We start from the raw sequence: 144,179 nt of genomic DNA, 5'->3' as shown, positions 1-144,179 counted from the left end.
CATATACTGCTTACCTGAATAAGACTGTTGTTATTTTTCTCACCACCTTTTTTTTTTTTTTTACCCCTCCCTTCTTGGTGTGGGGAGGATGGTGGTATCTAAATAATCTCGGGTCTCTGAGTTCTCTCTGTTAGCCGTTTTCTGTGATTTTGTTAAGCTCTGCTGCCCCTCTCTGAACTCTTAATTAGTCCACACCCATCTTCATTGACAGTATCTACAGCTGGATAGCCTGTATCAGGTGAGACCTTGTACAACAGAATTACTGCTTGTTTTCCTGCATGCTCTGTACTTTTTTTCTTCTGAACTAGTGATGGAAAAACAATCACCTCAGCATGTTATTGTTCTTGGATTTGTTTTCTGCCTATTTAGCAAGCTGAACTGTTTCAGCAAAGGGTCAGACAAATGCCAGGGCTAACATAAAATAATGAGAGGGTGTGGCTAACTGCTACTTTATGGGTGTTTGGGATCCCACAGAGCAAAGTGTGTTGGATCTCCCCTTTCAACAACACCAAGTCATTAAATCAGGTCAGCTACCTTGTGAAACTTTATCCTTAGACACCATGCAGTAGCCTGATATGTTACAGGCATTAGTTGTGCCAGGAGCCTAATCATCATTACCCTTTTTCTAGTAAAGACCTAAAAATGAATGAGTAATAAAGGGAAGGGGAGGAGGGAGGGAGAGAGACATTAAACATATTTGGTCTTCTGCTTCATTTGTTCACACTGTTTTGTAGAACACCAAGTCTTTTTCTTTAATCTTTACCACCAAATAATGCTTTTTTTTTTTTTTTTTTTTAATTGCAATTTCATAAACTTGCCTGGTTGTACTTCAAACTCATGTGTTTGCCAGCCTAATACTCTTCTGCATTTTTGGCTAATCCTCCAATTCTTCCTTAGTTATTAGCCTAGCTCATTGAAGAGCTTAAGTAAACTAGAATTCTTCCTAATCTTTTTGCTTGAATACCTTGCATATACATTTTTACAGACTTTCTTCAGGGACTACAATCTCTCCTAAACTACTTTTCTAATAAACATATTCCCCCTTCCCCTTTCCCCCCCAAAAAAAAATAAAATACTTATTTATCCTTTGAGTTCACTAAAACCTGCTTTCTTTAAATTTGTTATGCCTTTTTGAAAGGAATGTTTTGACACGCACGTAGGACAATCTGATAACTGTCAGATCTCCATTAATATATTGGAGTTGGAAAGGTATCTAAGCAGAACAATATAGAGACAACTATTGTATTAATAAGATGTTAAATGTTACCATGCAGCACATTCATTTTTAATTACTTGTGACTTTGTATTTAATCTGTCCAAAAAAGATGCTTAAAATATATATATATATTTCAAAGAGTCAAAAAATCCTCACTAAGAACAACGAAACTGTTTTCTTCATAAAATACCCTTTTTCAAATGCAGTCAATTTCTATCAGATTATATGAAACGTTATGTGGAAGGCAACATGTTTTTCCATTTTCTAAATTTAATTGTTTAATGCACATGAGGCAAATTAATGTCATTATGCTTCTCCTTGAGCAATAGAATTAGAACTATAACATTTTCAAGATCCATTTGCCAATTTATAATCCAATTTTCATGAAGAAGATAGAGTCTGTCCAGTATCTTGTGCTTCATTACTATCTTCATTTATCCCACATCACTATGGAAACAGTATAATTAAAATTAGGTAAATACAAATGATTAGATAGCTCAGGAAAGCAAATGAAGTAGTGAATATTTGACACAATATTTCAGTTAGTATTGGTTACTGAATTTTCTTCATACAGTAAATGGTTGAATTATTGTATCAATATATTATGACTATCATTATTAAATGCTTTAGTCAAAATTCATTGCTTTCATCTTCTTGTTCCAGAGGTTATTTAGCTGTAATAGTTCTTCATAGTTATTAACAAATTTTCCTTGGCATGGTTGCTTTTTCAATTACAGCCTTAGTTCCCATCGATATCATAATTTTACTTCCATATATTAAAGTTTACCTCATTTTGCAAGGTTACTTAGGTTACCTTTTTCATTCTCTCAAACATTTTAATATTTCTTTCTGTTAACATCAGAAGATTTGTACTTGTTGCCCTTCTATCTATATTCACAGCTACGGGAATTTGGTGTTCCCTACTAAAATTACATCTTTGACCATTCTGTCTATCTGTGCGTTAAGTCTCTGTTCTACATTGCTTCCAACATTCTAGTAAGCCAAGGATTTGAACACTACAATACGCATGTCTTAGAAGTTTGACTCTCCCATTAAGAAGAATGTATACAGAAAATGTTTGCTTTGGCATTATTGTTAGTATATATTTATATTAAAAATGTGAGATGAGCTTTCACCTAAGGTTAGAAGGTGATGAGACTGTTAAGTGTTCTGTATCATCCCCAGGTTCGCCATGCTATAGGCAACCAGTCCTTTCTCATTGTGCCTGCCTTCTGTTAGCTTGCTCAAATTAAGAAGATTGTATTTCCCATTACAGATCATTTGTGCAGCCAGTCACCACTGAGGCATGTTGTAATAGCTTCAAAGATTCCCTCTGGATCCTGCAAACAGGCTAGAATACCATTATCATGTGGTTAGTTGAGAACAGACTGTACATATACAATTCAAAAAAGAGTGAATTATCCTTCCCACTCAGGCATCTTGTTTCACGGTAGCTGAGTCCTGAAGATCCTTCTGCTTGGAAGTTTGTATTGTTTTATTCACTATTTATGTTGGAGGGTGGAGGGGGTTCTACAAATAACATTTCTCTGTCCAAAAAAAATAATAATAAATAAATGTACTTTTAAATTGATATTGTTTTCAGCTTAAAAATGCATCATATTTGTTTCTGAATAAATAACTGAATGAATAACCTCAGGGTAGTTAGTAACTGACTCAAAAACTTTAATTTAGTTCCTATTTGACCTATTTTGCGTTTCTTTCAATGTTTGCATATCATTTCACCAAAATAATTCATGTGTTCATGCACAGAGTGTAGTACATGCTCTTATCCATTCATAGTAGGAATAGAAAAATTGTAAGAGTAATGTGTGTTTTAAAAGGGTGACTTGAATTACTCTTCTTGTGGTTGATTGTGTATGCATGTGGGAAGTATACCTGATTGTCTTGTCACTTGATCTCCTGTTTTTTGGCTACTCACTGCTTTCCTGGTAATAAGTAAGCCTAATCACTTAGAAGGAGGAAAACTTCCACAAAATATTTTTTGGGAAAAAAATATCTAGTGACTTAGTTATAGTGAGCACACTGTACAGGCTCTATTTTCCCATGCTCTGATGTTCTTAGACATCCACATTTTTCAGAGTTTTAACATACTTGTCTTGAGGTGAGACATCTTAAAGGTTACACTGTGATTGAAATTTAAACTGAAATAATTTCACAGAATGACATTTCATCGTGATTAATGATGAAGGGAATCTCTTATATCACCATTTTCTCCTCATCACTCATTTATTCCTAGGAAACCCCTTGAATTCTGAGAGCACTAATAAATCTAAGTAAAACTAAGGGCCTAATTTAGAATCCATGGGAGTCAGTGAGAAGGTTTCTTTGAAAAGTGGGGCCTCACAAGGAGAGGGAGACAATCCCCACCATTGTCCTGCCGCCCACTCCTCTTTTGATGCAGCCCAGGATGCACTTGTTCTTTTTGGCTGCAGGTGCTCACTGCTGGCTCGTGTTGAGCTTTTTGTCCACCAGAACCCCCAAGAGATTCTCTGCAGAGCTGCTCTCAATGAGTTCTTCTCCCATTCTGTGCTTATGTCTGGGAATGCCTCGACCCAGGTGCAGCACCTTGCACATGGCCTTGTTGAACTACATTAGGCTCAACATGGGCCCACAGTTCTAGCTTGTCCAAGTCCTTTGAATGGCATCCCTTCCTTCTGTTGTATCAACTGCACAACTCAGCTTGGTGTCTTCTGCAAACTTGCTGAGGGTGCATTTGATCCTGCTGTTTATGTCACTGATAAAGATGTTGACCAGCACTGACCCCAGGACAGATCCCTGAGGGACATCACTTGTCACCAGCCTCCACCTGGACACGGAGCCACTGACCACCAAAGTGGTGCAGACAATTCCTTATCTACTGAATGGTACACCCTTCAAATTCACATCTCTCTAATTTGGAGATCAAGACGTCATGTTAGGCCAATGAATAAATGAGAACTTTTATCCCCCTCATCCTTGCTGGTCATAATATAAATTGAGACATCACCTTTGTCACCTTTGTTTTTCAAAGAGATCATTTTGGAAGCTGAACGTGCTTAGGTTAAGAAGGAGGCAGAAGAACATCCAAAAAAAAAAAAAAAAGAGGAAGGTCATGGACTCACAGATGATTTGGATGCTGCAAGGACCAGCCTGTGTGTGCTAAGGTTACACAATAAGTATTCTTAATTAGTGACATTAGTGTAATGAAGAAAAGGAAAAGAATTTTTATTTTATTTTATTTTTGTGTACAGGTAGCAAGGTAGATTTAATTATAAGGATGCAAGAGAAAGATTCAGAGTAGGTATAATAGTTACCAAATCAGTGACAAAACTTATTTATGCAGTCTAATAAGCTACATATATCAAGAAGCATTAGTGCTGTTCTGCCCTAAGGGAACAATATTAACTAAAGACTGCTGGCACTTAGTCACCTTTCCAATTTGAGGATTATATTTCTTCCCTTAAACGGGTGATTTCTAAGATTTTATCTGTGCAGATGCACAACGTGTTTATTCTCTATAATTCTCTAGGGCAGTTGGGCACAAAGAAAAGTTTGAAATGAATGTCAAATACATGTTGGTTACCGTTAAAATCAAGTGATACATGTTGTGTTCCATTATCTGCTTTTGAATATATTTGCACACATATAAAGAATCCTCATGGAAGATGAATTTAGAAACTACCCTTTGCTATATAGTATGAAGAGGATAGTATGGAGATAATGTATCTAACTGTATATTTAAGAAATAGAGGTCAGATATCAATGCTGTAGCTCCAAAGACCAGAATACTGGAATTGTGCTAAAGATGATAGCACATCACATCACCTAAGGCAGTGATGACTTCATTGTGGTGACTATATCATATCTGTACATATCTCAGAGGCAGTGAGTGATACTCAGATAGAGACAGTCTAAGTCCTGAGAAAAACTACCAGTAATCCATACTTGCGTTTGAAGGTGTTTGCACATGCAAACTATCCACTTACATCAGTAACTGTGTGCCAGTCTGAGTTAGTGTCTGGGTTTAGATGGACCAGATAAATAAAGAGTTAGAGACAGGATTATTAATCCCATAAAGGGGATGGATGACTGTGTAATAAAAATATTGAATGACTTGCCCAGGGATGCATAAGAATGATAAAGCCATGAAATTAAGCCATGAATTTAAACATCTTTTCCACATTCCAGTAAGGTGTCCTATCTGGGGGATGGCATTTTCTCTGAAAATTTGCTTTTTGAGCTAATTATATTGCACTGTGAAGTTCCTTAGATACTACATGTCATGTTCTCTGCCATATATATTGTTTGTTCTTTTTCTAATTCTTGTGCAGGTTACAAAGTAACTGCTTTTTAAATGTCTCAATCACCAAAATGACATAAATTTGTAGCAATCTGATAAGTGAAATTGACTCTTTGCTCCTCTCTCACAAAGTTTAGGTAAGATACTCTTTGAGTGAAAACTACTTACAAGATAGTTGGATATACGCTATTAGAGGTCTATTCCCATTATGCTTTTTATTGTATGATCTATAGAGTTAGTAGTCAGGTTAGCATTCCCTTATTTATTTATTTATTTATTTATTTATTTATTTATTTATTTATTTATTTATTTTAACTGTGTTGAATGATCTCCAAATTAGACCTGTAAAGCAGTCTTCTACTACATGTACATTTTCTAACAAGAAAGAAAAAATTGTAGTTTGTATCACGTTTATGGTATACAGCCTCTGAATCACTCAAGAATGGATATACCTTTTTTTTTTTTTTTTTTTTTTTTTTTTTTTTTTTTAGAAAAAGTGGACAGCTATCAAGACATTGTCAATATAGATATTTTTAATACCACTTTTAATACGACTTTAGGTATTAAAGAAATCTATTGGACTCTGAAAGTTGAATGTGAAATTTCTGTGTGGAAATGTGGAAATGTGGATTTAACATTCTGTGCCAAAAGCTGAATTGTTAAAATAATTGAGATTATTAATTATTACTACCTTTAACAGTATATAACAATAATCTCTCAGTCTTTGATGAGCAGGATGAAGTTAATTAATGTATAGGCTACTAATGACTGAGCAAACTACAAATCATTGCTGCAGTCGCATTGATTCTGACAAGGTTGAGGTGAATTTGGGGTCAGAAGTTTAAGATGATTTTACAATAAATGTTAAAGCAATAACAGGTATTAAAGCTGGATTATTTTAAAGAGGATTTTAAAACAATGAAGTTATCATTTAAATGTTCTCTTTGCCTTAACACAAGCATATGTCTGAGTTCCTAGATTTCTCTGTATGAAATTCTAAAAGGCATATTTGGCACTACAGTGACCCAACCAGCTTAATTGTACTATTTTTTATATTGAACACATTTTATTTTATTTTATTTATTTATTTTCTGTCAGAAACTTACACATTTTGTTATTAAAATCCCCAAAGCTCACTGGTATCATGTTGACAAATATATTTCCCTTTTTCTATTTCCTAATGTATATATATTTTTCATTTCCTTGGTAAATAGTATCAAATTTCTGCAGTTACTTGCATTGTAGGTGTTATTTGGGAAGACTAAATATTGAAAATGTACATGAGAAACCAAACCGTCAAGTTTGAGGGAATCAAACTTGATTTGAGCCGTCAAGAAAAGAGGGAATGGCTTCAAGTTGCACCAGGGAAGATTCAGGCTAGAAATGAGGAGACATTTCTTCTCAGAAGGAGCAGTCAGGCATTAGAACAGGTTGCCCAGGGAGGTGGTGGAATCACCATCCCTGGGGGTGTTCAAGGAAAGGTTGGACGTGGTGCTTAGGGATATGGTTTAGTGGGCGAAATTGGTAGTAGGGGCATGGTTGGACCGGTTGATCTTGGAGGGCTTTTCCAACCTTAATGTTTCTGTGATTCTATTTATATTTAAGAGATTGATAATTGACATTCATGCAAAATAGGGTATGTACAGTTCATATATATTTATTTTATAAAAGCAGGATATTTAGAGATGATTTAGTAATATCTAATATCCATATGAACACTCTGCTCAGAAACAATCATTGCCCAAAGTTTAGTTAGCTCTCATTTTGAATTAGACACATAACCACTTGAGCCATGAAGTTCTTTTTAGCAACAGTTTCCTGTGAAGAGGGTAAACTGGTTACCCTCAGTTAAAAAACAGTTAGTAAACTGGTCCTTTACAGCAGCGTGCTATCTGAAGTACAGTGCCCATCTGGTCTAAATGATTTATCAGAAAATACATTAGAAATTATGGACATGTACTGCATATACTTTTAAATTCAACATTAAACATTTTTTTCTTGGACAACATTGATCTGCTAGAGAATTAAATGCATAATGTGTGAGGCAATGGAATAAGATTTAGTGATGGGAATCATTTACAGCATATATATGCTTTATTGCTTTCAGAGAGAGACTAAAAGTGTAGTAAAAACAAACAAACAAGCAAAAAACACATAATTAGTCAGACAGTTGGATGATTCCAGTGGCTTCTTTCAGTCACCTCTCCTTTTCTAAGGATACCTTACTTGTCCTTTTCTTTATGTATAGTTCCCATATTTGCTATGTAAATACAAGAGTTTGCAGTTGGGTTGATCGCATGGTGATACTTCACCATGTGGGCAACTGTGGGTGTTCCCTGGAACATGATTTATTACATGATATATGATATGGCAATACCATATCATGTATTGTAACATGTTATTATCCAAGCACAAATACAGGCTGGGCAGAGAATGGATTGAGAGAAGCCCTGAGGAGAAGGACCTGGGGGTGTTTTATGAGAAGCTTGACATGAGCTGGAAATGTGCGCTCACAGCCCAGAAAGCCAGCTCTGTCATGGGCTGCACCAAAAAGAGCATGACCAGCAGGGCTGGGGAGGTGATTCTCCCCCTCTGCTCTGCTCTCATGAGAACTCAGCTGGAGTCCTGTGCTCAGCTCTGGGGCCCCCAGCACAAGAAAGATGTGGGTCTGTTAGACCGGGTCCAGAGGAGGGCCATGGAGATGATCAGAGGGCTGGAACACCTCTCCTCTGAAGAAAGGCTGAGGGATTTGGGGTTGCTCAGCCCAGAGAAGCTCTGGGGATGCCTTATAGCAGCCTTCCAGTAACTAAAGGGGGCCTACAGGAAAGCTGGGGTGTGTAGCGATAGGACATGGGGTAATGGCTTTATACTAAAAGAGGGGAGATTTAGATTAGATGCAAGGAAGAAATTCTTTTTTATGTGAGTGGTGAGGCACTGGAGCAGGTTGCCTAGAGAAGCTGTGGATGCCCCATCCCTGGAGGTGTTCAAGGCTAGGCCGGATGGGGCTTTGAGCTTTGGATTGTCCTTTGGCCTGGTGGGAGGTGTCTCTGCCCATGACAGGAGGTTTGGAACTTGATGATCTTTAAGAAACCTTCCAAGCCAAACCATTCTGTGATTATGTGATTCTGTAATCCTTAGCCAAGCACATAATAGACTACATAGCCTCCTCTGGCAGAAAGCTGAGATATTTTTGTTTAGTTGCATTCTATCCCATTTAAGAACAAACAAACAAACAAAAAACTCTGATGGTGTTAAAAGACAGAGAACTTTTAAACTATTTTTCAGTACCTTTTCTCTCTCCTCAGTACTGTTGTTCAGGGCACTTCCACTAGTGTGCCACTGTGGATGGGTGAAGAGCAGACAACTCTTCAAGCTAGAAAAGTTAATGCACCACAGCACCATGTTCCTGAATAATATGGATTTATTTATTTATTTTTTTAAATCACTTTTCATCACAGGTAATCAATAAATAGTTTTTTGTTTGTTTGTTTGTTTTTTAACATAATGAAAGCACAGAAAATCACTGCACAAGAAATGTGAATTGTGCCATAGTTACACTTTGGTAATTCAGTGTTGGTAGGATGACACCACAGGAACCCAGTTCTTATTTCTGTGAACGGAACCAGGTTCTTGTAGTTTCAGCTGGAACTTCCATTTTTTTTAGCTCCAGCTTTAAGGATGAACCTCTTGGAGCATGGCTTACATCAAATATAGACACATTGTTTTCAGAACAGGCATAGTTGGTGCATCTTGCTTTCTGGATATCCAATTTAAAATACATTGCTCATGTTTTTTTAGTAGTTTTGAAAACTCAGAACTATCAGTGATTTCAGTTGGAGTTACTCAACTATCCACAATAAAAACTCCGAAACATGTGCCTGAATCACCTCACCTTTAAGAAGGAAACAAAAATTAAGTAATTAGCCACATTGTATAGGTTACTGTACATAAATTGGCTAAAAGACTCTACAAATAATATCTTTTGCTGATTTGATATTGTGTTCCTTCCTAATGCCCTCCTGGATTTCTCATTTTAACATTCTATATCAAGCTTTCTTACATGACATCTGTTATGTTACTGGAAGGATCTCTTCATAGTAATTTTAAAAGATTTCTAAAATCCTGGTCCAACTTCAGATAAATTTGTAGGAATAGTTCCAGGTGAACTGCACACTCCCTGAAACTAGACCACCCATTCTACACATATTTAACAGGCATTCTGCATTTTTAAAAGAGTTCAGATTAAACAAAATCAAACATTTTTGAAAAACATTTCAGATCTCAAGGAAATAAAAACAGTTAAAACACTGTCAGACAGTTCTCAAGAAATATATTTTCTAAATCAATGGAAATGTGACTTCTGTTTTTATTCTTTTGTTGCAGATGCCACAATACATGAAAGCATAAACTGTCTTCAGATCTGTTTAAGAATGGAAATGAAAGCAGACCTATGCTTAAAGGTGTACATGTGTGTATGATAGGCTTTTTCAACAGACCTGCATATATTATCACCTCCAGACATGCATTACAATGTAAAACACAATTTGTATTCAGGATCCTTCACAAAGAGCTGTCAGACTACTAAATATATTATGAAATTGAGAAGCAATACAGCAACATACATAAACATTACACAGTAATTTGAGCAATGAAATGAGTACCTTCCTGGTTAACACTGCAGAGAGAACTTCAGTTAGCCACAAGAATTATATGTAAATGATATAATTACTACAACTATAATTTTTAGATATTTATTTAAAAATAAAATATTTTCATAGATATTTGCAAAACTAATTTGGATTCCTAGCAAACTAGTATTTTGCTAGACATTCTCTATTAGCTTTGCTGATTTTATGAAAAGTCTCCAGATACTTTTAGTGACAATTAATAGGCTAAATTTGATATTATGTTATCCATATGACATAACAACATATTACCAAAAACTATTGTATTGCTTACCCACATTAGGAGTTGCATTACAGCGCAACTTAGAACAGATTCAGTGGAAATAGCATACTAAATAAGCATTAATATATCACCTCGTATTTGCATGTCTTTGACATGTTCTAAAAGATGTGAAGAGTTCTCTGTGGACCAACAGCTGCATGCTACCTTGGTTCTCTGTATTACAACTCAAATCTGGAGGAGAAAAAAGGTATAAAGGTTTTTTACCTGGTTTACCTTGTCCATGGAGCTTCTTGTTATTTCTACATGGAGTGCTCCAGAGATAACATCCTCATGTGCTTATTAATTATACCACCAACCCTTGAAGGTTTGGACACCCTTACTCACCAGTCAGAAAGAATCAAAGGTGTTTACTCCATTAAGGGACATGGACTGAATTCCCGTGAGATATGCACAGAAGAAAAACTGATTTTGTTCCTGACCGTGTCTTCAGAGCTCAATGCATTTGTGTTCAATGAAGTCAGTCCATAAGGACACAGAAACGAGAAGCCTGACTCAATTGCCCACATATATGTGCCTAGGATCTAGTTTGCCTTAGCTATCCGTGTAGTAGAGGCACTTAAGCTCACAGGGCCTGTGGTGGACTTGCATCCTCCTGGAATGGTGGCTGGTTATTTTAACACTAGTTAGGTTATTTTACAGCATTTCAAATGATATTTGGCATCTTTGGGTGGCCAATTGTATCAGATACAATATGTCAGTAGATGGATCTCACACTTAGGATTTCTGTATGAAATTGTTCCTGTGTTTCTGGTGGACTCATCCACAAGTGTTATTGTAGAGGTTAACATTTCCAATGTAGAGAAAACAAACAAACAAACAAACAAACAAACAAACAAAAAACGGATCAGTTATTAACCATCGAAAGTTGGCTTTCATCTTAGTCATCAGTTATGCTCTTTGATGATACATTTTCATTCTCTGCCTGAGTGCATGGAGGATACACTGAGGAGTGCTGAGGCTCAACTTTCTTTGACTTCTCTATGACTTCTTCCTATATTTGGGCATCTTAAGAGGAGAGTGGAAATGCCACAAAATATACAATAATGAAAGGACTGTCTTCTCATTAACAAGATAGATCACATCTCAAATTTTGTGCATAAAAATGCAGAAAAGGACAAACTATTTGCTGCATAGCACTATCAGCTCTTTATCAAATACTAGTACAGTGTTCTAGATCTGGGTGCAAATTAGCTTGCACACTGGATGCTGGCCTATGTTCCTGTTATGTCACTGGAAAGTTCACCAGCCTGATAGTGCCTGAGGTGCTAACCAAAGCTGAAATGGTTATCAAAAAGAACTACAGACAAGGCATAATGTGGACCTATATATATATATATATATATATATATATATATATATATATATATATATATGTATGTATGTATGTATATTTCCTAGACTTGTTAAAGAAAGGTCCCTTTTGATTTTTCAGGAGGGCAAATATTTTGTCTCCCATGAGCTAGCAGTGATAATTTTGCCTAGGGAAGGAAATGTGCCATGTATAGCCTTTTGCTTTGATTTTTCCTGGAGTTATGCTCAGTAGATTTCTTCGTGAAAAGCTCTTTATCTGTCCTTGGATTTCAGCAATGAACTACAATACACCTCAGAAGGAAAAAAGAAAGAACTTATCTTTATTTTTCTTAAACTCTTTTTAATATTATTTCTGGTACTAGTTATTAATATGTAATCGTTCAGTCAGTGTTTGAAACAGGAAACTTAAATGAAATAATATGTTCTTTATAGCTCTTTATTTTCAGTCATCTTCAAGCAATTAAAAACTAACAGCATCACATCTCTTATTGCCAGAAATGTTATTTCCCATATAATTAGTGTAAAACACTATCAGATTTTTAGTAAAAGATTTTTACACAAATGATATTATCAACTTCTAGACTTGGCAATTACATCTGCTGACAGTTGTGTACACACAGGAGATGGAATATGTGGATGTTCAGATGATTTAGTCCCACTAAGTCTTCATGGATCTTTATATACTGATTTTACATTCTAGGATGATGGTGAGAGGGGGAATGGAAACATATTTCAGAATAGTTTTTTAAGCAAACAGTATGAGTTACAACTCTGAAGTAGCAGAAAAGAAACACAAGTGACCGTCATAATATACATTATGTCTTGCATTTAGTTTCAACAGAATTTTAAAAAGTATTATGGAGATGAGTGCTTTCCTCTACTCAGCAGAATGCTACTTTTCTTCTCTGAAGACATATTTACTGGAATTGCAATAGCATCAACATCAGTTGCTGAGTTCACTGGCTACTCTTCAGGTGCTCTATCATTTCAGTAAACTAGAATTATTGTTCTCTAGGCTACTAGTAGCACTCAATGGTATAAAAAAATAGATGTATTTTAGTGAAAATAAAGTTTAAATGAATTAGTTTAATTTTACTTCATTATGTCCTTCCCATCTATGGAAATACTATTAATTCAAAATCCTGATAAATAAAGTCATACTACATGTAAGGCACTTGGAGACTTTTTTGAAACATATCCTCTAATGCATAAAATAGTGCTGTTCTGTACTGCAGATAGCTCCTGCTAAATAGATTTTTTAATGAGAAAAATCAAATCTGGGTAAACTGGTGAGATGAAATGCCTAGTCTAAAGACATATAATATTTTTGCAGGCATAATAAAATTTGTCCAAAATTTGTATTCTCCACCTGTGTTCTACAAATAGAGACATTGGTTCAATGATTTTTTGTCCCACAAAAGGAAAAAAAAAACCTTGCTCTCTTCTTCACTACTAAGGTAGATCAAATATCAGCTGTCTGTCAGGCATAGCACTCTTCAGAAAGAATCCTCACTTGATTGTAAGCATGCTATTAAGTGCTGGAGAATACTTAATGCAAATAACAGCGTTTAATTTTATGTTATTATATTACTGAATATTCTGCACATTGCGTATTTTCCCCACTAAAATAATTTACACTTGAAAACCTAAGACCTTTGTCTTGTTAGTGCCTTCATATTTTTCTAAAGGAATCTAGTCTGGATATTTGCTTTTGCTCTTGACCAGTATCACAGAAACATTTTTAAGTCTTATATTCACTAAAATTGGGCAGTGTCCAAAGAGTAAACAGGATCTAATGTGCTTTGGATTACTTTTTTTTTTTTTTTTTCTTTTTAACTTACCTTTTCAGTACATTACTGACAAAGGAGATTTCAGTTTTGCTACTGCCTATTACGTTTTAAAAGTGGTGTATAAAACTCAATATGTTCACTTACAGTTCCAGACAAATAAAATTTAGCAATGCCTATATTTTGTATTTTGCATCCTATAAATAACCATGAAGAAATTAAATTGAATCAACTGGAATTACCCTGGCGTGCAAGCAGAATGACTAGATTGCAAAGGACACTGCTCCCAATTTTTAATATGCAAAGTTTTAAGAAATCACTCTTCCAATGGGAAGAATAAATGTAGTGTCTGAATTTGCAAGTTAATACTTTTTGCTGTATGCTAGGATTTCCAAGCCCCCCAAAAAGTCTCAGTAGAAAATTAATAAGGCCTCAGTGTCTGAAAAGTATTTATCTAAGAATTATTTGAATATATTTATTTCAAATTCTAGAAGCTTCTATGAATTGCAAATTCAGACAATATTTCTCAGATATTCTAGTGATCATTCTTTTCTTGAATATAATTTTACCTGTAAAATGTTAACAATTGAACTACCAGTTAAAATAACGTCTAAAGCCCTATTTGTAGTGATTGAAAGTCTTACTTGTATTGCTGAAATCATAGTGCTAAATCATAGAAATATTTTTTCCTCTTGAATCTGCAATCTTAGATTTACAGCAATCCATTGCCAATACTGAACTGTTACTAGAATATGTATTTTTCTAAAGTCAGGAATTTTGCACGATTGGTTGTTTCTCCATTGTTTATCCATACAAAGAATGGGATGACAGCTGTCTCACTGGCATTATCTATTATCAGGAAAAGCAGAGAGCATAATTTATTATCACCACCATGCACTTTGGCTTGATCTGCTTTAAAATATTAATATCCTCTCATTATGATTGAATGGAATAATTTGCCTTTAACTTGCATGTAACCAGGACTCCAAGCAGGAATTTCTGGGACTGAAGTCAGGGGAACAATTCCCACTGGCACTGATGGGTGGTGGATTCCATGCAGGGCATTACACAAGATCGTATGAATACCTTAGAATAAAAATCTCATGTGTATGTTGGTGAGAACCATACTTTGACAACAAAAGATATACTGGATAATGTTGACTTACAAGATGATACAAAACCTGAAAAATACTTCACACTTTAATGGATACCTTTAGATCTGGTTCATTTGATGTGTTCTTTCACAATTTGATGTGGTTTCCTAGTCTTAACAAGCTTCTGCTGTCCTATGAAATGATTTTTTAATATGAAAAAAATTATAGTCTTCATCTTGAAAAGACTAAAAAAATACGAACAGACCTACTGAAGTCAACAGGCTAATTCATATGGAACAATAGCTATTCATATACTTGTGAGTTTTCAGGTTCAGGTCTTAAATTTGTTTTGTGACTTCTCAATAGCTAGAATGCACACAATTTTAAAATTGGCTTGCAGTCATTCTACATGGTAGAAAAACATATGTCCTTCAGGTCTCAAAAACTGATATATTGAGGGAGGATACCTGAAGACAATCTCTCTCTCTTTTTTTTTTCTTTTTTTTTTTTTTTCTACGACAAAATAATAATATATATTCCTAGAGAAAATTCAATTTTATATAAATTAAAAATAGTTAATATTCAAGCAAAAGGTGGATATAGTTATTAGAGAGGTATATATTTATTATATATATATATATATATATATATATATATATATATATATATATATGTAATTTCCCTGAAAGTTAACCCTACAAACACCATTTATTTATTTAATGTAATACTTTGCAAAGGTCAAAAGAAGTTGCTTGTGCAGCTCTGTGTCTTGTTTTTTCCTTTTGCTCCTGGACTGGAGTTTGTACCTACCTGTGTGCTTCTGCTTCCAACTGTTCTTGATCATTTTTGATTTCGTGCGTATTCATAATTAGGCCTCTACAATGATATCTTGCATATGCTTATATCTAAACATAAAACTACTTTAATAAATTCACTGTTTCTATAGGCTCCAATGCTTGATAGGACTGGATTTTCAATAGTTTCTACAGTGACCTCATATAATCATATTAGGCCATTAATCCATTTCTTCCAGATCAAGCTACTTCATTGTTAACTTCTTTGGTTCTACCTTCTTTTTGTATGAAAGTTCAGTGCAACTACTGCTTTTTCTAAACTCGGTTTGGGTCTATCCTTATCCCACAGAGCTGGGAAGCATTGTAACAATATAAAATGAAGCTTATTCTTTATGCTCCCTAATTTTACAGAAGCAGAGAATTTATAGATTGACATAGAATCAAGTTACTTTTGGCATATTTTCTTCCAGTTACATGGCCATTGGAAATCTCTTTGGAACAGATTAAACAAGCATCTGGTTAAATTAATGTAGGTATGTATGGTCTTGAGACAGGGAGTTGGAGATAAGGATCTCTGAGGGCATTATTTTTTAATTTAACTAATGTCAGATGCCTACAATATAAGTACTGACAACTTCAAATTGATGATTTTAATTAATACTTTCAAGAAATTAGGACTGTGGATCACAAATATAAAGATCAAATTTATCAGAAGTCAGAAAACACTGTTAGACAAAGTTGCATAAAATGCTGGTATTTTTGAAAAGCCTACAAAACTGGGAGAGAAAATGATTCCTTTGAATAGTAATACTGTTCAGACTGAAAATAAAAGAATGTTCAGTTCTTTTTTCTTTTGTCTGGATGTTGAAAATATATTGGGTAAACAGCACCATTAAATTTTGAGAATACTGTGTGTGCATACAAAAAAATATCTCCTCCTGCTGGAATTTCTTATCTTAGCTGATTTTTTTTTTTTTTTTTTTTTTCCTTCACAATGATCTAAAAGACTGAGAAAGTAACCTATTAGAAGTTACTATGTGTGTATATATATATATATATATACACGTATATATATATATGTATATATATACACGTATATATATACATATATATACGTATATATATATACATATATATATATATATATAAAACATATATATATATAACATATATATATATTTACAATGGGCTCTCTGAGAATGGATAGCATATTAACCAAATGAGAGGAATAAGGGAAGACTTAATTCATAATTTCTAAAAATCCTTATGCTTCCATTTAGCTTTGGCAGAGGAAAAAATAAGAGGCACATAACCAGTTAAAAACTTGAGAATTCATTCTATGAAAATAGATTTTTTTTTTGTAGAATATATGGTAATTTATATAATTTGAATATCAGAAATAAAGCTACCAGAAAAAGTAAAAAGAGGAAGAGGGAAGGAGTACAGGAGGGAGGGAGTATGCACCTTTCACATTTCAAGCAGAAAAGAAAACATAATGAAGTAAGAGCATAGACCACAAGCAATGCTACAGCCTATGTTGATAGAAACTTGAACCAAATTTTATATAGATTCCAAGTTATATCTCTACAAGGCTCTAGTCCATGAAATTACTAGAAATAACAGTAGAGAAATTGCAGTAGAAATATAAATATTTAAATTGATAATGCTGAAAGATGTAGCATAATTGACAGATAATTGCAAATGTTATTAAATGTACAACTGGAAGGCAAATTGTGGAATTATTTCAGCAGAATTTATGTTAAGAATAAACAGCCATAAAGTGGATCAGATCATAAAACCTGGAATATGTTACATCCTAAGAAAGAACTGCATAGCCATTTACTGGAAGGATTAGAAAATATTAAATCAGAGGCATACTATCTCAGATACCTTTTCAAGGCTTGGTCCTTTAAAGTCTTTCCACTCCTTTTACTTTGACATCTTGTTTCAGCTACTTCCTAGTGTATGTGCTTATTCATGCACTTCCATGTTCAGACTTTGTGAGTTTCAGTCTGGCAATTCACGTACTTTTTGTTTTTCTTCTGGTGCTTCTGATCCCCAGAGAAAGAAGTAGAATGCATTCATTTCATACTCCCAGAGCTTTCATACTCCCAGAGCATACTTCCAGAACTACACTAGGAGCAGAAGAGCTACGCTCTTCTCACGATGGAAGTATATTTGTCCAGACACTTCAAAGAATTTCCTTTCACCTCCCAGCTGAAATATTTCCTAGCATGATTTTCTTTAAGGTTGGCTTTCATTATTGCTCAAGTTCAACAGCTTCAAAACCTTAGAGAGAAACATCATGATGGACAGCTTCTATGGCCTATTATCCATGAAGTCAATGTTCATTCCCTTGTTTGCAGCTTATGGTTCGTAGTGGATCTGGTATTAAATGCCTTTATGTACTGTGGTTTCTACCTAAAGCTACACTGCAAGGTGTTCTTCTGCATGAAGAAGACCTTGGGAGACCACATAGGAAAACAAAAATATGGTGAATTTGAATGGAAAAAAAAAAAAAAAATTCAATGCAATGTTTTGAAAAGAGAAAAATGCTTGTATTTTTCAGAGTCAGATGCACAGAGATCCTTCTTCACTGGTATTTTGGCTTCCTAAAGTACTGTACCAACATTAAGATATGGGAATTTCCATATTTCAATGTCTTGTGATTCACTTGTTTTGTCTGAAACTGCCACTTCACTTTATGAAGACAAAGGACTACTACAAATCCAAGACTGATGTATGTTTTAAATGCATCTTAATTTTTAGATAATATAATAATAAAATTTCCTGGAATACATGTTATGATCTCATGTCATGAGATCAAATGACATAGCAGTTGAAATGCTGGAAGAACTTCAAAATATACAAAGATCACATGATGGACATAGGGAAGAACGGTCCTAGCATCATATAGAAAATGACAGACTGATCATAACTACACAGACCCTAGTTTATGACATGTCTGTGCAAAACTTCAGCTTAATGCTTCATAGGGGCCAAAAAATAACATCAGATATTAGAAATCATTTGAAAAGCACTATGAAATAAAACAACAAGACATATATTGTTCTGATCCTCTTATCTCAGAAAAGCAATACCGGAACTGGTGGAAAAATCACAGATGCGTGACAAGGATGACAAAAATGTGGAACACTTTCTTTACATGGAATGACTAAATAAAACAGGAATTTTCAGACTGTGAAAAAAAAAAAAAACATTATAGCAGAAGTCTGCAAAATCATTTTCATCATCATTAGAAGCATATAAGGATCAATAAATTCAGTAGGTCTTCTAAGAAAAAAGCCAAGGCTAGGAGGAACCAAATTTAAACCAAATAAAATTATTCAGACAACAGCTAAGTTTTCTGTGAATATTCTTACTACAGGATGTTGTTGATGCAAAAATTTGACATTAGTTCAAGTGGAGCCTTGGACTAGGATTGTGAAAGAAATCTTCTGGGGGTTATTAAACAGAAAAAAGTAACGGGATTTCCTGACATGAGTAGTCAGAGACTAAGTACTTGGGGGCAGTGTCACATACGGTTGCTGTATTCCCTTAATATTCCCTGGGCCTAAGTTCCTTTGAACAAGTCAGAAGGCAGCTGAGGAATGCTGGCTGTGTTTGTTCTCATGTTAAGGCCAAGGGCCTGTTTCCAAAGACACTAGGCTTCCAGCTTCACTGGTTCCAGTGGAAATTGGTATCCCTCAATGAAGTTTTTGTGTCAGTTTGATGTTACCATTCTGCTAGTGTTTCTTCAGATAGGATTGCTATGAAGACAAAGCAGTTAAAACAGATCTTACCAAAGTAATTCTCCTAGTAGGGGGGGATTCATCCATGGAAGTTCTGTAAAGAACATGGAATCTCTGCAATGATGCAGTGATATATCTTTTTCTTCAGAAAGCCATAGAGGGAAAATTAAGTATAAATAAATTAAATATATGAGCTAGCCAGTTCACAGATACATTAGCTGCTTTAAGCCAGTAATGTTTCAATTCCTCACTTGCTCATACAGAAACAAAAATCAGGGCATATTTCAGCTTTCCAGCCTTTACAGACAAAATACAACTGAGCACACAATACGATCCACAGAACTAGAAATTTTTCTTATGCAATTTTGGATTGACAGAAAATTCTGTCCTCATTTTTGTTGATTAAAACAACACCTAAATTCCTGCAAAACCTCTTCCCACCCCTCCCCCAGGTTTCTTTACAGAATGTCTAATAATTTAGATATAGCAACTTATTTGTAAAAAATATTAATAATAATAAAATAACCCCCCCCAAATATATAAAAACAACTCACTTTGTATCTATTTATCTACTCCTTCCACATAATCCAATATTTTATAAAGCAGTTGCTAGTATTTGTAGACTCAAGGATTTTCATGGAAAAGTAGTTCATAGAAATGTCCTTGCTTTTTTCATAGTAATCATCATCCCCTGTGCTTAGCAACTAACTATGCCACTAATTTTTGTGAATAAAAAAGACAAATTATGTGGAAATAGCCTTGTTCTCTGTACATTATTAGTGAATTTCTGGAAAAATGTATATAATAATGTCAACAGGGAGCACGCAAAGAGCTCTCAAAAAAAGACTTGTATTGAATTAATGAAAAGGTAATGATGTTAAGGAAGCCAAGCAATTAATATCTCATCCCTCATGCTCTACCCGACAGAATAAGTGATTTCTATTTCTGGATGGAGCTTTTTTTTTTTTTTTCTTCTAAATCCATATGAATTCAATTTCCAGAAATTTAACATTATATCTCAAAAAATAATATTATTATTTATAATAATATATAATATTAATTAATATTACATCGAAAAAAAATATGTTGAGGTTGTTTAGGCTCAAGTAAAATAAAATTACAAGCTTTCTAATTCAGAGCTGGTGGAAGAAGCTCTACAAAACCCACAGCATAAACACAGATATAAATAAAAGCAATGGGATCTCATTTGACATGTGAGTTAGCAGCAAAGTTACTTTTTAGGGTGATGTTCTGCCTTTATTTCATGTCTGTTCACTAATCTCAGCTTTCAGAGAAAACATAAATAGAGCAATCAATAAACTGCAATATTTGGATCTAGAAAACCAAACAAACCAACCCAAATCTGAATACGAACTGTAATACAGTAAAACCAGTTAATGCTAACATGAGGCTAAGACTTATGTCATGATGGATATGTTTCACTTCTCTTTAACAACCTAACGAAAACTATACAGTCCCATCCATTTCTGTCAGTGCCATATATGGGCAAACAAATCTTAAGTGAATTCTCTATTTTATCTTATACAAAAACAAAACAAAACAAACAAACAAACAACACAAATAATGACAACAAAACCCCACACCTTGGTCTAGGTAGCAGAGTCATAAATCTGCCTGTTGGCTTTGTATATGATCAGTTCCCCAATTTCAGGAAACATTTTAAATGTCAGTGGGCAGAATGCTATTGATTAGGTGGAAAACTAGAAAGCCAAGGAGTTCCAATTAAAATGGAAATCCTGTAGAATCTGTTTAGCTTGTTGAGCAGAGTGGCACAACTCAAGTGCCTTCATTCTTTTTCAATAATCAAACAGCTGGTTTGACAGAAATGGCAAAATGGAAGTGTACTCACACTCTGTAGATAGAACAATGCTGGAAAATGTCTTCTAGAAGGTAAACAAGGTGCACAAATGACATAGATTTTGGTATGTAAGGGTAAAGGAGGAAAAGAAACTCATCATATTGGACAGTTGAAATTAGGGTGTATTAGGGTATATAGCGGTAGATACAGAGTCCAAGAGCTTCCCACAGAAAGGTGGCACACAGGAGGCTGCTGTGTTGAAATAGAGGGAGTTCTTGATGTGTGAAAGAAAGCTGGTTTACAGAGACTACAGAATACATTCTCAGAACCAGCTGAATATTCTTGACAATTGTACAAAATATCGAAAGAAAAGTAATTGGCTTTGGGAAAGAGTGGCAATCATTCAGCAAGCTAATTAATGTTTCCCCTGTCCTGAGTACAGTTCTGCTTCTCCACATACTCTGCATTTAAATTACCTCCCACTATATTTGGTGACCTTGGACCATATTCAGTATAATAGCATGCAAAGTAACGTGGTGCTGCTGTGAAATAAATTGTCACATATTTCAGACAAAGAAAGTTTCATGAGAAGCAGACAAAATACAGACAGTGGTAGAATTTCCTTTGGAAAACATTAAAGGCCATTAAATGACATATAGGAAATAGTAAAAGATCTAGTAGATGATGAGAGGGATGCAGAAGTGTCTACCAACAATTATTATTTTTTTTTAAAGTTTATTTTGCACTTTTGCCAGCTGCTTCTAATAAACTTTTCTTGTCTGCTTTGTTGTTCATGTAACCTATTCTGGAAATGATTAGCGGGCTGAGTGGGTGAGTCAGTTATTGAGGAGCAGCAGTTAAAACAATGGCTGGAAAATTTACATTTTGCATGACAGAAGAGTTGCTTCATTAGTGCAGAATGTGTGCTAAGAATTAGTGCTTTGTGACTAATTTACTATTGATTTTCTAAGGTAGAATTCAAACAACTCATAAATTAGAGAACAGGATTTGAGGACAGTGTATTGGAGATAAAGCCTAAAATGCTAGATTCAAGCAATGGACTATTCACTGTTTTTCTTCCAGAGAAAGGATTAGGAATTACTATAAATACCGGTGATGCCAATTCATTAATCATTCAGCAGCTGGTATATGAAAGAAGTACAATTTATAACACAGTTTGGGATATATTAGCAAATCCAGCATTTTAAAAATCCTAGAACTTGAGTAATTGCTTTTATGAAAAGAAGTTGAAATATTGCAGAATAGCTTGAAACACATTTATTTGTACTCACAGACTATTACTTTACATGACAGAAAAATAAACACAAAGAGGCAGTACCTCAAATACTCAAACAATTTGAGTATGTTTATATAATAGAAAATTAAGTAGTTTTTTTTTTTTTTTTTTTAATTCAACTTGCAGCCAGAGTTGAGACATTTATGAAACATACTGAAAACAGTAAATGAGGTAAAGAAAATATGCAAAAGTATCCATTATTGAATATATATATATATATATAAACTCTTTAAAATACATTAATAATTAAATTAATTTTGCAGTTGTGCTGAAATGTCACCAGTGAAGATTGACATGCCCTCTTTCTGAACTTTCTGCAACTATGATTTCCACAAGCTTTCAAAAGCTCATTGTGGTCCATTAGTTTGGAAGGACTCAGCCAGAACACGCCACTTTTCTGTATCTCTTCCTCATCTGCAGTTCTTCTAAAGGAAAATTGAAAACAGCAAACTGCCAAGAAATCTGTTCAACCAAGAACTTCAGGATTGTGGAGAAAAAGTAGAACAATGTATGTAGCTCAGATGAAGCAGCCAAAGTCTGCTTTTGCTTTTTTACTTAAAGTACAGACATCCTGTCAGCTGCTTAACGTTGTATGATGAACAAGGATGATGTATTACAGAGATTCTCAAACTGGGCATGCTGTTTGCCACCATCACCAGCAATGACATTACTATGCCAACAAGAGCATGAACTCCTATGTTTTTGTTGAGCTCCAGTCATGCAGTGCAGAAAGAAAGCCCCACCTGTCTCTCACGTGGTGCTATGTCTAGGTGCCTTGGTAAATTCTCTGCACTGAGGACTATGCACTGCTCCTAATGGTCTTAAAATTTTGGAACCTACACGTGTACCTCAACCCCAATCTGCAAAGTCCAGCCAGGTAAGGCTTTCTGCTTCACAAACACCAAGTGCTGCCAAACGGAATGAACTTTAGAACAAATGAAAAATACCCAGTTTTGTTTGTTTTCCCTGTTTGTACAGAGAAAACACATTTACATCAGCCAGAAACGGATTTCCTTCACTGCCTCTCCACAAAGAGCTAAGAGCTGGCTCATGACTCTAGCTTACTTACATTACAGGGATTTTCATTTTGCACAGTTGGAACTAGAAGAAAAAAAAAAAAACAACAACTTAAGCTAAAAGTTAGAGCCAAAAAGAATTTAGAAGATCCATAAGAAAGAATTAATTTACTGCAGCAATTTGTATTACTGCCTGTTGAACTCTATTTTTAGGTGGTGAGATCTTCTTAGGTGCCTGGATTAAGTTACAGGATTCTGAATGGCAGAAAGGACTGTGATCAAGATACCACAGTGAGAGCAATCATTCTAAATGAGCTTGGCTGGTTCAAGTCATAAGAGAGTGGGAAAAACAAAACAAAACAAAACAAAAAAACAACAACAATAAAACCCAACAATATTTAGAATTCAATATGCACTTAAAATACTGGATGGAAGGAGGAGTATTATGATTATCCATTCCATGTGTGTGAAAAGAAGTAAGTTCTTAAAGATCTGGAGAAGCTGTTGTTAAGGGAAATCTGAACTGTGACAATGACAAACCAGAAGTTATGTCTGGGGGCTCTTTTAGTGCAAGTTCTAAATTTAACAGTATCTGATAATTAAGTGTTCCTCTACGCCATGTTGAAATTAAGTTCATCAGAAAACATTGCATAAATTAAATTGTGTAGGCTACTAGAAATAGACTTCGAATTTTCAGTGCAAAACTATAGGTAGATATTAAAATGAAAGTTGAAAATTCACAGGAAATTAAATATCTCAACAAATTTGTCATAAAGTGCTTAAAAAAAAAAGGTTTTGGAAAGTTAAGGGGCATGGTATTAGACAAGCTCTGTTATTCTGCTGTGTACACAGGAATGTTTGAAAGATTCCCTGACAATGATAACGTTCAGCCTGGTATTAACACTTGAGCTAATTTTTTGTTCACTTGGAACAACATTTGTTCGTGTGTACCTCACATCATAAAGCTGAAGCCACAGCATTCCTGTCTGATTTTGTGTACTTGCTGGTGTGCAATGCCTGCATTTTCTTACTAAGTGTGCAAACACATTTTATACATAGCAATTATCTGCTTTGTTCAGCACTGACCGTAATCCCAACCACCCCAACAGATGCATTCTTTCTTCAAATTTCTAATATATGGAAAACATCTTTCCCTTTTGCCTTTGTTCTTCTGCTAAATGGTAGTAATGAAGGTTACTAAATTATATGTTGAGTTAAATGAAAGGAAAATGAATTTAATTTTTGAAGTCAGAGATAATAACTTTACTGCAAAAAGCCCCTACAGCTTTTACACACAAAATTCATTACATTGATAAGTCTGTATACATCAGTAGGTTGCAACAGCCTCTTTAGTAAAGGCCAGGGAATGCAATATTAGGATTTGTGAGAATATGTCATTTTCTGATTAAGGCTGATGTCAAATTTGAGGATAGATTATGCAAAACAGATCTGGAGTCACAGTAATACCACGCTTATTTTTGTCTCTGGTTAGTCAGTTACAGGAGTGGAAAGTTTAAGTGTCTGACGGGATCCTGCAATAGTAATGTTAGTGAGTATATGCCCATTCCTCTTTAACGAAACCAACTTTTATGGATGGAAAGCTTGTTATACAGCAAAGTACAGATCTGTCTGTGGGCACTGCACCCAGACACATGGTGATGAAGAAAACCAGGTGGATTGCTGTGAGGAGGTCAGGCGTCCTGAAGGAGAATCGGCACCGTGCGTGGGACGGGAGGAGATGCTCACAGGACTTGCACTTCTGCAAATGAATGATGATGCTACCAAGGTCCACCTTGTACACCGGCACACAACAAAAAGGTTAATATAAATACAATTTAATTTGTTTAATTTGCAAGATCACAGCAAAATGCTTGTTAGTGGGGGTAACCGTGGTTCCCTAGAGAGGTTTTTCGGCGATGGGAGTTAAGACGTCCATTGAGGCCAGGTTATGACAGCTGGGGAGAAGAGGACTGAACGCTCTTGAGGCCTCTCCCAGCTGTTTCGTCTTCACCTCTTTGCTCCGCAGGGCCTTCCAGAAGGATCTGGAAGGGCGCAGCGTGCTCCAAGCAGACCCTGCCAGGCGGTCTGGGCAAGCCATGCCCGGCTCTGGCGGCGGGGCTGCAGCCCGCCTCCCTCCTGCCGGCACACGGGCTTTCAACCAACTTTCACACACGCGTCTCAGTCTCACAGTGGAAACGCAGAAACCGTTTTTTTTATTGGAAATTTTACACTTGGCGGAGCCTCGGCGCAACTTGTGGCTGCGCCGCGATGGGGACGGGGACGGGGATGGGGACGGGGATGGGGACGGGGATGAGGACGCGCCGCGGGCCGCCCCTCACGGCCCGGCGCTGCCCAGGCAGCGGCAGAGCGGCGCCGCCCACGCCCTCTCTCATTGGCTAGTTCCCCCGCCCTTCAGCGGGCCCCGGCTCTCTTTTCCTTTCGATTGGTCGGGAGGGCTGCCAATCTCCCTCCACACAGGCGGGAGGTGCCACAACGAGCCCCGCCCTCCATCCCGCCCGCCCGGTGCCGGGGCCGCGGCGGGGCCGGGGCCGGGGGCCATTTTCTGCCGCCGCCTACCCCGGGGGGGGGGAGAGTGTGTGTCTCCGCCTCGCCGGTGAGTCTCCCGCCGCGAGCTGCCTGCTTTATTTTTAACAGTAATAATAATAATTATTATTTTTTTTCCTCGTTTTCCTCTGAAACGTTCCCTGCGAGCGCTGCTCGGCGTGCGGCGGAGGCTGCCCGTGGGCGCAGCCGAGGGGCTGAAGGACGGAGCGGGGGTCCCGGGCAGGGCTGCGGGGGGGGAGCCCCCACAGCTGGGGCTTGCTGCTTTGCAAGAGAAAGCAGGAGCCTTTTTTTTTTTTTTTTTTTTTTTTTTCTTCATTATTATTATTAAGCGAATTTTAAGAGGCGTCCTGCTGCCCGCAGCATCCTCCTCCTCCTCCTCCTCTCGGTTTCTTCTCCACGCAGGAGTTTCAACAAGTGAAACAGCAGCCGCAGAGGGAATAAGCGGTATCGGATGTTGCGGCTCTGAAATAAGAGAAATAAGCTGGTGAACGGCGGAGGGGTCATTAGCAGGAGCTGGCTTTCAGCTAAAGAAGCGAGCCTCTTGTCTTGCTACTCGTGCTTCCGAAACAGGCTGGTTTGCTAATAAAATGTAAGTGAATTTCTGCGTCTAGAGTGCCAGTTCTGATACAGCGACGCGCGTGCAGCTCCGATGCAGTCACCCCCTCTCTATCCTGCGTGGCCAGGATGAAGGTTTTAGAGATTAGTTAGGAGATGCAACCTGTGTGTGCCGAAGACTTGCAGGCAAGGTCCTAATAAACCTTTCTGAAGTTGCTCTTCCCCGCAAGAAAAACTACTGAACCTGCAAAAGAGCTCTTTCCCGTCCAGTTAACAGGGCTGAGCTTACTGACAGTGCTAACTTCTTCACTTTTCAGCAGTCATGAGGCTTCTGTAAATAAACAGGTTCAACAGAGTTGATAGAGTGTATCAAAACTACCGTGTACCTGCGAAGTTATGTCCTACGCAAATAATGCTGTTTATGCTTCTAAAATGACTACTCTGGGTGGTTTAAAGGTTCGAAGTGTGAAAGTGCTACGAGTGTTTGTAGCATCCTTACTTTTGTCTTAAAGATGAGCTTTAACAAAGAAAATGTTATAAAGGCCCCCAGTGTTTAGGATAAATTTCATTTTGTTCGGGCTTTGAGATAACAATAGATCAAATGTGAGGAATAGGGAAGTGGTAGTTGTTACTTTTCTCAAGTATCGTGCAATGACACAAAACGTCTCTACGAAGAATGAGGTATTGATTAGCTGTATTAACTGTCTGATTTATATTAATAAATCAAGCTGGCTAATGCAACCTTTTCAATCTGTTTAAACAAGAAATACCTATATGCTTTATTTATTTATTTATTTTTCTTTGGTCTTTATTTTTAACTGGTTGTTTTGAAGTGGCTGTGGGTAGTAAATCAGTTGAGGACACAGACAAACCGCAGGAGGAAGGAGTTTTAAGGGGTGTCGTTAACCAGTTGAAGCTCACTGGCTCAACCAGAACCTAACTGCAGGAGTTTTTGCTCAGTCCTACCCAACCCGTAGTTGCCAGGAGCTGATGCAGAGCTTAGAGGGGGAGTGGCTCAGTGGTTTTCCGTGGCTGACTCGTTAGATTAGCTTAAATGGATCATGATACGTGAGAGTTATTTAGCAGTGAAACGGGGTGGGATATTCTCAAGGAGAATCCAGCCTGGAAGGATAGGCAGAAGCATTAAGAACTGCAACGTGCTGTTTGCTTTGTCTCTGGGCCTTTAACATTCTTCTGAAATGTTTTGAGACTTCGATGGGATCGGTCTTTACCTTTCAGTAAATTGTGGAAAAGTAAGTTTTATCCGATTGTCTTGCTTTCTTGCAAACCTTAATTTGAAGACTGTTGGCAGTGCAGATGCTTTGACTCTCTCAATGCTGCTGCAGAACCAGTGCAGTGAAATCAATCTGCTGTTTGTGAGTGTGTTTTTCTATGCTTAGTTCTGAGTAGCATCCTAGATAATATCACTGGGATTCTGGGAACTTGTGTGCTGCAATTGAAATAAGTCAGTGAAGAAAAAAAAAAGTGTGTTTATTTAAGCTAAGTATTAGCATAAATAAAAGCACGATAGTTTGTTTGTTTTGTTATTTTAAATAAGTGAAAAGTTAGGAGAATAGGTAGAATACCAGTCTGTACTGTACGAGTGGTTATGATTTTGATTACTTACCTTTCTGAAAGCACTAGTTTTAAATGGATTTCTGAAACTTCTACTAAGTAGCAGAGTGCTCATCTGTATTCAGAAAACACAGAGGAATGCTTTATGATCTTCCCTTTAACCTCACTACCCTCTTCAGCTTCTAACATACCAAGGCTTTTTAAGTAAAAAGTTATTTTAAAATCTGTTGATAATGTAATGTAATTTTCCAGGCGTGGATTTTTATTTTTTTTTTCAGATTACAGGGGTGTAATTTCTGGGGTGGCAGTTCATGCCCTTTGTCAATGTTACCTTCAAGTATTAAGCCAGTGCGAATGTGGAATATAAGAATGGAAGGTAGTGTCCTTTCCAGTGGTACAAAAATCCAGCAGTGTCCTCTGACAAGCTGGGCCTGGATTTCATGGTGAAGCATGTGGTTTGTCACACTGTAATTTCTATGTGTATTTATTGAGTGTTTCTGGGAAGCCAGTAAACTATGTACAGCAACAGTAAGTAGGTGAACCGGTCACAGGTAACAGTACGGTCTGGGTGGCAATTAGCCTATGGAGGTCTATGAACATTTTCTCTTTGAAAGATGCCTTAAGTTGATTGTGAAATGTTGAAATTATGTGGAGTGCTTGGTCTGATTTGATGTCTGGCTGCTGGGAGAGTCCTCCTCTTTGCTGCCAGGTGTTTCTTCTCCTTGCTCATTCCTGCCTGCTCTGTTTTGTACCTCTTCCCTTGCTCTGCCTCTTTCTCTTGTATCCTGAGTTAATTCAGCTGCCGTTCGATAGTGAGTTTGTGTACTTTCTGCTTGGCTAGTGAACTTAATGGCTTTACAGCAGGCTTTAAGTTCAGAGTCTGTTGTGAATTAAGCAGTTAAAGCAGCAGGTACCTGTGGCCAGATGCAGCAGGAGAGGAGAGCCTTCATGCTTAGCCATTGTACTGCCTATCTGTATTTTCCAAAACAGTTTCAGACCTGGATTATCTGTACTGTGAAAGACTGTCCGTACTTAAAACTGACCTGTTTTTGGTTTGGTTCTTTGAGCTTGAGGTGTTAATTAGCCAGTAAGTGTTCATCTGCTGTGTTTGGAAGGCTGTGTAGAGTATATTTTTGTAGAAAACTGCTGTAGTTCTTTGGAGGTAGGGGCTTCTTGGCAGATTATCTTTGTGATGCTAGAACTTGTGATTTAGTCCAGGGTATGACCCACCTCTGCGGCCTAGAAGACAGTACTGTTGAAAACATGTGTTGTTTTGCACAGAAAATCTCTGAAGTACTATTTTGACTTCAGACACTAAACAATTTCCATTTTAGGTCTTTATATTTGGACTTACATGGAGCAGCTAGCGTTTCTATATGGAAAAATACGGAAGGCTTTTATGTTCAACAGCTTTTTAATGTAATGATACAAAGTAGTTTTATAAAGGTTTGCTTTAGAGGAGTTCCAATATCTTAAAATGGAGTTGGTAATTATTTTCAAATGATGATGAAACTGTTGACATCAGTTTCCATGTAGATGATATCCATGTAAATGGAGATATCTTAGAATAATAACTGCGCAGTATTGACAGGAAGATGCAGTAATGTTGTAGAGATTGCAGTCCAGGGGCCTGATAAGGATCATTGGAGGTGTGACACTCCAGCCTGAATCTGTATTTTCTTACTTGTGTTACACTGACTGGGAAAAATAGCGTGTTACACTGGTGGGACGTTTAAAAAAAAAAAAAAAGGAAGTCCAGTAAAAAAATATTGGGCCATTTTTTCTCTTCAAGGTTGCCTCGAACTAATGATACTGATTGTAGTATTCTAGGAGCAGGTTCTCAGGAGCAGGTTATGAGGAGCAGGTAACTGTTGGAGAGTGTCCAGAGGAGGGCTACGAAGATGGTGAAAGGCCTTGAGGGGAAGACGTACGAGGAACGGCTGAGGTCACTGGGCCTGTTCAGCCTGGAGAAGAGGAGGCTGAGGGGAGACCTCATCACAGTCTACAACTTCCTCGTAAGGGGTTGTCAAGAGGCAGGAGACCTTTTCTCCATTAACACCAGTGACAGGACCCGCGGGAACGGGGTTAAGCTGAGGCAGGGGAAATTTAGGCTGGACGTCAGGAGGGGGTTCTTCACAGAGAGGGTGGTTGCACACTGGAACAGGCTCCCCAGGGAAGTGGTCACTGCACCGAGCCTGTCTGAATTTAAGAAGAGATTGGACTGTGAACTTAGGCACATGGTCTGAACTTTTGGGTAGACCTGTGCGGTGTCAAGAGTTGGACTTGATGATCCTTAAGGGTCCCTTCCAACTCAGGATATTCTATGATTCTATGATTCTATGAAACTTGCACTTTTTACTTCTGTTCAAAATTTTCTTTAAAGCGGTTGAGCATTTCTAAATCCGGAGAGATAACAAGTGGTGCAACTTGAGTTTACAGGTAACAGTAACTGGGTTGAGGTGAATAGTATCTACAGTCGACTGGAAGACCAAATGATTAAATTTATTTTCAGCTTTTACCAAACAGAGGTAAGTATCTCTGACTTCCAGAACTACCCCTTTGATGTTTGTTTTAAATTTTCTGACTTTCAGCTCTAAGAATGGTCTATTGATAGTACTTGAAATGTTCTTCCAAAAACCTTTAGTCTGCTTTCTAAAGAGATAAGACGTCTTAAGGTTAAAAAAAAAAAAAAAAAAAAGTTTTTTAATTAAAAAAAAAAAGCAAACTTTATTTTTAAAAAGTTTTAAGAAATGACGCACATTGCTGCCTTAGATTTGCAAGAGTTAGTCTGTTGTTCCCCTTGTAAAGTAGATGACATTGTTATGAATGAATTAAGTTACTGATGAGTAAGTTTCCATTATGTTGAGGTTGCTTTTAGACAGTGCTATCCAAGAAATGTGTAATGATACAGTAATTAGCAATTTTGATGCAGTTTATTGTTAGCTGGAGAAAAATTGCCAGGAGAAATTGTTTGGAAATGGGTTTTTGTTTTTTCAAAACTCATCTCCAAGTAAGTAGTATATATGGAAATTACATACTGAATGTTTCAGTACTTTATCTTTGAGTTGTCTAGGGATTTCGTCTTCTGTGATTTGGAAAATTAAGAAATAATATTCTTAAGTCAAAATCAGATTGGATACGTTCATGTGAGTTATGCAATGAACTTTTTAACATTTATTTTTAGGGTCTGAATGTGGCAGTTTGGGATTTGGGGGCCTTGATAAACAACTGTCAAAGTGGTGTAATACCAATATTATGAGTGTGTGTTTGAATGAAAACTACAGTTATAACTGAATTTATTTGTAATAAAAGCTGTAGGAATATCAACTCTAGTTTTATGGGTCACATGAAGATCATGTGAAGATATGAATTTCTCTCAAGGGAATAAAATAAAAATACCACTGTTCAATAACTAGATTATTTTCAGTTTAAATAAACAATGAATCCTAGCAAATTGTGTATCAATTTAGAGCTATTCTTCCTTTTAGATACCATCACAAGAATTTTTGGAGCTTAGAAGCTCTTAGAAAAGTTTCTAAGATAGAAGAAGATTAAGTTTCAAGGGCTCTTCAGCTGTGAATCTTTCGGCTGTAAATTTGAAATTTCACAGATGTCCTCTATTGTATGGAGACATGTTTATAAAAATGAAGGAAAATGATGCGGTCATCCCTGGTCTAGGCTAGAAAGAAGAGTTTAATCTTTTCATAATGTGTAAAAACAATACCGTGAATAGTTTACTAGATATTTGAATGGTGTTTTGATTGCCTTACAAGGGAGCTCTCAGTATGATCTAGATTTCTGACATGTAGTATGTAGTAATGTAAAAAATTACTTTTTTTTTTTTTTTTTTGTACTGTTAAGTACTTATGAAGGAGTTTTGTTGAGTAAAATTCTGCTATTCTGTCTGTCCATGTGTACTTGTAACATTTAGGTGAAGACTGAAAATTGAACAGGACTGTTCTTTGTTTGAAATAAGGGCTACTGAGTGGGTGGATTATTTCATAAAAGCTGTATGTAATGTTAGAGAAACACTGCGGGAAATCAGAGGCGTTAGAAACTTTCTCTGTGCATTTCTGGAAGGTGTGCGGAGAAGCTTTGCTGCTGGACTAATGCAAATGCCAAAAAAAAAACATAACAACCATGAGACTATAGTGGAAGTACTGTGAACCAAGAAGTCTGAGGGACTAGCAAAACTGAAGACATGAAAATGGTAGCGGCTTGGGTGATTTGTGTAAATGCTTTGCACTTAAACATGAAGTGCTTTTTAAAGTCTTTTTGTTTCATGGAGTCTTTTCTTTTTTCTCCCTAGCTCTTCTGCTACTGTATGCTTTTTCTAAAACTGGAGGAAAATGTTAGTGTACCAGCACAGATACAGGATCTTGCAATTATGCATTATTTTATGTAGTTTAATTTAATCTGATGATACTTAAAGGAAGAGTGACAGTTGTATGCTTCATTTAACTTTGTTATTTCCTGACTGGGAAATATTTTTAGCAGCTTTGGTGTTCACTTAATATTTTTCTGAAAGAGTAGATCTGGAGCATAGAAACTTTCTGGATGCTTTTTTCCTTTTAAAGGTGATCTGTGTATCTGAGAAAGAATGTTCTGGCATACACCTCAGATAAGCTTGCATGTGATTAGAGTGGTGCTGCTGCAGCACCTGTAATCTAGGGATGTCTGACTCTTTTCTGGGTGTAGGCTCTTCCTGTGTGTCAATCCCCATATTAGAATTTTAATTTTAGCAACGTGACACGGTTGTGATTAGACTTTGACCCTAGAAATGACTTGGAACAGTGTTTTCTTATGTCATGTTCTGTTGAGTGTGGCTGTGCAAGATAATAGAAACACCCCTGTGGTGATAAAATTTAATGGCACCTTCAAGTTGTTAGGCCAGCTGGCTCCCTTGAGTGAATCTGAGATTTTTCTTTTTGACCTGTAAATATGAAAGAAATTGTTTGAGTGTTAGTGTGATATCTTTGGTAGCGGTGCAACCTGAAGGGCTTATGGTCGTTTCCAGTGAACTTGAAAAACGTGAACTTCTAATACAAGTGATAAGGAAATTTGATTTTTTTTTTTTTTTTTTTGTAGCCTTATTTATTATGTAGCCTTATTTCCCTTTTTCTCATAAATGTTGTTGAAATGCTTTGAGGTTATGAATACTGATTCAAGGATAAAAAGATTAGGAGGACTTAAAATTTCTCCAGTGTAGGTTCAGGGAAAGATCGTTTTGCTTCACAGACTTTCTGTACCAGCATGTGTTTGCTTAATATATGATGTGTTCCTTTTGGGTGGTGTGTGAACTTGGAACAACAGCAGCAAAGCTGCTGACTATACTGAGTGTATAATGCAACAAAAGACAGACCTTTTTTTTTTTTTTTTTAACTCATCCATTTATTCACCATGTGTATAGTATTACAGTGTTTTGTTTCAGTACCCTTTCTTCGAACTGTTTTCTTTTGATGTTTAAGTGCATACTTGTAAGTAGTTCAAAGGTCGCGATCTGCCAGAAGAAAAAAATACAGAACTTTCCCACAGTGAATTCATGTGGAAGTGAGATATTTGCTCGTTTCCAGTTTTTCTGCGCCTAATTCTTAGGGAATTTTCAGTATTCTGGGTTCTTCTGATTACCCTACTGCAAAACAAGAATTTTTAAAAAAACAAACGAAGATAGTGATGAGTTGAGGCTCATTTTAATGCACACGTCCATGTAGTTCGATTAAATCATTCAGCTTTTTGTGTATGTAGAATTCAGTTTGGTAGAATGTGTGCAAAACAAGCGTTTAAACAAGCTGCGTTTTCTGAGTTGGAAACGCTGTGTTGATTTTGTAAGCAAGCAAATCAGAAATGCACAAAACAATTCTGTAGAGTAAAAATGTTCTCTCAAGGAAATATTTGACGAGAAGGCTGAGAACTATCACAAAATGATCATCTAACTTTAGACAGTAGAGTCTTTAGGGAATGGTCTTTGTAATCCTTGCCTTGACTTTGGTGAACAAGAATTTAATCACCTATTGTATTTAGAAATAACATTATTGAAGTTGTAACATCAAGAGCAAAAAGTTTGAAAGAAGTAACATGTAGATAAACCATAACAACAGGTTCCAATCATGGTGCAGGCACCCTCTTTTAGTGGGAATAACTATTGGAGTCTCAGAGTTGGTATGGCCATACCAGCATGGTGGCTAATCTAGTTTTGCTATTAAGTTTTGCGTTTGACCTCATACTTCAGCTGATGTAAAGCAGTATGGCATAAGCTTGTAATTCTCTGTGTACCCAGAAAATACAGTTGCTCTTATATGCTTCTCCCTTAAAATGGGGATTTTGTTTCAGGATGACTTTACTCTAGTATTACAGCTAATATTATATTTTTTGGGTTGATTTGACCATGTGTTCTCAATCTAAGCAGTATATTGACAGTATATATTGACCAGAAGCCTGCCTGTCTTTTACTGTCAATTTTAATTTCTGTCTCTAAAACTGAATCCTAGATTCCTTTTATACTTCAGCAGGTATAAGGTGTTTTCTGTCAGCTGAAACGTATCTAGCTATTGTTTTCACTGCTCTTGCTTGTCTTTACCACTCCTTTCTTTGCTTTTTAGGTGATCTCTTTACAATGCTTGGGAATATCTGTTAAATTCCATAAAATGATGAGCTAATAGAGGGTTTATTTATTTAACTTCACATTTCTATGACTGTTAATTGCTTCCTTACAGTCACATTTCACCTTCTATCTTCCATCTATAGGAATTGAAGACTTAATTTGTAACTAATAGCTATTTTTTCTTGCTGTGTAATACAGTTGTGATTTTTTTGTTGTTGTTAATGGCATACAAGCCTCATATATTACGTAGAGTCTTTGAAAAAGTCTTCTGGGTTTTCTCTAACAGTTTGCTAAGACTGATGTGATTAACCCCATAACGTGCTTTATATGCATTCTACATCAGGACTATTTGAATGCCAAAGTAATTGCAAATGCTGCATATATTTCCTTTTAGTGCTTTTCCTCTAAAAGGAGCATTATGATGAAGAAGAGAGATTAGCATGAGCAGCATTATTCTTTCATAGGTAAGTACAATATAAATAAATACAAACAAACCCATTAATGTCTTTTGTATTTGTAGATATTTCATAAAATGTTAGATAAAGGTAGATATTTCATAGGTATAAAGGTAGATATTTCATAAAATGTTGTACAGGAACTTATGTGATGAAAGTTGAGGTGATCTCCTTATGTCAAATTAACTGCAGATTATTTTATTAGCAAGTATTGTATCCTGAAGAAACTGATAGGAATGCCTAAGTGTCTTCCTTCTGACATAGTGTGCTAAAAATGTAATGAGCTTATTATGTTAATTTAGCAGAAATCTGATAAAAGGTGGTAATTTCAGTTTATATAAAGAAGCATACCCATAGTGTAACTGGAATATCTGTTGGTTCAGTAGCAGAAGATGGAATTATATAAATTACCATATAATAGATTCATTTTTGGAAGCTGAAATATGTGTTAGTGTGGTTTAGTTTAGTAGTTAGTTAGTGTGGTTTCATGCATTGTTTCCTTAAATTTCAGTGAAGTTCTCAATAAAGCATTACTTAAACACGGTGAGAATTTTTTAATTTTTTTAGGAAATAATTCAGCAAGCAGCTTATTTAGTATATACTCTATTATATGGAATTTTATTAGTTTTATTCTTGCTTTATGGTTTGCTCACAAAATGCTAGTACAATTTATGAAATAAATTATTTTGATAATCTTGAATATAAGCACAAGTATTTATCCCATGAAACCATTGTAACTTACCTTTTTGATTTTTGATTCCTTGTTTTTTAAAATGATGTCTGGCAAAATCTGTGTGTGGATACAAAAAAAATTTAGAAGTAGATGTTCTTAAAATTGAAAACTCTGTGGTAGACTATTTCTACTGAAAGCTCTTGCTGCTTTAGAAAAGCAGTTACTCACCTTCATTTTTTTGGAATGTCACATATCTGAAAGACATGAACATTGTTTTTGTAAGTGTATTTGTTATCTGTGACAAGGTGTCGACAGTGGATAGCTGCAGGGTAGCTTCCATGAGAAGAGGCCTGGGGCTGCCCTGTATGTACTGGACACAGCTGCTCCATCCAGTGCCAGTGACCCTACCAGAGGACACAGCTGAGCCCAGCAGCCACGTGTGTGTGCCCCTATGGGAAATCATGTTTTAAAACGTGCAAAAACTGCTATGCAGCAGCTGAGGAAGATTGGAGTGGGAGAAATGTGAGAGAAACCGCCCAGCAGTCACTGAGAGGGTGGACAGCAAGTGCAGAAGGAGGGCAGGAGGCACTCCAGGCACAGAGCAGTTCTGCGTGGGCTCCTCTCCACGGGCTGCAGCTCCGGCCCGGGGCCTGCTCCTGCGGGGGCTCTCCATGGGCCACAGCCTCCTCCAGGCCACATCCACCTGCTCCACCGGGGGCTCCTCCACCCATGGGGGGGCTGCAGCGTGGAGATCTGCTCCATGTGGGACCCATGGGCTGCAGGGGGACAGCCTGCTCCACCAGGGGCCTCTCCCTGCACAGCCCGCAGGGGAACTGCTGGTCGGTGCTCTGGGGGGAGCAGCCATCCACCCATGGGGGACCCGTGCTGGAGCAATTTGCTCCAGGGTAATGGATCCCATAGTATGGAGCCATGTGGGAGCAGAAGAGCTGCTGCCTGTGGGTGAGGCCCATAGTGGAGCAGAGGAAAAATGTGAGGAGGAGAGTAGCAGAGAGGAGCTGCTATGCACTGACCACAGCACCCTTTCCCCAGCCCCTTGCACTGCTCAGGGTGTGGGGTGAGGTGTTAGAGGAGTTGAGAACAAATGTGTGAAATTGGGCCTGGGAAGAGTAGGGGCAGGAGGTAGTTATTTTTATTTCTCACCATCTTAGTTCACTTTTAGTTGTCTATAAATTAATTTTGCGCAAGTCGTATCTTTTGTCTGTGATGGTAATTGGTAAGCGGTTAGAGAATCACAGAATAGCTTGGGCAGGGATGGAGTCAGCTTTCCCTGCAGTGGCCCATGCCATGCTGTGCTCTGCACGTGTAGCTCAGACAGCCCAGGTATCACAGCAGTGTTTGGTCTGTTGCTGAGCAGTGCTGGCACAGCATCAGGACTCTGTCCAACCCCCACCAAGGCTATAGGGCAGGAGGCTGGGAGGGGACGTGGCCATGGCAGCTTGCCTAAACTGACCAAAGGGACGTTCCATGCCGTAATAGTGTCACACTCTGCAATAAGTTGTGGGAAAGGCAAAAGAGAGGAGGCTCTCATTATGAAGATGTCTGTCCCCTCAAACAACCGCTATGCATATCAAGGCCCTGCTTTCCAGGACGTGGCTGAACCCTGCTTGTTGATGGGAAGTAGAGAGTAACTTATTTTCTCTCAGTGCTTCCGTGTGGCCTTTGCTTATTTTTTCCCACTTCCTTTCCCATCTCAACCTGTGAGCTTTTTTAAATTTATTTTCCAGCATACTTTCTTCTCCCCTCTTCTGAGGAGGGGGAGTGAGGCAGTGGTTGTGGTGGAGTTCAGCTGCCCAGCTGGGTGCAACCACCACAACTGGAAGAGATCTTTAAAGACCATATATCCCAACCCCTCCTCTGAGTGATGGGGATGGTGGGGAGGAGGGGCAAACACTAGTTTGATGTCCACAGCTAAGGTATTGGCATTTCGATGACTAGATGCATAGCAGAAGTGTGTTATTTTACTGGGGAAAAAGAATCCTAAGAATCCTGTTAACTCAGAAATCAGACTTAGATCTTTTCAGGTTTACCTGCATGACCAGTCTCTGTTGTGAAACCTGTTGGTATCACTGATGTGAACGATTACTGACTGTCTAGCTTTTCACTGTTCTGAGATGATTCTTTCAAGCACTTGGTAGGGTGAAGATTTTGGTATGTGAAAAATAATGCCAGGAAATTTGGCCTTCCCCTACTATTTAGATTACCAAAGCACTATGTTAGTACTGTGCAATTTTTATTTACTTATTTTATTTTACTATTTTGAGTTGGCAATTGTATGCTGAGCTTAAGGGCGTTGCTTCTACTTGCCATGAAGGCTGTATGTATTTACTCAAAAATTCTAGGTTTGCCATGGTAGTTCTCAGTGGAGAACCAGTAAAATATGGAACACAAGTCTTTTTTTTTTTTTTTTTTTTTTTTTTCTTTTCATTTGCTGATTAAAAGATCTATATATTCTGCTGTGTCAAACGTACTGACCTTCTTTCCAAGTAATAAATAGTTCACTTAAAGTCCTACCTTAACATACTCCATTTCTGGTTTCCTTATTTCTTAACTAGCTTTGTAGCACAGTGGGTGAGGAAACAATGGGTAATGTTTCCTCTTTAGTTCTTCAAGGTCACTGGCTTGGAACGTTGCTTTAGGATATCTAACAATACTCGAGCCTGCAAGAGTACATTGCAGCCAAATGTGCCTGTATTATTATTTCTCTTAAATGCATCTACTTGTATTATACCTCTACATTTATTACTTACTATCATACTTTTCCATTGCATTACGCTTTTCTAATTGGATTGGAACCCCTATTTGTGTTTCTGGGAACAAGTCTTTCATTGCCCTTTTATAGTAATCATGTTTTTTCACCAAATAAATTTGCTTGCGCTTCGTTGTTCAGCAGATTGTTTAGTCAGCTCTTGATTAGTGCTTTTTTTAAACATCATCTACTAAAAACTATTATGTGAATATCCCTGATACAGCAGATGCAGTTATTCAGTATTCATATTCTTTTTATGACTTTTTCTCTGCTGGCTCTTTGATTTTTATGACACAGTAATAAGCTGAAATGTGTGTAATAATAATTCTATTTCATGATAGTTGAGTTTAAGAAATTACAGCATCTTCCCTTCAAACCAGTGAAAATAAGCTCCTGGTGACCATCTTTAACAAAGGCTGTATAAATAGCACTAGGTACATTATTTTTTTCAGAGGATGTTTTGTTCTGCCATGTATTCTTAATATTGAGGAAACTGTAGCAAAATAATTCTGAACAGGTATTTAAATCTCCCAGAAGTTTTGGCTCTGTAGTAGCTAATCTTCTCAATTTTGTTTTTTTAAACCACTGTTGTCAAATAGAAAAAAACAGTCACTATTCTTACGGGCTAGATAAAGCTGAAAGCTTTCTTTAATTCTTTATTGCAGTAGTAAGCTAGCATGCATTTTCTGAAAAAAAAAAAAAATGTTGGAATTGGTGTCTGGGAAATGATGCTAAATGGTGGATGGGGGGAGTATGAAAGCAAATGTATTTGCTTAAATTTATTAAAAAATGTATTGAAAACAATACAAAATTTTTTTCAATACAAAAAATGTATTGAAAAATGTATTTGCTTTCATACATATGAAAGCAAATGTATTTGCTTAAATTAATTAAATGGGGCAGGAGAGAATAAATATTTTGAGTAAATACATTTTCAGGTTCCACAAGTTACTGAATGAATTGTAGTGTCCTTGTCGTAAGTGTATAAATCATGAATCTCAAACTAATTCAGAAAAGGTAAAGGAATCATTTTCACTTTGAGTGTCTTTCAGTAACTTCAGTAACTATGTAGCTTGAGCATTTCCTTTGGTAAATAGATACTACTTGGGGAAAAAATCAGAACTGAACTGTTGTCTCTTGCAGAGCTGGCATGAGATGCAACGAATGTTTAAATAGCAATTTTAGGTCTGTTCACAGAGTCAGGAAGTAGTTTTATAGGGTATTTCTTTAGGGAAAAAATCTGTTGTATAGAGCCTTGAGATTTTTTTAGCTCATCTCAGTTGCACCAATATCTGTAGCAGTTGTGTGCTGGAAACAGACTTTTAACTATGCAGGGGTACTTCACAGAAGATCTGTGAAGCAAATGTTGTTGCATTTTAAGTGTATGGCAGATTAAAGGAAGATGTAACTTTGTACAAGGATTTTACTGTTTTGAATAACTTTGTTTTTCTTTAACAGAGTTCTTGTAAATGCTAGTAAGTATTGCTGGTTGCGTACATTTTGGAGATACGTTTTGCTGCAGATACTATCAAGGGGAAAAGAAACAAGAACAACTTTGCAAATGGGATGAATGTGCTGTTGTTGACTGCTTCCTGACAGTAACCAGCTGGGCACTCTGCTAGTGATGTTCGCATTCTCACACCATCTAACTGGAGTTTGCTTATACTGATTTTGAAAAGAGGAAGAAATCAAAGTGGAGTACCGTAAACTTGACATGGATAATAAAAAAAAAGACAAGGACAAGCCAGATGAAAGAATCCCACGGACTTCTGGGAGGTCTGGCCATATTCCACGTGGAACTGGTTCAAGTTCAGGAGTGTTAATGGTTGGACCTAACTTCAGAGTTGGCAAGAAAATTGGAGGCGGTAACTTTGGAGAATTACGATTAGGTAAGATGACTGTTCTGTATTTCAACTTTCATTATTCAAAGCCATGTGTGTAGGCTAGGCATGAAGATACCTTCATGATATCCACACCATATAGCTCTTCAAACTACTTGCACGCTTCAGATATGTTCATTTTGCCTTGTAGCTCTCTTCTGGGTTGAACCCTAGTCCATATAAGCTCTATTACATATTAAGACTCAATGCAGCGGGAGACTTTCCAGGGCTAATAACATTTCATAACTGTGTGCAATGCTGTCCCATGTTCAGTCAGTTGTCTCTTCTAAGATGGTGGTAATGCTTTCATAGTTAGCATATTTTGCTCTCTATCCTGACTTCCAGAAGCAGCTTATTCAGATGTATTTGAAGCTAAATGTATATGAGTCTTAATAATGTGTTAAGAATGTCTCTTGGAAGACAGCGTAGCAGGCACTCCAGAAGGTTTAACAACAGCAAGCTGTTGGATCCCTTGGTTTCCTTTTCACCAGTAACAGTGTAGTGAGGCTAAACAGTAAGCTGCTGTTAATTAGGGTCAGTCAGACTGGGTCTGGAGTTTTGGAGAAGGAAGCGGGGGGAGGTGGTGCTGGATATCTTACCATTAATAAAAAAGTACACAATGGACACGATGGGTGGTTTTGAAAGAGAAGATACCAATTTATTTTTGGGCACTTACATTTCCATGATGACAGCATGGCTGTCCAGGGTTTTTAAGATATGGAAATTTTGTATGTATTAACTAACGTAACTGAACAGTTAATGGCAATAATTTGCTCCAATATTTATGGAAGACTTGACTTAATGCTGTTTTTGAAGGTTAAAAGGGACTTGTTCAGGTGTGGGGCATATGAGAGTAGGGTGGGCTATGTTGTTGTTGCGTTTCTGTTGGTATTCTGTTTTTGGTAGAACTACTTATTGTGCTGCAGAAAGATAATAGAAACTGGTTTTTGTATAGTGCTGTCGGGGGCACTATACTCTGTGTCAGAATGCAAATAAGATGAGCACAGTAATGCTGTAGAGGAATGAAAGACTATTACTGTACCTCTTAATGAGGATACTGAATTTAAAACAGTCTCAGTAAGAGGCACTGTAGTTATTCCAGCAGCAATTACATGAAATTGCTATGTATGTGCCTCTGAAAATCAGAAGTCAGGCAGGAGCTCTGTTTTGAATTTGTTTTAAACTTTTCTAAACTCTCTTTGAATGATTACTTTTAACTTAAACCTCTCAATGAAATAAAAGAAACCAATACAATTAATATGTCACATTTACTGCTGAAGGTAACTATAAAAGAATCAAATTGAATATTTTCTTGTCCATTATCTTGGTGTGGTCGCAGCATGCAAAATTGGTTATCTATTTCAGATTATTATCATATTATCTATTTTGGTTACAGCAGATACAGAGTGAAATCATCCATTTCTTTTTAAAAGAAGTAATATTGAAGTGGCTAAAAATTAGTGTGATAGTGAAATAAATTGTGCATACTGGTAAAAGAAATAGGGGGAAGAGTATTCTGTCCTTCCATCTGCAAAGTGCGCCAGGCTTTTTTTTTAAACATCTTATTTGTTCCATACATTGATTCTTCAAGCCCTAATTTATTAGGGGTAAAGCCGTAATTTATTAGGGGTAAGATGTTTTAATTAATAATTAACTGCTTAAAGCGACAGCTAAGATTGGTATTACAGATAGATTTTTAACTTCTTACTTTCTACTGTAGTAATGCATACGGAAAAATAACTTAAAGCAGGCATCCCTCCGTTGTTGTGTACAAAGATGTACGCAAGCAGTTAATTTGCTTTGTGGACTTCATCAAACTTGAATATGTTTGGCATGTGGCTTAAGGTCCAGTCTTCAGCCATACAGGAGGAATAAAGTTGTTAGAGTGATGAAGATGTGCTTCAGAAAGTAAGAAATTCAGTTGCAGCTTAGTAGCCATTGCGGTACTACTTCTTCCTGAGAAGAAAGGAATTGCCACTGTTCTGTGGTTTGTTGTGGTTAACGTGGTAAATTGGCTGCATGTCAAATCAGTAATGTTACTGTAAGAATGTTGCAAACTTGGTGAAATAGCTGAAATTTTGTCTCAATGAAAGTGCCACTTAAAACACTATGTGCAACCATTGAGTTGCAAAGGACTAAATTGTTTTGAATATTGAGCTGTTAATCTTAAAACTTTCCTTAGCTGTAGTTAAGATAAGTTTTCTTTTATTGTCCCACCAGTCTTATGTTCCTGCTGGTTGTGATGTATTACATGTTACCTTCTTCTGTGCTTTCAGAGATATCAGAAGTGTCAAATGTGATGTCCTACATTTTTTGAGATGATTGCACTGATTCGCTGTATTCAAAGTTACAATATCCCTTCTAATGTTTCTTCAGAATGATAAACCTGTCTGCACTCACTCCCCTGGGGTACTGGATTTGTTAACTAATCTAGTAGATGACAGGAATATCTAGTTAGACTGAATGAGCATGTTCCCTGCAAGGCTTTTTTAAGCTGTCTTCAATATGGTAATACAATGCAAAAACACAGAGACAGCTTCAAAGTATTCTTTTAAAACAAACAAGCACAATCATAAAATACGTATTTTAGGTACCTGGGATGTCTGCTGTAGTCCCTGGACAGATCATTGAATCATGATAGATCATTTGCTTGGTAATCAGGTTAGGGTACATCCTTCAGGTAGCTTGCTTTTTGTAAATTTGATCCTATAACAGACACACGATTTTATAGTTATTCTTTTTTTTTTTTTTTTTTTTTTACTGCTTTGCAAGAGTAGTCTATTTTTAAAAATAAGGACTAGAGCTGAGATCAATCTCTTATTATAAACGTAATTATCTTTACCTTTTTGGTTTGGTCCATTTCTTTCTTTTCCTGTTCATTTTTTTTTTTTTTTTTTTTTTTTTTTTTTTTTAACAAAACCAAGCTAAATACGTCAAATTTGGACACTAGTAATGTTACAGAGAAAAACATAGAAACATAGAAAAACAAAACATTTATTGTCTTTAAAATAGTACACACTGGAATCATTTGGATCCTGTAGGGAAATTAGAAGTGTCAGAAGTGATTACTTTTTTTTTCTCCCTTGAGAAAAAAAATAACCTGATACTTTTCAGTTTTACACCTTTTGTAGCTTTAGTGTTACAGTCATTGCATAAAATTTTGAAGTAATGGTGATTAGAAATCCAGTTGCAGAATTGCTTTTAAAACAGCAGATGCATTTTCCAAATGCATTTCCAAGTATTTAACTTGGCAATAATGTTCTTGCCATCTTCGTCTTAAGTCTGAGTTTAGTAATATGCAGAAGTGGGGTGCTGGAGGGGAGAAGGGAAGGGGGATGGAAGCCCTTATCAATTCTATGTTGTTAGAATGTAATGTTGCAAAACTATATAACAATTTTAGAAAAAAAATAGTTTTCAGCAATGAATCTGAAAACATAAAATATCAAATTTGATTTAGATACTAGAAAAGGTTGAAAATTGGTACATTACTGTAAGAATGTTGCAAATGTGGTGAAATAGCTGAAATTTTGTCTCAATGACTTCTGACACTATTCAAAAACCAAGTTCTCCTTGAAGTATGGCATAACAGTAAAAAAAACCTGCATTTTTAAAATGATTACCAGAATATTTATTCTCTTTGACGAGCAGTTCCAAAGAATCTTAAGCGAGGTTTAAATGTGATTTTCCTTGATTAAGGAAACAGTACCAGATTCTGTTAATTTTTTTTTTTTTTGTAACTGAAGATTGTTTAATTTGCCTTTCCTTTTTTTAGCCTGTGCTTTTAGTTACAATTCTTGAAGTGTATATAATTTATCTTTAATTGGTAGGCTTAAATCTTGAAATCAGATGATTTATTTTACTCAGATGTGTATAGTAATGATATGTTCATCATGTAGACTTGTTCCATTTATCTTCTCTGTTCTCGGGATACCTAAAGCATTTGTAAGACATGTTGAAAATGTTTAAGTGTTTATGCTCTTTTATTTATTTATTTTTTTTGTTTCTTATAGTCCTCCTATTGTAATTTTAAAAACAATAATAAAAAACCTCTGAAACCTTACTAAATTATTATTTCTTTTTTTTTTTTTTTTTTTTACTTTTGAGTAAGACATTTATGGCAGAGTAACCCTGTGTTTTTTACTGTGAACTATAGTGAAAATTATCACAGAAATTGTGTGTTTCTGTAATTCAGACCAAAAATCTTATACTTTCTAAACTATAAACAAGTTCCTAAGACTTGTTGTGAGTTTAAATTGCTATTCATACTTTGCTTGTAAAGGTCCTCTGTTATTTTAACGCTGTTAAAGCCCAAGTTGTTTGTTTGCTGAGCGTGTCATCTGTGATTTTCTGATGAGTTCTTGACAAGTAATTTACTTTAATTGCTAAGGAAAGTAGTCATAAGTTTGCTGTGTTTTATGAGGATAGTTTTTGGCAGAATAGATCTCCCACAGCTCTGTGTTTTTATGAACTGTCACTGCTGAAGTCTCACATTCTTGTTTTTGTTGTTTTTTGTTTTGTTTTGTTTTCAAGGAAACAATTTATACACAAATGAACATGTGGCAATTAAGTTGGTAAGTTAATACTTTTTTGTTAAGATTTGGGATGAAAAACTAATCAGGATTTTCCTTACAATATACAATGACTTTTTTCCTTAATTGAAATCATTAATACTTTTGTATGTTTTCATAGTAGTTAGATGAAAGTAGTTAGTCGTAGTTGTAATTATATGCTTTGGCCATATTGAATAAAGCCAGTGTTAATTGTCACTATTCTGAGAGCTAAATCAACGTCTTTGAAGTCAGTGATTGACTCCTGCTTCAGCAGTCTGCTCAGTGGTTATCCTAATAGAGTATTTTCTCTTGCCACAAGTAGGTAAAAGCCAAATTTACTGCAAATCTGGTATCAGATGACTACAAAAAGCTCCAGAAATTCTACAGAATGTCCTTAGTTTAACACTCTTATTCTAGCAACAAACTGTTTTTCATCTGTTGTCATTGATACTTGCACTTCTGATTTGGTAGGCTTTTTATTTGTAACGGTGTGTCAAAAGTTCCCTTTCACTTACAAATATGTAAAACTTACGTATTTGTTAACATGATATTGTTCTGTTTTTTTCTGCATCTTTCATTAGAACTATTCAACTTACTTCATGTTTTGCTTCTGAACTCATTTTAACTTTTAGGTAAATGTCTGTTTTCATAACCAATGTATTTCAAGACAGAATTAATTTGTTTACTTTTTGTCCTTTAATTATTTTGGGGACTGCTGTATATTTCTTGTTGCTACAGTAGAACAGAATGCTTTTCACAGCGTAGAGTGGTGAAATTTGGGTTCTGTAAAGAGGAAGACAAGCTATGGAAACAGAGAAATAGATGGCTTAAAACTGGAAGCCTAAAAAGTACTACATGTTTATATAATCCATGAAAAATGTGTGTACAACTATCCACTGTTTAGAAAAATATGATTAGAATAATAATTATTAGAAAATAATTCTTTCAGGAGTAGTTACAGATTTAAAAACAGCCAGGTTATACTTCAGAAGAGTAATGCTGGATGCAATTCAAAGGGTGTTCATCGTGTTTGCATTATATCTGATCTAAATTCACTTTGTTTTAAAACAATCTTGAAGTGATTTTTTAATGTCTGGTGAAACTTGGAAGGTGTTCTGAGAACTCCTCTAGTTAAAAACTACTTACTGTAGAGCACATTCAGAAACAGTTTGCAAGAGAGTGATATTTTGAAGCATTAATTGCATGATATTGAGTGAGAAAACTTTTTAATCTGCTCAGTGATAAAACCGTTTTTATTACTTACGTCGGTTTTTTTTTGCTGAATTTTTGCTTTTCTGCTGTTTTGCTTCTCCTGCTGGAGAGCGTGCCAGGACTCTGTAACGGTTAGGGAGGTTGTACACCTGCTTGTGGTATACGTTCCTTTCCCTTTATAAACATTAGTCTAACAGCTTAGCATTTATTCACTTTTTGTGTTTTGCGAGCAGTCATCAGGTCTGTGCTCTTTGTTTTGTTAGCTTAATTAAGGTGCTCATAACTTCCTCTTCCTTTTAGTAATTATCTGTACCCGTTGTAGTTTACTGAATGAGGTAATTTGAATAATGCATGTATTCTAGTTTGAACAGCAGCTGGTGGAAGATATGGTTGTAATACTTCCTACGCTATACCAAAATTGTATTTTAATTCCTTATGGTAGCATCACACTATTTACTTACTGGTTTATTGTGAGCAGCTGGTAGGAGAATCTGTCTTCTCCTATGCCAGATGTTTTGTATGTAAATGTAACCATATACCTTGTTCAAAAATGATAGTGTGAGTTACTCCTGAAGGCTTGCTGGGTATCTGTTACTGATGTTTAAACCAAGTGGATTTTATGACTATTGTTTTGACTTCAAATTTTTCAGTGTGTTTAATATTTTCCCTCCTGTGCAGTGTACAAATATGTTCTTGTTCATGATACTTCTGGTAGTTTAGGGAATACTTGTGAAAGAAAGAAGTTTAAACTATGTAAATTTCTTCTTATGACCCGTAGGCCTCACACAGATACTCATTTTAATTTATGAAGTTTATATAAAGTGGGTATTTATTGTCCTAAGACAGCTACTTTCAGGATCTTAATGCTTATAATCCATTTTCTTTCATTTGGCCTTTATTTTGTTGGACAGGTACTCAAGATTGAAAGGCCAGAACTGCCCCCCTTTTTTTTTTTGATTGGAACAAGAATGTTAAGAATGGGTTTTGTGCTGGCTAACTGCATGTTTCTGCTGTTTGAGTAGTATGCAGACTAATACCTTTTGATGAGGTAGTTCTGCAATTACATTGCTATTTGGTGTACTGTAAATGGTAGCAATTCCTAGCATTTATGGCTAGATTTCCTTCTCTTAATACATGACCCTCTACTGCATTTGCATCTCCTACTTGTTACTCAGCTCTGTCTTCTCTTTTGATTAACTTCTCCATTGCCCAAATGTACCTCCATGGGAGGTTGCTGAAGCACTAACCAAATATCAACTGAAGGAATTTCTGCTCGAGCAAATAGCTTGATTTTCCTTTGTCTTTGTGAAAGGCAACAAATTACAAGGTAGTCACCGGTGTTTTTCATCTGTAATGCTTAATTCATCGACTCATTAATCATCTAACTTACTAGATTTTAGGATTTTAGTCCATAAAAATTGTAAGAGGTTTGTAGGAAGGAACATACCAGTTCCAAGGCTAGAATTTTTCCTTTTTTTTTTTTTTTTTAAATTACTGCAGTCTAGAATGCTACCATTTCAAAACCTCTCTACTTGAAATGTGTAGACTAGTAAATCCAAATCACATGCAACTCTATTTAATAGACTGATCTTTTCCTTTAACAAGAACCCTACCTCTTAAAGAAAAATTTCCTGGAAATAGCTTTTGTTTGCTTCTTAAGGAAATACGAAGTAGAGACGGAATGCACACTGAGTTCTCAATGGATTATTAAAAATATGAAAACTAGGTAGTAGGTGAATATTGTGCTTTAGGCTAACTTGTAACGCTATGGATAAAGTGTTTTGTCATGGACCTTTAGATGGAAAGGGTGCATCTTGAAAACTATAGTAGTTTATTCCTTGTCTTTAGAGCAAAAATAATTGCAATAAAAATGCATTATGAACTTGAAATGGATTTTTCATTTCAAATGTCTTTATCCTTTTGTCTGAATGTACAAGCATCCCACAAAAGAAAATAAGAAATAAGGAAGAAAAGATTATGAATTAAGGAGCTATTTTTTCTGCTTCTTTGGTAACTGGTACTATGTCAACTGCATGCTAATGCTTTGATGGCAGGAAAATCTCAAGAACTCAGGTTGAACCCCAAGCTCCTCATTAAGAGGGAATGCTCTTCTGTGGCGAAAAGAAGCTATCTATGTTAATGAAACAGCTTTGAAATAATAATGGCTTAGGTATTTGCCAAAGGATTCATAAGGAACTGTGCCAGTTCTGCATTGTTCTGTAAATCACATTCACAAGGCTGCTTTTACATTCAAGATTAATTATGTAAACCAAAAACATACAATTTCTTTGGTAAGAGGAAGAGCTGGCTTCAGAGTCTTCTGGGATTAATGTGACATTTGAACAGTGCTTCAGTTTTGGGTTCCCAAGCTTATTTTTAGTTCCTGAAATCTACCGTAACACTAATGAAAACAGAACCACGATGTGTTATTTCTTTTTTATTCTTAAATATAGTTCTCTTTTTAACAGTCACGAATTAAAAAGTTGTTTGCAGTGTGTCCTTCACTTTCATCTTACAGTGAAAGTTTACATGTAACATATATTTTTTTCTGGATTTCTGTTTATGTATCCTATTCTTCTCATATTTCAGTAGTTCTCTCCATACTTCAAAGTATGATGTGTAGGAACAAAACTAATTGTGTATGAATACGTTATTGTTCTTGCCCTCTCACTAGTTTTGTTAAATGAAAAAAATTATTTCTTCTGTATGTTTGGAGCTAGTGAATAGTTAATAAATCATCTAAGCCTACTTACACATGCATGCAGTTGCAGAAAACCCTCAATCAGTAAATAGATTGCAACTACATATTGTCACATTTTTCTGCATTACCGGAAGCAGTAAAAGTATTAACACTGTCTATCTCCTAGACAGGATTTTGACTTAGTCTTTATCTGGTGGCCAGTTGGCAAGTAGACTTGTTAGACTGTTTGCGAACCTGTACCTCCTGGAGACTTATAAGAACTTTTCTGCTGATGACCTGAACAAGTGCCATTTATTTGAAGACCTGTCAACGTAGAGTTTTATGTCAAAAATAGGAAATCTTTTTCCTAGGAAAGTCCTCTCTCTTTTTTTTTTTCTTTATGTGAATAGCAAATTTAATATATGCAAGCTATTTTTCTTCCTCGTTATGAGAGTTGTGGGAGTGTCCTACAGTATTGAATAGTAAGAAATTGACAGTGCCTTTTCTTGTTGTATTAAACTGATGCAGAGTTTTGTGGACTAAAATGTTTTACACTTAGCAGTCAGAGTTGCAAGCTTTAATTAATGTGTGTATACAGTTGTACATTGTGTAACTGTTAGATTTGTATAATAACACTGCAGGCAAACCAGTAGCAAGTTTTTTGTATAGTTTTGTAAAAAGTTAAAATGTTTTATGCTTTAGAGTGGATTAATTTAAATATCTGGAAGCTGTATACTAAGGTTAATAATTGCACTTATTTGCTGAGACCCATATTTACAATAATATGCTTTAAGTGAAATCTGTCTTTAATATATGGCAATAAATTTCAAGTATTCTCAAACTGGAAGTGAGAGCTTTTGGTGGCCCAGCTAGTGTAGCTTAACAGCTGTGTGTAAAAGATTAACACCTTTTTGTTTTTAGAAAGTTCTTGCTCAGTTCTTTGTAAAAATTTCCAGTAAGCAACTGGAATGAATGCTATGGAGGATAAAAAACATATATTAAATTGTGCTTAGTTTATGTATAAGCTGCTGTGTTGGCCTCTTTTTACTTGTGGTCCTCAACAGTTGGTGTCCTGCCAGAATCAAATAACAAATGGATTCTGACAGGGATTTTGGCTGTAGCACAAGCAGCAATATGAAACATCTGAGTGTTGGAGGGAGATGGGTTGAGGAAGGGAACTCGGCTTCTTACAATTGCAGATTGGCTTGTGGCTTCTATAGCCTGGATGCACGACTTGGAAAGAACATAGGTTAATGAGCTGTTAGCTTCTGGAGAAGATGATGTGAGGAAAGAGATGAGTACCTTGCCTAAGCTTTTCCTGAAAATTGTCATTCAGCACTATCTGTTGTTGTTGGTAAGTGTTTGTATTAACAATCTTCCAAGTACATGCAGCAGTTGGTGCAGGAATAATTAGCAGTTAATGTCCAAATTGTCACTGACTCACTAGAAGTTTTCACGTATCACAAGAAACCAGGCATATCTTCTAGAAGGTGCTCTAGGAAATTACTTCAACAATCTTATAATAAAGTAGTATTTACTTTGGAAAGGGAAATACTCAAGAACTTAGGGCTTACATTGAGACTGCTTGTGTGTTCCTGTGTTTGATATCATGTCACTTTATTCTCTGAGATTTTGCAACATTAACACGTATGACAGAACTAAGATTTCATTAACTTATGTAAGATATGCTAGAGGAAAAAAGGTTTAAAAAGCAGTTATTTTGGTGCTTTTTTTTTTGTACTTAAAGTTTTAGAATGATGTAACTTAATCTATGTTAGGATGTGGCTATTTGGTGAATGGATTTTTTTTTTCCTGATCCTAGCATAAAACTATTTTTGTTGATAAAAATGCATCTATAGCAGGAGTGTGGACTGTCTAATTTGTGAAGCTCCATGCCAATGCCACCTTTTGTCTGAGGACTTTGACACATACTCTGGGGAGACAAACTCTTTTTTTTTTTTTTTTTTTTTTTTTAACTCCATGAAGGGTCTGGGAATCAGTTCACAAGTTGGACCACGGGATAATGGAGCAATACAAGATGTAAAAGCCCTCTACACTCTGGTGTCACCTGTCTGGGCTTTGTTTCCTAGCTTTCTGATTACCTGTTGGTTTGGAGGGAATGTTCAAACTTTTCATTTATCTTGGGAGCAACAGGGTTAATTTGGCAGGTAATAGGTTAGTGTATTAGTTTTTTAGGGTTCAGTAGGAGGCTCAAAGGCTTTTAAATGTTGTTTTTGTTTTTAAATCAGGAGCCAATGAAGTCGAGAGCACCACAGCTACATTTGGAATACAGATTCTACAAGCAGCTAGGAGCTGGAGGTAAAAAGCAGTGTCATATGTTTTACTGTAATGTAATACAGTATGCAATTTTTGCAGCAATTTTCTCATTTAGGGGTGTGAATCTTATTTAGTGAAGTGTCCCGAGGTACTCAAAACAGGAAAAAGACCCATAATCAGTGGATTAATATATGTTTTGTCCTGGTATTTTAAAATTTCTGTTCTTCATTAAAGTGTCTGAAATCCTCAGACTACTTAATAAACATTAAATATCACACAAATCATACCAAATCATTCAATTAAGCGGTCTTTATAAATTTTGTGTTTTCTCTTTGAATAAACACTATAAATAAACAAATTGCTGATCTAATAATATTTTTATTTAAAGTTGATAAGGTGCCTAGATAGCTTTAGTCTTAGTTTTACTTCAATTCCATTGATACTATCTGTGTGCTGCTTCTTATTTTAAGACTCTAAAACATGTTTAAAAAATAAAAGTTTAAATACAGAGAAGACTTGCTCATTTCATTCGTCTTGGTGCTTTTATGCCCAGAAATACCCTTATGATTGTTCCCTCAATTGTCCAGTTTTCAACTTTTCCTGCGATAGGTCAGCTATCCTTGGTATTTTTCATGCAATTTTGCACCTTTCACAAAACTATAAGCACTTAGCAAGAAATAAAGCTTCTTGTACTCAGAATACAAATCTTCCCTAAATTAGTTATATAGCTAGGAAGAATATATGTTGCTTGAAAATGTTCTTGAATTCAAAGAATAGTTTTTCATAGGTCATGTAGTTACTTTTTTTCCTCCATTTTTAATGTTTCTTTTGCAAAATGGATTATTTTGCTTATACTTTACATACTTTATTTTTACATGCAAACTATTTTTTTTCCTGTCAAAGGCTGTTTTTAATAGTGATCTTAAAGGTCTGTTCAGTCTGCAATAACGTTCTGTTCAAGCTGAAAAGTGCTGTCCAAAAGTCAGGGAATACAAAATAGACATGCTACTTGTATATTATTGCCTTGGGTGTATGTGTTATGATGAATTCTAATTAAATAACTTTTCTTTTTTAAAATTCAGCATCTCATATTTATTGATACACAGATTGGATAATATTTCTCTGGTTAAGTAGCTTTCAAAATTTTGTACTCTGTGTTTCCCAGCAGAGGATCTTTAAACAACTTTCTGAACCTTTTTCTTCATGTAGAACTTGTTTGATGCCGTGGCACCAGCAACATTTCTTCAGAAAGAACTCCTCATAAGATATGATATCGTCTATTCCTACTAATAGATGGAAAATTAAGTTGCAGACTGTCTCATCAAAATCTTGAGTCTTACATGCTTGTTGATTTGAGAAAACTGTCAGGGTACAATGTCTTTTTTTTTTAAAGTAGTTGTAAATTGTTAACATACGCTAGGCTAGCATTCTGAAAGAGAGAAATTAAAAGCAGATATCTTAATCCCTTAGCTAATGAGACAGTCACAGTTACAGTCTGTTTTACTTCTGATACTATTCAGTCTTCAAAACTCTGTGGGTAGCAACAATTAGATCACCTTTTCAGTTGCCTCATTACAGTGCTATAAAGGAAAACAAACTCTCTGATTCTTTGTATATTGACTGAAGATGAGGAGGTCTTTGGTGTGGACTTCTCTATTTTTCCAAGTGTTTTTATTACAAAGTGAAAGCTTCCCACATCAAGCCTAGAACCCTTTTAAGCTTCTTTTGAGACCTTTCTGACTTTCTCAGGCATCCCACTCGAGATTCATTTTAGTGGGCTGTGTGGGATTCACCATGAAGAAAGTAATATTCATGCTCCCATATTCCTAGAGACAAGTTCAAAAACTTGTAGTTTCCTTTTCTTTCTGTAACACTTCTCCTATCTTTGCCAGAATTGGCTAGTCATGTGTAGGAAGCCATTCTACCTAAGACACTTCTAGAAGAAAAACTGCAGAATTATTTATTTTCTATCCTCATGTAATCTGAGGCAATCAGTTGTAGTTCATTTTTTTTTTTGAATGCATGTTTCAGTCAGGTGTGGGTGTAAGAAATTTTCACACATGAACAGCTGAAAAACATGACGGCAGATATTTGATGGACCAAGTAATAAATCTTATATTAGTTCTGACTATATAGGCAGTGTTGCTTTCTAAGCAGTGGCTGTGTTTTTGTCACAGAGTAAATTGAAGAAAATGTATCTTCATTGTACAACTGGCATTAGGAGGTATAAAAATAGCTGTCATTGCTAGAAGTCCTAACTGTAGTAATTATGAGCAAATTGGTTTCTCTGCTGAGACATTACTCACTGGAGTTGTTCCAGTTGTCTGGAGCCTTCTGGCTTCTAAAAGTCCATATTTGCAGGCTTTCATCATGAAGTTGTTTTTTCCTCATTTTTTTTAATGCAAAAATTTACATAATTTAGGTGGTAGTTTATACTTGAGAGTAGACTGATTTTTGTATTTAATTGTAGTAAGTATCCTCCACTTGTTCTCCACATGTGCACGTGCATTCATGTAAATTAATAGAAAGTGACTACAAAAAATCAGTATAGTGAGCGTGAACTCATTTTTCAGAGGTAACCGTGGAAGAGGGTATAACACTTTCCTTTCTTTCCCAATTCTGAGAAATGGCAGAGCCATTGCTTTCTGAAGACAGATAACTTAATTTTTCAGCAATAAGAACTATGAATTCCACAGGTGATGCTACAAACAGTCATGGTGACCGTGAAATAACGTGAGGCTGAAGAGGTACTTGTAGCTCCTGTGAAATCACAGTTTATTTGGGGTGATGGCATGGGAAGAAGGCACTGATGTGAATTAACAGTTCCGGAAGTAAATAAGGTTATTTTCCTGAAATACCTTCTTGAAGTCAAATAGTGTTACTGGGCAGCCTATTTTTTAACAGAGTAGCTAGGTGTTTCCTCTGATCTTACGAATTCCGTTGGTGGAAAGATTAACATTTTGAAATTCCATATTTTCTTGGTATTCCTTTATCTCTGGCCAGTATTTGCCTGCTGCAGGTCTACTTATTCTTATAATGTGGATTTGTGACTTAAAGATTTAAAAAAAATAAAAAATAATAATCCTGTGATAAGACTTACTCTTTTGCTTTCTTCTGTTTCTTGAGTGCCATGAATGGGTGGAAGATGTGCTTGGGTGCAACAAGCATTTTGGGAGGGATATCTCTTGTAATTCCCAACCCTGACAGAACAAAAGAGTCATGGAAAACATAGGCAAGAAATATGCATGTAAAACCAGAAACATTTCAAAACTGTTTCTCTTTGGAAAGAATCTGCTTATCAAGGAGGCTAAATCAGCCTCAAATGGGCTTCTTACTGACCATATCTGTGAACGTTCAGTAGAATGTAGGAGTTTGTCAGGAAAACAAAATTCTGAGGTCTCTTTCTTAAACAGGAAACATTTTATCTACTTTGAGGCTACTCTTGAAATATTTTGGATTATTCAGAGGAATGGATCTAAACTTCCTAAAATAGTTCTTAAATAATTTTAAAGATGTAACTAATTTTGGTCACGTCATTATTTACTTTTCATTTTAGGTATTCTGTAGACCGGTAGAGATTTTTCTGAATATTACTTTGCTTTTTTTCTACCATAACTTTGTTGTTTAGTAGTTGTGGGCAGGAGAATCTTGCTTAAAGTACATACTGTACTCATAAAGTTCGAGATCATTTAGCTGTTGGTATGCGGAAGTTTCTAGTTAAGTGAATAAGCACCAACAGATGAAATTTGAGATACCTTGAATTCTACTATAATTTTAGTTAAAATTATTTTTCTTAAAACCCAGTAAGAAAAGATAAGAAAAACAGATACATCAGTGATAGCACAGCACTACAAATAAAACTACAGCTGAGTTCTTATCTGAAGTTATATGTGTATTAGGACTTTTAGCATGAATAAAAAGCAGTTTTGTATGCTTTCATTTATTTATTTTGTGGTAGTTATCTTTCACGCTAAATCTTTCCCTTCATGATAAGAAGGTGAACTTCAGAAGTCAGCTCTTTCTCATGTTTTATGTCTGTAAATAACCCTTACAGACATAGGGTCTGTAATTTAACCACACCCAAACTCAGTGTTTTCTTTTCTATTTGGAAAGACTGAGTCAGAGAAATCAGTAGCTACTGGCTCAGTTCAACTTTTGAGGAGCAAAACTGAGATTTTTTTTTTTTTTTTTAATGTGGGACTTAATGGTCCTGCATGAGTGAAAACTTCCAAGAAAGGAAGTTTTCCAGGGAAGACAGGTAGGAATTTACAGCATGGTTCAGTTTCGTCTTAAAATAAAGAGTCTGCGTACATGTTAAAAAAGAAGTTGTTCTCTGTGTGTTTAAGAGTATAAAAACTATTCCAATTAATTTTTTTTCTTACTTCTCTTAACAAATCCGTTGGCCATTAATTGTAGTGGCTGGAAGCCTCTACAGGAGATGGAGATCTCATAGCCATCTGATAAGTGGAACAGAAAGGCAGACAGCTGCTGCTGCCATAGCAAACTTCTGTCTGCAGTGCTGCTGACGTACTGAGAACAGCGTTACTATAATACCTGTCTAGAGCAACAAGGAGGATCCATTGTTATATTTTATTTTTTTCGTTTGAGATAATTTGTGAAAGAGACAAAGATCTGCTTAGCTCTGGATTATTCTACTTCTGAAATTGCTGTGTTACCATTTCGTGCTGAGTTCAATATTGGTAATAATATTTTATTTTTCTTAACTTCTGTACATCTGTTCTTTCAGATGAAGTTTAGCTGACTCTTCAGATTGGCAGTCAAATAGCGTTTCTTACAGTGCAACCAAAATATGACACTTGACTAATGAAGGTATAAGAGATGCATTTGTTCTATGAAAAACAGTATAGCATATTAAGTGGTTTTGGCCATTGTGAAAAGAATGCTAAGTAGTGCATTCTGTACGTGACAATCTTTTCTACAGATGGTTACTAGTAGTCATGTGGTAATATGCTCAGCATTAGTATCTAAAAATACATATAGTTTTCTGTTCTGAGGTAATGAGAGCATACCTTAAACATTAAAAACAAAACAAAACAAAAAAAAAAACATACTATTTGAATGGTTATAATAAAAAAAAAAGTTACTCTTGGTTGGAGGACAAGTGTGGGTGTAATGTAACTTTCAACAATACAGAAGCCAATAGATCATGTGTGTATGTATTGGCGGGTAAAACAATGTTAGTTTAAGAACAGGACTACGTAAGAAAAGCTACAGCCAGGGAAGTAGGAAGCATTTTTGCAAGCTTGTCAACTGAGGGGTAGAATTTACTCACTATTCAGGCAATTGGGCTCAACTGAATTTTTATTTTAGTGTTTGGAGCATGGCAGGATTCTCTGTGTTGATAACTGGGTTTTGATTTGGGAAAGTAGCAAAGGTGTTCTGAAATCTTTTTTTTTGCATTTTTTGGTGCAGAATACGTTAAACTAAACATTTATTACAAGGTACTTTCTACACCATTTAATGTTGCTTTGGTAGAGTAGACATTGCTGGTCATAGTTTTTTTCTTCCTTGTTGAAAAGCTGTTTGTCAAGCTGAAGACAAGAGTAAAGTTGGTGTTCAGTACTCTTTCCTGTAGGTAAAGACCAAAATATTTATGGTAACAAAAATAAAATTGTTCCTATAATTTCAGTTCAGACCAACTTCATCATATGGGACAAAACGAAAGGTTTGAGTGTTCAATGCCAACTTTTCATTTTTTTTGTACAACCCATTCTATACCTTTCAGGGTATAGAATGCATGATAAAGCATCCTTTTAATTTCCAGTATCTGCCAATCTTAAGTGATAGGTGTTTTTTTTTTTTTTTCTACTCTTTCATAGTACACTACTAAAAAATACCAATTCAGTATGGGAGAGAGTTTTGTATTGCTACAGAGGTCAATCCATTGATTGGTTCTGCCTTATTGCCAGGGCCAGCCTACCTTCATAAGTAAAGGAGGTAGTTTGTTTCTTCCACAGCGTGACACTTACTACAGAAAAAAAGGTCATCACAGCATAGTTTCAGGTGCTGACGCCATACCTGGATGGTATCAGCATTTCTGATCTGCTCTGACTCTTCCCAACACCATGATGACTCCTAATTCTCAGGGCACTGGGCCTCATGTCCTACTTCCCTCTCCTTTGCAACACATCGATCCATGTGTTGCAAACACATTGATCGAACACATGACAGCTACCAATATTGTAGTACACAGCATAGTACCAAATGTGATAAGAAAAGTGTTATCTATATGAAGCCCTCCTCCTGCTTTGGAACAGAGTCCAGGCAGACAGTGCTGTTTAAGTTCCCTATGCAAAATTGTCATCACTTTATTACGATTGATGTTCTACTATATAATGAGGAGTTACCTTAGTAATAGTTCTGTTGGATTTCAGTGCTAGAAGTGAATTGTAGCTAGATTAATATGATGATTTCATATGATTTTTGTTCAGGTATCACCTAAAATATCCTATTCTGTATTTTTTAAAAATAGTACTTCTGTTGGAGATTGGTACTTGCCATTATTGTAATATAATGATAATGGAAGTTAACATGGTTTAAAGCAAATTTGAAAAGAGACTAGTACAAGACTACTCCAATACTGTAGATGTCCAAATATATTAATGAAGTGAATGTTTCCAATACCTTATTAAAAGAATAATAATTTACTGGAGCTTCAGATTTTAGGAGATAAATTAATTTCTGAAACAAGCACACTGCTGTTACTGATCGTTCGAAACAAAAGTTAAAGACAAAATGTCTAGCTGTTAACTGCAGAGTTGGCAATTAACTCAGTTCAGGGTAGTCTTAATTATACACGTATACCTATTTATGACTTCTTGTGTATGTTTCTTTGAGTTATCGCAGTTCATAATCTGCCTATGTATCTTGCTAGCAGACATTCTATATACACTCAGTGATTTTTTTGTAACGTTACATGAACGTTGCTTAGAGCTATATTCTTAGATAAGTAGTGGGAATTTGCTCCTAAACTGAGCAATGATTTTTTTTTTTTAATTCTTTTAGTACTGCTGTCCTACACTCACTTGTTCTATTTTCACCAGGGATGTTATGCAGAAGAATAAACAGTAAGCAATTGTACATATTTCTTTTGCATATATATATTTATATATATATATATATTTGATATCTGTATCAATTTAAAAAAAATACAGATCAGGTGAATTTAGCACAAACCATGATTTTCTTAATTAAAAAAAAAAAAGCACTTAGAATTAATCAAATAATGAACCTCTTGAATGAAGAGGTATCTATCTGCTTTTGAGCACTGTTATCTGTGTGCTGATGACTATTATGGTTCTGTCAGGAAGTGTTTGGGAAATAACCGACTTAATTCTGAGTTCCATTGTAGCCAGTATACTTGAATAGGAAGGTTGAGCTGCTCAGTTGTTAATGTGAATACATGAATAATGTGATATTTTTATTTGAATGAATGAGACATTGAGAATTACAAATTTAGATCAGCTGTCTTAAGAACAATTCCAGCAAAACTTATAGGGGAATTTTGCTGGCAATTTTTGTGTTTTAGGCAAGTCCTTTCTAACATTTAATTTAAGGAAATGTACAGAATTTTTGCAATTTATATTTGAAGTATTTTCCCTAGAATTAGTTCAGGAGATCTGTTAAGAAAGGCAGTTGTACAGATTTAAATTTAATTTAAAAGTGCATGTGTTAATGATTTTGAGAAATGGTAATTACTGACTGTTAGAAGCCTGGCTTCTTACATTACTTCAAAAGTACTGAACTAATGGTGCTTATATATTACGTCCTCATTTAGTTTGGTGTTTTGCAATCATGTGCAGGGATGATTGTGGTTTCCATAGCTGTAATGTGCTGAGTTACCTGAGTTTGTATGGCCTTCTGTGTATGCTGCTTTGGTTTTCTGTATGCATGCTTTTTTGTATGCTGCTTTGGTTCAACTTGAAAAACACGTGGCACTATCCTGCAATTTTGTCATTGCTTCTTTTCTGGAAGATTCAGGTCAGATGCTGCAAAGTGAAGTGAAGAATCCTTCTGTTGGTGGCAGGTTGTTGAACTGAGTTGAATCGTTGACACTATCAATACGAATGTGCCATGGAAGACAGCTCTTAATGCATTTCTTCAATATCTTCAGTTTGGATTATTTCAGTGTCTCTTGAGTTGCTATATATGAAAAATAAAACTACAAATAAAAGACAGTGAAATGTAGGAAACTGAATACAGAATAGTGTGTTCTGTAATTGCAATTTTGTGTATTTTACTGTCATTTAGGACTCTGGTTTAACTGACAATCTAAGTAATAAGATATAACAGGTCACTTCAGTAAGTGTGTTTCTCAACTGAATTTGGAAGAAACTGTAAAATTATATTAATATTAAAATAAAACACTGAAAAGTCACCTGCCCAATAGCTTTACAAATTACAGATTGTATTTTGTGGTGATACTGAGTTACTGGTCATACATCCCATCAGTAAAAATTTTTGAATCCCCACTTTATAAATGTGTATTTATAAAATAAGTGTACCACTGTATTAATGTTATGTACATTAAAACATGTACGAAATGCGAAATTAAAGGGATGAGATACAGCTTAAATAGTATTTAATATATATATATTGTACCTGATTTTGCTCTTTTAAAAAAATTATGGCTTTGTAGTGAGAGTTATGTGCTTGAATGAACTTCATTTTTTTTAAAAAAAAAAAAAAAAAAAAAGCTCTTATTTTTGTACTTTGTGATAGAGTGATTTGAATGTCTGGCTCAAAGTTTGGTTTGAGTTTGTTTTAATTACTGTCATAGGTGGAAAATGTTCCTCACAAAGATATGTACTTCCAAATGGAAGAAGTGCATCTCTCTGGCTGTGCTTACTAAATCGTGGTGTTTGTTTTTAATCCTATTCACTACTTATTCTGCTTTTTATATTTAATTCCACTATTTTCCATCTTTCCAGATGTTAATCTCTTGTTCTTGAAAACTAATCAGAAGACATTAAATTTCCATATTTTTAGGAAATATGTTCAAAATGCACTGAATCTCCTTGGGGGATATTTGAACTGGTTAGAAATTCCTGTTTCCAGGTGTAAGTGTAAAATAGTTTGCAAGAGATTTTTTTCTAGGTCAGATTGCATTGTTTTGCTCAATGAAATCACTTAACAATGAAAACATTTCCAAACATCAGTTTCTAAAATGCTATCTCCATAGCACAAGTTTCTTTTGAAAATCAGCTACATTCTCACTCCTTGTTTAAATTTGTCACTTTCACCCTTATGACGTATCCTGTTTTTTGAACAGTCTGTGAAGTAGCCTACTACTGGCAGCCACTTTTCTTCACAGAGGTGGGTCAACATATTTGGAAGTCTCGTCTTTTTGTAAAAGAAAAATCTGCAACTCCTCTTTAAGTTCAGCTTCTTGAAGACCTTTGTCACAAGATAATCACTAAGCAGCAGATTTTTCATGGTCAAGCACCTGTTTGAGCAACAGTTACACTGACATTTTTTCCATAAAACATGTTCTTTATTGTTGAGAGTATATCAACTCCAGTACGTCTTTCTGGTAGTGATTCAGAAAAAGTTCTGTGTATGCTATTATCAAAGTATAACCTAACATACACCATAGGCTGAGATGTATTTGAAATGTGTGGTCTCATCCACCTGTATGCCAAACCTACCACACTGACTAATTTGTCCTAACAGTTATTTACTCAAATCTCCAGCAGTATGTGCTTGTCTTCTGATGGTACTTGCTGACAAAGGAGTGCACTTCAGTTTGACACCATCTTTTTCTTCATGCATTATTTTCAACCATTTTTACCACTGCAGGAAGATCGAGTGTTTCCTCAATGGTTTGTGGCTTTTTGTGTCTTGCTACTAAGTAAGATATTTCAAAAGATACTGCCAAAGATTTGTCATAGGATTTAGTGAAATGACGTAAAGGTTGTGGATTCAATAACACGTGACTTGAAATGCTACTGAAAATAATTGTAGAGGCTTGTTTTCATGTTCTGGATGCTTAGTTTCTAATTTTAAAAAAATGTTTTGCTAACTGCAATTCCTTCATACTATCGCTAGATAATATATCAAAGCATAATAAACACTCAGGGTGAGGTTCTTTGGTAATAAGAGTGGATGTAAATCCATATTTCAAATAGTTTTCTTGATATTTTCAATTTTCTGGCCTATTTTTCTTTGAAAAGATTATCTCTGTTTACTTTATAATGCAGCAGATGAAGAGCTTATACCACAGTAGAAGTGCCTGCTCTGCCTTGTTCTTGTTTGCTCATGTTAGCATTATAAGCCATATTTTCAGTCTGTGGTTTCTTTGGCGGAGTCTTTTTATACTGCTCCTCCGTTTTGTGAGCGGTAGCCCAGTTAAAGCTAGACAATATGGTCTATAAATCCACTTAACAGGGCATACGTAAACTGCAATATGCTGTAAATGGGTGAAGGAACAAGGATGATAGGTTTGTCATCTCCATGTCTCCGTGTTTCTTTGATCATCCATGTGACCCTCCTCTGGACTCACTCTAATGGGACAATGTCCTTCTTGTGTTGGGGGCCCCAGAGCTGAACACAGTGCTCCAGGTGGGGTCTCACGAGAGCAGAGTAGAGATGGAGGATTGCCTCCCTTGCCTTGCTGGCCATGCTGCTTTTGATGCAGGTCAGGATACGGTTGGTTTCTGGGCTGCAAGTGCACATTGACAGGTCACATTGAGCTTCTCATCAACCACCATCCCCCAGTCCTTCTCAGAGCTGGTCTCAATCTCCACCCAGAATGTATTTGTGCTTTGGATTGCCCTGACTCAGATGCAGGACACTGCCCTTTGCCTTTGAGTCTCATGAGGTTTTCACAGGCCCACCTCTCAAGCCTGTCAAGGTCCCTCCTGATGGAGGGTCCCTTCCCTCCAACGTGTTGACACCAAGCTGTGTGGTGTGGCCATCAGCAAACTTGCTGAGGGTGCACTGAATCCTACTGTCCACATTGCTGACAAAGATGTTAAACACCACCAATCCCAGTGCTGACTCCTAAGGACCACCACTTGTCCATGATCTCCACCTGGACATTGAGCTGTTGACTGCAGCTACTTAGTGTGGCTATCTAGCCAATTCCTTACCCATCAAGCTGTTCATCTCTCACATCCACATCTCCAGTTTAGAGACAAGGATATAATGGAGGACAGTGTTAAATGCTTCTCACGATGTCAGTTACTCTTCCCCATCCACCAATTCTGTAACTACATCATAAATGGCCGCCAGGTTTGTCCAGCATGATCTGCCCTTAGTGTATCCATGTTGGCTGTCACCAGTCACCTCTTTATTTTCCATGTGACTTAGCACAGTTTCCATGAGGATCTGCTCCGTGATCTTGCCAGGCACAGAGGTGAGACTGATGACCCTGTACATCCCCAGGTCTTCCTTTTTTCCCTTTTTAAAAATGGAGTTATGTTTCTCCTCTTCTAGTCCATGTAAACTTCACCAGACTGCCATGACTTCTCAAATGTGATGGAAGGTAGCTTAGCACCTTCACTGGCCAGTTCCTTCAGGACCTGTAGCTATATCTCATCAAACACCATAGACTTGTGGTCCTTTAGGTTCCTTAGCTGGTCTCGAACCTGATCATCTCCTAGAGCACGCAATTCTTTTTTTCTGCCAGTACCTGCCTTTGCCTTTTGGGACCTGGGCTATGTGACTATAGCACTTGCCAATGAAGACTGATGCAAAAATGTCACTGAGTATCTCAGCCTTCTCCATATTCCAAGTAAACCGGTTTCCTTCTAGATAGGCTTCACAACTTCCCTACTTTTCCTTTTATCACTGATGTACCTTCCTTTTAGCACTGATGTACCTTGTTGCCCGTGATGTCCATAGCCAAATTTAATTCTAATAGGGCTTTAGCTTTCATAATCTACCCCTAGCTTCTCAGATGATTTGTTCTGTATACCTCTTAGGCTACCTGTCCTTGCTTCAACCCTCTGTAGGCCTTCTTCTGTTTGAGTTTGGCCAGGAGCAGCTTGTTCCTCGATGCAGGCCTCCTGATGTTTTTGCCTGACTTCCTCTTTGCTGGGATATATTGCTCCTGAGCTTGGGGAGGTGATCCTTGAATATTAACTTCTCTTGGGACCCTCATCCATCCAAGGCTTTGTCCAATGGTATTCTACCAAGGAGATCCCTGAAGAGGCCGAAGTCTGCTCTCTCGAAATCCAGGACAGCAAGGTTTTATAAAATATGAATTATGTTGGAAATACGGCATACTCCATAACTTACATGGTGCTGTATAGCATATAATACATTAAGTATAGCATGTTCTATAACTTATTTATTTACGTAGAAATTTCTGAATAGCTGTTGTATTAAAAAGATACAAAATACTTTGTGTGGCAAAATTGCTTGGAAAATCATAGTACTTTAAATCATATGATAATACAGAGTAAGTGAGGTTTTATGGTATTGCAGCTAACAGTTAAAGCTTATTAATGAAAACAGCAATGCAGTAAGCAGAAATATTTTTGTAAACAAAGTAAACAAAAAAAGTAAACAGTAAACAAAATATTTAAGTTCTTTTAGTGTTTTAAAATGCTATAAACAGACAAAGAGAAAATGCAGTGCTAATAGAGGAGAGTTTTGTAGTTCAAATCTTTAGACATGAGCAGAGATTCTTGGAATGTGTCTCAGACCATCACAAATATTCTCTTTTCGTCTTCATTACTGTTCTTTTTCTTCCTGTCTGTGCTCAGTTGTTTGTTCTTTGGGCTTACTTCTGTACATCTATTGGATAACATAATTCACTACTGCATACTCATCCACATCTCCATGTACAATTCCACAGTACCACAAAGTGGAGGCAGAAAACTTGAAACTAGGAATATCTAGAATTATGATATCCTTTTCTGTACAGACAGCTTTTTTGAGCCATTATTTTATGATTAGGGATGATCTTTTAAAAATCAAGCTTTGTTGTACCATGTACACACATAGTGTGTAATGTGGTTTATGTTACTTCCTTAGTAGGAATGAGCTGCTATTGCAAACTCTTTCTGGAATAGGTATGATAATGCTTGTTATAGGGTATAGTTATGGCTAAAAAAATAATAAATGGAAGGTTAGTTGTTAGGGGTTATATTTTCATTGTTATCAAATGTAGGAAAAGATATCAAGGAAAATGCTCTTAGAAAATACTTATTTTGTTTGCTTTTAGTTTTGCTTAAATATAAGTGTGTTGGTTTTGGACACAGTTACACAGCTGTAGCTTGTGTGTAAATTAGCGCTGTACTAAGGTATGGAAAATGTGAGATCACAGAATCATTTAGTTGGAAGAGACCTCCAAGATCACCTAGTCCAACCTCTGACCTAACACTAACAAGTCTTCCACTAAACCATATCCTTAAGCTCTACATCTAAACGTCTTTTAAAGACTTCCAGGGATGGTGACTCCACCACTTCCCTGGGCAGCCTGTTCCAATGTCTAACAACCCCTTCAGTAAAGAAGTTCTTCCTAACATCGAACCTAAAACTCCCCTGGTGCAACTTTAGCCCATTCCCCCTCGTCCTGTCACCAGGCACGTGGGAGAATAGACCAACCCCCACCTCACTACAGCCTCCCTTGAGGTACCTATAGAGAGCGATAAGGTCGCCCCTGAGCCTCCTTTTCTCCAGGCTGAACAATTCCAGCTCCCTCAGCCGCTCCTCGTAGGACTTGTTCTCCAGGCCCCTCACCAGCTTCGTCACCCTTCTCTGCTCAAGCACCTCGATGTCCTTCTTGTAGCGAGGGGCCCAAAACTGAACACAGTACTCGAGGTGCGGCCTCACCAGAGCCGAGTACAGGGGGATGATCACCTCCCTAGCCCTGCTGGTCACACTGTTCCTGATACAAGCCAGGATGCTGTTGGCCTTCTTGGCCACCTGAGCACACTGCTGGCTCATATTCAGCCGACTATCCACCATCACTCCCAGGTCCTTCTCTGCCTGGCAGCTCTCCAACCACTCATCTCCCAGCCTGTAGCTCTGCTTGGGGTTATTGCGCCCAGGTGCAGGACCCGGCACTTGGCCTTGTTGAACTTCATGCAGTTGACCTCAGCCCATCGGTGCAGCCTATCCAGATCCTCCTGCAGAGCCTCGAGCAGATCGACACACGCACCTAACTTGGTGTCATCTGCAAACTTACTGAGGGTGCACTCGATGCCCTCATCCAGATCATCGATGAAGATATTAAAGAGGATCGGCCCCAGCACCGAGCCCTGGGGGACGCCACTAGTGACTGGCCTCCAACTGGACTTGGCTCCATTCACCACGACTCTTTGGGCCCGGCTATCCAGCCAGTTTCTAACCCAATGAAGCGTGTGCCAGTCCAAGCCAAGAGCAGCCAGTTTCTTGAGGAGAATGCTGTGGGAGACGGTGTCCAAAGCCTTGCTGAAGTCAAGGTAGACCACATCCGCAGCCTTTCCCTTATCCACCAAGAACGTCACTTTGTCATAGCAAACGTACTTCAGAGTACACCCAATGTTAGGAGTGTTTTCGTATATAAAATTCCATTTTATCTTCAGAGAAGAAAGGCAATACCCAATGTTTGGGGCATTCTGAAAATGGATATGGCTGTTGTATGTAGTACAGGATTGTAACATTAGAGACTATAGAAAAGCTCATGCAAAAGGAAAAATATACTGTCCTTTAATGTGCTTTTTATGACAAGCAAATTAGCAAAATGTATTCTTGAAAAAATTTGTGTCACTGTTCTTACTTTTAAATTCAATAGTAGCTTAAATATAGTTACTTATTTGTGTGCAAGATTTGAAAACAAATGCAGCTTTAACACCAAATTAGCCTTTTGCCCCTCTTGATAGGTTTATTTCATACTTATTCACACAGTATTTAAGAAATTATTAGTGGAACATGCAGTGAGAGATTTATGTTTACATATGTTTTTTTCTGGAAATGTTGTATGATATTTTGTTTTGAACTTGCTCTTTATTTTAACAAAATTCAAAGTAAAAAATATACAACTACAGATGCAAACTTTCTTACAATAAGCTTTTAAAATGTGAAATTTTGTTTTTATTCAAAGATATTTTTCTTCTAAATCACTTTAATGATGTAACAGTGTAGGAGTTAGTGGTTCATTTCTGGACACCATGAATTCAATTTTCAAAAGAATTTAAGAAATTAAGGAAAGTATTTGAATTCTGTAGAAGTGGAATCACTGTGAATTGTTTTATCATAGGTTCCCCTTGAGACTTATGAAAACTCCCTTTATCATTGTTTCTTATGAGTACATTAAAAAAAAAAAACAACCCTGTCCTTCATACAGTTTAAATAATAGATCTCAGTGTACCCCACAGTCTAGATTTTTTAATGTTTTTAAGACTTCAGCTTGGTGGTGTTTAGATTTGTAATGAACCAACTCAGATTTAAGAAAAAATTTTGCTATTATGTACCATCTGTACAGAAACAAAAAGTAATCAAGGAATAGGAGACAGTGCAAATTTAAGTAAAAAATGCATATATTTCATCATAGAAACATAGAATGTCTTGGGTTGGAAGGGACCTTAAAAACTATCCAATTCCAATCCCTTGCCATGGGCAGGGACACCTCCCACCAGACCAGGTTGCTCAAAGCCCCATCCAGCCTGGCCTTAAACACTTTGAGGTACAGGGCATCCACAGCTTCTCAGGGCAACGTGGTCCAGTGCCTCACCACCAAGAATTTCTTCATTACATCTAATCTAAACCTACTATCTTTTAGTTTAAAGCCCTTGTCCTATCACTATCTTCCTGTGCAAAAAGTCACTTTCCATCTTGTTATAAGCCCCCTTTAGGTATTGAAAGGCTGCAATGAGATCTCTCTGGAGCCATATCACCTCCAGTTCTCTTAGATTTTTTTTTTTTTTCATAGGTGTTCCAACTCTCTTGTAGCTCTCTTTTGGACTCATTCTAACAGGTCCACATCCTTCTTGTGCTGGGGACCCAGACCTGGATGCAGCACTCCAGGTGGGACCCCTCAGTGCAGAGGGGAACAATCCCCTCCCTCGGCTTGCTGGCTGCTCCTGTGTTGATGCAGCCCAGGATGCAGTTTGTCTTCTGGTTTGCAAGTTCATACTGCTAGCTCATATTTGGAAAACTATCTATATTAACAAGTGATGACTACAACAGTTTGTTATCTATGGCATTTCTATTTTGATAATGCACCTGCAACTTGACTTAATGTCTCATGAAGCTTATTGATTCATTAATCTCTTTTGGATTTTTAAATGACTAACATAAAGCAGTTTACTCCTGACTATAACCTTAATGTAAAAAAATTAATGTAAAAAAATATTTTTTGGTAAATAAGTTTATTTAAAAGCTCTCAATACATTTTTTAAACCCCATTTTAATTTACTTTTACAAAATTCAACAGATTTTCCTCATTTTCTATAAAAGATTGTAAATTTTTTTCATGTCAAATATGTAACATTCTTAAGACGTTTATTACTACTGATACTATTTTCACTACTCCTATTTTACCTTTTACTTGTATCTTTTACAAGGTTTTGTTGTTTGTTTTTGTGAAATATGTATTTTTTTACTTAAGATCATCTTGAAGTCAGGTAGGAATTCTAGTGTTATATTCATTAACATTATTTAACCCCTTATAGTTACACTGTATCTCTCTTTTACAGATGGACTACCTCAGGTCTACTATTTTGGCCCATGTGGCAAATATAATGCTATGGTGCTAGAACTACTTGGACCTAGTCTTGAAGACTTATTTGACTTGTGTGATAGGAAGTTTTCTCTTAAAACTGTTCTTATGATAGCCATACAGTTGGTAAGTAGAACAGATGTGAATTTGAATGTTCATTAAAGTAATTTAGTCTTCAATGGATTAAATACTCATTTCACTTGCTTAGCATGTTTTAAATTGTTATTTGTGGCTGTGGTACAATTTTAGTAGGAGATTGACTTTATGTCATTTTCACTTGCTTTGTTCTAATTTTTCAAAAATCACTGCATGAATCATTGTCTTCTGAGTCTCTTGCCTAATGACAACCTGAAATCATGGATTTTAGTTTGACATTCACAATTAAAAACACCTTCTTGAAATATAAATAATTGTGATTATGAAAGGAGTTGGAAGCTAGGATTCCTAAGTAGCATAAATATTTAACCTGTGCTTTCTCAGGAACAAAGAGAAAAAATAAAACTCTGGAAATACTAAAATATAACAAAGTTATTCAGTGAAAAACTTGTCAGATTTTTTGAAGTATTTTGTGATTTGGTTTCCAGTAAGACAAGTGTGTGTAATGAAAGGAAGAAACAAGGCTTTGCATGTTTGCCTTGATATAATGTGCTTTAAGTAAATCTTTCTGAAAACTTAAAGGTATTGAGCCTCCAACTCTATAAATAGATATTGATATTGGGTTTATATATATGTTGGTGGAATTCCAGCACTTCTCTTCTACTGGTATAAAGCTTTTATTCCTTTAATATATAGCTGATCTATGTGGAACTTGTTTTTTCACTGTTTTAGTGACATAATTTCTGGTTAATGCAAATGTAAGATATTTAGCTTCTACCACAAGTTCATGTGGCAACCTGAAGCTTAAACTAAACTGTCATTTTTTCGTTTTATTAAAGATTTCTCGTATGGAATATGTCCATTCAAAGAACTTGATATACAGAGATGTTAAGCCTGAAAACTTCTTAATAGGACAACCTGGAAACAAAACCCAGCAAATTATTCATATTATAGATTTTGGTTTGGCAAAGGAGTATATAGATCCAGAAACGAAGCAGCACATACCATATCAAGAACACAAGAGCCTTACAGGAACAGCTAGATACATGAGTATAAATACACATTTAGGAAAAGGTACGTGTGCTTTTAAGTGCAGAAACGAGAATTAGCAGCTGTCATTTGTGTGAAATCATCTTCTTTTCAAGTTGTAATTTTTCTCAATAGTTTGAAGTTTGAAGTACTGTTCAAAATTAGTTTGGACTTGCTAAAATGCTATTTATGGAAATAAGGTTCTCTGGGTCTCTATTGATCACGATTCTGTCTCAGCAAACATTTATGTTATTTTTGTTAGTTATCCAGAAGAAGAGGTGTATATTTATATTGTAACATCCTCACATTAGAAGTATGCTTTGGAGAAAATAAAGGTAGATATTGTTGAGAAAGATACACAAGTTAATAGATGGCAGTGATAAGGGTTTTCTATGCTGCCTTGCAAGTTTTTTTGATCCCTTTGAAATGTACTGCCTAGTGGAATAATAGGAGTTCCCATTTTCATGCAGATTTTTTAATTTTAATGGTTATTAATGAGGCTTTGTCAGAGTAGCTAAATATTAAGCTTCTGTTGCAAATGTGATGGACTAAGGAAATGACAAGATATATATGGAGATAAATAATTTTCATTGAAGGAATAAATTTACCTGGAAAAAGGTGCATGAGCATACAAGGCAGTCTTTGTTTATCCCAGTTGTGTAGAGGATTTCTAATGACAATAGGTCTGACATCTTTGAATTTGTGTAAACCAGTAGCATATAATTTCATGGTAAATAGGTTGCTGTTTGAATCGGTCAGACAGACTGTTACACAGTTTTTATAGTTCATGCTAATATGACAAATGTGATACTGTTCATGTTTTTCTTAGAGTGATAGGGGGTTTAATCAGTAAAATCAAACAAGTTCAGTTAGTGGTGAGCAGCCATAGCTGAGGAAATGATGGTAGATGTTTTGTAGTAGTTTGATTTAATGCATTTTTTATAATACTGTCACATTAGATTCCGTTAAAAGAATAACAGTTATAGGCACATATATTCAGCTTTTATATCTTTCTTCAAAATAGGAAAAAATGAGTTATCTTGTCTATCGGCAATTTTTTAATTTAATCAGTATGGAACTGTTCCACCTGTTAATGCTTTTTTCTTGGTTCCTGCCTCAGTCAAAACATAAATTAGAAAGATCTTTCTAAATTTCTCAGCTATTTATCTGGCTTCCGTGAAAATTTAGAGAAAGAATATATGTGTTCCTTTTTCAGTAAATCCCATGGCAAATATAGACCAATATTTACAAAATGTCACTTGACATTACTTTAGGACAGTAAACTTGGTAATTTTGCTCTATCTCTGGGCAAGTTAAAGAAAGTGGAGCTTTTTCAATTAAACAAAAAGTACAAATGTTCCAGAACAGGAGAGAGGAGGACTTAAGTAGGTGATGATGAAAATATATTTTTCTATGGTGACAATTCAAAAAGGTATTGATTTTAAAATGCTAAATATTACTTTATAATTCAAAACATTTCGGATGTTTAACCTGACTTATATCAATGCATTCTTCACAAACAAAGCTGAAATATTTATGATGTGCAAGCAAACTGTAGATCTTGGGTTTTCCCTCCCAATTCCTAAAACATCCTTTGATTTTCTCCATTGCATAGGGAGAAAGAAGCAGGTATATGTATGGCTTTGCTGTATGTTCTTGTGTAAGACTGACAGTGCATGTAAGGTCCCCAGATTATTGGAAGGGTTTGTTATTATTACACATGGAAAGGTTTGGATCGGAAGGGACCTTAAAGCCCATCCAGTTCCAACCCCCTACCATGTGCAGGAGGGACATCTCCCACCAGAGCAGGTTACTCAAAGCCCTACCCAGCCTGGCCTTGAGCACTTCAAGGTACGGGGCATCCACAGCCTCTCTAGGCAGCCTGTGCCAGTGCCTCACCACCCTCATGGTGAAGAGTGTCTTCCTAATACCTAACCTAGATTTATGCACTTTTAGTTTAAAACGATTTTCACCTGTCACTGCACTCGCTGATAAAGAGTCCTTCCCCATCTTTCTTATAAGCCCTTTTAAGTAGTGGAAGGCTTCTAGTAGCATTAGACAATGTCTGAATGGCCACCGCACTCATATCTGGTAAGAGTTATGTTTGGGTACTTTTCTTCTATAATGAAATAACTTACTACACACCTACACAATGCACGTTTTAGAGAAACAGAAGAAGCACTGTTTAATGTTTAGCTGTCTTGTATTTTAATCCTGATTTTGGAGGTGGACTTTTTGTAGATTTTGAAATCTCACTGGCAGTCCCATGTTCTGGGAACATCTTCACAGGATGGCTTACTTCTTTAAATGCATGTTCTAGGGGGAATTTTTAAGAATAAGCTAAATAATAACTGCTTCCCTTTTTAAAGGTGGGAGATTGTGCACTTTTGACCATGTTTTCATTTTCTGTGGCATTGCTTCTGTGGTCAGAATGGGATTAATTAAAGTAAAACACATTTGAGATAATTTCTGCTGGGCATGTGAGACACTGGTGTAATTCTTTGTATTTATACATCAGGAATGCTTGAGCTTAAAGAATATTGTTTGTCAAATATATTTAATTTATAGCACATAGTCAAGTCTTGTGAGAAGCAATTGAGACTTTTGGCTCTGAGTATCATGGAATGTATCTTGCTTGGCTGAGTTTAGCAATTGGTTTTATGTTTAAAGAAACAGTGAAATAACTAGTCTGTCTTTCTGTTCTAAGACTGAAGTTTTCATATGTTAAGTTAATGTGACGGTTTCAACAGTCACTTTGTAGTTGAACAGATGAAATGACACAGGTGAGAACTTTTGCTGGCAAGCAAAAGGTTTTTTTTTGTCATCAGTCTCCCAGATTTCCTTTTCTGTCAATATAAACTGCATCAACTTCTTCACAAGACTGACATGAACAAAAGTTAGTAATGTGCATTTTTGCATATTAAGTGTCTGAAAAATCAATCCACAGATTTAAAAATACAGATTACTGTTTCTGAAGTTTATGGCTTTAGAGATCTTGTTCACATTTTCCATTGCATCATGGCCACTGTGGTTCCTTTAGTTGTTATAGAAGTGTCTGCCAACCCTTGGCAAGTAAAGGAAGAATCCAGTAGGGACTCCAGTAGAAGACTTCCAGTAGAGATTCCAATCATGGAATGGTTGGTGTTGGAAGGGAGCTCTGGAGGTCGTTTGGTCCAATTGCTTGCTCAGGCTGGGCCATATAGAGCTGAGGACCACGTCCAAACAGCTTTTTGGTATCTCCAGTGGTGAAGACTCTACAGCCTCTCAGGGCAACCTGGTCATGTTTTATTTGATATTTATTAGAGATAATGGTCATTAGTTTATACTCATATTTTATTTTGTTATGGCATGCCAGTTTTTTTTTTCCTTTTTTCTACTTAAATTATTTCCACAAATTCCACAAAGCTATCAAAATAATTACTGAAAACTGGCCTACTAGAACACTTTTTGGCTGTTTTCCCACTTTTGAAATGGAGTACAATATGCCAGCTTTATTTCAGCCAATACGTTAGTGTTTGAAAATAGAAAGAAGCCTATTCTAATGATACAGAAGTATTTACTACAGTGCTATGATATTTTCTGTTTTCACAATAATGGTAAATTCGTTGCTACTCCAGGTCTTGTCAGTGTCAATGTCAGTGGGTTTTGAACTGCCTGATCAGAAGCAGTCTCTTAATTAAAACAGGTAGAATAGCATATTCCTAGCATATACATATAATGAAAGCCCACCCACTCATGCATTGAAAAAAGCATGGTACATGAAACCGCCCTCAAGTCTGCATGCGTTCACATAGTAACTGGATGTGTAAGAAGTAACTGAACTATTGTAAGCTTATCATGTGCTAGATTTACTATTCTTTTCCAAGTAAAGACTTCAAAAATGTCAATGTTTTTAAACCATATTAGAGCCAAAGAGCTTTAAGATTAGTTGCAATATTTTTTCATTTAAGGAATAACAGTGTAAATATTAACATTTTCTTGTAGTATCATGAATATTTTTTACTGAGAACACATTTTAAAATTTATTAATGGTGATTGAATTTCTTAAACATAATTTTTAAACTGTAAATTTCTCAAGGAGGCATTTACTTTGTTTCCCGTGCATGGTATATCAAATTGGTGTCAGTTTAAGAAGATACAACCAATTTTAGAACCAAGCAACCTATTTAATCCTTCTTAAATAAGACAACCCTCTTACCCCCAAATCATTTAAGAAAGAAAACCACATAACTTAAAGTTGCTAATTATGGGGAGAATATACCTGATTCTTTAGGGAATTACATGTCTGATGTTAACATATTAACATAATAAAGGACACTTTCTCCTTCAAGTGGAAAGTCTTTTGCATTCTTTAGGTAGAATCTTAAACTCTAGTTGGGTAAACTTACTCTTGTTTAAATGACATGTCTGTTTGAAAATTCTTCCAAATCTTACTTGCATATCGTTAGTAGTCTATACCTCTCAGCAAAGCTGTGGGGAAGAATAGTTAGGTATATACTGACTCCTCTGGCCATGGTAGCTGTGGCAAAGCTAATAGTCTTTTCAGTAGCTAGTCTTACTTTACTGTGGTATGGCTCCTTCTCACAGGAGTTACACAAATATTTATGCAATTCTTAAACGTAAGTGCAAAAAATTTAGCATGCATATCTGAAATCTTTACAATGGTGTTACTGGGGACTGTAAGTGATTAAACCATGCAAAAGACCACAACCCCGTGTAAAAACTTCTTCAGTTCAAACTCAGAGCAGTGATTCTCCTTGACCCTGGAGGATTTTGTAGGCATTTCTTGGGTGTCAGAGAAGTTTGACCTCTTAAGAGCTCAATCCCCCTCACAATGTCAATGGTCTTGTAGCAAAGCTAATGAATACATTACTGCTGCTTAACTATCCAAGGTTTCAGGTGATCCTTGTGAAAAATAAAAGCCGTTTGAGTAAAGAGGGAGACTGTCATTTTCTTATTCTCTTACAGGTTAATCTCAGTTACACATTTAATTGAACTACAACTTACTCTGCATTATTACTTATAAACAAGAAAGCGTGTATTCTCATCACCAAAAATATAGTTTAGGATCCGGATTGTTTACAAGTGTCAAAACAAGTGCGTAGCAATAAGGAGTTTTAAGTGTTTGCATATGTTTAGTTGAAACTAGCACAAAATTGCCAAGACCCAATATTTTGAAGTGTGTATAGAAGGTGATTTATAGTTACCGAGCACTGTGTAGCCAATTATTTCAATTATGTTTTTTCCCCAAACATGCATTTGGTCAAATGTTTGTAGTGGCTTTGTACTACACTGGAAGTTTCTGTCTGGAATAGAAGATACTTTGTCTATGTGAAAAATAATGTGGATTTATTTAGATAATTGTTTGAGGGAAATACAGATATTCTGCAGCCCTTTTCAGCATTTGGTTGGTGCACTTGCTTCTGTAAATTAACTTCTCCTGGGGATAAAATTATTCCGTGCTTCTTCAGTTCCCTTCATTTTCAGGAAGGGAGAATGGGATGCCAGAGAATATGGATTCTGTATGGGAGCTAAAAATCTCTATCTGTAAGAGTCCTATGAGTTTTGTATCTGCTGGAAATCTACAATGGTAATTGGGGGATTTCCCTAAATTCAGAAAAATAGTGTACTGGATTGCCGTTTTAATTTATTGGTTAAAAGAAGTGTGGTCAAATGAAGTGGTAATTGCTATAAAATTGGTACATCTAATGGTGTCTGGGGAATGACGAATATCCTTGGTTATATTGGTCTTTTCCTGGTAGTGCTTGATTATTGAAAAGGCAGAGGTTAGTTATCTTACCACGAATGCCTGAGACTCCTGGGAATGAAACAGCTTTGCTCTGTAATGCTAATTGAAAGGCCAAATGAAGAAATTAACGGTAATTTAACAGTAATTATCTTAGGGGAAAAAAGAACGCAACAAAGACAGCAGCAACAGCAACAAAACAAAGAACACCCTTCCTTCAAGCCCCCCTGCCCTTCACTGGTAGGCCCACCCTGTTGTCAGAGCTGTCGTATGTTCTAGATTTAAAATACATTTTCTTAGGACCAGTCTTTTCTGTAATCTAAATCAGCATAAATATTTGTAGATTGGATCAATGATAGTGCATTTCTTAATGTAGTTTTGTTCACAATAAATGTCTGTACTAGCCTGCATTCTAGAGCTTTTTCATAAACTTGAAGAAAAAAATATTTTCTGCAGTTAATGGGCCATAGCCTTTCAGAGCCTAGCAACTCTCACTTGTTGCTGATTCAGTTGGGCAGAATGAAATCTTTTTCCAGATCTAGTAGCCCTGTGTGGAAGATTGACTAGTCCTCATCATTGTACCATTGCTGAAACACTGGGGCAGGGCTGTAGAGAGGCAGGCCTAAGAGCTAGTGAGGCTCAAGAACTGATCTTGCATAGATGCAGCAAGTGAAATTTCCGTAACCTTTATGGGGTTAATACAAAGCAGTGTGTCTGGCAAACAGAACTAGGGTTAGTGAAGTGTTCAGCTATGACAGAGAAGAAAGGGAATGAACAATGTGGCTTTTGAACAGCAAGTAGGATTGAAGGTTTTGTTGGTTGCTTGCTTTTATGCCAGGATTATTACTCCTAATTTTTCATAATGGAAATGCAGTTCTTTGATTTTCGAGACCTTAATTTGCTTTTATAGCCAATTTAGTAGAATAGCTTCAAAACTGTGTTCTGAGCAGGTATCAGAGCTGTGTTGTCACAGTAAATCACTATGTTTCAAGTGAATTATAATAGTTATTAAATGATATTGCTCAAAATAAGTATCTCTGAAATACAAAAAATACTAAAATTTGTGGTTCTTTGATCTCAGTTTATTTTTGGATAAGGGTAATAAGTAATATGAGATGAATAACTTTTTCTTTGTAAAGAAAACCTGGAAACCTACAGTTATATGAAACAGTGCTTCTAATACAAAATGATTTGAGATTCTAATTGTCCAAGATTCAGACTTACCAAATGCTAGATAATTTCCTTTGCTCAAGTAAAGGTATAACTGAAAACAGTTTGCTTAAAGCCCACATTATTCTTAATGCAACAATATGGCATACAATGCATTTATTATAAAATTGGCAGAATTTCATTTTTAAACATAACGATTTTGTTCATGAGGGGATGCCATTCTTTCCCTCAAAGTATGCTATTGTGTGGAATTATATCATTTTGAACAAGATTAGAAACTTTGGGTGATAAGTTTCGAATCTACAGGATTTGACTCTACCTACGGGACATGTAGGTGTGTCACTTGCCATCTGCTTAGTGATTATATTAAGGAACCTGAGCATTGCATAGACTCCTGCAGTCATTCCTGGCAGCTAAAAACATGTTTTTTGATCCAAACAGATCAGAAAGTTTCTGCTGTTTCAGCATTCCTATAGGAAGCAGTAAAACTTTCTTTGGAGGAAGGAGTGTGGTGTTTATAATAGGCACATACTAAGACTGAAATGTCTTATTTGTCCTGTTATGGTTACTTTACCATGTAGGCTAAGAAGAGGTAATTTCTGGAGATAGCCTGAGGAATGAGGTTCTAGTTTTTATTAAAATCAACCTATTTGAGTCAAGACTTATGTGTAGCTTGTAAACTAAATAATGGGTATTAGTTTCTGACTAATTTAGCTGGCTTCAGGTGACCTCTCCTCCTTGAGGGAGAGAGACTGTGCCCTAACATCTTGTGGTTTTGTTATCTTATGATCATATTACAACAAGTCCTCTCGATCTCATTAATTTGTTATGCACTGGGATCAGCAAATATCAGCAACTCTTCCTCCAGCTGATGCGTGAAATCCTTTTGTTTTCCAGCTTGTCCACTGCTCAGTTTTTCTGGCTTGCAAAAGCCCTTTCTCTAACCATAGCAATAAAAACCTTGGCTTTCTAGTTTGGCAGGATTATCTTGAAAATTTTAATTCCTGAGAAAGGATATTTGACTACTATTTTAAGTTAAAGTTATGACCAAAGAACTCAAATTAGTTCTAAATAATAATCCCTCTTCAGTATAAAATATAAAACAAACAACGACAAAAAAAAAAAAGTCACCACCAAAACCTTTCCCATAGCAGAATCTAGAGGGCATTATGAACACAAATGGCACATCCTTGAAATAGTTACTGTGGAACTGTTCTACAGAAGTATCTCAAACTGCCCAAAGCTGATTCAAAAAACATCTTGATGAGAAATCATTTCAGGACAAGAATTGAAAGTTGCTCCTTTTTTAGAGATAGCCCTCAGTGAAGTAACAATTGCTCATAATGTATACGTGTTTATTGTTGTTGATGTTTTTCACAAAGAGCTTAATTTTTCATCAGTGTAACCTGTAGAAGTTATTGCAAAAAGGAATAACTTTATTATCTATCAGTGAAGACCAAGTAGAACTTTCCAGATTTATTTTTGTGAGCCATACTTTGGTGTTGTTCATAGGTGGGTCATAGGTTGCACACTTGCAACATTTTTGTATGCTTTGCCAGCATTTTCTTGCAGCCACAGAACTGATTTACATAATTCACGCACTGCTTTGCAACAAACATTTGTTGTGAGCAACAAGTACTCAACAAGTACCCGTTGAAGTAAAAACTTCAACGTAAAAGTCAACATTTACTGCACATTCTGAAACCTGTCAAACATAAAACTCCAGTAACTTCAGCAGTGGTATCAGCATTGCATATGCTCAGCAAATGGGATACTGCAGGCTCAGCAGAGGAACTTAGAGAAAACAACGTTGTCTAGAGGATATTCACCGAGGAAAGAGACAGCAGACAAGAAGAGTGGCAGAGCGGATGCAAACAGGATGAATGTTGGCATGGGATTTGGAAGGATGGAGAAGTGACTGTAGAAGCACCTCCATGTGGCTGGCAGATGTGTGATGAAGCGAGGGACTAGGTGTGGTCCAAGCTGGGGATTATAATAATTTTTTGGTGTTTTTTTATTTACTTACTAGTATGTTTTATTCAGTGTTCAAGTGAGAAGTTGGGCATAGAAAACAGTAATAAGTAAAAGTTCTTTTTATATTAAGAACTATTGTTCAGATGCAGTGTATTTGCAGCGATACTTTGTATTGATCTGGTCAAAGCCGGGTCTGCTTTTTTAACATTCTTGTCTTCAAATGGTAACATGGTATGTACTTTTCTGTTCAATTTCTCTTGCTGTCAAGGCAAAGTGGTTTTGTGACAGTGCTGAGTAGAAGCAATGCTAATATTTTGGTTTTCTGCCTTCTGTAAGGGAGGAAGTCAAAGTTAGAGGGGAAATAGTGCTTGTTACTACAAAACATAATACACTGTGTAACAGCTCTTTCAACAACAGAACAGAATGAAGTCAGGTGAAAATGTAAAATTCCTTTTCTACTAGTTCTTTAAAGATTTTTACTAATTCTATTACATTGAATTTTCCTAAGTAGATTTGATTTTACTTTAAACTAATACAGAATGTATTTTGAAAACTTCGAACTTTGTATAAACTGTATTTTGTTTGTTACTCTTCTGTTTTTCAAATGTTCTATAAATTTTTTGAAGGAATGCCATTGTACTACTGCAGATCCAATGTTATGGTTCGTGCCAGACACTTCTTTCCAGTACTTATGAGAGTAGCCTGTGCGTACATGTCTCTTTATGCCGCTTTCTGATCAAATAGTAAGACTTCTGAGCCTTCTTCAGAAGACCTTTGGCTTACTTATATATCCAGTAAAGTGAGACTGAGAAATCAACCATCTTCCATGATTTTATAGATGGAAAATAAGTTAAGTTAAAGCTTTTTTTAACTTGTTTCAAGTTTGTAACTGGAAAAAAATTATGAAAAAATGTGGGACAAAAGTGCAATTATATATGTAAAGGATCAAAATCTGTTTTAAAATAAGATCAAGTTATTATAACATGATAATTTGTTTAATGTACTGCTGAGTTTTATTTAGTTGCCATCTGCATCTGCATGTTCTGATTTACCTCTGTTCTTAATGTAGGCTATAGTACTTAAGAAGTCTTATATGTTTGTTTTGATTTCAAGTACTTTATACTTCTCAATTACTTTTACACAATTTTGAACTTAGACTTTAAAATATAATGGTAAATTAAGAAGATTGACTTCTAATAATATTTGAATTTTGTTTCAGAGCAAAGTAGAAGAGATGATTTGGAAGCTTTAGGTCATATGTTTATGTATTTTCTCAGAGGAAGCCTTCCATGGCAAGGTTTAAAGGTAGTAGTTTTTTACATCTTCACTTCCTTCCTGGTTTTAGATCATCAGCTTTTCTCAGTATGATCTTTTAATTTCTGAAAGCTTGTCTGAAAGCTGTGTATCGTCATAAGTTTCTTTTGCTCTTTTATCATAGGCTGAAACATTAAAAGAACGTTACCAGAAAATAGGAGAAACAAAACAAACAACATCTATAGAAGTATTGTGTGAAAACTTCCCAGGTAATGTCTGCTGCTACTGAAAATGTTGTGTACTGATGTGTTGATTTAGAAAATGAACCTAGTATACCTTGTTTTTTAATATCTGTTTTTAAAAATAAATTAAACAATACTTGTAAATATCTATCACCATAGTGTGTGTATATATATTTATGTATCTTTTGAAACAAGCAGTAAACCAGTGCTGGTGTTGTTCAAAGATGAATAATTCTAAGAGAAACATTAAAAAATTTATAATTATTATTAAAGCATTCAGCTAGTCTACACTTTTGCCTTCAAACACAAAATTTTGGTATTTGCTTCATAACCATTTAAAAACGAATCTGCTTTTCAGCTGGTACATGATTATTAGAAGCAGCTTGAAATAATATTTAAAAAAAATAATAACTTGCAGGTTTTCCTGTGACACTTACAGTTGTTCTTAAGTGCGTGAAGAGAAGATACCTTCTAATAAGGTATTTGGAAGACCAGACAGAAGCAAATACTTTTTTAAAAGTTGGATTAATAAACAGGATAGGTATGGTGTGGTTGCTAAAATAGAAATAAACACCTTCAAAGATAATCAGCATATCAATAGGCAAAATGGATTTGCTGAGACTAGGTCATGACAAACAGATTTGATTGTCTTTTATGACAAGACAGTGGGTCTTGTAGACAAGAGGCTGATGTTAAATGCCATGAAACCTTAGTACTTTTGCTTTTGACACTATTTTTAAATAACCTTATAAATAATATTAAAACATAATTGAGAGGAATCTACTTTGGGACAAAGAGTATAAAACTGTTTGAAGTACTCAAGAACTTGTCATTGCTATCCAATTGGAAAAATGAAAAAGAATTCCACAGAGATCTATGATGGTTCTGCTCAGTATTTTTGTTAATGCCGTGTATAATTGAGAATTCTTATTTAGCTTCCAAACGATAAATATGAAATTCATGGGCTTGATAGTGGAGTTGGAAATAAAAGATTTTGACAAATTATAAATACGGTCTAAAAATACAAGGTATAGTTCAGTAAGTTACAATAGGAAGTTATAAACAAAGTTATAAACAAAGGATCAAGTCCAGATTAAAAATTACTGGATATGGAAAATGGCAGGGTGCTTTAGGTAATGACTTAAAGATGAGTCACAAGGTAAATGAGTGAATAGTGTCATGGTCTTATATTAAAAAAACAAACAAACAAACAAACACAAAACACACAAAAACAAACAAACAAAAAAACCCTGTACTAAACTGCATTATATAAACCAGTTGCAAACTAAAAGATACATGAATTGCTATTTCTCCAGTACTTGATTCTGTAAAACTGCAGCTGAAACAGTATGTTTGTTTCTGGGAACTGTACTTCAAGAAATTTACTCTATTTTAAGGGTGCAAAAGCAGGGATATTTTTTTTGCTATACCTCTTTCCAAAGACTGCAGTTATAGAAACTGTTTTGGCCAAAATAAGACTGTGAGGGAATTAAGTTCCCCTGTACCTTTTGTACCTTTTGCCTTGATACAGTCATGAAAGGAATTAGCTTACTACGTTCACAGCAAAAAAGACACAGTAATGGATGTAATCCACTATAAAACCGTTTAGCGGTGAACTCATCTGTTTCGTATGCAATGAAGAACAGGAGGGGATTGTTGAGGAGATTGTGGAGTTTCTTTCACAGGAGTTGTGTGAAAACCAATTACACAGATGTGGCTGGAACTGATTTACTCTGAGCTAAGCATGGTGCACTAGGTTGCATCTTGAATTTCTTTCCAACCCTCTTGTAAAAATTAATCCATAACCATTTTTTTCTGATGATTTTCTTTTTAATTTCTCTGTGTATCCTATAAAAAAAATGGATTTCAGTTACAGAACTGGAGAAAATGTCGGAACATAAATTAGTTCACTAAGCATAAACAAATAATGTTAAATCTAATGTAGAGGGTATATGTTGCAATTCTTGCAAATAATAATGAATAAGAGTAGCTTCATATCGAACAGCAACATCACTAAGCTGCATTCCAAATTATTTTTTCCAAGCTGGTCTCAAACACTCTTTCTACCTTTCTACCTATGGAAGAGTTTAACTTGGTGTAGCTCAGTCTCCTGTGCACTTCTCCGCAATCCTCTGTTAGAGGGCAGGTACCCTCTTTGTACTACAAAATGTCTGGTCCTTCACACTTAATGGAAGGTGAGGAAAGGCATGTGGTGATACTGTTGTTCTGTTTCTCATATACATAAGGATCAGTGGGTGCTGGTCGAAACTACATTGAACCCTATTCATCCTCAGACTCTCTGATCATACAGTTGTGTGAGCTTTCTCTTCTGCCTTGGAGTCATCCGAATAGTCTTTTTGGCTAGAGTGTGAGGAGTCATTGCTTTTCTCAGAATGAGTTAACGGTGTGTGATTTCCCACTCTTTCATGGACTTCAAAGTATTCAAAGCAATTCAGATTTCAAGATCTCTGCCTGTCCTCCTGAATTTATGCCTCAGGACTCAGATCAGGTGTTTCATCTGATCAGTATCACAGCCTATACTATGTGTCAGGACAGTTGAAGCTTCCCACTTCAGGAAGTAGTTGTAGATCCTCTCAGAAAGGAAGTTTGCATTCAGTAAAACATGTTCCTGGAGACACAGTCCACCCTGTCCTATATATACCCCTTCTTTACCTTTCCTTAGGCTTGTCTATAAGCAAAACATTGAAAAAAGTTGAAAAGTGGAGAAATTTCCTTCCCCACTTTTTTGTTACATTATTACGCATGAGGATTCGAAAGGTTAAATGAAAGATGCACTGTCTTACATTACTTGTCTTACATGCAAAGGTAAAATTGTAGGGGGGATCACTTTGTAGGACGTATTTGGAATGTGGCAGTATAACTTCAAGAATATAACTACTATGAGGCAACGCTTCTTTCTGATAATGCACACATGCATGGTGGACCACTATTCATGTTTTGTGTTAAGACAGAAGTTATTTTAAAATACATTAATAAATACTATTTTTGAGTGCCACTAAAAAGTGTTACAGTTAGGTGTGTTTCTTTTTACATAGAGGAAATGGCTACATATCTACGTTATGTAAGAAGGCTGGATTTTTTTGAAAAGCCAGACTATGACTATTTAAGAAAGCTCTTCACTGACTTACTTGATCGAAAAGGCTATGTGTTTGATTATGAATATGACTGGACTGGCAAACAGTTGGTGAGTATGATTAAGCTATTAATAAGATACTGTTTAATTGTTTGATCAGTTTTGAGCCACTGTTAGTCTTGAGTATTAGAATATGAGTACATCTTATGGCAGCTAATTAGAGTTGTGAACACGTATGACAAACACATTTTCTATTGCATTTTGAAACACAGTGTTTTAGTTTGACACGCTTCGTATCGAGTCTCTTTCCAAGCATACTTCTAATATCCAATAAAACCTCTCTTCAGTCTAAAATGAGATAGGAATAGGAATTTAGACTGCTTTCTGAGTTGAAGAAAGCTTAAAACTCTGCAAGTGATTATTGTCATTGTTTATATTTTCTTCATTTATGAGCTTTCTTACTCCAAACATTTTTAGAACATAAAGCAGTCACTTTTCTGACACATATTCCAGATATTTAGCTTTTCATTGTGAAGAAACTCTTTTTTTTTTTTTTCTTTTCTTTGTGAGTTACTCTATTGAAATGAGATGTAGGATATCAGCTTCCATCAAAGGGAAGACACATCACTTTTGCATTTTCTGCGGAAGTTGCAGAAAATACTGTGTTTATGTTCTTTAAAGAAATGGTAAAAAGTGAATTTTTCAAGATGTCAGAGCTTTTCTTGCTTCTTCTAATAAATAGGAGAAGGGTTGTGTATGCAAGTTGCACAATTTCAGTTTATACATTTTACCCTGACGTGTGACAAGTGTGACACCTTGAAAGAATTGTGGGATTTTATTGCTAAATATTTTTTCAGTGTTTAACGTTAAAAATTACTTTAAGCTTCTTTTCAGATTGTCAGCAAAATACCCCGTAAACAAATGCTAACTGCAGAAAATAGTAGCTTAAATCCTCTCAGAAAAAAATATCATCTGATAATACTCAGAATTGCTCATGCATGAAATTGTGTAAGACTTGGCTTGCTTTTTTCTTTCTGCTATTGGCAAATACCTTGTGACAGTTTTGCTTTAATTTTACAGTTTTAGATTATGGGAGACTGACAGATTTAAGGATTTATTTGGATTACAATTTAATAACTTTTGGTAAGACTTAGAAATTTATTTTTTTTACCAGTTGCTACATATTATTTATATTTATAGCCTACCCCATTGGGTTCAATGCATTTAGACACTGCATTGTCATCAAACAGAGAAGCTTATCAGCACAGAGATAAGATGCAACAATCCAAAAATCAGGTAAAATGCTTATGTAAGACTGCCAGCATTATGCTGACTTTTATCTAAAAATCTTTGCTATGTTCTTGTTACTTTTATTATAACTTCAAAGTGAAATTGACTCCAGGTTTATTTTTTTTCTTCAAGTAGGTCCTTGTTAATATATTTCACATCTGTAGACATTGTAATAAGTTACTTGTTTTGATGCTATAATATAATTTACCATGCATCAATATTGAATTTTCTCTCTGCTTAATTTTTTTTTTTTATTTCTGTTTTTAATCACATTTCCCATTATCCTATATCATCTGTTGAGGTTTTAACATGCATTTCTAACATATTTACTTTTTTTTAAAAAAAAAAAAAAAAACAGGATAATGACCAAGGTTGTAAACACATTAAGAAGCTAAATCTTTGACTATTTATCTAAGCTTAGTTACAGGGTTGTGTTAGTGGGATTTATTCATTTTTTTATAAGGAATTTTTAGTTTAGATACTTTGTAACTTCTTTATGACATTTTTATTTTACTCTGTAGGTAATGTTGATATACAATTTATATAGGAATTGATTATGTAGTGCTTCTGTGCTTAAAAAAATAATTTATAATATTTTATAAGTGAATTGTTAATTTTTGGAATTTTTATTTTCATTTTGCCTATTTTCCTGATACATTCAAAAAAAACATAGGCAACAGATCATAGAGCAGCTTGGAACTCACAGCAGGCCAATACACATCATTTGAAGGCTCATCTAGCTGCTGACAGACACGGTGGCTCGGTACAGGTATTTTCTGCTTCTTTGCTTGACTGATTGCTTTCACATTAGATAAAATTAGTCTCCTTAAATGCATGGCAATGATTCCTGCTTACCTCTTAAGCTTGCTTTCCAATTATGTGCAAAATATACCTATTTTTCACTACTTAACAATTGCCAAACTGAAATTTAAACAGGTACAGAGAACGGTAGGTCTTTTTGTATGTGGAATATCTGCTGCATGCTTCTTACTAAAACAGAAAAAAATAGTCTAACACAACAGAATTATCTGTCCTTCTCAAGGAATATGTTCCTACATCAGTGTAACCAACTGAAGTTTTAACATTTGATATGTTACTTGGTTTAACTAGCAGCTAATACACTATTAACTTAGTTCATAATTGTTCAAGTCACACTTTATGTTCCTTAAGCAAACTGCAAATGAAAGCAGTAATTACAGATTTTACTTAAACTTTAAGAGCTACTTTTCTTCAAACACTAGGTGACTAGAAGAATGTTTACACAGTTATCCATAGAAAAATGAGTAGAAACCAACATATTTTCTTTATTAGTTATACATAAAAATGTATACGTATATATATACATATATATATACAGATAAAATATAGAAATAAATATGCATATATATGAATAATAATGGATAAAATGTGTATATATATATATAAAAATAAAAATGGATATAAAAGTAATATTTATTATTCCTTTGTTTCCATCATCTTCAAAGAGCTTTATTTTCCTCATGTGCTCTAAACTTTATTTTTTGGTGTCTTGCTCTATGAACATACTCTGGGGTGGAATGGTTAGATGCTATATAAAAAATTCTAAATTGAATACAGAAGGATTCAGAATGCCAACTGCCAATCTGCATATACTTTTGAGCTTTTGGTCTGAAATGAAAATGAATTATTTTGTAATGTGTTATTGGGAAAAATATATATTTTTTTCACCTAATGCATTTTTGATTCTAAGAATAAAAGTTACATATGATTCTTTTGAAGTTTTATGTTTTGGAAAATCAATGTCAATGTTTGAAGAAAGAGTGAGAAGTCCAGGGTAATGAAAACAATGCTGCAGTCTTAATGCTGTAATAATGAAGTGTCTTCTTCAACTGCTTGGAAATTTAATTTGAACATAACATCCTTCAAATTTTTCTGCCTTATGAACTACTGTTACACATTGTGTAAGAAAGACTAATAGGTTATAATTACCACTGTGTATCAAGAAAAGTATAAAAATTGTTCTGAAGTTCCTAGTCACAAATATTTTGAAATGTTACTGGTATTATTAACTTGAAGATTATGGTTCTTTCAATAACATCAATTTTAAAGATAGTCATACATCCTTTGAGAACAGTATAGCATGTGGAATCAAAATTAAATCTGGAGTTGTGTCTTCCAAAATTATTACATTTCTTACGTTTTTAATCTTTTATGCTAGAAAACTTTAAACTTACTAACCTTCAGTTAATAGTTTTTTTTTTTTTTTAAATTGTATATTACTTCCCTGAAATGCCAGTTGTCTGCGTTTCTGTAAAAATACTTTTTTTTTTTTTTTTTTTTTGCCAAACAGTATGGGTATTCTGAGTTCAGATAATGTAGATCACTTGAGAATAAACAGTTACCGATTAAAAACAGCAATGTGCAAAACTGCAACCATTTGTTCCATCTATGAAGATCATGTTGTTCAGAAGGGTGTTTTCAAGCCAGCTGAATTGATTTTTAATGTACAAATGGTCATGCTTCCTTATTAAAAGCAGATATAAAACCATGTAGTATAGTCAATTTAGTTTTGAAGTTTGAGCCCTTGAGTGTTGTCAAATATAACACAGATACTGGGTATATATGTTGTCAAATATCTTTATTGTAAGATATACTAACCAAGTATATCTAATATCTAATACTAACCAAGTCATGCTAGTAAGTTGGACCATTAGCTAGCTGGTTTATCTAGATTCCTAATTGCCCTCAATAAGCCAAATTTTAAAAGTGCCAGGCACAATTGTTCAAAGTAAGGTTGTGACTCTTGGCGGTGAAACTGAATTGTGGGCTTTGTTATTTTTTCTTTTCTGTGTCATCAGTGACTCATTACATATCTTTGAGATCAGCTGTATGCAGAATTACCAGATTTTCTTCAAGATATTAAAATCTTGTGGCAGAGAACTTCCTTTTAAAGAAAGACATCAAAAATGTTGGTACACTGCCACTACAAGTTTCAGTTATTGTCATCTATGGGATCCTTTTGTAGTAGGTTATTTAAGCGTGTTAATGATTCCGCAGTATTACATAATAAATCGAAGTGTACCGTCTGTTGGAGTGTGCATATGTATCTTAGTATATGTGCTAATATTCTCAGTAATGATGTTCAGTTGGAAGCATTCAGGTTCTAAATGGTTTGATAATTAACAGTATTTTTTTGTTTGTTTGTTTGTTTTTGTTTTTTTTTGTGGGGGTATAAATTTAAGTAATCTTAGACTATCTAGGCCTGTGTCACTGTTAATGTGCCTAATGCATCTAGTTTTGCTTTGTAGGATCAGTTCATGTGAAAAGTTGAAATATTACTAGCAAACTGAATTGTAAAAGGAAGATGTCCAGAAATGGCCCTTTCTTCTGCTTATCTGTGTTTGGAATTAGATGTAAATGCAGTAGCATCACATTCTATCTTTCTAGTTTCTGTAGCCTTAGTAATGAAAGCAACTTCTTATACCTCCCAGCAATTCACTCAGCAACGTATTATCTTTATTTTGTGGATTTTCCTCACTTACCAAAAACAGTAGTTGTATAATACTGGATTATTTCCTTCTCTACATGAACTCCAAACTTCTTATACACTCAAAGACTGTAGTCATCAGAACAGAATCATCTAGGCTGAAAGAGACCATCAAGATCAAGACCAACCATCAGCCTGACATACTGACTCCCATCGCTAAACCATGTTCCCTAGTGCCATATTCATATGTCTTTTAAATACCTCCAAGAGTTGTGACTCCACCACTTCTGTGGGCAGCCTATTCCAATCCTTAGCCACCTTCTCCATTAAGAAATTCTTCCTGTTTTCCAATCTAAATCTCCCCTGGTGCAATTTGAGATCATTTCCTCGTGCCCTATCACTTGGCACCTGAAAGAAGCCAACACTCTCCTCATTGTAACCTCCTTTCAGGTAGTTGTAGAGAAGGATGAGGTCTCCCCTCAGACTAATTATCCAGACTATACAACCCCAGTTGCCTTGGTCTATCCTTGTTTTCTTGTCCCTTCACCGGCTTTGTTGCTCTTTTGTGAACACATTCCTGCAACTCAATATTTTTCTTGCAGCGATGGATCCCAGACTGAACACAGTAGTCTAGCTGCAGTCTCACCAATGCTGCATAGAAGGTTACAACCACTTCCTTAGTCGTAATGGCCACACAATTTCTGATCCAGGCCAGGTTGCCCTTGGTCTTCATGGCCAGCTAGGCTCACTGGTGGTTCATGTTCAGATGGCTGTTGAACAGCTGACCCATGTCCTTTTCTGCTGTGCAACATTGCAACCACTTTTCCCCAAGCCTATACCACTGAATGGGGTTATTACAACACAAATGCATGACCTGCCACTTACCCTTGTTGAATGTTCATGCAACTGGACACATCCCATTGATGTGGTCTATCCACATTCCTCTGCAAAACCTTTCTGCTGTCAAGCAGATCAACAGTCCTGCCTAAGTATCATCTGTGAATTTACTGAGGGAGCACTCAATGCTCTCATCCATGTCATTGATATAAATGTTAAACAAAACTGGACCCAAGACTGAGCCCTGGAGAACACCATATTGACTGCTGGTAAACTATTGAAAGAGGCTTGTTGAGCACTTCCCCCACCTCTTTCAGTACCCTTGGATAAATCTCATCTGTCCCATAGACTTGTGAACATTCAAAACATGGAGGAGGTCATTTACAATTTCCCATTGAATTATAGGAGCTTCATCTTACTCTGTCACTATCTTCCAACTCAGGGGCCTGTGTACCCTGAGAATGATCGGCCTTACTAATAAAGACTGAGGCAAAGAACGCGTTAAGTACCTCAGCCTTAGCCTTAGGCATTGTGAGGCTTTTAGTTGCTTATAGAATATTTCATGTACCTCATTATCCTGGTTAAGATAGCAATATGTTAGATGAAACAAATCAGTTTGCCTAAGCTTTTCTGAATGATAAAGGCAGTGCCAATTATTTTCATTCTTTTATCTGGATAGATTCTGAAAGTAAAATATATCATTCTATAGTATCATTAATAATAATTTCATGCTTAGGCATGAAAGACAACTTTGTTTTCTGAAGAGTGAAGAATTCAGTTACTGAGAGTTGTAATAAAATGAAGGATTATTTTCTGTGTCTTCTTGACAGTAGGCTGATTTGTTTTATGAGAGAATTTGACTGATTTTTGAACATAAGCAAGTAAAAGTTTAGTTTATGTGTATGCCTATTCAAAACAAAGCATAGGGCTAGCCTGATTTACTTTTACTATTTGGGGAATTGATATTTAGGCTTAATTTTGTCTTAATTTAACTGGCCCTTATTAAGTTTCTAAAGAAGCATACATGTACATCCAAGAAACTAATCTTTCACAATTATTATGGCTTATCATTAGATAGTGGGTCTAATTTTCTTTTTTGTCTTGTGGTGTAGAGGACGGTAAGAAACTGTGATTCATACACTTTTTTATATAAGTGCTCTTCAATTGAACTTTCAAAGACCAATTTAATTTGTATGAACTAAATTTAAATCAAGATAAGATCTGTTATCACAATGCTTAGTTGGTTTAGATTTCTAGTTCAGTAGTTAATTTCCAATTTGCATACAAATGAGTAGTTTAACTTCATCCTTAACATTGAAACAAAATTTGAACCTTAGTTTTAAATAATAGTTTTCAGAAACCTCTGTCTGTTACTGTTCATGGGAAAAAAAAAAACAAACACAAAACATCTTGTTCTTGTTAACAAAATGTTTACATAAAAAAGATAACTTTAATATCTACAGTAGTATACAAATTTATTATGAGATTAATTGTGCCTTAATGGATCATCAGACTATGGAGGAAATCTGGTCCAATTCTACTCATAAGTAAAGAAATGAAAATAAAACTTTCTCTTTAAACACTATTAGTTTTGTGTACTCTTTCCCCTCATTTCCTAAAGTTTCAGCCTTTTTTTGTGAAACCAGAAAGATTCTTCTTCGTGCCTTATTGACGGTACACCAAAAAAAATTTGGTGTACCATACCTTTACTGCATGAGTTGTCTTCCAGATGTCTTCCAGACTTAGTCTTGCTTAATTTTGTTGGATTCCTATATTTTTCTTCCTGTGTTGAGCTGATTTTTTTGACTCTTAGTAGGTAGCCTATGAGAGAAAAGTCTATGATTGGTCTAACTTAAGAGCCCATGTGCCAGGATTGGTAGTGAAATTGCTTCATTTACCCTGTATTATCAGTCTTTTGACAAATGCATTTTTTGGTCAGATACTAAGATATTTTACTGTTAATTTAAATACTGACTTATTTACTAACATCACAAGGAATTTATAGCATTGTAGCTTATTTTAGCAAGCTACAGAACTTAGGACTGTAAAATCACACTCTTTTAGCCTTACTGTTGCTGGAATGAGAGCATTCCTACATTTTTCTCGAGCCCTACCAATTAAATGAGTTTATTAATGCTTAAGTAAATAAGTTTGATTAAGTTTGCACATTTTACTGCTGCAGTTGTGTTAATTCTAAGATTTTCATCTTAGACCTTTCCTAGATCTATCATCTACAGTAGTAGACTAGAACGAAACTCAGGGTGTTTGTGATTCTTGAGAAACATGATTTGCGATTTTTTAGGCTATGAATATCCTTTGGTTCACTTACGTCTTCAGAGGCTGCATCTCTTTCCAGAAATATGAAGATTGTTTTCCTCCCATCTAAACCAAGACTTACAGTATGCCATTATATTTTATTATATTTGGATGCATGTTTGCTGGATGTATATGTATTATGTATATAGAAAGAAATGAGGTCTTGTTGTCTTTGAGCCTCCAGAGAAATCACCCGGAGGGAGGTAGGACAGTCTCTTGGTAGTCCTGGTGCAAAGGTTTCTATAAAGTTTCTTAGAGAAAACTGTATTCTTAAATTGATTAAAAATAAAACAACAGCAAAGCCCAACAACAAAAAAGGAAGACAAATGCTATCTTCAAAAAGAAGAAAGACTTCTCCCATTAAAGGAAATAACTGTCAGGAAATAGTGTTCAGTTTTGGAGTTAGTATGAAGACTTCAAAGAAAAGAATCACCAAACAGGTTGTTATAGCTTCAAAAGTGCCTCTGCATCCTCTTTTTTAAGCACATAAGCTTATTGGGAAACCCTGAAAATAACTTTGTTCATCATTACCATATGGCATTTCATTGACCCAAGCAGATTATTATTACTTTTTTAAAGTTGCAGTCACCTTTGATCATGATGACTTCAGCTGTGGTTTAAAAAGTTAAACAAGACAAACAACAAAAACAGAATCAACCCTGTCAGAAACAGGGAGATTTTTTTTCTTTATGAGCTGCTCAAATCTTGCAAATGTTCTTTTAAGCATTGACAGAAGAGGTTCGGAAGAGACTGGTAGAGTTGTTGACAAAGGCTGATACAGAACAACCACAAATCTCAAACTAGAGCAGCAAATCTTTTTTTTTTTTTTTTTTTTTTTTGTTTGTTTGTTTGTTTTTTGCTTTTGTTTTTGTTTTTGTTTTTGAACGATTTGAATGTTTTCATTTGCTTTTTGTAGGAAAAGAGAAAAAATCTTAGTTATAGCAAATACCCTGCTATTTGGTCCAGAGAATGTCTAGACTGTTTTTTCCTTTTCTGATGAGTACTCTTTGAGGTACAGTTGAAGGACACAGAGGAACCAGAATGCACTAAAGAAGGAGACATAGGGGAAGACTGACTAAATTGCTATCAGAAAACGGCCTGGTGCCTTCCATTAAGGCTCTTAAGAGACATGAGGAAGACCAGCAAGCCTGATGAGCAGCATTGCTTTGCTTAGTCCACTCTATTTGAATGTCATGTAGATGTATGTTACACTATGTTTCATGTCTTTTAGATATGAAAAAGGCAGAAAGTCGGGGATGCAGGAATAACAGTAGGAATGGATACATTATTGTAATTAAAAGACTTATGGAATTAACAAAATTGAGTTTTGAAGATGTAACTTCAGAAATTCATAAATGTGTTTCTGGCACTAGCATAATTTCAGATATTTCTGGTGATTTCAGGTAGTAAGTTCAACAAATGGAGAATTGAACACAGATGACCCAACTGCGGGCCGTTCAAATGTACCCATCGCAGCTCCTGCAGAAGTAGAAGTAACGGATGAAACAAAGTATGTTCTTCTTTCCGTATTCTTTAGATCTGGTCTTCTCAACTACTTCAAAATTTTTCTTGCTTAGTTACTCACAGAACATTGTCTAAGCTGAAAAGACACTGGTGAGTGGCAAAGTATTACGGTGCATTACTTAATTTTGGCTTTAAACATTTGAGTAATAGACCTTCCGTAGCTTTTGCTTTTTAGGCTCAGATTTTAATAACACATTTCCCTATACTAGATAAGTGCATGCATGCATTTTTTATATTTTATCTAATTTTGAAATATTTATTTTAACATAGTGTCTGACTACAAAAACATATCTATGAAAGATTTATAATTCTTTCTGTGTATTGTATCTGATTCTCTTTTTTCCCTTACTCTCTTTCTGTATAGCTGCGAGAAAGTGTTGAACATGTGGTGAGTTCTACAGCACAGGCAGGCAGAAATAGCTCCAAGGACTATTCTTATTTTGCTTAAAACTCATTTCAGAGGACTTTAAAATAATAAGTCCAATTGGAACTCATAAAACATTTTGAGTATCATGCAACAACTAACTGTTTTTACAAACAGATAGCCACCTTGATAAGCTATTTTGCCTGCTTCAGATCTTGCTTGTTCAAGTTTTGTAGTCTGTGGTGTGCCTTGTTCAATTATTTTTAGTGGGTAGTACAATATTTTTGCTACGCTGTTTTGGAGGGATAGAAGTTGTTTTCAGGTGTTATAACATTCAGCTAGTGTTTTAGCATCTAGAAAATAACTCACATGAACAAGCAATAAATGCTATATGATGTTTGAGCTTTGCCCATTACCTCTGTATAAACAGTATTTACCAAAATAATAGTCTTTGACAACTTGCTAGCTAACTACCAAAGCATTATTTCAGGGTACCTTAGAATTACAATGGAATTAAAGGGGAAAACACTAATGTCTGTTAACACAAGATGGCTAATATATATATATACATATTTTAGTAGTAAAGTCAAACCTGTAAGGCAGTGCAGAAAAAAAAGTTTCTGATAGATAAAGGCAGGATAACTTTCAAGGTACTTGATTGTATAATTGCTCTTGGAATAGAATTTCAGAAGGGTATGGATCCAGCTGATTACAGAGCTGCAGAAGCATGTAGCAGAAAAGTCTAGTGAGCATTCATTAGTAGAATTTGTTTTCTGGAGCCCACTTTGCAAATTTTTAAGCAACCATAAAATTCATAAAGTACAAATTTTTATTGAAGTGATTGTTCTGTATGGTTTAGTTTTAATATATATGATTTATGTGCATAAGTAGTTAAAAATAGTGAATAGCAGTTTTTGGCTTATTGTCACACTTTTTGCTCTATCTTTCTATTGAGCACTGAGAAGACCAGTTCTTTATTTGCAGTCTTTACAGAGTGCTGTACTATTTTTATTTTTTCTCACAAGAATTTATTTTTCTTATTTGAAAACAAACAAAAAAAGGCCCAAAGTCTTGAATAACAAGAATGTTGGTAGGCTGCACATAGAGAAATTCCCAATTCCTTCCCTTTGAGTAAGTGCAGTGATAACCTTTATTATACCCAGTGTATGTACACACAGGAAAGGATTAAATTTCCAAAGCTTTGGGTAATGTTCATCACAATTAAACGTATGTTTAATTATGTACAGGAAAAAAAGAGAATTCTCAGAAACTAGGTGCTGCCAGCTCAATTAAAAATGTAGAAATTATTTGTTCATTTGCTGTAATATGAATAATGGAGGGACAAACAAGCTGTCCTTGACTGTTTTTGACCTAGACTTACTGGTTTTTTATATACGAAATGTCAGTTCTTAATATCCTACTTTACAGATTAATCTTCTTGTTCAGTAGGAAACAGAATATTAGTTTTCCAGTAATATCAGTTTAAACTGCAATTTCTTTGTTCGCTATTCTGTTAGAACTTTTCTTATACTTTGTCAGTAATTAAGGCACACATGTCCAAAATTGCCACCATACACCAATGTATACATTCTTTTCTCAGTAAGAATAATTCAGAAGGTTTCAGTAACTTTACATTTTAAAATGTTTATTACAAACTTAATACAAAAAGCAGTTGAGGTATTTAAGCATCTATTTAGAGATGTAACACTGCTGAATCGTGTAAGGAAATGCAAGTATAGGTTCTTCATGTATATAGAAACTTTTTTTTTAAGGAGACATTGTTTCAGCAAAAGCGTATCACTCTGCCTTTTTTGTATTTTTTTTTCCCATCTGAAGATGTGAACAAAGTTAGTCCCTTGTTTTTATCTTCTGTATGTATAATTTCCTCATCCTCTGAGGACACAAACTTGAATGTTTTCCAGGAATGCTTCATTTTTTGTTCTAGATCTTTTCGTAATTTTAGAAGCTTAGTATGACTATATAGTGTTTTAAAATACTGAAGAAAGGGAACTTGCTTTGATGTGCTGTTTTAACTATGAATACAAATACTGCCTAGCTGAATTTTAGATCTGTTTCCATTTCAGTGGGATGCCGCAAATTAGAAAGGCTAAGATTTTTTCACTGAGCACTTTATTATTTTATTCATAGAACACTCCATTATTTGGTGTATTATTTATGTATGTACACACAAGGAGTGTAATATTTGAAGTCTATAGCTTGTCATCATTGTGCTTCTCAAATGTTGCTGTGCAACAGCAACCCCCTTAGAAGTGTGCCTATCTTAAATTAACTCACTTGTTTTTTTTTAAAAAAGTAGCGTTCAGCCCTCTCTCAAGTGTTACTTATTAAAGTTGTAAAGCAGGAAGAAAATCAACCTGATCACTATACTGCCCTGACACTTGCCGATCTGAGCTTCTTCAGCTGGTCTTTCATTTATCATTGAGCAATTAGCATTTATTTCCATAACACTGTGCTAGACATCTTTGTCACAACAGTTGCTTCTCTAAAGCATGCGTAACCAAAAGGCTTTGCCACAGGGGGACAGAGAAGGACAAACAGAAAAAACTGAGATAATCTCTGCTTTTTGCATCTCACATACTTTTAGTCACTTGAAGCACATACTAACAATTTTACAGTAAAGTGCTGTCACGTGCCAGGTGATAAATGCAAAAACACAGCTACAGAAACACAATTGAAAGCTGAAGTTGCTTTAGCATGTTCTGCTAGGGAGCAGTTGAAGTGACAGAGCGGAGGATAGTTAACAAAAAAAAAGGTGTAAGGTTTGAAAAACAAATGTTAGTATGCATAATACTGAGACTGCTATCTTAGCTACTATCACAAAGGTCACATTAGACTGTACAGAAAAGCAAGTCGTTTCAGTACTTTCATACATAGAACTTATACTGCCTGCTAGTATATAAGTCACGCTGTAATTTATCCACAGAGAAAAAAGTTAGGAGTCATTAAATGCTTTCACAAAGAAAAGAGAAGTTTTCCTACAAGGAGATTTTTTGAAGTCTCATGCATGAATTTTCATGCATTTTTAATGCATATTGAATATTTGGTGAAGTTTGTGTTTTAGTACTAAATAATGCCCCTTCATCCTTTGTACATTTAAATTTGTCTTCAAGCAGTGTAAAATCTATACATGATAATGATGCCCTCTAGTGACAATATTTTTAAGAACAAGTCAGTATTTCTATTTTTGCACGATGCTCTTCAAGAAATGATACACTATGGATCTTTAACATCAAGGCTACATTTTTTTCATGAAGTAAATTGACAGCTTATTCTGAATTCCCGTAGTTCCATGTAAATGTGCATATATTCAAAAATGATATTTATTTGTTCTTAGAAGGTTTGACAGATTTAGCATTACTAGACTGTTAAGCATACAGTAAGTAGAAAGAATACTTATTTCAGTAAATGTTCAAAAAATACTGTGATTATAGTGCTCTGTGGAATTTATATTTCTTTAATACTTTCTACACACATCAGCAAGACATTAATTTTCCCCTACCGAATAACTGCATTTAGCATGATTAGTTAAATTCCCTGTACTGGAATACAGTTTAATAACTTCAGTCATTTTAAACTGATAGCTGCTAATAGAATACTCTTTATAACAATATTATGCAAAATCCAGCAGACAGAGTTTACGAAAGCAATGCTTTATGTTGGCTAAAGGTATCACTCTTGAATTCCCCATTACATGATTCTGTTCTCTGATTGACAGAAAAGAAGCAAACAAAACAAGCTATGGAGCAGGAATAAAAGGCAGTACAAGATTTTCAGCAAAGGATAGGTTAAAACAACTTGCTTGGGAAGAAAGGGAAAAAAAAAGTCCTTGAATTACACAGAGGGTCTAAGCAGTGTTAAACACTTAGGAAGTGTAAGCTGCTGTTACTTGGGACATTTTCCATTTAAACTAAATGTACTTAAAAGGTGATGAATTAAATTTCAAGGTTTGTTTTTCTAGAATTTGAGTTAACTGTCCAGCACAATTTCATCTTCCTATAGTTACTTATACAATATGTGCTCTTTATAGTAACTATGAATCTACAAATTTTTTTGGTAAGCTTTCCTTGAGGCTTCCTAATCTGGAACAGGTGCAAAAGTGATTTACTATCACAGTCCAGGTCAGCATTTCCTGACTTACAGGATCATAGAGTAATCCGCACTAAAAAAGGGAGGAACCAGTGTAAAATGCTTTGTTTTGATATGGTGTTTGTTGTGTATATACATATATATAAAATACGTGGGAAAAGATGGAGGTGAAAGAAGGATAAAGCTAGTTTGGACTCCACACATCTGCTTATAAATTCAGTAATAGCTTATGTAATAATGGATGCTAGTGGTTGTGAACAGCTGGTAAGGAAAAAGGCTAGCAGTTACTGGGAATTTCAGCTACAGTTGGTAGCCTTCAAGAGCAATTATGTCTCTCTCGTATGTTCTTTAAGGTAAATAATACAGTGTTATTTCTGGTAGCTATAAAAATATTATCTCTGCAGTTTCCCCTATTGAATTTTAATGTGGGTTTTCCTCTCCCTCAATAACCAATGTTTTTTTCTACTGAAAGTTACATAACTTTCAGAGCAGCCCTGGTCTGCCTCTGCCCACTGCTACCTTTTCAGTGACTGAGCAACAGGGTGCCATTGGATATTTTGAGAAGGTAACTTATGTCTCCACTTACTTTGGATGTTCTCACCCATTTTAGAACTTCATTTTTAGAACCCTATTCTCCTTGATTTTCAAATGCTTTTCCCTTTTCCCACATTCCAAATTAAGCTGTCAAGATTCCTTTTGAAGTTTAATGACATCTAATGCTTGGTGAACTTAAGGACTTGCAGATAAGCTGCTGATATGGTAAATCTGTAGTTTTCACTTTGTTGTATTCAATAGCTTGAGAAAAATATCAATATTTAGTATAGTACATAGCACTGCAATTGATAATTGAGTAACCAAACAGCACAACTAACAGTGGCAAAATCTGCCATTTAAAATGCCTGCATGTTCAGTTTTGATTATAATTAAACTATTATGAATACTTTCCTAAGTCAAGGCTTTAATTTCAGAATGATAGTCATGAGCTAGGAGTTGCTTAAAATAAGCTAGACTACCATGAAATGTAGATGAAAGGTTTTATTTGTGTATTTGTTGCTTTCATCTAGTTTTTTAAAAATGCTTCCTGGACTCCTTCAGTCTTCCTCACAAACTTCCTCCAATCCTTTTTCCTCTTGTAGTGTTTTCGTAGTTACTTTCAGACTTAGTCACTTTCTGCTAAGTGGAATTGGCAGTATTTATCAGTTTCAATTTTAGTTTCCTTCATGTGCGCAATGAAGCAGAGCAAAGAATGTCAGTATACTTTAATACACTTAAAGCTGTGATTCTCACTGCAGTGCTATCATCACAGTAATTAACTGGAGTATTAATTTTGTTACTGATGAAAATAGTTTTCTAAAATATTTTGGGGAGTAGCTCTGGGGAGGCTTTTCTAAGTTCAGGTTGACAAAAGAAGCTCAAGGTGGGTTCCTGTATTAGGCATGGTAGAGTCTTAAGTGCCCAGTTCAGGTAATGCAAACTGAAGATAAGCTTAAGCTTGTGCTTGTCATATTAACAGTTAACGTGAAAAAGTGTTCAGGTAACAGAACATTACTTATTTTTACAAATGCATTTTTAAGTCAGTCTGTAATGCCCATGTCTTTGATACCTTCACACAATACTCTGGATTCACTACCTATTTTTATTATAGCTTTTTTCCTTTGACAGACCTTGTTTTGTCAACAGTAACTCTCTTTGTTTTTCACAAATAAATCAACCACATACTTAGAACTTAATTTATTCCTTGTGGAGGTCATTATAACTGAGCTACATACTTCAAGTGAAACAAAATGCCAACAGTTTTGGGGCTTCTTTTTAAATTATATGTAACTCATGTTACACCTGCAGGTGCTGCTGTTTTTTCAAGCGAAGAAGAAGGAAAACCATTCAGCACCAGAAATGACTAGAGCCACGCAGAACATGGGAAATTGCTTATTTGTTCAGTTGCTGTCTCGCGATCCTGAAAAAAAACAAGAAGACACAAAAAGAAAAAACAAACAAACAGAAACCACAATAAACAAAAACACCTCTGTAATGACTACACGTTTTCCAAGGACTCCCTTCAAAACAATGAAAGACTTCTGTGTTTTGTAGGTTCTCCTACATCTGTGTTTTGTTTCTTGAATTCATCTCTTCTGAAAGCTTTAAGGTTTTGTGACTTCGTTGACTATCAACAAATGGACCAATGAAATTGTAGAAATGACCACTTTCTACAGCAAAACTAAACTTCAGAAGTATTTCTCCCATCCTAGAATGTACTAGTGGTGAAGAAGTAGTAGCTGAAGACACATGTCACAAATCTGGTATTTGAGTCTGTAACAGCATATCAAAAGCAGTTTTGAAAAAAAAATGCAGAAGAAAAATATAAATGCACAGCCATTTAGAAAAAAAAAAAAATCCTGCATTGACTCCCACTGCCTAACCCTGGTACTGTAGCCAAATTATGTCAGCATTAATTTCTCTCTCTGTTAATGTGGTACAGTCACTGTCCAGAGATGCTGAGGAGGTTGACAATTAGCTAATGACAGTTGTCTAAATGCTGATGATGCTAATGAACGGAAAGTATTTCCTGTAGCTTCTGGGTTTGGAAACCTGCTTTTGTTATGCTTATATGCTTGCTATTGCAGTATAGCAGAAATGACAAGAGCATTTGTACAAAGAATACAGAAATTTGTTTTATGTAACATTGCTTCAAGTAATGTTAGTAAGATAGAAGTTACCTTCACAAGAGAGGATCTACATAGGAATTATAAAAGGAGAAATAAATGTGAATATGGTTAAAGCAAAGTTGATATTAAAGCCCATGTGTTCGCTAAGGTAATTGCTGATTGACAACATCTTCAACTTGAAAATATGGATGTGCCATGTAATGTTAGAGATATGCTTGTAAATTACTTTTCTGTTTGATTTAGAAGAGAAAGACAATAGAATTGTGTTAGGCTTTTCTCTTCTCTGCATACTAACCCCGACAGCCAAATTTTTTTTTTTTTTTTTTTCCTGGAATTTTCTAATACTTCAGTGTGTAGCATTGCTAGTACAATAGGATGACAAGGATGGGTCAGGTACTTTTCCCACAGTCCAATGAAGTGCCTGCAATATGAACAAACCAGCACTTTTGTAGACAAGACAGCCCATTTTATATTGTCTTTTAAAGAAAATACATGCTTTATTTAAAGCCATAATGACAGAGGTGTGCTTTTGTCATGTTTAGCTGCTAGTTACTTTAAGAAAGGGTATAAAAGATTGAAGTGACTAGACAGATTTGTTGACCAAAAATCAGATTAATTATCTCCATGACTTTAAAGTTCTTCTAAAGCTAACTAGTGATTTCTCTGTGTGTGTGTGTGTGTGTATGTGTCCACAGATGCCTTTTGGCATACATATTTATTTTAAGCTGTTTTGTGGTAACATTTAAAATGTGTATTAAAAATAAATGCACACCTTTAAATTCATTATTACATTTATGGGGATTTTAATTGTATTTTGTAATTTATTCTTCCTTGATGGCTAATAGTGTAGCATATTGTTTGGGTTATTTGCTCAGTGAATACACGGTATACTTTGATATTTGCCATTATTGCTGTTCATGATTTTAAGGTTCTGTTTTATAAAAAAAAATCAACAACAACAAAACTGAACCTGGCCTACAAAAACATACTGTATGACTTTGGTCATAAGTTTCCTCTTTACCTTTTTTCACTGTTGATTGTTTTAAACTCATAGAATTGCCTTTTTTTTTTTTTTTTAATTGAGTTGGAAAGGTTTCTTGACCATTCTCATACGAAAATGCATCCCTCTTTTTAGTATTTGACCAAATTTGTTACTTCATAATATTTGTAAATATTTGTGATACGTGTATTTCTCACATACCTAATTGGTTTTGTTGTCTGAAGCTTTTGATCTGTATAGTGTTTTTAGATTCTGAACACAGCTCACATACCAAGAAAATACATATATTATGGACTTGAAATATTCAGAAGTATGAAAGCTGTGTATTTGCTGAAATGACCACTATCCAGGCACTAGCTTTTCAGCAGTATTTTCAAGTGCTTAATTGTAATGCTAAAGGTTTTCTTCTAGCAAAGCAAACTGTTCATTTGTAAGTAATGCAGATATATTTGTGTTATGAATATATGGTTATGTATATATGAAAATATGATTAGCATTTCTATACTTTGTTTCCTGTCCAAGCTAATGAAGTCGACATTGCCTGGATATCTAAATAATAAAATACACTCCTGTTTAAGTGTAAGAGAAAAGAACTAAAGGTAGGCTTTTTCTGCTTTCCTACAGTCTTGGATGAAATGATGGAAAATGTTATTTGAAAAATTGCTCAACTATTTTAATGTTTTTCAATATCAAGAAATTTGAAAGTAAGTTACTCAAAATACTACTTCAACATTGCAGTTATAGGTATGTCTGCTTAGTTAACAGGTTTATAAGAAGCAGTGTGGCCAGCAGGGCTAGGGAGGTGATCGTCCCCCTGTACTTGGCTCTGGTGAGGCCGCACCTTGAGTACTGTGTTCAGTTTTGGGCCCCTCGCTACAAGAAGGACATCGAGGTGCTTGAGCGGGTGCAGAGAAGGGCGACGAAGCTGGTGAGGGGCCTGGAGAACAAGTCCTACGAGGAGCGGCTGAGGGAGCTGGGCTTGTTCAGCCTGGAGAAGAGGAGGCTCAGGAGCGACCTTATCGCTCTTTTTAGGTACCTCAAGGGAGGCTGTAGCGAGGTGGGAGTTGGTCTGTTCTCCCACATGCCTGGTGACAGGACGAGGGGGAATGGGCTTAAGTTGAGCCAGGGGAGTTTTAGGTTAGATGTTAGGAAGAACTTCTTCACTGAAAGGGTTGTGAGGCACTGGAACAGGCTGCCCAGGGAAGTGGTGGAGTCACCATCCCTGGAAGTCTTTAAAAGACGTTTAGATGTAGAGCTTAGGGATATGGTTTAGTGGGGACTGCTAGCGTTAGGTCAGAGGTTGGACTCAATGATCTTGGAGGTCTCTTCCAACTAAATGATTCTGTGATTCTGTGTTATATTTAAGTTTTAATACCCCTAATGATTACAATGGAGAGAAGAGATTTCAGTAAATGTTTCTAATGAAGAAATCTACTCAGGATCTCTTTGGGTTGGGTCTGTGCCACAAGGAATAAAAGCCATCAGACATACACTATGATGTGGAATAGATATCTCTTAGTTTTGAAAGACAGGTATCTAGAAAAGGAAGATAAATACAGTTAATTCTTCCATCACAAACTTTTGTTCAATAGAGGTGATGACTCCTAGCTGTAGAACATTTGATAGCTCTAAGAATAAAAACGGGGCATATAAACTTGAAAAATGTTAATAGGCAAAATAGTTCGCTAGACCTCTAATTCATATTTCTAGCTCTTTGCTTTGTAGGCAGTTCCCTTCCCTTCCCTTCCCTTCCCTTCCCTTCCCTTCCCTTCCCTTCCCTTCCCTTCCCTTCCCTTCCCTTCCCTTCCCTTCCCTTCCCTTCCCTTCCCTTCCCTTCCCTTCCCTTCCCTTCCCTTCCCTTCCCTTCCCTTCCCTTCCCTTCCCTTCCCTTCCCTTCCCTTCCCTTCCCTTCCCTTCCCTTCCCTTCCCTTCCCTTCCCTTCCCTTCCCTTCCCTTCCCTTCCCTTCCCTTCCCTTCCCTTCCCTTCCCTTCCCTTCCCTTCCCTTCCCTTCCCTTCCCTTCCCTTCCCTTCCCTTCCCTTCCCTTCATTTTCTTTTAGTTTCAACTGAAGTTTTGCTCTGAACTTTTTTGAGACTTGGATTTTTTAATGCCTGAGAGCTTAAAAAGTACACTCTCATGCATTTTTTTCTGTAGTATTTTAGGAGCTTTTAGGAGCTTTTTTGAAGGATAATAATACCTTCATTAATGACATAAATAGAATCAAGTGCACTTTCAGCAAATTTGCAGATGACTCAAATCTGTGTGGTGCAGTTGACATATGGGAGAAGAAATGCCATCCAGAGGGACCTGGACATGCTTGAGAAATGGGCCCACTTGAACCTAGTGAAGTTCAGCAAGGCCTAGAGCAAGGTGCTGCACCTGGGTTCAGGCAACCCCAAACATATAGACTGGGGGGTGAAAGAATGGGGAGCAGCCCTGAGGAGGACCTGGGGGCACTGGTTGATGAGAAGCTCCACATGAGCCATTAATGCTTGCAGGCCAGAAAGCAGGCTGAGGGAGGGGATTCTCTTCCACTGCTCCACTTTTCTGAGACCCCAGCTGGAGCACTGCTTTCAGCTCTTAGGCCCCCAATACAAGAAAGACAGAATAGTCAAGAGGAGAGCCATAAGGATGATCAGAGGGCTTGAGGACCTCTCCTCCAGCCTGAGGGAGTTGTGGTTTTTCAGCCTAGGGGGTAAAAGGCTCTGAGGAGACCTTGTTGCAGCCTTTCAATACTTAAAGGGGGCTTGTAAAAAAGATAGAGTAGCTTTTTACAAGGAAGGGCATGTAGTGATAGGACAAAGTGTAACAATTTTAAACTAAATAGGTTAGGTTTAGATTAGATACAAGGAAGAAATCCTTGACTTGGGAGGTGATGAGACAGTGGAACAGGTTGCCCAGGGGGGTTGTGAATGCCCCATTCCTGAAAGTGATCAAGGCCAGGTTGGATGGGGCTTTGGGTAATCTGTTCTAGTGACTGATTATCTGGTCCTTTCTAGTAGCACACTGTAATCATTCTTAATACTGTGTCTTAATAGTCAAGTCTACAAATAACGTATAAAACAGAGAATATTCTTGTACTGGTTGTATGGCATTCAGTATCACCGCTGAATTCCATGGTTAATATGCTAGCGTGTTTTTAAATGCAACTTTTTAGGGACTTAGTAATAGAGCTCATGGCTCAAAACCTGATTATTAGTGCTATGCATTCAGTAGTTTGAGAGCTATTTGCCCTGCATCTTGATCTATTGTAATTGCAGATCATGTATGAGTGCATTAATAGGCAACAGTATTCTGCAGCTAGTTGCCATTTATGTATCTCCTATTGAAATAACAGTAATGACCTCATTCCCATGCCCATATAGCATCATCCTTTTCTTCTGAATACTACGGCGTATTAAATCAACATTGCTGCATTTCATTGGATACATCTGGTACGCTTTGATTGTGTTGCTGTTAGTGTTGAGGTTATTTCTATCAAGTTCCATATTTTCACAGACACAGTCCCTGCCTCAGCTGATCTGTTTTTGTACAACTGCAACACCTTGACAGTAAGCATTTGTATAACCTCCACCCTTGCTTAGCACACACTTCTTTACCTCTCTTTCCCGATCTAATTGCATAACTGCTAAATTTCAAGTCTCATGACAAATTTAATCCCTTGTGGGGGAACGAGGTAAGGATTTTTGTGAGCCAGAAGCTTGAGTGGCTAGGATCACCAGCATGGAGCTATTGAGAAAGAGAGAGGAGGCCTGGACTAAAACATTGTGTACTACCTGTGCAGATTAAAAACTGACATTGCTGCTTAATTGTATATATATTTATATATATATATATATGTATATATATATATATTTTTTTTTTTTTCCTGTGGGGTTGTATTTCTTGTTCTGGGTGCTAAAATACTTCTTTTCAGCTGTGCTGCAATGCTAGCTACCACACAGAATGAGCATTTGAAAGTTCTCATAATGTGTGCTTTGCAACTGAACTTATTGAAGTTATTTCCAAATAAAATTCATATTATTGGGAATTGTAACTAGGAATGAAATAAGTATTTCAGGAAACTTTCCATTTTGTAGGTAAAAGGCATTGTTTTGAAAACAAAACAAACAGAACCAAACTGATCTTGTGTTCAGTATGTGAAACTGAAAATGACACCATATTCAATATTCAATAGGTGTTTCATGTAGCCAGTTGACAAAAAAGATTGTAACCTTGTTGTGTGTTTTTTTTTTTTTTTTAGGCTGTAAATATTTGTATACTGTACAAATTGTTGAAATTGTTGTAAATTGTACAAAAAAGTATTTTTTGTGAGCATTTCTCATGGAATCATACATAGCAAAAATATATATGTATGCATATTTCTAAGTACATTAATCTGCTTACAGAAAAAACAAACAAACAACAACAACAAAACAACTAATGTTCCTAACTAGAAAAAAGAGATCGATTTTAGTAGACATCTTTTCATGATAGCAATAAGTGTTGTTTTGAGCCTTCCAAATACTTGTGGAAATCTAGTGTACATATGTGTAATACTTAAATTAGTACAGTAGCTATAATTACCGCATGCTGATGACCAGCTGGAAAATGAGACACTGATATTCAGACAAAACTGAATGAGAAATTGATCATATCTTTAATCATGGACCTACACTTGTGCAGTTATTGTTACTGATCTGCTTTATAAAAACATCAAGCTGACAGCTTATGGATCTCTTTGGGATCCTTTCTTTAAAAAGGATCATGCTGCAGAAAGGTAAAAGTATTTGTCCAAGGGGATAGTATACAGGAATAAAACTCGGACACAATATGGACTGTGACAAATTTTATTTTATTTTATTTTATTTTATTTTATTTTATTTTATTTTATTTTATTTTATTTTATTTTATTTTATTTTATTTTATTTTATTTTATTTTATTTTATTTTATTTTATTTTATTTTATTTTATTTTATTTTATTTTATTTTTATATTTATTATTATTTTTTCAGCTGTATAGCTCAGTAATTTTTGAATCTGTATTTGTTATTTTTATCCTATCGGTGAGGCAGTGCTAATGATGATAAACTGTATGTCTGACTTGACAACAGTGCAAAGAGGGACACAAGGAAAAAAAAGCAATTTTGGCCAACACTGTATTATAGGTGATTAAAACAATCAATTTAAACTGCATGCCTCAATTGTAAAACATGAAACATTTCCTTTCCTTTTATGTGAAGCCGGTATGACCTTCATTGTCTGAAATAGCAGGAAATTTTATTTCTCAAGTAACTATACTCTATTTTAGCCTGATAGTTGTTAAGCACAAAGCTTAGCATGAATAAATATAGATAGAAATTGTCAGGTCACGTTTCAGTGAGAGTTCATGTTAAGCAGTAATATAAATGTAAGAGCTTATAATGAAATGAAATTCATAATGTAAAGGTCAAACCTGCCTATAAGAGTTTCAGGCAAGCTGTTGGACTGAAAAGATTCCAATTTTGTTTTAATAGAGGTAACGTAGTACAACAAAACTAGGGCATTTCTGCCGGGTAAAATACATGACATAAATTAGGGCCTGATTCAGCAGAAATAAAGCTGCACCTGCTTCCATGTGGGTAATTTTTCTATGCAAGAAAAACTGTCTTTTTAAATCTGAATGTTGCTTCTAGATCCAAACGAAATAACATGAAAGCATGGATAAATAGCTAGCTGTTATATTTTTTTCCACTTTAAACTATTAATTCGGCTTTATGGTTGGTGAAGAGTTTGAGTGATTTAAATTCAAGTGTCCAATGTTAGGATAAGTGAAAAGTTAGTTAATGATGATTCTTAACCTTGTGCTTGTTTGCAACTTGCCTTCAGCAAGTACACTAAGTTAGAGCAATGCAGCAGTGAACCATCATAACCCATGAAAGAAGGTGCAAAAATCAGTCTGCATGGAAATTCAGGAGATCACTTCTAGTCGGTATTTCATGTGATGATAGAAGGTAGTCTGACCCAACAGACTTGAAGCTTTTAATGAAGTACATTTAAAGTCATATGGTCTATCAGAAACCACAAGCAGTCCCAGCATAGGATGATGACAAAGACATGTCTAATGAGTTTCTGTAAGCATTTCCACATGTAGTTTATCCAAATATGCTTGGTTCAAATTAAGAGTGAAAACAGATACAATTTTGGAAAGTCTCTGCTGCAATACAGCTGTAGTGACTGAATGTATACTTGGTGAGAATTCTGTTGCAAGCAATGATCGCTATCAGATACTACAGGAAGAATATGTGAAAAGCCTGTAGTATTCCATATCCTAGTAGTTGCCTCTTTCAGCATTCCACGCTTCAGGAACTTCCTCCATCATAAGCAGTATTTTCTTGTTTAATGGTGTTGTGTTTTTTTTTTTTTTTCCTACCATTAATTTGCCTGGTTGCTTGCTGAACTCAAACATCTATGGGTATCCTTAGCATCTTTGACACTATCATGTTCTGCAGAGAGCAAACTGTCATGTACCTCTTTAGACACTAGACACTTGGAAAGTCTTGCTGGTAACCTTCCTAGATGAGTTCAGCTGTGCTTATCCGAGACCTGGCCTTTTTTTTTTTTTTTTTTCTTTTTTTTTTTTCTTTTTTTTTTCCTGAAAATATGCATTAGCCCTTCTATTTAAAAACTGGTAGTTTTGTGCAACAGTTGCAGAACTTCAGAGGCTGCTAGGCTGCTTCTTAGAATCTATGATGATAACATGCTGCCACTTGACTGGGAAAATTTTGTTCCCCATTAAATAACCAGCTCCACTTATCACAGGTTTAGTTCTTTATACTAACTGCAAAGGGCTTTAAGATGCAGAAGTGTGCTAAACCTCTGAGGATTTTAGAAACTTGTATCTGACTGGAACTGAACAACTATAGCAATGCCTGATCACAATATTAGAGCCTGATTTCATAAGTGTCCTCTATATTGTTGTGGCATGGTAGTAGTGAAGAAATTCAGTAACAGCTGCAACATTACTTGAATTGGCACTCTCTGTAGCGTTGGTTGCACTGGCACATTATAAGTGCCTGTAGTTTACAGTTCTGCAATCTTCTTCCCTCCCTCCCTCCCTCCCTCCCTCCCTCCCTCCCTCCCTCCCTCCCTCCCTCCCTCCCTCCCTCCCTCCCTCCCTCTCTTCCTTCCTTTTTTTTCCTCCTCTGTGTGTGTGTGTTGTTAATGCACTGCAATATTTCATGATGTCAAAGAAAATAATCTGAAATAGACTTTTTAAATATATCACAGAATCACAGAATTGTAGGGGTTGGAAAGGACCTTGAAAGATCATTGGGTCCAACCCCCCTGCCGAAGCAGTTCCCTAGAGCAGGCTGCTCAGGTAGGCATCCAGACGGGCCTTAAATATCTGCAGAGAAGGAGACTCCACAACCTCCCTGGGCAGCCTGTCCCAGTGCTTTGTCACCCTCACTGTGAAGAAGTTCTTTTGCATGTTGGTACAGAACTTCCTGTGATCCATCTTGTGGCCTTTACCCCTTGTCCTGTCCCCACAAACCACTGAAAAGAGGTTGGCCAAATCCCTCCGTCTCCCACACCTGAGAGTATATATATCTGGAATGTGTGTTTTGCCATCTTGCATGTTTATCTGTACTTGGTATCTCTTTTTTTTTTTTTTTTTCCCACATTTGCTTACACTGTGCAGACAGGTTAGATTTGTCCTCAACTAATCATATTTAGAACTTTTATTTTTATTTTATTTTCAAAAAAACAGTGAAAGTCTCAATTTCTGACCAACTAATAACTGGTATTCAGTTATTTAGTTGTCTTTCTCCTCATTATATACATCTCTCTTTAAAGGTACTTAAGACAGAAACTAAAAATGTTAGTGTGATACCAGATGGTCCCAGCTGTGGTCTTGGAATCTCTCTCTCCCTCCCCTCCTTCTCTCTCCCCACCCCCCACCTCCCCTTTTAAAGTGTCAATTCTTGGCTCATGATTAAAATCCTGTCTCCCTCCCCCTCCCCCCCATCTCCCCTCCCCCCAGTATTCTGACAAGTGTAGCCTCTAGTTCCTTTGAAACAACAATGTAAATTTACACTGTAGTTAAACTGCTATTAACTAACATAATGTGTTTCTGCCTGTAACTGATTTAACTTGTTCTGTGGATTTTGTCTGTCTTCCTGTCTTCATGATGTCATTTTCCCCTTGGCTTTCACTTCTATTTCAGTTCTCATTTTAGCCTACATATTCACTGATGCAAAAGCTTATCTATGGTGTTAATGTTTACACTGGGAATATACTGTTTTGTGGCTCTATACATAAAAACACTCAGTAATAAAGGACAAAATGCATGTTTCTTCCTGCTACCTTAACACCATTGCTTATGGTTTATGAACTGTTTACTGTGACATTAGGCACTTAAAAGCAAAATTCTGGAATCATAATAGCTGTCTTTGGTAAACCCATTATTCAGTCATATCAGCAATTGGCTACTTTAAATTTCTGGTTGTAAAACTCTGGAGAGCACCTAGTAATGCTGTAGCATCATAAAGGTTGTTATGGTTCCTTGCTTATTATATATTTGCTATTCAGTAAGTATGACACTTCCAGGTATAATGTCTGTAACTGACTGACTGGGGATGGTTAAAAGTTCCAGGTGTACACAAAAGAATTGCTTTAGATCACTCTTTCCTCAAGAGGAAGATACACTTCATTGCAAGCTGTTCATGCAGAAATGATCCATGGAGGAAAGAGCCACTAAGCTTGCTTAGATAATCTGTTTCATAGACAAACCAAATGGGAAAAATAAGCACCTCTTTTTCAGAATAACTTTCCCACTAGAAAAACCAGCTAGTTTATATTTTATCCTATATATAGTTGTATTTTGGTTCATTGTTGTGTTCAGGCAAAAAATACTAACGTGTTTTTAAGCACAATTCAGCCCAAAATATTTATTGAGGTTATTGTCTAAGGAGAGACCATCTCTTTCTGACAAATACTACATTTTTTGGAAGGTAAACTGGGCTTTTCTATTTTGGATATCCTGTTCTACACAGCTCACAGCAATACTTTTTTTTTTTTTTTTGGAGGTGGTCAAAGCATTGTGAGTGTGAGCTCTCAGGATACAAAGGGTTTTTTTCTCTCTCTGACACCTGGAACTCTTGTGGAGTACACTTAACACCTTAGATTGCATTTCCAATACAACAGCAAAGTGTCTGACTTTTTTCTGGGATGTTGGTGTGGACAAGTTTATTTCAGGATGTGATGAGACCTTTCAGTTTACAGGAGGATGAAATGTCCTTATATATGTTGTGAACGGTTTAGAAAGCACATAAACTAAAGTATACTGAAGGAATCATTGACCTTTTGTGGTCTCTTTTGAGGCTAGGCTTGTCTGCATTGAATAGTCATGCTGTGTTTGCTGCTTTTTGTTATTGTTCTGACCCTGGTAGATGGTAATGGATTGAGTTTTTTTTATCAGCAGTCCTGGCTATCGGGGGAGGTCCCAGTTGACTGGCGGCTAGCAAATGTGACGCCCATCTACAAGAAGGGCCGGAGGACTGACCCAGGAAACTACAGGCCTGTCAGTTTGACCTCAGTGCCAGGGAAGCTCATGGAGCAGATCCTCCTGAGAGTCACCATGCAGCACTTGCAGGGCAAGCAGGCGATCAGGCCCAGTCAGCATGGGTTTATGAAAGGCAGGTCCTGCTTGACGAACCTGATCTCCTTCTATGACAAAGTGACGCGCTGGGTGGATGAGGGAAAGGCTGTGGATGTGGTCTACCTTGACTTCAGCAAGGCTTTGGACACCGTCTCCCACAGCATTCTCCTCAAGAAGCTGGCTGCCCTAGGCTTGGACTGGCGCACGCTTCGTTGGGTTAGAAACTGGCTGGATAGCCGGGCCCAAAGAGTCGTGGTGAATGGAGCCAAGTCCAGTTGGAGGCCAGTCACTAGTGGCGTCCCCCAGGGCTCGGTGCTGGGGCCAGTCCTCTTTAATATCTTCATCAATGATCTGGACGAGGGCATTGAGTGCACCCTCAGTAAGTTTGCAGATGACACCAAGCTATGCGCGTGTGTCGATCTGCTTGAGGGTAGGAAAGCTCTGCAGGAGGATCTGAATAGGCTGCACCGATGGGCTGAGGTCAACTGCATGAAGTTCAACAAGGCCAAGTGCCAGGTCCTGCACCTGGGGCGCAATAACCCCAAGCAGAGCTACAGGGTGGGAGAAGAATGGTTGGAGAGCTGCCAGGCAGAGAAGGACCTGGGAGTGATGGTGGATAGTCGGCTGAATATGAGCCAGCAGTGTGCTCAGGTGGCCAAGAAGGCCAACGGCATCCTGGCTTGTATCAGGAACAGTGTGACCAGCAGGGCTAGGGAGGTGATCGTCCCCCTGTACTCAGCTCTGGTGAGGCCGCACCTCGAGTACTGTGTTCAGTTTTGGGCCCCTCGCTACAAGAAGGACATCGAGGTGCTTGAGCGGGTGCAGAGAAGGGCGACGAAGCTGGTGAGGGGCCTGGAGAACAAGTCCTACGAGGAGCGGCTGAGGGAGCTGGGCTTGTTCAGCCTGGAGAAGAGGAGGCTCAGGGGTGACCTTATCGCTCTCTATAGGTACCTCAAGGGAGGCTGTAGCGAGGTGGGAGTTGGTTTGTTCTCCCATGTGCCTGGTGACAGGACAAGGGGGAATGGGCTTAAGTTGAGCCAGGGGAGTTTTAGGTTAGATGTTAGGAAGAACTTCTTCACTGAAAGGGTTGTGAGGCATTGGAACAGGCTGCCCAGGGAAGTGGTGGAGTCACCATCCCTGGAAGTCTTCAAAAGACGTTTAGATGTAGAGCTTAGGGATATGGTTTAGTGGGGACTGCTAGCGTTAGGTCAGAGGTTGGACTCAATGATCTTGAGGTCTCTTCCAACCTAGAAATTCTGTGATTCTGTGAGTTTCAGGTGGCCAACAGAGCTGAGGGAACTTGGACAAGAGCATCCACGTGCTCGAAGAGCTGTCAAACCTCTTGAGTGCCTGCAAGAAGTGTGAGCTGGGAAATTATGAGTACTGCAACTCCTGGTTTTGCCACTTGATGGAAGCATTGACTACATGTTTGCAATTTGTAGCTGTAGGGCTGGTCTGAGCTCTTGTTCAGCCTCGTTAAACATCAGTCGTGTAAAAGATTGATAGCAATGCAAATGTATTTATAACCACTAGAGATAGTCACCTTCCACCCCAATTAGCCTTTGAATTGATTTAGTGAGAAAAAACATCTATTATAGAATAAAAGTCTTAGAGATTAGTGTTGCATTATTTCACTGCATTTGAAATATTTGTAGGTAAAAGGGCCTTACAGGCATCAATAAGCTTTATTATATTAAAGTGCTTTTAGCCTACATCAAAAGCAAATTACAAGTTGACGATTTGTTTGCTGAGTAAAATGCAACTACTGGTAAGATGGATTATGTTAGGCCTCTGTGGCATTTATGGAAATGAGTGTATAAATTTTTTTCTTCCCATTAGTTTATTTGTTGAAGAGATTAATTCATAAGAAATTGCATATAATAAAATCATTCATTAAAAAATAATCTTATTTCAAGGTAGCAGAAATCAATTATGATTCAAATTTTTATTTATTTATGGTTTGATTTTAGTTATTTTCCCTTATTCATAAACCCAGTTTGCTAAAGAAAGCATGGGGTGTAAACGAGTAGTAACAGTTTTCACTATGGAGTGCACATCCTAGATATATACTGATGATGACCGACTAGTACTGCTGGGAGAGGATTCAGGAAAGAAGAGAGTTTTCCACTTGAAATATATTTTAAAAAAATAGGAAAAAAAAAAAAAAAAAAAAAAAAAGGATTGTAAAGTGCCTGTAATATTTCTAGTTTAAAGACAAACACAGTTTGTCTTTAGGTCACTTTAAGTTCTTGTTACAGGTGAGAAACGCTATTTCTTTGAAAGGCAAAATTTCCCAAAGACCTTATAGCACATTGTTTTTTCTGCTTTGCACCTGTGATGTAAATTAGCTCTCTTGCTAAGGAGTATAGTGTGAACAAACAGGAGCTTTTGAAAACAGAGTTGGCACTGTTGCTGGGTGATTCCTGATTAAGGGTTTTTTCCAGCCTTGTGTAAAATCTGTGCAGCTCTTTGCTTTCTATTTATGTATTCATTTGTGTTTGTATAAAGGATGAAGCTTAATGAAGTCTATGTGGTCACAGTGGGATAAAACACTAGGAGATCAGATGTGGCCCTGTACTGTGTATGAGAGCAAGACCTTTGAGCTGTGAGTGTTCTTATTCTCTTCATTGTTCCTCAATCAATCTTTATTCACTGTGTAGCTTATATGGTTAACACCATTTAAACGTAAAAGGTTGTTTCAAAATATATTTGTCCTTTTTAATTTTAGTGAAGAATATGACATGATTTTTATGACAATAGAAAAATATTACACACAATACAGCATACCGGTTTGGGGGTCTGAAACCACAAAAATCACCTTCCATTCCCACAACAACTATTGTGACCATTTCAAAGCCTAGCCTGAAATTCACTTGAATTCATAAAGAACACTGGTTCACAGATGGCAAAATGTTTTGATTGATGCCCTCCTTTGTATGGAGCTGTAGCTTTACTTTAGATACCTGTATTTATATTTTGCATTCTAACATTTAATCACTGTGCATGGGCATAAAGCAATGATATAATAAACATTACTAATTTGTTTCTTTCTTGCCATGCATTTCTTTGAAAGTGCCATCAACATTGAAATATTTCCTAAATCTGGATTGTTCTATTAAAAAATGAAAAAAGAAAAAAAAAAAAAACCAACAACCAACAAAGAAGTGAATTACCCTACTTTTAGTAATTCTGTATTGGATACCTATGGTGCATTGCAGCATTGATATCAGCTAATACAATGATATCCCACTTAGTCATTGTGAAGCATGCTTGGCAATCAATCAAAAATCAGCTAGAAGCAAAATCTCCTGAAGGCAGCCTAGATCTGATGGGATTTGTCTTTGTGTGTGTGCACAAGTGTGAGACACACAAGCTTTAAGCAAAAGTGGCATGCATGCAAACTACTGTATGATTTAAAACATAAATCATACATTCTGCAAAATGTCTGCTTCAGTATACTTCCTATTCCAAAGAAATAACCAATTTGATGAAAAAAAGTAGTATCCAGGGAACTAAAATCGGTATTGATTTTTAATTTACACAGAAGTTATTACAAATATACATCAGTGTCAATTAAAGTAGTTGCATTGCTTACAATATATAGGAAATCAAATTCCATAATTACATTTGCCATGTGGACAGTAGCACTACTTGCAGAGTTCAGAGGTCACTGACAATTAGCATAGAATTTAAAATTAAATAACATTAAATATTGTTCCCTTCCATTGTTTGAAAATTTGTCAGGATATTATGTATGTTAAATATAAATCACACGTTCTGGCAGAACATCTACTTGTCATTTGCCCTGAAGTTTGTAGTTTTAGAAGATGAATTTTTTATTTGGTTCATAGAGTAAGGTTTCTGTCATGGATAGGTCTTATTTACCATATAAAGAAGGCTTTATGCAATGTTTGTAGTAGCCTGCAAACACAACAGTGCAGATAAGACTAATAAAAATGCAAAGGTAATAATCTGGCCCTGGTTACACATTTCACAATATAGCAACAAAAAAATCAGTTCTTTTGTAACTGTAGGGTTATATTTATATTTGTTATGTTTATTTATCTGTTTTTCAATACAGATTTTTTGTTGTTGTTTTGGCATTTGATTTTTAATCAGATTGTCTTATATTTTTAGCCATTAAAATTGTGTGTTGTAAATCTAGACAATGATTTTCTCAAAGGAAATAATAAATTATGGAAGGCCTTTCTGTGCGAACAGTTTTAAAACAGGTATTCTTATAGTAGAGAATAGTTTCGAAGAAGAAACACTATTTTGATTTTCTCTGTAAACACAATTTGAATGGTTTCCACAGCAATTTAAAGATGTGAAGGTGGGAGCGTGTCAATGCAGAACCTACCCTAGTTGCATTTTGTCTTGTGTCCTGACTGGCAATTTCAGAATTGCTAAAAAGATCTGCACAGCTAGCTGAATGTGGAATCTGTGCCCTTTACCTAGCCATAAAAAAGAAGTGGAACAGCATTGGTTCTACTGTTGGAAGGCATTGCTAATACCTATTTAAATGAGGGTAAGCTGTCAGCGGTTTTAAGAGATGTAATAGCTCAGTCTCTCTTCACCTGAGAAACTGTTGTTTGATGCTAATGTCCTCTTTAATTATTTCCTGGTTTCTGGAAAGACTGAAAGATACCGTAGTTTAAGGTGCTTCCTACATGTCAGTAAAACTTAATTGTGTCTAGTTAAAACAGGGATATGATTATGAGTTAGATGGCTTAAGATCAGTCTTACTCAAGAGGTGATTTTCAGAGGATGGAAATATCTGGTAGTCCATTTGAGTGAACATATTTTTAGATGTGTACATAAGACTAAAAAAATTATCCTGTGCTCAAAACTTTGAGAGAGGAAGTGTCACAAAGCATGTAAAACACAAACGCATCAAAGATTTCTCCCATTCTTAACAACTGGGAATGGTATGATTGATGTGCAATGTGTTACATACACAAGATGTTTGAACATTGGAATTTTCCATGTTACAGAACATAATCAAACAAGCCTTGAATTTGGAAATCAAGGCAACACTACTATCATCTGGGTTACTGTGTTACAGATTTCTAAGGAATATGCAGAAGTGTTAGTGATCTGAGTAAAGAAGAATATTCAGTATGCAAATAGGGTCAGTGTGCATTGATCTGCAGGGTGAATACTTGTTATGTGAGGAGAAAAAAATAATTATTTCAGACAGTTACTAAGAAATAATTAATAAGAAACCACATTATTTTGAAACTTTTGGTTAAAGAAAAAAATGTACCTTACATGTATTTTGTGGCTAAGGTTTTTTGTAGTTCCTATGTAGTAAGGAAGAATTATTTGTAGAAAATGTTGAAGGGTCAGTGGAATAATTATTTGTAGAAAATGTTGAAGGGTCAGTGGTGAACTAATGATTATATTTTTGTGAGTGGAAACTTTATTAACTTCCAGAGTATGCGCACTCTATCATTATTTGAAGAAAAAAAAAAGTTTCAAAAAACAGTAATGTTCCAAGTCATACAGTAGTCATGTTTTAGAAGTAAAGACTGTTGATTATTTTCCTGTTTCTTTCCTGTTTCAGAGAAAATATGGGGAAAATATAAAAATTTTGGAGCCAAAATAAATGTTGAGTCTCCAGCACAAGAGATTTGCATTTGATCAAACCACATCAGGAGAATGGACTGAGAAAAGCAGTACAAAAGAGCTTTAAAGACAAAAACACTTAGAGACTGTTTTTTTTTTTTTTTTTTTTTTTTTTTTTTTTTTTTTTTCCCCGATAGTGTTCAATGTATTATTTTATTTTATTTTATTTTATTTTATTTTATTTTATTTTATTTTATTTTATTTTATTTTATTTTATTTTATTTTATTTTATTTTATTTTATTTTATTTTTAAACGGAGAAAGACATAAAGTAACTTCTTCCATTAAAGTCTTGACTGGGATGTAACACCCTTAGAATATTTTGGTTTAGATGTTTTTGATTGCTCAGTCTCTTCTGTGCTGTATGTCTTGAAAAACATGCAGTCTTCCTTATTCTCTCTGCCTTGCTCTTTTTCTCCTCTTGTTCTCTCTCACTCTCCTTTAATGTCTATTACTTTTTTTTTTTTTTTCTTTCCATTTTATCTATTTTATTATGCTAAAAAAACACTTATGAGCTCTATCAATCACAGACATTTTCTCCAATGACCTGAGAACAGTAGCTGGTCCAAAACTGGGAAAATGTCTAGGAGTCACATGAGTACCTAATTTCTCTCATCTGGTCATGTTGAAATATTCCTGTGAGTGAAAGCAGTGAATGTTTATCCTGTGCAGACAGTAGGTAATTTGATGAAATTTTTGACCATAGGTGGTCTTTACAAATCCAAAAATAGCACACAGACTTCTGTTCCTTGGGAGGAAGTTCTTTTGGACAAAAGAAGAATAAACCTGCCTTTAACAATAGGCTTGCTTCTACAACCTGCCACTCACAAGAGTGGTTGGAATTCCTAGAGATAATCTCGCTGTTTGCAATGAAACAACATGGAAAAGGGCTGAGGGCTTAAGACTTTCCATTGTAGCCATATTTATTTTTGAGAAGTACAAAAAGATAATCTGCCTCAAATACATAATTTAAAGAAAAGAAATACAATCCCCAGTACACTTACTTTAAGTAAAGAAATGTAGAGATTCTTTAGGTATTTGCCATCTTTTTTTTTTTTTTTTTTTTTTTTTAATCTTTATTGTTTTTTGTAGTTGAGGCTGCAAAAGCACTTTTATTTTATAAGAATCATTCTAAACCATAAGAATTAAAGAATATATATATATGTATATAAAAGGCAGAAATTACTTAAGTTTTGGGATATACATCTAGAATATGTTTGACCTTTTTGGAACCTTGTTCATCTTTTGTATGAGGTACAGCCAAGGACTGAAGTCCTAAAACATGACATGAACTATGTCATAATTTTAAAAGAGGAAATTTTCATGTATTTTTAAGGATCCTGCCAGGATAGGCTGGTAATGCATTCCAAAGATCTGTTGTCTATTGGTCAACACCTGATTTAAAACTTCTTTAGTTTATGTGCCTCTCTACAAATTCAAAACTCCTGCTTATTACTTTTCAAAAATCTCTTAGAAGTACATACTGAAACAGATGTGAGAAACCCAAACAGAGTTGTTCTATATTGTGTTTTCATATCTCATTTAGGTTAAGAACAGTCACTACCTGACATACTTCAGTGACATTAATGCTTTGGAACTGGTTTATATTTGACAGAATTCACATGACATGAGCCATCACCAGGACTTACATTCGTTGGCATTCTCAGAAGACTCAATATATATAAATCAGTAGAGTGATTAAACAAGGTTAAAAAATGATGATTTAAATGATAAATTAGATATATGAAATTGAACTGGAGAGTGCTGCTTTCCAATTGCAGGTATTTTCAGGATTGTCACCCAGACTCCAGAGCAAGCATAATCCCATGTCAGAACCACTTCTGATTGCTTTTCTCTTGTATTGATAAAAAAGGATTTCTGGAGTAACAAGAATTCTAGTCCTAAATAATCCAAGAGTAGAAATTCCATGCACTTAAGCCAAATGAGGGTAGATGATCCCTGGATATGCATGTTTTTGGCTTTTAGCCCTTTCTTTTGAATTTTCATATACTCTGAGGCCATGTATAATCTGATATGTATCAGACTTTGGTGTAAAGTAGTTATCAGGAGATCCATGTCTACCTCTAGAGATGTAAGAGACAACCTTGCAACTTCTTTGGTTCAGGGTTATAGATAACCATAACAGCATGTATACATGTAACCCTGTATAGCACAATCTGGCATTTGTTTGATGTTGCACATCGTATATGATGTTGCATGATGTAGCCATGCAGACAAATATAAGCCATATCTTTCCCAAACTATTATCTGCTATTAAAAGCATTGCTGTCCCCATTTTAGAGACAGGAAGCAAAAGCTGTGAGAGAGATTAAATCTCCTTGCTAGACAATATGCTGCTTCAATCTAAAGCTTCAACCAGTAGTTCTGCGCATACTCAGGGTATAGGATAATTTGTGATTTAGTTTCATTCTCGTCACACATTGATGGATACAACATCTTGTTTTAAATATAATGTAAAAATGCTTTGTTATAAGAAACTGCTTTGTTATTTTTATTTTATCTTTATTTTCAGAATTTCTTATGAAATCCATGCTGTTTTGATCCCTGAATAGTTTTACTGTCACTCTTAAATGTTCCTCACTACAAGCTAGTTAGCTAGTGCTACATTCATAATTTTAATGAAGTATAGTTAATAATGAGTTAATCTTTCTTTTTTTTTTTTAATTTTTAATTTATTTTTGTTTTGTTTTCAACTGACTCTTCCAATTTGTGAAAATGTAGAATTTGTTTCCATGGTAACTTTTAGGCTTCAAGGCTTGTGGGAAAAAGACTAGTAAGTGTATGATTTAGATTATAGTTGCTGAATTTTATTGCATTTAGAATGTGGTTAAGTTGGAACAATTTTGACTGGTGAGATTTGGAAGATCTGTCTGAAATATTTTGCTAACATATTTGTTATTCTGAGGTACAAATAATTCCAATGAAAACTTGACTCAGACCAGGCATTTTTTTCATTAAGTGACCTTATTATGAAATAGTTGCATTTGTGAACTGAAATGATATTCCTTGCTGCTGAAATAGCAGAAACACTTCATTTTGGGAAAACTGAAATTCTTTATGGGTAAATATTGAACTTGAAGGCCTAATTTAAGTCCCTGAATCCCTGTATTTGTTGTTGGTAGTTATATAAGGTGTTTATTTCCTTATTGCTGATTCAGTTGCCAAAATACTAGAAAAACACAAATACTCTTATGTGATTCCACCTCAAGATGAAAAAAATCAACAGGAATTTCTTGAAATTTGAAAATAGTGTTGCAGTTTTCACCTGTGGTCTTGTGATTTCAGTATTATCAAAGCCAAATGTGAACATGGTTTTGATTCAGCTTAAAACTGTGGTCTATATTATGTGAGTTCAGTTGCTATCTTAATTTTTTTTTTTTTATTTTTTTTTTTTTCACTGTTAGGCCTTGGCAATACAAAAAAAAAAAAAAAGCTAGTAATCTTTAAGGTCATGATAGGTTCATCTGTTCTTCAAGGCTCTTCTGCTCCAGGTAGGAAGCATCTTATATCTCTAGTGTTTTCATGTAAATAAATTATGAGCAGTTTTGAGGACTGACAGAAGATGAGTGTGCAAAAAGCTAAAGAACACACAGTATATATTGAGTACTGGGTATTTTAATGTCCTTCAATGTAAGAGATTATCTCTGACCATTCAACTTGATTGGACCCAAATACAGCATCTGAACTTTCATAGTAAAAGAATAGTTTGTTTTACTTTAGCTTTTTTTTTTTTTTTTTGATTGGACTCATTTTTATCAGTCTTCTTTTTTATCCAGTTTAGAGAGATTAAACTGAGATGCATTTATCTTTGTGTGTGAGCGTGTTATCCTGCTTCCTTTCCCACTTAAATCAATGACCTCCACCTAGTAACTAAGGTAGTTATATTGTTGAGATCTTCTTCTCCAAAATGTGTTCTTTGATTATATCAAATATGTAAGAGGACCTAACACTTACTGGTAGCACATATTTTCTGAAACTTAAAAACATGAACTGAATATTCTTATGCAAAATACTGGCTGTTTTGATTGTTTATTGTTTGTTTGTTTGTTTTCAATTTGCACAGAATTTTGGATAAACTTGTGTTTTTAGTGCACCTAATGCATCAAGCACGGCATCGCTAGTAGGTCAAGGGAGGTGATTGTCCCGCTCTACTCTGCGCTGGTGCGGCCTCACCTCGAGTACTGTGTGCAGTTCTGGGCACCACAGTATAAAAAGGACATGAAACTGTTGGAGAGTGTCCAGAGGAGGGCTACGAAGATGGTGAAAGGCCTGGAGGGGAAGATGTACGAAGAACGGCTGAGGTCACTGGGCCTGTTCAGCCTGGAGAAGAGGAGGCTGAGGGGAGACCTCATCACAGTCTACAACTTCCTCGTAAGGGGGTGTCGAGAGGCAGGAGACCTTTTCTCCATTAACACCAGTGACAGGACCCGCGGGAACGGGGTTAAGCTGAGGCAGGGGAAATTTAGGCTTGACATCAGGAGGGGGTTCTTCACAGAGAGGGTGGTTGCACACTGGAACAGGCTCCCCAGGGAAGTGGTCACTGCACCGAGCCTGTCTGAATTTAAGAAGAGATTGGACTGTGCACTTGGTCACATGGTCTGAACTTTTGGGTAGACCTGTGCGGTGTCAAGAGTTGGACTTGATGATCCTTAAGGGTCCCTTCCAACTCAGGATATTCTATGATTCTATGATTCTATGATTCTATGATTCTATGATAATGCGTTTGTGCCATGTTTCTTGCGTATCTGCATGCAATTATGGTGCTGCTTCTTCTCATAAATTTTGAATTAAAAGTTTAGGGTCTGGAAAAATTAATTAACTTCACCCTTTCAAGTAATGGTAGCAAAAGTTGTGTCATCTAGTAGGTGCCAACCTAGTTAATTTGAGCACCATAACAAACTGGTAAATGAAAAACAGATGAGTAAAAATTATTATCCACACTTCTCCATTATTTCCTTCTGTAAGAAGACCAAGGCTCTGAAGGGAGTCATCTGTTTGTCAGTTGTCTTCATTCTCTCCCAAAATAGGTCAGTTTCAAATTAGTTTTGAAAGGAAGTTAGATTTCTTAAACATAACTACATTCTTTCAAGATTCATGAAAATCAATAGAAAGAGAGTGGCAGGAACAGCAGGCAGAAGTCAGCCATTAGCCATTCTTTTGGCACCAGCCTCAATTAGCATGCATTACTACCTGCTGCTTTAAACAGGAGGTAGGGGCTGGAAGGAACATCAAATCTATTGGTAAAGAAGATTGGAGAAAAATGTAAGAAACAAGATCTCAAGCATTCTGATGGTTACAGGGCTATTTGTTGTTTTTCAGCTTAAGGCTAACCAATGGCCATTTAAAAATACTGTTTTAGCACAAAAAATTAGGTACTACATGTAAGAGTAGTATATGCCTCTTCCCTCTTCTTATGCCACCTTCCCATCCATTTCATGCAAGATTTGGAGTTTCAAAGTTGTAGAGTCATCAAGAAAAAAAATAAAAAAATTGCAGTTTGTTGTTAAAATGGAAGACATTTGCATTCATATATATAGTATTTGTATCTTTATAGTATCTTTATAGTATTTGCATCTTTAATACAGAGACATCTCTTCCTCTGTTTGAATTTCAGGCTGGTTGAAAAAGGGACATGGTCTAATCTGAAGTCTCCATGCTCTATTATGCTTTGATATGCTCCTATATATGCTCTTTACCTGATATGCCGAAAGGTATACCTACAAAAAGCCTCTGAGGATAATTTTCCTATTTATAGACAGAAGCTTGCACATAGTCTGTGTCCTGGTTGGACAGAAAAAACAATAGGGTCAGTATACAGCAGTTCATAGGCAGATATAGCTCCTGTCAAAAGCAGAAACAAAACTATTCACATACTTTACTTGTTTGGTGCACAGTTACAAATTTAAAATATTTTTGAATGTTTAGATAAAGGGAAGTTCTTGAATATTTTATCCTTAGGTAACAGAGCAGATTAGTTAGGGAGTAAAATTTGACATGCTATAATATGAAGAAAAACATAGTAAATCTTTAATAAGTTGGTTTTTATTCTGTATAAATCGGAAATGCTGATGATGTTCTTTCAAGTTTTGTTTAAATTTTTTAGACCTGATAAACAATTGCTCTTGTAAATATATGCTGTGCTCTTTACTTTTTGAGTAGCTTTTCAAGGTTTGTTGCTCCTTGGTATCATAAACATCAATATCAATCATAAAAGAAGGGGAAGAAATGTAATGCACCGTAATAGTGTAGATTTGGATTGTGTCAGCATTTTTAGGTCTCTGAACTAGGTCTCTGAGTTTTGGGGTCTCTCCTGAGCCACTGCTATTTCTTTTCTACTCCTCTCATTTTATTTATTTATTATTTTCTCAACTCAGTATAAAATTAAGATAGCATTTTTATTTTTTTTATTTTTTTTAATTTTACAATTATGGAGATGAAACAGCAGCTAGAAGAAATGAATGGTTAATTATTATAACGGTTACTTAAGTGTCAAACTCAGTTCCTATCTTAACCCACTTCCTTTCTTAATCCAGGAGCAAAAATACAGTTGCAATTATGAAAAGTAGGCTGTGACAGTGATGATTACTAGAGAGACTTCTAACGTTGTTTCACAACAGCATTATAATACTGAGAATACATAGAATAATAATAAAACATGAGAATATATAGAATAATAATGTTATTCTATGGTTATGAACAATACTGTTGCATATTGATTTTTGAGGTTGATAATTATATATTAATTTATTGAACACAATGCAAAATCAGTGGCAAACGTCAGTTCTGCAGGTTTTATTAATTAATTTATTTATTAATTTATTTTTGTGTGTGTGCTGATGTTACGTTTTTATTGATGGATTATGTTTCTGGGAAAAAGGAGTTTTCAGGATAAGTAGTGCATTCTTTCAAATTGAAAAATATGAAATGTGGTAAGAGTTCCTGGGGACCTGACTGTGAATAATCAGTACTAGGAGCTTTGCCTGTCTGTAAGACCCAGATTTGCTTTCCTATAAGAGTCTATTGGTCCTTGGGGCCTAAAGGAAGCAAATGTTGACAGCAGTGCTTAAATCAGTGTGGTGTTTTTTACTGCAAGTATTTTTTTGTTTTGCAGAGGTATAATGGTAATGATGTTGTATGTAGTTTGTTTGGTTGTTTTTCTTGTTGTAAATTAGTTTTTGTGTGTGAATAAGACTTCAAGCACTGAATGGATAGAGCATTCCTCCAAGAAATTATGTGTGCGAGTTGAAATCTTAGTGAACAATTGCAAAATAAACACTTTCTCAAATAAAACTCTTGCTTGAAGTAAATACCTTTATGCTCTTGTTTTACAACTTATAATGGATTATGCTGTCCAAATTTTGTCATGTTGGTAGCAGATGGCAAAAAATAAAGAACTCGCTGTTTTGATTTCTGGATCCTTTGTCCAAATGAGCAATAGGTGTAACTTACATTTAGGCAACAAAGTATATTGGGCTGTGAGTAAAAAAGGCTGCATTTGTTCTGCTGAGGGGTGTATTCTGTTTGGTTGTTTTCCTGTCAGAATCCAAGAAACAACTGTGTCATAGCTGTGATATTTGATTCTGTTTGATCACTAGATAGTGTATTTGGGTATATGCTGATAAAGCATTCATTGTCATCTGTTACAAGAAGGCATTTTGCTTAGTCTGCTACATCACTCTATTCTCTTTCTTCTAGCTTCTCTCTCCAGTCACAAAGAAATTAAAATTACAGTTTATTCTTGTTCTTTCTAGAATAATATACAGATTTTAAAATTTCTCTGAATCATCCACTTCTATTCTTCATCTTTCTTCTGTTTTATTCTAAAATCAACGCACACAGAAATACAGTGGTACTATTATTTGGCTACAGTTCTACACTTCTAATTGGTGCTGATGTGTTTGCTTGTTGAAATATTGAGCAGCTGAACATCTGATTGCTCAGGATCAGATGGGAAGTAATTTTCTTGATTTTCTTTGATCTCAAAGACAGCAGGAGCTGACCTTTTTGTGTGCCGCTTGACTGTAGGTTAAAAAACAAACAAATCAACCAACCAACCCTCAATATGCCCAGCTCTCCACACTTCCCTCCCGCCCTTCAACAAACAAACAAACAAACAAACAAAACAAACAAAAAGAAAAAACAAACAAAAAGAAAAAACAAACAAAACAAACAACAACAAAAAATAGGAAAAAAAAAACAAAACAAAACTTGTGTGATTATCAAAACAAATTATATCCTGAATGACTTGTGCCGGTATTACAATGCTGAGCACATCTTCTCCTGTCCACAGCAAATATATTTTTTCTTTTGATTATCCATATAACATTTGCTGTTTGTAGGTTTTAAGGCATGACTATTTAACTATAATAATTGGAATTGATTGTCCAAATCTTTGTCACTGGTTTCCGTGGTAACAGTTTTGTATATTAATATATTACAGTAAAATTGATATGATCTTAAAATGAATTTCACATGGGAACAGGGGCTTACACTTGTCTAAATCACTGGCATTTTCAGAGCCTGTTGAAATTACCTGGTGAAACAGTTAGTCATGAGCAGGAAAGGCTGCTGCTGCCAAACACTTTGAAGTTAACCTTTCTGCAATAAGGGCAGAAGACGACTTTTTAGGAAGAATTTTTTTTAACACGTCTAGAAATACAGGAATTGTTGAATACAGTGTGGGTAATGGACTGGTGTTTGTTGCAGGTGTAGGTAATAAGGAATGATTTTGTGATTTGACTAAGAGGATAAGCATTTTTTCCTGATACATATGAGCAAGACTATTGAAATACATTGACTCCCACTGACTTCAGCTGATATTTCATCAGGCCTTCACTATAGCAGAAGACTCACTTACTGTGATCTTGAGCTGGTCTCACAGGATGCCTGGTCCATCTCAGTGAAGATACTTTAGTTACTACTGTAGAACTGATTCATCATGCTTCTCAGGGTGAATACAACTGTACTTCTGCAAACTGAACTATCATCCTTGCCTAGCTGCATTATCAGTCATGTGGATAATGCAGTCAGGCTGATGTGCAAATACACTATAGTGGCCTGAAAATTTTGTATGTCCTTGATAAGGAGGAAAAATGTGATGGTGAGACTGAAGGATGAGAACTTAAATTGAATATTTCTAGTAGAAACTACTGTAAGACTCAAGATACGGAGAGTAGAATGAGTAGATGGAGACACTTTTAAGCACCCATTCTGAAGGACCCCATCTCTGAAGAGGTTAGGAAGGAGAGACTATTAATTTCTTCAGTTCAGCAGTAAATAAAGTAAAAAAAAAAAAAAAAAACAAAACTCATATGACATAATGCAAAAAGCTTTTCTTCCACCAACAGATGAGGTTATGCATGTGTTTTTGGAAATTGAATTGTTGTTTTTGTGTTTTATTTATTTATTTATTTATTTATTTATTGCTTTTAATCATTTAATTCTAAAGCAAGCACCTTCCAAGTTTTTATTTGACTGAAATCATCTTCTATTAATTTAAGTTGTGCAATTTATGAGGTTGCTAACTAGTTTGACTTTTTCTGAAAGTTTTCATTTTGACTCAAATCAGAGCCACCATTTAAAGTAATGTTGACGTTTCCTATGAAATGGCATGTTTAGATATCCCCAATGCATTGGAAGCTTTACTGTTAATTGACTTGTTAGCAGAAAGTCTTGTTAGCTGGTATATGGTTGCATGTAATAATATGTAATGGTTTTAGGGTTCCTGTTGATCTATAGCTCATACCATTAATAGCATGAAGAAGAAAAGAATTCAAGAACTGTATGTTGTTTCAGAAGTAGTTGATGAGGTGATGACAAGCTGTTAACAAATTTGCACTGTTTCCCAAATGAGGAAAGTTTGTTTTTTGTTTTGTTTGTTTGTTTGAAAAAGACTCTTTTTTCATCTTTGTCTAGAAAATGCCTCTATTGTCTTCTAGATATCAGTATTAGTCTTTCTGTTTATGAATACAGAAAGCTGCCTACCAGGAGTAAGGGTGTATCAAAGTGTTGACTGTAAATAAAATAAAATATTTAAAACTTCACAGGTTAAAAATAACAACAAAAAACTACAAAACAAAACAAAAGCAATTTTTTAATTTTTTTATTTTTTTTTTTTTACATCATAGAGTGCAATTGTGCACAGTGCTAGAAACTCGTTATTAAAGAAGACAGCCTTAAGTGACTTTGTGTTAAAGTTTTAAGGTGTTCATTCAGAAGGCTGAAGTCTCTTTTGGTTGCAAACTTAGCTGTTTTTCTATTGTGAGTGTGTCACCTGAGAGATGAAACTTCATGCTTTTCCTACTGCTGTGATAACATCATGCAAATCTTCTATGCTTAGATCAGAGGAATGGAAGAGGAAGCAAAAACCTTATGTGTGGCTTGGGACCTATCAACATTGTTTTTGAAAGGTGAACAAGGCAACCACACTACCTTTACTGATTGAAGTATTTTGTCGAATTGAAGGAACTGGACCACAGATTAATGCAAGATGAAGACAGTTTTGGGAAGGTAATTAATATAGGTGTCCCCTAACAGAAGTCATGCAACTTTCATTTTGAGAACAGAGATAGTTGACTATTATTTTGGTTTGTCTCAGCTTCAGAAGCTGATTTTGGGCCTAATTCCTCTGTCAATCCCTTCCAAAAACAAATGATTTTTTTATGCATTCAGATCCACTTCATTAACTTGAGGCTTTTTCACGTCTGGATTTCTTGATCAAAACTGATGCATCCCTTTCAGAGTCAGGGAAGACTCTGTCGTTCTATCACAAGTTAAAAGCATCTATTGAGAGGGGAGGAGAGATTCTTTTTACAGCAAATAGAAACAACTAATCAAGAAGATTTCCAGAAGTACTTTTAATCTGGCACAAAATTTTGACAATAGCTAGGTCACGCAGTAACAGTGAGTTATCAAGTAATTTTGTCTGCTGTGGTTGAAAATAAATTATAAATGATTGAAATTAGTAATGCGATACCAAATGTCCCCATCCCCCCATGTGTGAATATATTTTTTTAGTTCTTTTGGGGATAGGAATTGATCTGAATATACAATATAAAACCAGTACAACCAAAATAAAAGCATCCAAAAGTTTAGTGTAGAAAGAGAAAAACTAGGAAAGTTTAGTAAGTAAGGGAAAATCAGGCATTATTTTGTTTGGTATCGTACTGTACAGAAAAAAATACATATAGCCCATTCACATTTACGAATGTTAGTGCTTCTCAGTGCTGGAGCTTATGATAATGTTTTTTCCCTGTAAATGTTGTTCTTTATTTTCTCACTAATTTGAACACAGGAAAGTCGTATTTAAATCTTGCCAGTTATCTTTTTCATTTTTTTCCCCTGTAATAGTGATCTATTCTAGGAAATTTTTTTTTAAACCATCAAAGCATATTTGCTATTTCCCTATTTCCTTTCAGCTGTATTTTAGTTGTCAAAATGCAAACAGATTCACAGGCTTACATTTCAACACCGTAATTGCGAAATCATTTAGGAGGAAGAAGATCAAAAAGTCACACAAGCAATTGTTATTATGCATGTGTATTTATAATATCTGATTCTCAGCATAACTTCAGATTACAATGCAGGTTAAATTTCCCTTTCTGATTTATAAGTATAATATAAACTCTACGCTCAGGTAATGATATTGCAATATAAAACTGTTCTGTTGCAAAGTAAAGACCTTGCTTAGCACTGCAAAGCTCTGGGTTCATTTCAATGTGATCATTCAGGCACTATGGATGGATTATGCTTTTATTGTGTGTGTGTGTGTGTTTTTTTTCTTTTTTCATGAATACATGAATGAATAACAAGCTCAACAAACAAGAGTTCCCTACTGGGTATGTCAAACAAATCTGTTTTTTTAAGGTGTTCTCAATTTCAATCAAAAGTCCTCAGCACTCCTTGTCCTACTGAGGTCCGTGCATTAACAAAGTCAGCATTTTGGAACTGCTATAAATGCTCGAGTCTTGAGCAGAATGTCCAAGATCAGGAAGTTGCAAAGGAGAGAGAGAGGAAGTATCGTTTGTATTCATATTTTGATTGTACTTTCCTTTCTATACTTGACAAGCATTGCTTGTGTTGTATTGACATGTCCGGAACCTGTGCTCGTTTTTTGTGTCTTTCAATGAGTTATTTCCCGTAAAAGCAAAAATAGCAAAAGTAATACTAAACTCACAAATAAGTGCATGTGCATGCACACACACACATCTGTGTGTCCACATTAAAGCTTGAGATCTAGAAAAATCAGGATGAAAAAACACAGAGAATGAGGACCATAAATAGAACATTACAGTTCTAATTCTATCTTTGTGGTTTGTAACATAACAGTAAAATCCTGGTCCATTAAAGGTATGATAAGAATAAACATATCTCAGGCTATTACTGAGGTCTTTTTTCTGCTTGTTCTTATACTGTAAGAACAAAGTGAGCTTTTAAACCATAGCGTTATTTAATATATATATACAAACTTTTATAACTATCCTCAACAAAAACACGCTATTCAAAAGAACTGTAACTGTAGAATTTGCAAATTACTTTTATGTATGTTCCCCACAACATAAACAATATTTTATTTTTGACACATTTTTCTTGGTCAGCACTAAATTCTATAGAAATATAACTTCCATCCCATTTTAATGCCACCTTCACCCCTCCCACATTCCTCCAGGAGATACTGCTAGTAGCTGGCCCCTTACATTTGCCTACAAGTAGTAGTTATGCCAGCTAAAATAGTTATTTGTCAGCTTGCTGCTGTTTACAGGATCTTCCTTCCCTCCAGCTGGTACATATTGCTCTTATGCCTTCTCTTTTGTCACTGACAAGTCGGCACATCCTCACAGCATATTTCTCAGGTGGTTTTAAGAGGCATTACAGAATGTTAGTTTTGCAGGACATCTGTTTTTTCAGCTGGATATCTTTAAGTGGGAGAGGTCAGTTAAATCAGATGGTTAAAATTGTTGACTTGATTTATAGACTATCTAACTCTTGTGCATGAATGTCAAGAGTGGAAAGTCATTTGAAAATGTTTTTTTTTTCTTTGCCATACTAACTTAAAGTTCACTGCTTACAGTTTTGTTTAAGTGCTAAGCTATTTGATGGATGGGTGATTGGCATTAAGATCTAGTCCAAATTAATGGTTATTATTTGTAAGTGCTGCTAGTATTTAAAATCTTGTAGTTTCATTTTAGGCACTTGTCCTTTTTGACATGAAAATGGCCTAGTAGTTAGAATGTCTGTTGGGTGTAAGTGTTTAGATTTGCATTGAAATGGTCTCTCCAGATGATACAGTTATGTTGTTTGAATAATAGTGTGTCCATCATGCAGATATGTGTTCTCTGTTGTTGTTGTGTAGTAGACCTTTTGGTTCTAAGCTGTCTGCGAGCAATACGTAATTGCTGATGTAAAACAGTAACATCATATGCTCTAAAATCCCAAGTGTGGTGAATCTGGATACCTCATTTCACCTGTAGCCTTCTCACTATGACATTTTCAGTACAAACATTTATTTTTCATTTCATAAAAATCATAGTTTCTGATCTTTTAGGAGTCTAGGGGCAAGGGGCAAAAAGAGAAAAGAATCCCAAATCAAACCAAGAAATGGCTGCCATTGAAAAGGACCTTTAGGCCAGAATTGTATTATTGATTCATTCGTCACAGATGTTTGCTTTCCCGATGCATATTTGAAGTTTGTGTTATAACAACAGCCAATCAAAGCACCTTCATTCTTGATGAATGCTTAAACAAAAAGATTCTTAAATGAATGTCTTAATGTTTGAGAGGGTGAAAGAGAGCTTTTCCACTCAGCTTCCAAAGGTAAGTTGAATAATAAAAGCTAGGATTAAGTCTATCAAAAAACAACAAAACCAATATGGATTAAAAAAAAAAAAAAAAAAAAGAGAGAACAGTAAAAAATAATTTTAATCATATCATTTTGAAGCTATTCAGAAATCACAATCATTTCAGTCAGTCAGTGTGTTGCTTGCACTGTCAAAGTACTGGTTGTCCCTTCAGTGCAATGAATTTAGTTGTCCATGTGAGCCCTACTGTATAAATTACCACAAATGGACCTTTAGCCTTTTCTATGTCCTCACACTTTGTAAGTGCTCTCTTTGTCACACCCTCTGAGATATGCTGTTGTAGTTTGTGCATAATAAAGTAGTAGTAATAATACAGAAAAGTTCATTTAAGGCCCTGTCTATAAAGCCATTTGGGAATGAGTCATGTCTCAGCTCTTGCTCCCAAATAGAATGCTCAGTGGTATGTTAACCAATTCCTTCTCATCAAACTTGTCAAATCCCCTTTAAACTGATCTTCACCAACTCTTTGCTGTGTCACTCTGTTCCATAGGCAGCTAGTGTTGGTGTTACAGGGCTTTGTTGGCCTCTTACATTTAAGTCCAAGATTATTGGCTACTAATCAGACCTATTTTATAAGTTTGTCTTATTTCAAGTTTCCATGGCTTGTCGCTTGTCTATTTTCCCCTTAGTTTTAAATGTGAACTTGTATACAAAAATTCTTTAATAATTTTGATCATTGTTCTTTTCACCATATATTGACCAAAATGTATAAAGTATATCCAGTGCAGTATCATTAATGCAAAAACACAGCAACAATATTTGCATTTTCTTGAGTCTATTCTTTCCTTTGGTACTTTCTTAGTCCTGTTCAATGATAAACTTTTCTCTATTCAGGTATAGTGCAGAAAAAACATTTATTTCCAGTAAGGAACTAAAGATTATTTATACAAGTAGGTAGTAAACTTGGACATTACAAAAATGTTCACACGTCTAGATGGGTGCATAGTGATTAATCTCATTAGAAACAGTGTGTTTTTCCTTCTCATTTTAATGTGTCTTCTATCAGTCTATATACTCTACCTGGAAGCAACAGTTATCTATCATTTTATTTTTCTTCTCCTATGCAAACCATCTGCAAACAACCATATCTTAACACAAGTCGTTCCTTTCAAAAGCACTAGCTAAGTCCTCAAAGAAGTGAATCCTCTCTATAAAAACTTCATTGGCCATAGAATATTTGTTCAGAGAGTTTTCTTATGTGCTTTGTAAATAGATCATCTTAGTTTGTATAAAGCAGACTAATACTGCTTGTTTTTTTTTTTTTTTTTTTTTAATGAAGTCTCTGTATCTTGAGGCAACCACATTGTATTGTGCAAAGGGAGCTGCTGTATAAATGAAAATGAACAGAGCTAAGAGAAGTATTATTATATGGAGGAGGAAGCAGCTGAGAAAAAACGGTGACTAGGTGACTAAGTGACTCTGTCAAGGTCACTGAAGAAACATGTATTTATTTTTTTGACTGGAGAAAATCCTTCCTATAAATATGGTAATCTTAGACTAGAATGAGCTTCAAACTGTGCTTGGAAGACCAGTCTGAGTGAACAGAAATTTTCTTCAGGAAAGCAAGAAGAAAGATTTTTATTAACTGTGGAAGAAGGGGCAGGCAACTCAGGAGGACTATAAATATGTTGCCAAGCTGTGCAGGGAGAAAATTAAAAGATACAAAGCCCAACTATAGGACTCATTTTGGCTGGTGTCATAGAACAATTAAAAATTCTTTTATAAATACATTTACATCAAAAGAAAAATTAAGGAGAATCTCCATCCACTGAATATGAAACAGTGACCAAAGATGGAGATAAAACTGATGTTCCTAATGCCTTTTTGCCTCAGTCTTTGTTAGCAAGGCCAATTGCTCTCAGGATAACCAGCCTCCAGAATTGGAAGACAGCAAAAGGGAGTGAGATGAATCTCCTATGTAAAACTGCTGGTGGTATACTACGTATTTTGAATGTTATTAAGTTTATGAGGTCAGACAGGATTCATCCAGAGGTACTGAAGGAGCTGGCAGAAGTGCTTATTAAGCCACTGTCAGTAATTTACCAACAGAACTGGTTAACAGGGGAGGTCCCAGTTGCCTGGAGGTTAGTGAATATGACACCAATCTAGAAGAAGGACAGGAAAGAGGATCCAGGGAACTACAGGCCTTTCAGTCTGACCTCAGTACTGGGGAACATTGTGGAACAGATCACAGAATCACAGAATTTCTAGGTTGGAAGAGACCTCAAGATCATCGAGTCCAACCTCTGACCTAACACTAACAAGTCCCCACTAAACCATATCACTAAGTTCAACACCTAAATGTCTTTTAAAAACCTCCAGGGATGGTGACTCCACCACTTCCCTGGGCAGCCCGTTCCAATGCCTAACAACCCTTTTGGTAAAGACGTTCTTCCTAACATCCAACCTAAAACTTCCCTGGTGCAACTTTAGCCCATTCCCCCTCGTCCTGTCACCAGGCACGTGGGAGAACAGACCAACCCCCACCTCGCTACAGCCTCCTTTAAGGTACCTATAGAGAGCAATAAGGTCACCCCTGAGCCTCCTTTTCTCCAGGCTGAACAAACCCAGCTCCCTCAACCGCTTCTCGTAAGACTTGTTCTCCAGACCCCTCACCAGCTGCGTCGCCCTTCTCTGGACTCCTTCAAGCACCTCGATGTCCTTCTTGTAGCGAGGGGCCCAAAACTGAACACAGTACTCGAGGTGCAGCCTCACCAGAGCCGAGGGGGACAATCACTTTCCTAGCCCTGCTGGCCACACTGCTTCTGATACAAGCCAGGATGCTGTTGGCCTTCTTGGCCACCTGAGCACACTGCTGGCTCATATCAGCTGACTATCAACCAATATTCCCAGGTCCTTCTCTGCCAAGCAACTTTCCAACCACTCGTCTCCCAGCCTGTAGCTCTGCTTGGGGTTATTGCGCCCCAGGTGGAGGACCCGGCACTTGGCCCTGTTGAACTTCATACAGTTGACCTCAACCCATCGGTGCAGCCTATCCAGATCAAATCAGATGGGTCCAGCCTATCCAGATCTTGAATACCATCACAGAGCACTGTACTCAGCATGGGTTTATGAAAGGCAAGTGCTGCCTGACTAAGCTGATCTCCTTCTATATCAAGATGACCTAAGGGAAATGCTGTTCACAGAATCACAGAATATTCTGAGTTGGAAGGGACCCACAAGGATCATCTCGTCCAACTTCTTGGTCTGCATTGAACCACCAAAAAATGAGACAATATGTCTGAGAGCGTTATTTAAATTCACCTTGAGCAACAGAAAAATCAGTGCTGTGACTACTCCCCTGGAACCCCCTGGTGAGGAACCTTTTCGTAAGACCCAGCCTGATCCTCCCCTGTCCCAGCTCCATGCCATTCCCTTGTGTCCCGTCACTGTCCCCAGAGAGCAGAGCTCAGTGCCTGCCCCTCTGCTCCCCTCGTGAGGGAGCTGCAGGCTGCCATGAGGCCTCCCCTCAGCCTGCTCTGCTCTGGGCTGAGCAAACCAAAGGACCTCAGCCACTCAAAGAATCACAGAATGGTTTGAGTGGGAAGGGACCTTAAAGACCATCCAGTTCCACCCCTCCTGCCATGAGCAGGGACACTTTCCACTTGACCAGGTTGCCAAAGCCCCGTCCAACCTGGCTTTGAACACCTCTGCAGATGGGGCATCCACAGCTTCTCTGGGCAGCCTAGTCCAGTGTCACTCCACCCTCTGAGAAAAGAATTTCTTCCTAATGTTTAATCTAAATCTACTCTTTTTCAGTTTAAAGTTATTTTCCCTTGTTCTATCACTACATACCGGGTCCCTCCCTATCTTTTTTGTCGGCCCCCTTTAGGTACTGGAAGGCTGCTCTAAGGTATCCCCAGAACTTTCTCTTCTCCAGGTCAGATGCCCGATTCCCTCAGCTTGTCTTCATAGGAGAGGTTCACCATCCCTCTGATCATCTTTGTGGCCCTCCTCTGGACTCATCCTAGTACATCAATGTCCTTCTTGTGATGAACAGAAGACTCCAGGCAAGGTCTCACGAGAGCAGAGTAGAGTGGGACAATCACCTTCCTTGAAATGCTGGCCACACTGCTTTTGATGCAGTCCAGGATACAACTGGCTTTCTGGGTTGCAAGCACAAATTGCCAGCTCATGTGGAGCTTCTTTCAACCAACATCCCCAGGTCCTTCTCCTTAGAGCTGTTCTCCAACAATTTTCCATCCAGCCTGTATTTGTGTTTGGGATTGTCCCAGCACAGAGGCAGGAACTTGCACTTAATCCTGCATCTGGGCCTCATACATCTCCTTATACATCTTCCCCTCTAGACACTTCACTATGTTTGTAGCCCTCTATGGACTCTTTCTAATAGTTTTAAGTCCTTATATACTGTGGTGCCCTAAATAGCACGCATTACTCAAGGTGAGACCGCACGCACACAGAGCAGAGTGGGGCAATCCATTCCATCCACCAGCTGGCCATGCCGTGTCTGATGCACCTCAGGGTAAGGTTGGCCCTTTTAACTGCTAGAGCATACTGCTGTCTCATATTCAACTAGCTGTTGACCAAAATACCCAGGCTATGGGACTGCTCTCCAGCCTCTCGTTCCCTCATTCTGTACATACAGACAGGGTTGCCCCTTCACGGGTGCAGAATTTGGCACTTGCTTTTGTTAAACTACTATTTGTTGGAGATTGCCCAGCTCTCTGATTTGTCAAGATCTCTCTTTGAGATCTCTACCCCTGACAGAGTCAACAGCTCCTCCTAATTTAGTCTCATCTGCAAATTTATTCAGAACATCTTCTATATTCAAGTCATTTATGAAAACATTAAAGAGAACTGCCCCTAAAATTGAGCCCCATTAATGTTCTTTACTTTGATTTTACTGAAGTGTTTGATGCTAACTGCCACAGTATTCTCCTGTAGAAACAGGCTGCTCCTAGCTTGGACAAGTATACAGTTTGCTGGATGAAGAACTGGCTGGATAGCTGGACTAGTGTCTTAGTGAGTGGAATTCAATCCAATTGGCAGCTGGTCACAAGTGGTGTGCCCAGATAGCCTCAGTACTGGGGCTATTTTTGTTTAACATTTTTATCAATGATCTGGATCATGAGGGCATCGAGTGTGCTCTCAGTAAGTTCGCAGTTGGTATATACTTAGGCAGGAGTGTTGATGTGCCTGAGGGTAGGAAGGCTTTGGAGGGTGGTCTGGATAGGCTAGATCAGTGGGCCAAACCCAGTTGCATGACATCTGATGAGGGTAAGTGCTGGGTCCCGCACCTGGGTCATAGCCATCCCCTGCAGTGGTATAGACCTGGGAAAGAGTAGCTAGAGAGTTGCCCAGCAGAAATGGACCTGGGGGTGCTGGTCGACTGCCAGCAGTAAGCCCAGGTGGCCAAGAAGGCCAAGGGCATCCTGGCCTGAATCAGCAATAATGTGGCCAGCAAAACTATGGAAGCAATTATCCCTTATACACAGTGCTGGTGAGACCAGACCTTGAAAATTGTGTTCAGTTTTGGGCACCCCACTACAAGAAGGATATTGAGTTATTAAAGTATGTGCAGAGAAGAACAATAAAGCTGGTGAAGGGACAAGAAAACAAAACTTGTGAGGAGTGGCTGAGGGAACTGGATTTGTTCAGTCTGGAGAAAAGGAGTCTGAGGGGAGACTTTGTGACTCTCTACAACTACCTGAAAGGAGGTTGCATTGAGGAGGGTGCTAATTTCTTTTCTCAGGAGCCTGGTGATAGGACATAAGGAAGCTTTCTCAGGCAGCACCAGGGGAAGGTTAGATCAGACATTAGGAAGAATTTCTTCACAAAGAGACTGGTCAAACATTGAAACAGGCTGACCTGCGAAGTGGAATCCCCATCTCTGGGGGTATTTAAGAGATATGTGAACATGGCACTAAGGAACATGGTTTAGTGATGGGATTCAGGTAGATGGTTGTATTTGATGATATTTAAAGTCTTTTCTAACCTACACAATTCTAGGATTTACTATCTATTAGATCCCCCTTTAAGAATCTTGTATAAATCAGATGCATCTGGTTATGGGATGTGGAATGCCCTTGTGGATTCACAGAGGTGATTCACCTTTTTTGCAAGTGCACAGGAGATATGGCATTAATTTACTAGCACTGGGAGTTAGATAGACATGTTCTGTTATGACTTTGTGGGCTGATCATTTTCCAACTCATCTTCAGGTTCAATAAGTTACACCTTTGTTTGTTTTGGTGGTTTGAGAAATCCTTCTAGTTCTTTTTCATGTCTGAAATTGTTCATATTAAAGCTTTCATAATACCCTTCAGTTTCTGTGTTAAATTGATGTTTAAATTGGAATGAAAGTAGGAACCTTGGCAGTTCAGATAATTCACTTCATCTGGTGGCCAGCTATGTTAACAATCACATCATATGCCAGCACTTACACTAGATGAAAGGAGTCCCTGGGGCACTAGAACTGCATTTTAGAAGCAGAGTGAAAATACAGTTATGTTCTTTGTTTCATCGTTTTATTCTGTAAAATGGTAAATTATTTTAACTGGAATTTTAAAATGTTAAAAGAATAATTTAAAGGTTATGTTGAGGGTTATTTTGGGTGGGTTAGCCTTGGAAACTGAATGACAATTGATCAGTATTCTGGGCAGGATGTATTCAGCACAATGTCAGCAAATTATGTCTTTTTATTCCAATGTATTGAGCACTTGGAGGAAATGGTATATTGTTAGCATATGAATAACATCAAAGCCCCACATTGCAAGATGTATTTCAGTCTTCTGAAATAAAATGCATGGCCTCCCCTTCATGTATTTAAGTGCCTCCCCTTGTAATAGAGTGCACGCCTGAACTCAAAAGCTTTTTCTTGCCTGGCATGGGCAAGTTGAATTTCAGAATTCAATTGGTGGTATATGACTGCACATTCCATCACTTAGTAAAAACATTTGCAATAGCAAATTCTGCTTCCTGCTTAAAGAGTAGGAAGTGAATTTGATTAAAAATAAGGTTCTTCTTGTAGGAAAAGTTTTTTTTTTTTTTTTTTTTTTTCTCTCTCTCTTTTTTTTTTTTAAAAAAAACCAAAAACAACAGTTTTTACAAAATGTAATTGTCATCCATATTTCCCTTATAACAGTAGTGACTATAACTATGAGGTACAAAAAGCATGCATTTAAACAATACATCTCATTAGAGGTTATTCTGATTTGGCCCTCGTTATTGTTTCCTGTGATTACATTTCCAAAATTAAGGCAAATTAAAAAACAAAAACAAATACTGCAGATGTCTTTGAACTACCATCCTGAGTAAAAAGTATGCTTTTCCTTCTTTTCTTCTGCTCTGAACAAAAACCAGCGAGCCCTGTTTTACTTTCATCAGAGCCGAGATACTGTGCACACACTCAAAATACTTGTATCTTGAAAATATCAGCTGGATTTGGTCTGTGGCATGAGAGTTTGTTTGACAGCCTATCAGACAAAGTGATACCAAGTGCTCAAAATATTCAGTCTATTAAATTAAAGGTTGTAGGCAAGAAAATTATTATACCCTAACCATTACCTACTTGCACTACTAGTAGTAGCAGTCACAGAGATATGCAGAATAGTAAAGTAGAGATATGTTTGGATCATGAAGACTGCTCATTTTCCTTAGCATGTTTACTGGAGGAGTAGAATGGTATTTCTAATTGAGTGATACTGTAAGTTAAATTAAAATCATTTAACAATAACATTAAACTTTTGGAAATTGGAGGCTTAGCACCCATCAGGATATTTCCAATACTTTGAGCCTACCCCAGCTCACACCAAGTGTGAATCTGGCTCAGATAGCTTTGTGTGTCAAAGAAAATTGATGTATTTCACAATTCCCTTTGTGTTCAGATTTATTGTTAAAGATTCAAAGGCCATTGTTCCTGAAATACTATACTATTACTGTTACAGCATTTCCAGCACTAAAGGATCTGTACAAGGTTCTGCTTTGCTGCCCTTGCTTAGAAACACTCTGATCCACCAAAGCACTTAAGCACATGTTTCACTTTGGGCCCATGAATAATCCTATTGAAGTCAAGGAGACTACACATGCTTAAGTGCTTTGCTGGACAGGGGACAAAAAGTGTCCTTCATTTCAAACGGCTATACAGATTGAGGATGAGAAGACTGATTTGTTTCATGGTTACTGGAAATGGTGTTGCTTGTACTGTCACCTTACTAGCAGTGCGAAATGCCATTCAGATACTTAAGAGATGCTTCTTAAAACTTTAATGGAAAGTATAGTTTGTTTTCTAAAATAGTTACTGCATGACACACATCTTAAGCTCACAACTGCTGCACACTCGTATAAGACTAAACAAATGACTGATGTTTTCTCACACTAAACACAGAGTTCTTGCTTTACACAAAGCAGAGGAGGGGAAAATAAATAAATAAAAAAGAATTCCAGAAAAATCCATCAATTTACTGTGCACACATAGCCTTATTTAAAAAAAAATAATAAAAAATCACTGTTGTCTTTCCAAGTACTCCTCTGTCACTTAACTGATAAAAAGATTTACAACAAACCTTTTTTTTTTTTTTTTTTTTTTTTTTTTTTTTTTAAAGTACTCTTGGGAAAAATAGTTCACTGAAATGAATCTATAACTTTACAGAGTGAATCAACCAATAGTGTGATGACTGCGTATTTGGGATTATTGCTAGTCTTGCTACAGTTAAACATGTGTTGAAGATTTAAAGACATCTCAGGTGGTCTAAACCTCTTGCCACCCAGCCTGATTTTGGTTTTAGTATACTATAAATAAATGTCAGAAGCTGCACATTGTTATTAAGCAGTGCTGTGGTAAGTCTTAGGGCTGGCAGTAAGTCAGTGGAAATGGTCTGTTAAAATGAACTGAAATAGGACTGGTAAACTTGTGCTTTTTAAGGAATAACTCCCTATCACAGTATCATAGCTCTACCCCTACCTTATAATTATTTGGTTTCAGATGTGATTAAAGACTATGCTAATTGAATATATGAATGCAATAAATGAAAATTCACATGAAAAAGTATGCTTTAGAGGTGGAAGCATTACATAATATTATATACATTGTTTTTCAAATCATCAAATCTGTAGCAGTGTGCTTGTGCCAGAAATGCACAGGTATTTTCAACAGGACCTTGAAAAATTATAGATACATTTTTGGCTTTACAAGGGACATAAGCTGTTAAAGACTAACTTTTCCTAATGAATCCCAGTTCCAGAAACACCTGTGCTGAAGAGCTTTATGCTGATCTGCTGTGAAAACTGGCAGAACACTCCCATATTTGCAGCATGAAACTGGAATGAAAACCTATCCAATGAGTTCTTAAGGCAATTTCTTCCAGATATTGTGTAATTCTTCCACCCTCATATTTGCTTGACATAATTGATATTAGCAGAATACTGCAGCTGAGTAAATGAGTAAAGTGAATGAAGTGGGATGAAGAGGGGGCTAAGAACTTGTCTGCAAAGAAATAACTGTTGATTCATTATGCACATTTAATATATATATTAAAGGACAAGGACTGACGGAAGAGTCAAGGGTTAGAACAGATACTTAAGGTTGCCCTGAGGACCTATGTGGTTTTGGTACAAATAAAGCAGATAAAAATATTTTTTTCTTTGAGTTTCAGGGCTGCTTTTTGTCCATGATTTGTCTAAACCCAAGTGTGACAAACTGGCAGGAGGGAGTAGGAGGAGCAGATGGAAAAGATAAAGATGAATTCTTACTCCCCTAAGTTTACCCACACTCTAGTCTCCTTCTCCCTGTGTCTTCACTTCTGCAGTCAGAGAGAAAACAAAGATTTCTTAAATTCTGTTGAGAATGTGAAAAATCTGGAGGATACTACAACTACATTAAATTTCTTGGTGCAGGTGACCCAGTAACCTCAAGGATTTTGGATTTGTTGAAGTCACTCGTAGAGCCTTTGAATTATTTTTTTATATTGGCTCCTATCATTTGAACCAGCAGGAGACTGAAAAGGTCAAAGCTATAACTTACAGATGTGTTCAGAGTGCTACAGTCGTGCGAATTCTGTTTCCTGCTGACATGAAGAATAGCACAGAAGAGAAGAGCATAGCAGCAGTACAATATGCCATGGTATCAAACCTCTATGTCCTGGATGGTTTGTTTGATCACCTTTTTAAGGATCTACAATTTTAACTTTGTTGTGACTCTTTTTCTAGGTCAGTGGAAAATCACTTCTGTCCTTGCTCCTATTCTCTTTATCTTTTCACTATTAAGAAAGGCATTTTTTCAGGTCTAATGGTAATGACAGTGAGTACTAAAAGGGACAAAAGTAAACTCATGTTTTTATCTCATTTGGAGGGAAGTTAGATTAACATCTTAATTTGTCTTTTTTTTTTTTTTTTTTTTTTTTTGGCACTGAACTTTTGAATTAATGTTTATTTATCATATGCATGGAATGGTATCCATACATATCCATATGCATGGAATGGTATCCATACATATCCTTATGCATATATATCCATATGCAACTGATGGTATGCTTCCTCATTGCACCTGTAATGTAAGGGGAGAGTGCACCAACAAACGCTTTTGTTCTTTATTCTTTGAGAGAAACTTGAAACAATTATACACAGAAAGCACTAACTACAGCCTGAAGAGATGTGCTCTTTTCTTGCTACTAGTTTTCTTTAATGGAGTTTGCTATTGAGAGCTTATAGGGATTTTGTTGGTGGTGATTTTGCCTGAAGTAAATTACAGTCTAACTAAATCGTTAAGGCTGAGCCCATAGCCATAAGATTATTGATTTTTGTGTTAACAAACAGAAAACACTAATTGATTACATAAAATGGTTTGATGGCTTATTGCTTTTCTAATGGCAGGTAAAGTTTTGTTTTATATCTTCTGCTTCAGCTCAAAGAAGTCTGCGGGGATAGGCCTTTTTCCTAACTCTGGAAGAGGTCAGAAATATAGTGTTGCTAAAATAGCAGTAAGAGATGTATGTACCAGGTAAGTCATTACAGTGTATGATGAAGTAGCTGCACAATGGATTTTATTACATGCAATACACTATGAAACATATACCAATAAAAGGGAGCCCTACTCTGTGAGGTAAAGTTCATATTTCACTATGGGTAACACATACAAAATGCAGGAGCTCAAATATTACAACATGGAAATTAATATGTATTGGTGATCTTCAAACAATGGTAGTACTGTCTACTAAAGTCTAGAATTTCTGCTGTGAACTTCCATAAAGCTCATTGGCCTTTCATGCAGCATGTCGTATAAATCAGCAAAGTTTAAATAGTGCTGCCCTCTTGAACACCTGCTTATCTGTCTTGAGAAAATTCTGTAGTGTTTTAAACGTCACTTTATGACATTGTAAGTAATGCCAGCTCTTGAAGCACTTGGAAGAGCCATTAAAGTTAAGGGTCTATCAGCATTTCCATTATAAAACTTGATTTCAAGGGGTTTATAACTCAGCTATTTAAAAATGCATTTGACTGAAATCTGTTATATGATTCATTGTATTTTTTTATTATTATTATTTCTTAGTGTTGGACAGATTATTTCAGGTGGTCTTTTATTTGTGGCAGAAGAAGAGAGAGAAATTGTAGGTATAAATATATTCCTTACAGAATATTTTTTTTCTTACAGGCAATGAACCTTGAATGTAGATATTTCCTTTCCATACAAAATGTCTTTCTGATTATGTAAAAGATCTTATCACAGCATAGGAATTAATAGCCTGCAGTTATCATATCCTATATATGTATCCTTAATGGGCATGCGACCTTTTTTTTTTTTTTTTTTTTTTTTTTTTTTTTTTTTTTTTTCCCAAAGCCGGAATCTTTATTGTTTTTGATTTTAACAAATGGTATTAGCTAGGTGCTTCATGTAATGGAAGGCAATGTTGAACTCATAAGTTAGGGTTTATAGTGATTTTATTGTCACTAATTTTTTTCTTGAAAGTCTATGAAGTGACTCCTTTATCAGATGTTAGTACATCAGTGCTTTGATGATTCACTCCATTTTCAACCTTGATTGGAGAACGAAGGGTGGGATTTCAAAGATACTTACAAGTTGTCTCTTGATGAAGACACCAGATCTGTATCATCTTTGTGGAGAAATTAATCAATATAATTTCATGAAAACAGACATAACTGAATGAAGTTGTCCAAAAAGCCCTTCTGCAAAATTATGAATCTCTAGAGTGCATATCATAGCCATAGAAAAATGCTATAGAGAAAATAAAGAATTTTGTTCTGATAAACATTCCAAACTATACAGTTAAAACAGGACTTGAAATTCAGCTGCAGATTCACTGACAGTGATTGTATGTCCAAGATGATACTCATGATACACTCAGTAGAAAACATGTCTAGGTAAGTAGACTATTGCCCTATGACATTTTCGGTGTAAAATATTATTTTGAGCTACAGATCTTTTTTGCAGGACAGCACTACAGGAAGTCCTGGTGTGGGGATACCTTAGATACTAAGTACAAAGAAATTAGTGATTATTATTATTATTTTTTTTTAATATAAACTTTTTAGTTGTATTGATACTTTATGTTTTTATGTTCTTTAACATGACATATTGACATTTAAATGTCTCTGATTATTCAGGAATGAGAAGCTATTCTCTTTGATGAAAGTTGCTTTAGAAGTTGTTTAATGTTTTCTCTCTCTTCCACTTGTTTCAACTTAAAATGTAGATAATTGTAATTTGAAGTGGATGTTTGCTCTTGGTGTATGAAGCTGGATTACATAAAGACTAGTTCAGCTAGCTTCTAGCATTCTCTTAAAGAAGAACAAGAAATTGTGGAGGGAAAAAGACTTTTTAGTGTGGTCTAAACGTATGTGCTTTTATTTATTTATTATTATTATTTTAACTATTATTATTTTATTTCATTATTTATTTATTTATTTATTTTTAATTCAGCCAGCTGGCTGCTGAGTTGTAGTTGAGACAATAACTTTTTTTTTTCTTTTTTCTTTTTCATTTTAGGTTTCATTGAACATATCCATATTGTGCAAAATCACAGGTTTGAAAGGAACTTCTAATAATGTCAGGGCTGGTACGGCTAACTGTAAGATTTTGTGGAAAGGAACCGAGGGAGTCTGCAGAGCAGATAGGAGCCCATTTGGGGTTGGAGAAAATGTTTCATTTTCTTCTTTTTGGACAGCCTCAAAAAATTAAGTTCCATTACAAACTTACGTAGGTCCATGTGGTGGTGAATGTGCACGTACACATTAGTACTTCTATCTCTGGGTAGTATAGAGCTAACTTATACATAATACACACACACACACACACATACATACATATTACATATATATACTTATTTATATACATATTATACACATATACATATAATATATATTATATAATGTATATTGTATATAATATAATATATGATTATATTTATAATTTATATTATGCATTTATAATTTCTATATATAATTTATATTATATGCATGTATCATATATGTATATTCATATATATTATATTATATATGATATATTATATTTTGTATATTATAGTATAATATATATAATTATATATATAATTTAATATATATTATATATAATATATATAATATATATAATATATATAATATACATAAAAATTATATATATAATATATATACATATTATATAGGAGGCTCAGGGGTGACCTTATGGAGGCTGTAGTGAGGTGGGGGTTGGTCTCTTCTCCCATGTGCCTAATGACAGGACGAGGGGGAATGGGCTAAAGTTGTGCTGGGGAGGTTTAGGTTGGATATTAGGAAGAACTAATTAGGAAGAACCCCCAAAAGGGTTGTTAGGCATTGGAATGGGCTGCCCAGGGAAGTGGTTGAGTCACCATCCCTGGAGGTCTTTAAAAGGTGTTTAGATGTAGAGCTTAGGGATATGGTTTAGTGAAGGACTTGTTAGTGTTAGGTCAGAAGTTGGACTAGGTGAACTTGGAGGTCTCTTCCAACCTAGATGATTCTGTGATTCTGTGATTACAAATAACTGTGTTTTTAATGAAAATTTTTGTGCATCTTAAGCACCTTTTTTTTTGCTATTTACAGAAGACTGTGACCATTTTTCTGCAGTTTAACTGCAGGTAACTCTGCAGTTGCAGCATTTTTCACTGAGGTGATGTATGGAAAATGGAAGCTGATTCTCTCTGAGTAGGTATTGTTTGTTTTCCTGTATTGTCCTTACACTTTTGGCAGTCCACCTGGAATCAACTCTCTCATCTACCTGTTGTATTTAACAATTGTACTATTGTACATCCATTACAGAATTTAGCAGGGCAATAGAATAGCATCACCCAGTTCTCTGTTTACTCCCTATACCACAGAGACCTGCTTAGAGAAACATGCATTCAGTGTCTGGGCTCCATACAACCTGTGGCAATTCTGCACTGCACAGTCCAGTTGACCTTGAGCAGGGAAATCCTTGGTTAGGGAGATGCTCTTAATGACCTTCAGAAAGCTATCTAGTCCTTCAACTATGTGAACATATCATTTGTCTGTGAAAGGGCATATAAAAAAGTGGGAGTCAAATGAAAGGAATGGACATTGACAACAAAATAGTAGTTCTCTATTGGTTTGCTACAAGGACTTTCACATACGACAGGAACAAAACCCTATGCTTCAGCTGACAGGCTAGTGAAACAGAAGTTTTATTACTAAAATCTTATACTATCATTCATGTTCTAAACCAGACCAACAGAGCAAATAGTATGAATGACTTGGAACAAATAATATGATCACCATTCAAATGATGTTAATTTCCAGGAATAGTCTGTGGCTAACACTTAACAACAAGTAATAAGACAGCTAACAAATTTAGGGGAGGACGTAAGAATTTCCATTGCTTTATGGTTTCATGTCTCTTTCAGATAGCCAGTAAACTGTGCACCACAGCTATGTCTCATCAGTGGTACGCCATTGGTGTTGTGTGTCCCACTAGAGTGTCTAGTGATGTCCCCTAGGCAGTTCTAGCCTGACTGATATATATAACCTGTCCAGGAGCTGCCGGTATGGAGATGCATTTTTGAGAAAGCTGTACATATGAACCATGCTAGTCCTTAGCACTGCTTACTCCCTCCACACGTCAA

General features: G+C 36.1%; 1 protein-coding gene across 6 annotated transcripts; it reads left to right on the top strand.

The window, feature by feature from the left end:
- The first annotated feature begins 25,932 nt into the window (after positions 1–25,932).
- On the top strand, positions 25,933–98,323 carry CSNK1G3 (casein kinase 1 gamma 3). Of its 6 annotated transcripts, none has more exons than XM_032206019.1 (15): positions 25,933–25,968; positions 26,322–26,508; positions 35,045–35,114; positions 40,004–40,434; positions 44,956–44,996; positions 51,117–51,186; positions 67,794–67,942; positions 68,752–68,986; positions 79,051–79,136; positions 79,270–79,354; positions 82,384–82,532; positions 83,622–83,717; positions 84,385–84,480; positions 91,734–91,840; positions 98,168–98,323. In XM_032206019.1, exons 4-15 carry the CDS (start codon positions 40,260–40,262, stop codon positions 98,220–98,222), a joined length of 1,344 nt encoding a protein of 447 aa, XP_032061910.1. In that variant the 5' UTR covers positions 25,933–25,968; positions 26,322–26,508; positions 35,045–35,114; positions 40,004–40,259; the 3' UTR covers positions 98,223–98,323. The 6 variants fall into 6 exon arrangements, with proteins under 6 accessions (XP_032061910.1, XP_032061911.1, XP_032061908.1 ...); XM_032206020.1 differs by lacking the exon at positions 98,168–98,323 and adding an exon at positions 92,219–93,064; XM_032206017.1 differs by lacking the exon at positions 98,168–98,323 and having other exon boundaries at positions 84,385–84,474; positions 91,734–92,038.
- Positions 98,324–144,179: the final 45,856 nt, after the last annotated feature.

This window comes from Aythya fuligula, chromosome Z (genome assembly GCF_009819795.1).
Source record: "Aythya fuligula isolate bAytFul2 chromosome Z, bAytFul2.pri, whole genome shotgun sequence".
Classification (NCBI taxonomy): Eukaryota; Metazoa; Chordata; class Aves; order Anseriformes; family Anatidae; genus Aythya; species Aythya fuligula.
The sequence above is the reverse complement of the archived record's forward strand: the minus strand, read 5'-3'. Positions and strand labels throughout refer to the sequence as shown.

What these genes read in the sequence shown, in the direction of transcription:
- CSNK1G3 (XM_032206016.1), top strand. Translation starts at nt 40,260, where the DNA reads ATGGATAATAAAAAAAAAGACAAGGACAAGCCAGATGAAAGAATCCCA. An exon ending in TTCCATGGCAAGGTTTAAAG is followed by an intron (nt 79,137 to 79,269) that starts GTAGTAGTTTTT and finishes CTTTTATCATAG; the next exon opens with GCTGAAACATTAAAAGAACG. An exon ending in TGCAACAATCCAAAAATCAG is followed by an intron (nt 83,718 to 84,384) that starts GTAAAATGCTTA and finishes AAAAAAACATAG; the next exon opens with GCAACAGATCATAGAGCAGC.